Source organism: Dipteris shenzhenensis, chromosome 14 (genome assembly GCF_047967505.1).
Source record: "Dipteris shenzhenensis isolate YYH24624 ecotype China chromosome 14, Dip_SZ_1.0, whole genome shotgun sequence".
In the NCBI taxonomy this organism is placed as follows: domain Eukaryota; kingdom Viridiplantae; phylum Streptophyta; class Polypodiopsida; order Gleicheniales; family Dipteridaceae; genus Dipteris; species Dipteris shenzhenensis.
The window spans coordinates 43293777-43435563 of record NC_141609.1 but is presented as its reverse complement, the minus strand read 5'-3'; the positions used below and the strand labels follow the sequence as shown (position 1 = coordinate 43435563).

The following is a 141787-nucleotide window of genomic DNA, read 5'->3' as shown; positions in this document are numbered from 1 at the left end:
TTGCCACTCACCAAGTCATGGAGTACCTACCATAATGTTGGTGTGACTTGAATCATCGTGATAGCCACGTGGCAAAGGCTCCATTGAAGGACCTTTAGCAAGATAATTGAGCCTTCTAATCTTGGATTAGTTTATTATAGTTGGTCCAATGACTCAACTAATGATCCAACCACTACTAGACATAGCTAATGACTTAGTCTAAGACCTTATGACAATAGACCGTACAAAGCATCCACCTTGGTTGCACAATCTTAGCTCCAAGCCATAGTAATCTAAGTGTTAAATTTGACTAAAAGGATGGCATGTTCCCTTATTACAACGTCAAGTAGCATAACTAATGATGGATCCTCATCAATGATACATTGGAGGTGCACATAAATGTAACTAGACCTAGAATATACTCCAAAGCATTCTATTGTCGGACTCCTTGCCATCGAACATGCTCCTTTCATTGCATGACATGATTGTCAAGTAGAGCGATGAAATGAGGACACAAACCAGCAATTTGCAAGCCCTAAATTTGGAACAAATGAATACTTATTTTTCTTAGCCTATGAGTAGGAGGATGGCTTCTAAGAACAAATTTATGTCACTATAGTGGTGGTAAATTGTTGGAAGCCAATAGGAGGTTTAATAAGGTTATGGCCTTTTGACCAAGGAATAAGCTTACTCCACGGAATTGAAATAAGTTAGGTTTTGGTAAAGGTCTTCCATGAGGCCTTGAATCCAAGTTTGGAGTAAAAGATCTCTATGAGGTGTTGCCATTGTTGCCACATGGGCTTATGTCTAGAAAATTGTGAACATGATACCTTAAGAAAAGTTCCTTGAAAATTTTGTATGTACAATTTTACCGTGATTGCCGAAAGAAATTTCAAGGAAGATCACTTTGACCAAGAAACCTTGAGGAATAGGCATTGAGATAATATCTTGGTATAGGACATCATATCCCATCCTTTTGTTAAGTGAAAGGGAACAAACTCTTTTTGCATGTGGTTGATTCATGCTCTTGGTAGTCAACTGATTGAGATTTCAGTTTGATGAGATTTTCACAATGACCTATTAGAGATAACAAGATGGCAAGTCCCTCAAGCAAGACATTACACATTCTAGCAAAGCATTGGTACAATAAGTTTAGTGAAATGCTAAGGGTCCAACTTAGCTCAATTCTTTGCACCCTTGAAGATGTTGCAGAAAGAGATTAGCCTTAATATTGAGAATGTAAATTGCACCCACTCTACGCAAGGTAAAGAGTGCAAGGCACTATAAGTTTCCTAGGAGTTATGTATATAATATTGTAATGTTCACTTGTGAGTATAGACTTTGTCCATATGACCTTGATGTGTCAACCTTCTCTCTCTCTGCTTATCTTAAGTCATGAGTACTACGCAGAGTTAGTGTGCGGTTTTTTAATATAGTAAAATCTAGAATGTATTCTTTTCTAAATGGTTCCTAGATCTTTCAAAAATCATAACTCAAAATGAAGCATGGTTTTTTACAATAAAGAGATAAAATCCCAAAAAAAATCACGTGTAATGAAAACAATCATTTCACACTATATGAAAACATAATGATTGAAACATTATTTAAAAAATAACTGTATTAATGAATGTGTGTGCCTCTAAATTTTTTGAGAGTACACAATGGAATATAATGCTCAAAAGGCAGAAACCATGGGAAAGTACACATTTTTTTGAGAGTACACAATGGAATATAATGCTTAAAATTCAGAAACCATGGGGAAGCGGGCATCTGGCTTTGAGTTCTCAAGGGCGATAAGAAGGCATTTATGTATTTTCTATGTGAGTTATGATTTTCTATTGGGTGGAGTTATGCATTTCCTGTGTTGAGTTGTTATTTTCTACTGTAGGCCGCAGCTTGTTGCTACTGCTCAGGAGCTCATAAGTGCCAATGGGCGGCCATGACGATTGAGAACCAACAATGAAAAAACCGGAATCCATGGAAAGCCGACATCTGGCTTTGAGTTCTCTACGGCTTAAAGCAAAGTTTAATTCATTTCCTGTGCGGTGCAGGTCCACCACCTGCACCATCTTGGACCTCAAGAGCAGGCATCACAATCTAAATCGTGATTAAAATATGCTCTTTGTGTGAGTGGCGTGAAATAGCATCACTTCACCATTTCCACTTTCATCCAGCTGCTTGTTTCAACTCCTCGCAAAAATTCTTAATGGCCCTTTGGGCTTTTGTTCCTCTCCGCAACCTTTGCATTCATGTAAGGCGGCTAACCTCATGCCAGTACTTTTACATCATCGCTGCAGCTAGTCCTGTAAACCTCAGAGACTGAAGGATTATTGATGTCCATCTTATTGTTGGAGAATCTATTGACATTTTCATGCTTCAAATCTGAAAGATTTGCTAGTATGGCTCTGTCGAACATATGCTAATCATCAGTTTTGCGAGGCACACACGCTAACATTTAGCCAAAAAATGTATAAAAAGACCATGTAGAACATCTACCATGAAAATGCAAAATGATGATTACAAGAGAATTCTCCACACCTATACGAAGTGACAACGAGTCTCAGAACCAGATGCTCGCATTGTTGATCCAGTCAAACGATTTGCGTTAGCCATGGGCAAGCTTGCTCTAGTTATCTATTAGAGCATGCTAGAGCATTTATTAGAGCATGGTGCATCTTGCAGGTGCTTGGAGGTTAGGTTAGGACGGCCTTAGTTCACACCACCCTGCGGTGGCGGCCATCCTCCAAAGATGGTGTGAAGGGTTACCATCCTACTTGGCCCAATAGGAGGGACGGCAGGCACGGACACTGTCACAAAAGATCTGTGTTCGGCCCATGAAGGTGTAGGAACAAAAATGGAGATGGATTGTGAACACGAGAACAAAAAGTGAACACAAGTAAACTCCAATTGAAATGTTCAAACCAAATGAAGTACAAGTACTTCGTATATATAGTCCAAGTACTAATACACAAAATAGACTAAGTCCCAGTCTGTCCTACACCACCATATCATTGTATATCTCTACAAATCCCCCCTCAATGATATGGCTGAAGTACTCTAGAATGATCTCAGAAGTACCCCAAGTATCTAAAGTACCATGGTTGCACAAATTCATCCACATGTGGATATAGCAACCTATGGGAGTACAAAGAAAAACAATGTCATTTTACAACCCCCCTTGACATTGTTTGAATGTCTTTGATCCCCACCAAGCCATGTTGATGAAATGTGAAGAGAGGCGCTGACAGGCTTTTCGAGAAACATTGTCCTCAGTGGAACAATATGTAAGATCAATGAAGCCATCTTGAATACAACCCTGCACATAATGATAATGATTTTCAATGTGTTTCATCGAGCATGAAAGACAGGATTGTTGCCAATGGTGATGCAACTCTGGTTGTCACAAAAGATTGAAGATGCCTCACCATCCTGAGCATGATGCAAATCATGCAATAGCTTCCTCAACCACATACATTCCATAGCGGTTGTGTTTGTTGCTTTATATTCAGCTTCACTGGAGGAGAGAGAGAGAGACCTGGCTTTGCTTCAAATTGGGCCATGATATGCACGCAGAGCCCAATGAGAAGCAATAACCCGAAGTGGACTAGTGGTCATCACTGTCCCCTGACCAATCTCAGTCTAAAAAACCACTCAACAATACATCACCATCTAGACCATAATGTAGCCCATAAGAGAGTGTACCATGAACATATCTGAGAACCCTTTTTGCTGCATTCCAATGTGTGACTATGGGACAATGCATGAAATGACTGAGTAACCCTATGGCATAGGCAATGTCTAGTCTAGTGGATTATAAGTAGTGTTAGGGCATTAATTAGACCCCAATCACTAACATGTTTAATCCCCTGAAACAGATTATCACTCTCGCAACTTCTGTTTTAACTTTAAACAGACTTCCTATAACATCCAATCTTCATTCATCGCAGTGCCACACTTCAATATATTCAACGCATCTTATTCAAAAGACAGATGCTCTGTTTTATTACAGAATAGATGTTTTCTCAAAAGACAGGAAGACAGGAAAACAGAGAGAAACATATCTGTAATGAAATTGCTGTTTCATCCACTTCATTACGCACAAGCGATTCTTACAACATAGGCTCACAGCCTTCCTTTTACAAAAACGGGTACAACCATTCATATGCAGCCTTTCAGATCACACAATATAACTATGGTTCAAAATGTATTTAAGTTCTAGGTCCTAGGTGTGCATTTAAGGCCTAACAAGTAGATAAGACTACCCACCAGCTGCTTGTAGAGAGTGCCATCAAACGTTTCAGCCTCATCATGCTTACTCAGCTTGATTCCCTTTTCCAATGGAGTGGCCACACGTTTACAATTCTCCATTTTAAATTTATGGAAGAGGTCCTTGGAATACTTTGTCTGTGACATGCTTGGGTCTGCCAAAACTCAATGCCAAGACAATAGTGAAGTAACCCCATATCTGTCATGTCAAATGTTTGACATAAGATGAACTTCACTGCTGCAATTTTCTGCAAATGACTGCCAATGAGTATAATGTCATCCACATATAGCATAAGAATGACCAAATTTGAGTTTTCTTGTAGAACATAGAGATTGGGCTCCATGCACGAGGTGCTTGCTTGAGCCCATTTAATGCCTTTTTTAGCTTGCATACCTTGTGCTCTTGTCCCTCCACCACAAAACCTTGGGGCTGCTGCACATAGACCTCCTCTTTCAAACCCCATTTAGAAAGGTAGTATTGACATCCATTTGAAAGACTTGCCAACCATAATTTGCAGCTAAGGAAATGACACAACAAATGGTAGTCATTTTGGCTACCGGAGCAAATTTCTCCTCATCGTCAATTCCTTCTTCTTGAGCATACCCCTTGGCAACAAGACGGGCCTTGTGTTTCTCAACAGTACCATCATCTGCATGATAGTTGACCTTGTATATTTCATCTAATCAACAAGTGAAAGAGGCAATATAGAGGTACTTCCCCTTCAAGACCCCATAGATATTAGCATGTCCCTCCTCCCTACCGTTTGGTGCCAACCACATTCTTGCCTATGGGAGGATCAACCAAATCCCATGTATCATTCTTCTCAATGGATCTAATTTCTGATTTCATGGCTTCCTGCCATGCGGGATGTCCTTGTGCATCCTCAAAATGTTGAGGTTCAGTTTCAGCTTCCATCACTGTAGCCATCAAGGAAAAATTGATATGATTCTGAGCACTTTTGGTGCTGGCCCTAGTTCTGCCTAAAGTGGGCTGATCTCTGGCATATGCAAGAGTCAACCTAGCCCATCTTGGAACTAATTTTTCACTTGTACCACTGGGAATAGCAAATGGAAGTGCACTTAGAGTTGCATCTTTTGCACGACGATGATAGTGCTTCCAAATATTGGGCTGTCCCTCTCCATGAGTTGGCTACAAATCTGAAACATTTGAGGGAGAAGCACCCTCAACATGTGGGAACTCAGCTTTAGTCTGAGAGGTAGAGGGAATATCAACTGGAGAACTGAAATCAACCAAAGGACTCAAATCATCATCATCCTCAAACTGAACAATATCCAAAGGTGTATCATCATCATATGGAGGCAAATCCTCATTGATGGGCTACATGCTATCATGCTCAACAAATAAAAACATCCTTGCTTTCCTTGTGGCTGGATCATAAAGCCTGAAGCCTCTGTTTTTAGTGCTATACCCAGCAAAGATGCATTTAGTGCTCTTATCATCAAACTTGGATCGATTTTGACCCTGTACCAAAGCATATGCAACTGACCCAAATACCCTGAAATGATTCACCTTGAGCTTGTAGCCATAAAATGCCTCAAAAGGCGTCCTGTCAATGAATGCTTTTGTAGGGCATCGATTCTGAATATATGTGGTTGTAATTATTTCTTCACCGCAAAATGCTTTTGAGATCTTCTTAAATTTCAGCATACACCATGTCATCTCTATGACATGTTCTTCCTCTATGCAATTGGATTGTGTTGGCACTGTTTTGTGATGCTTTATCCCATTCTCTTTCAAGTATCCTTCAAAGGCATTTGAAGTGTACTCTCTCCCAATGTCGGAATTGAGTGTTCCAATTCTAGAATTGGTTCGGTTCTTAGCCAATGCCTTGAACTCATTGAACCAATTGAACACTTCAGATTTGCATTTCATGACAAAGAGCCACATGAACTTGGAATAGTCATCCAATGCATGTAACAAAGTACCGATACCCTCTATGGGTAGTGACATTCATTGGTCCATAAACATCACTATACACAATCTACAAAACGCTTTGTGCTCTTATTGAACCTGGGCCATCCTTTTGGAAAGTCAAGCGATGTAGCTTTCCAAGCGCACACCCTTCACACACCTCTTGTGCAGGCCGCTGTAATTTTGGCAAACCTTCGACCATATTATGATTATGCATATATGCCAAAGCTTTGTGATGCACATGACCAAACCTTGCATGCCATAAATCACCAGGAGTAGTAGCATACGAGACAGCCAAAGCATGCTAATTATAGGGCTGAGCATCAAGCTTGAAAAGACCCATGCTAGCCTCATAAGAGCCTGGAACCACAATCTCATACCCTTTCTTTGGATCCTTGATCCTGCATTGACACAAGCATGTGCTGATCATGGGCCATGGATGGAACTGAAATAAGATTTTTCCTCAAGTAAGGAACATACTAGACACTTTTTCTTTCCTAAATAAGGATGGGAACATCTCCCACTCATGTTAGGTTGTGAGATGGATCATTAGCACAAGTAACCTGTCTGCCATAAACAGGTTTGATTTCTTCAAAGCTTTCTTTCCTGTGAGTCATGTGCTTCGATACACCACTATCTAGATACCAAGTATTTATGGCAGCAAATGAAGAATCATCAGATGAAGCATGAGAAGCATCATATGCAACTGAATCCCCCCTGGCACCAAATCTATCCTAAAATGCAGTAAACATAAAATCCTTTCCCTCGTGAAAAACTTGCATGAGATGGTGAAGCATTTGCATTCTCAGTGGGTGCAACATCATTGGCAATCTGTTTCTGACACTCTGCAATGTAATGATGCGATAATTGCATCTGCCTTTCTTCACATTTGCACCTTTATTTGCACTCCCTGCATTTGTGTTTGCATTTCCCTCCTTGGGCTGATGGTCATGGCTAGTCTTTTTCTAAAAAATGATCTCCTGTAAAGGCTGAAATCAACCTTTCCATGGGTGGCAAGTCCTTGTTCACCCTTACTAGAGGAATGGGTAGCATTGGAAGTCCTCATTTCTTCCTATAAGAGAGCAAGCCAACTAACTTCATCAATGGAGAGAGAAGAAGCCCTGAGCATGATGGCCAAGGAGGTAACAAATGTGTCATATGAGAGAGGCAAGATGTTGAGGGTAATAGAGACCAATTTCTTGTCTTCTATGTCCTCATCAATGGTTGCGAGTTCATCTCGAATATTAGTAATCTTAGCAATGTGCTTTGAAATAGTTTAATCTTCCACCATGGATAGGTCATTTAGCTTATTGTTCAAAGCACTGCTTCTTGCTTCATTCTTGACATTCCACATACTTTTCAACTTGTCCCAAGCATTCTTTGCATGCTTGCACAACTTAATGGTAAATAGTCCAAAAGTACTATTAAGTGCTTCTATGTGATCCAAAAGTACTGATAAGTCATGTTGAAGCAATATTAAGTGGTTCTGCAGTACTATTAAATAGGTTTGAAGTACTATTAAGTGGTCCAGAAGTACTGTTAAGTGGTACTTCAGTACCTCTAAGTGGTCATAAAGTACTATTAAGTAGTTCTTAGTGGTCCAGCGATACTATCAACTGATATTTGTTTCGTGGTAGGTGGAGTTCTTCAAAAGATTCACAGCCCACTACCCACAAATCAAGATTTCTCAAAGATGCGTTGAGGGCCTGAAACCATTCTTTGTGCACAAGTTTAAGGATCAATATACTTGTTGCTGTGTTTCACATGTGCAAATGATTTTTTGAAAGAAGCATTCAATTACATGTAGCAGAAACAATTCAAACTCCATGGGACACTATGCATATGTGCCTACGGTCTTTGTGACAAGAGCAAGAGCAATTTTATGTGTAGAGCTGCAAATTGTATCTATGAGAGCATCACAACTCTTTGTAAATCATTACCATGCCCAAACTAGTAGATGCATTGTTCGATAGTTATGAATGCTTGATGGGACTGTGTGGTGAATGTGGCATAATAAGAATGGTGCTATGTCCTAATGAGATAATAGATAATTGCTTACTCCTCTCTATGAAGGTCTTTCAAGATATAGAGACAAGAAAACTTGATGAAGACGGTGGACTTCTAGTGCAACATATTAAATCTCTTGATTAAATCCATCTTTCCAAAGCACATCAAGAGTTTTATTCAGCACAACTTCATTTGCAAGTGACAGGCTCAACAATATAGAGATTGTATTGAGAACTTTCCATGTGATGTTGTGGTCTTGGTAATTACTTTGCTCAGAATTATACCTTTAAAGAGTAGAATGAAATATAGTCCATGCATTGGTACAATTATTAGGTTACCATCTTAGTGCACATATCATATGAGCACACTAGAAAAAAAGATGTTAGGAAAACTCTCCATTTCTATATTTTAGATGGAAAAATATGTGACACCCTCTTTGTAAAACATTGCTTTCTTTTACATGACTAGTGGCTTAAACATCAGGGACTTGCACTAAAATGTCATTGGGTGTGGTTGGACCGCCCTTTCAAATCAAAGTGCCCTTTCTACTTTGTTGCCAGGAACTTTAGCCTAACTGGCCTAGAAGTTCAGGCCATGGGAAAGGAGAACATGATGGAGCTGGAGCTATCATAACAAACAACTAAAATCAAATGGGTGGACTTTGAAGTGTGTGGTTGATGTCGTGAATTTTTTAAGGGCTAGGTTTTGTGGTAGTGAGGTGAACTATCTTTTGGGAAATCAAAGAGGATGAAGTATAGAGAGATCAGTGGCAATGCAAGCATGTGGCAAGCTCACAATCTATCATTCCGTTAACAAATACTCAGCTACTACAGATAAATGTTTCTTGAGATGTAGGAAACTCTCTTACTTTTGTGACCCATGTATGCAGGGAAAATGGAGATGATGCAAGAATAAGGCATACGTAGAAAGTTGGGAGTATCATACTACTGTCCCCATGGGTGATGGGGTAAAGGATCAAATATGGCTATAGTGATGAAGAGGATGGTGATATCTGCATGTATGCTAGTCACCTAGATGCCTTGAGTGATGCATTGTCTGTGGGAGACAACTTTGCTGTCAATGTGTCAAGTAACATGGAGGAAGGGGAAGACTACTACATTATTAAGTGCTCTAAGGAAAATGAAAGAATACCTAGGGCAATGTTGGATGATTGGGGCAACATTCTTCATGCTAGATCGCTAGTAGTTATGGGATACTACTATCAGAGAGTCCACGATGATGTGTGGGAGCTTCTTGTCAACAAACCTCCCGTTCTCCTGTATGCACACCTAGTGCAGGCCATCAAATTTGATATGGATCCCATACTAGGAGAGGAAAATATTTTGATCTTATCACCTAAGGTTTATAATAGCATGCCTTTCACCAGTTTAGGGTAGTGTAGATTTTTACATGTGCCTTCTATAGTTACAGCTGGTGCAACATGATTTTCACAGCTAAGTTCCACAATTAACAAGTGCAAAATCATGTGTCTTTGACATTGGATAGAATGAATGAATGACTCATTTTGGGTATATGATGCTTGAATGAATGACTTGTTTTGGGTACATGTGGGTTAAGTAGTTACATTTATAAATACTATCGGGATCTAGCTATTCTTCTCTAAAAAATGTACTTTCAAACTTGCAAAATCTCAGAAGTCAGAACCACTTTACAAAGCACATAAAGTACTTTATGAAGCTTATATATACTCTAAACTACTATGCAAAGCCTATAAGGTACTTTAAGTAAATGGAAAGCTCCTCAAGAGTAATAAAAGAACTTTACATGAAGATATAATATTTAATAGAACATCACAATACTATACAAAATTTTTACAAGTACTATGAAGCTTACAAACTACTTATAGGAACACACTTTAAGTACTTTCCCAATAGTTTATAATACAATGCACAAGGCATGGATGGTCCCTGTAATTTCTAGAGGGTCATGTCCTTGCTCTAGTGCATCTACTTTTGCTTTCTTGTGTTGCCCACCTGCATTTCAAAACATATCATTAAACCCTATCTTACACATATATGTCCACAAAGTTCTAAGACAAAGACAAGACAACCCTATCTTACACATATATGTCCACAAAGTCTAAAGACAAGACAATGCGACATACCAACTTCACCATCATTTTGTTTTCTCCTTCCTCCTCTCTTCTTTGAAAACTTGTCTGCCAATTGCTAAAGGGTTTCCACTTATGCATTAGGGCTGCAACTGATATCACTAAATATTTTCAAACCAATGTCCACAATGACTTCTGCTATGTCATCCAAATGGACAGTCTCCTCCTCATCCAGTCTTGTCCTCAACCTGCTGCATTCTCTTTTCCTTACCCACATCGGCTTCTGCTACTACATCCTCCAAATGAGTCATCTCCTCCTCAACAATCTTCTCCTCCACCTTCTTGTGGTAACACTCTCTATTCCATTCTCTGCACCCCGCCCACTAGCTCCACTCTCTTCTCATACACCAAATGAAAACTCCTCTACAAGCTTCTCTCCCCAAGGATAGTCGCTAAACATTGATGGTTGGCCGGTTGTAGGCAAGCTCTAGGATTCACTGGCTGTACTTAGCTAGGCTTCACACATGTTGATGTGGCTGTATTTGCATTAGAAATGCACAAAGGGTTGTATTGGTATCTACATGCAAGCATGTAGACACCAACCACATCCTCACCGTCAAATGATAAGCCACATGGAACACATTCCCTATAGAAAGTAATGTTGTTGAGCCCATCCAAATTATGGGGTGTGGAGTCTATATTAAATGTGTCACCAACCTAGATCTATTGTAGTAATGACTTTGTAAATAGACATTGTCTCTCCACATCTGCAACTGTGGTCATAGCAGCTTCATATTGTTTCTACATGGGCATATTAAATATAAGAAATAATTAGAGTGGGAAAAAATAAAGAATTTCACTATGCACACACTAGTGAGAAAATCAAGCAAAGTGTTGATGAGACCTGCACAGTTCTTTAAAGTGTTTTCAAAGTGGATTGAAGCAATTTCAAGTACTTCGAAGCACATTAAGTACCTTGCAACACATTCAAAGTACTCCGAAGCACTTTCAAGTACTTTGCAGCACATTAAGTACTTTACAGCACATTAAAGAGATCCGCTCCTATGAGCCCTCCTCCCCTCACCATTGCATCTACCTCCCCTATCTCCCTCTCCCGTCCGTCACCTCGCCATCGCCTCTTCTCTCCCCCCAACTGCCGCCCCTCGCGTGCGTTTGCTTCTCCCTCTCCGTCGCCATCTCCTGCTCAAGCTCACACTGACTGCCTCTCCCCCCCGTTTAGGGCCTCGCCGCGCGCAGAGTCTCTTTCAGAACGCACCACCGTCGAGATGCAGGAGGCTTTGATGGCTATCGATGGGCAGAAATGCCCTGGTAAGGATGGGCTCTCTAGAGCTTTCTTCACTTCATTATAGGATCAGATCCATCAGCCCCTCCTTGCAGCTCTCCAGAAGATTTTCAGCAGCGGACGGGATTGATCTGCCTCATCTCGAAGGGGGGAGATCACCAGGTGATCCGTCAGTGGTGCCCGGTCACTCTCCTCACCACTGCCTATAAAATCCTTGCGAAAATGATCAATGCCAGAGTTCGGCCACTACTTCCTGACCTCATCCATGACACTCAGACAGGCTTTGTCCAAGATCGCAGTATTCTAGATAATGTCTTCACCTTCTCAGAGGCGACGGAGTGGGCTCAGCACAATGGGCTTCACTTAGCCATCCTACTTCTCGAATTTGAGAAGGCTTACGATTGAGTGGACTGGTCCTTCCTGGAGGGTACTTTGGAGAGACGAGGATTCCCAGTGGGATGAATTCAGGGTATCTCAACGTTATACAGGATAGCTTCTAGCATGGTCATCATCGGCGGCAGGATGGGAGAGCGATTTCGATTGGAGAGATCAGTGCGTCATGGTTGCCCACTTGCTCCTTACCTGTTTCTCTTCTTCGTCGAGGTGATGACGCACTATCTTCATGCGAGGTCGACAAGGATTCGGGGTGTTCGCCTTCCCATCCGGAAGGACACTGAGCTCCTGAACTCGGAGTATGCAGATGACACGGCGATGTATGTTCAGGATGATGAGATGATGCTGGAGAGTGTGAGGCCTGGCCTTAGAGGTCTTCTGTTCAGCAGTCGGTGCAAAAATCAACTCGAACAAATCAGTTGGTTTTCTCACAGACCCAGGGGCCTGCTCACAGTGGGGGAGGTTTATGGGTTTCATATGGATCCCGCAGGTACAGACTACTAGATATCTCGGTTTTCAGGTCGGCTTGGACATCACGCCAGCTCAGCAGTTTCTCCCAGTGCTAGATTCCATACGACGGAAGCTGGCTTTTTGGAGCACTGCTAAGCTCTCTCTTGCAGGTCATGCCCTTGTGGTCAATCAGGTTCTCCTGGCCATGCCCTGGTATGTGGCCTCTTGTTGGTGCTTCTCGCGATCTTGCGTGGCACAGCCCCGGAGGATGGTTCGGAATTTCTTGTGGTCCGGAGGGGATGGTCTCAGAGATACCAGAGCCAGGGTAGCCTGGCAGACAGTCATTCTTCCGCAAGCGGAGGGTGGCTTGGGGGTCATTGATCCAGAGCTCCAGAGTCAGGCCCTGCTGGGCAAGTTAGTTATCCACGGCTTGACCCCGGGGGAGCAAACGTGGAAGTTGCTACTTCAGCAGAGGATCAGTTCTTGTACCCCGCACTAAGGAGGAGAGTGGCTACCGTCCCTCAGGTGGATCTTCACCTCTGCAGCGCTTACCCGCCCCCGTTCCCTGCTCATTCGTAGCCAACTCACGGTTTGGAGGCGACTTCGTCTCAGCCTCATCCAGTCGCCTCCTAGCAGTCAGGAGGAGATCGACCGCCAGCCGCTCATTTGGAACGGTCAGGTCAGAGATGTCTCGGGCCTTCAGCTGGGGGAGAGGTCGCATATCTCATGGGATGGCTGGATGCAGGGGCCCGCTCGGTCCCTTCGAGTTTGGAGGGACACTTACAAACACTTGGAGACTGCTGCACTAGCACCCGTAGCTGGGGGCGTCCGTGGAGCTCAGGCGAGGCATACAGAGATAGATGGAGTGATTCCTGCCGGATGGATGGTACCACTAGAGATTCAAACCCTCATGCCTGGTGATGCCCGTTGGCTTGGACAGTTCACCCCTCGTGGCATCCCACTGGTTGTTGTAGGTTAGCTAGATGACACCTCTGTCTCCTTCTTCGCCGTTTTGGGGGACGGCCGACTCAGGAGAGAGGGTGTGCTCATCGACCCCCTTCTCTCGTGGCAGAGGGTTCGTGTCATAGGCCTCGTGGGGAAGGTTTGGCAGGTCGACCCTAGAGTAGAGCAGGATCAGCTGCAGTTGTGGCATCTCTGGCTTTGGGAGGGGCGAGCCCTTTCAGAGCTTGACTGGGACCCAGGAGAGTGGAGATGGCCAGAGATTGTGGCAGACCACGGGCCGACCCCTTTCTTCGCTTACAGTACGAAACTCGGCAGGAGCATTCTCGGGAGGATGCAGAGCAGACCGCCCACCCAGCGGCCCAGTTGGTATGCTCAGGGTATTTCCAGGCTATTTCTACATGCATTCTGGAAGGCCTTGTGGGAGAGTTGGTGGCCGCGGTAGATTTCCTACTTCCTTTGGCTACTCGCCCACAAGCAACTTCCAGTGGGGAGCTGGTTGCAGCAGTTTGGTCAGGAAGGTCTCTGTCAGATTTGTCATGAGGACGAGGAGTCACCAAAACACTGCCTATGGAGCTGCACTTGTGCCCAAGAAGTGTGGAGGTGGGCCTTCGGGATCCTTACTCGTGCAGCACCGGAGTTAGGTTTGATCACTTGGGGCGCGTTTTGCTGGTGCAGCACCAAACCTGGCTATCACCAGTTGTTCGAGGTAGGCCCGTAGGACCCTATGTTCCTCATCACCCAGGGGACTTGGGGGCCGCTTGAGGGCATCCCGTAGCACTTGGCAGAGGTGGACACAAGATCTCAAGTGAGGCAACCAGTCTGGGAGATTATTAACAGCATCGTTGGATGGCACATTTGGACCTCGTGCTGCACGTAGATCCTCGGAGGTACCTCCCCCTCGACTGCCCAAGTCATGGCCGACATCTAGAGCGAGATTATCCACATGCTCAGAGGTCAGTGGGACCAGATCCAGGGGGACTCGCGGGCCAGTCGGGAGAAGCGGAGACGTTTCCTCCAAGACTGGGACATGCAGGGACTCTTCTTCGAGCATACATCTCAGGGCCTTCAGTGGCGCTACTCACCGCGTCTCTGGCTATTTATTCACACCCACCTAATCCCTCTGTGAGAGAGAGCTTTTTGATTCCTCTTAGGGCTACGTCCGATTTGTGAATGCAACCCCGTCAGCTGCAAAACTAACCCCATGTATTCTTGGTTTTCGAAGTAATATAATCAGCACTGTTTTTTTCGAAAAAAAAATACAGCACATTGAAGAAGTACTCTAAAGTACTTTCAAGTACTGTGAAGTGTGTTCAAGTACTTTGAAGCACTTTTAAGTCTATTTGAAATACTTTAAGTACTTTGAAGCATTTCAAGCACATTGAAAAGGCACTTTTAGCTGATTGAAAGAAGCATTCAAGTGCCCAAAATTGGGCCAAAGCCACTCTGAAGTGCTTTTAAGCTCTAAAGCATGCTTGCCAGCACATTTAAGTACTTTTAAGTGCTATGAAAAACAAATAAAAGGCACTTTTAGATGATTGAAAGCACTTTTAGGTGATTGGAATCCCTTCCAAGCAATTTGAGGTGCATGAAAGCACTTTTAGGTACTTTGAAACACATTAATGTGCTTTCCAACACATTGAAAAGGCACTTTTAGATGACTAAAGAAAATTTAGATGTCCAGAATTGGGCCAAAAGCACTTTGAAGTGCTTTTAGTCTCTAAAACATGACCGCTAGCACATTTAAGCGTTTTTAAGTGCTATGAACAATACATAAAAACACTTTTAGATGATTGAAAGCACTTTCAAGTGATTGGAATGCCTTTTCAAGTGATTGAAATGCTTCCAAGCAATTTGAGGTGCATGAAATCTTTTCAAGTACTTTGAAACACATTAATGTTGCTTTCCAACACATTGAAAATGCAATTTTAGATGATTAAAGCACATTCAAGTGCCTACAATTGAGCCAAAAGCACTTTGAAGTGATTTTAGGCTCTAGAATGTGATTGCCAGCACATTTGTGTGCATTCAAGTGCTATGAACAATAAAGAAAAATCACTTTGATTGAAAGACCTTTTAGGTGACTAGAATCCCTTCCAAGCAATTTGAGATGCATGAAAGCACTTTCAAGTGGCTAGAAGGACTTTCAGGTGTTTGCTACCTCTTAAGTGTACTTTCAAACACTTGAAAGCACTTTTGTGTGTCGTGGAAAGCATTTTCAAGTGTATAAATCCCATACATTTTGTTGGAAGTAGTTTCAATTTATGGAAGAACTTAAAAGTGTTGCTTTTAAGAGATTTAAAGTAAAATAAAAAAAAGCACTTTGAGTTTGGTTACTTGTAGTGACTTGAGATTTTCCTTCACTATCGAGTGGTTGTCTATGTCAACTCCACAAAACCCCAAGCCCTTCTTACATAACTAAAATTGTGCCTCTAGCTTTTTGGTGGGGCCACTGCGTTGGCGGGCTGCAGTGATGCTTATACTGCAACCATTTATTTTTTCAATGTTTTCACCTTTGATAAGAACAATTTAGCTATATTGGAAGCACCTTTAGGCCGAAGCAAAGCATCTCTTTTTTCTTCATACTCAGATTTTGTTTTCCTCGAGGCTTCTTCCTTTCTAGCTGAGTTTCACACTCGCAAGCATTGCCTCCGCGAGCTCTACATGTGTTACTGAAGGTGGTTTGATCTTCTTCTCTTTCACATGCAAAGGACTTCATTTTGGAGTCTCTTGCAAGGCATTGAACTCCCACCACTTGAGTAAGCTTTTACTGGCACGTTGTCCTTCCTCTAATTGTCCAACTTCCTATTGACGCCACCCACTTGGGTCATAACCATCTTCAAGACATTTTCACTAAAAACTGCCCATGCAATTTGGTTCCCTTATAGGTCATCTTTGGCTGCTTTGCATGTTTCAAATGCAAAGCACTTTGCAAACTTGATGGTGAACTTATTGTTTGGCAGAGTCCCCTCGTAAACTCTTTGATGAAGTAGCTGGCACTCATCCAAAAACTCAGGACAAACCATGCTGAGGAAAATTTTGTTGCCCTTTATGTGGCTGCTAGTAGAGAACATCGTCAACCACTGAGTCTTTTAGAGATCAATGTCACTTATATGTATTGGGAGATTTCTTGACAAGCTTAGTCATACTTTGCATTCAATTTGTCAGTTGTATAGCAAAACTGAGTGATGAGGATATTCAAATTGCTTAGCACTTCTTGCACAAAAAAACATACAATAAAACGAAGAGTCGAGATTGAATGAGGACTACAAGCATCTATTAGAATCCTGTATGAACAATGAAGGATAGAAACACCTTACCTTGCAAAAAGGATTTTGATAAAGACACTTCTGTTCTAGCATTTCCTGAAGGAGTTTTCATTCTGTACAACTACCTATTCCAGATGTCGTGAGAGAGAGAGTTTTGGAACAACTATGGATGCTTGCCATGAGAGAGAGAGAGAGGGGGGGGGGGAGGGAGGGAGGGAGGGAGAGATACATAGATAGAGAGAGAGAGATAGAGATAGATAGAGAGAGAGAGAGAGAGAGAGAGAGAGAGAGAGAGAGAGAGAGAGAGAGAGGTTCGAAGTGAGAGTAGAGTGAAGTGGAGAGTACAATCAAGTGGCATGCCTTGTGGCATGTCTTGGATACCTTGCACTTCTCATCATATCATTTTTTGAAAATTAAAAATTCTTCCCCCATCTTGGAAAATATGTTATTTTACACCCAAAAACCACCATGCGAAATCCTTCAAAAAAAGAGAAAAGTGGTACCACCTATCCATGCTTTCAACGAGAGTACATAGTTTTCTTGAGACATGGTTGTAATGGGTAGGATAAGGAGGAAGGGTTGTGGAAGGAGATGACAGAAGTACAACCTATCATGATAGGAGATGAGAGGCTAGGAGGGGATGACAAAAAAATCTCTTGCATTAGTAGAAGTTTTTGGAGGGGTAGGGAAGCATACATAGCTTGTAAAGGGTAAGATCAAAGGAAAGATATTAGGAGGAGATGAGAGAAAAACGTCCTACCACAATAAGAGGGTTATTAGGGAAGGGGTTGAGAGCAAAGAGAGAAAGAGATAAAGAGAGAGAGAGAGAGAGAGAGAGAGAGAGAGAGAGAGAGAGAGAGAGAGAGAGAGAATATAAGTTATCATTTGCATATCATTACATTATTTGCATCCATTAAATAGTATTATTCTTAACGAATGAGTACATCAATCTATAATTATTGGCCACATGATGCATGTTCTCTTATTTGTAGAGAGAGAGAGAGAGAGAGAGAGAGAGAGAAATGCATATTAATGTTTGCAAAAGGCTAAAAGATTCCCATGAAATCAAGGGACTAAATTTAATATGAAAGCACACCATGGGAGGATTAGAGGTTTCTATCACCCCCAAAAACAAAAGATTCAATAAAGCACGGTGAATCCAGGAATGAGAAAGACTCCATATGTTAGTAGTTCCTATCATGTCCTAGCATGTATCATGTATCAAGGATGTATCATGATTAGTCTAAGCCTCTGTAGGGTCCCATCAGGAGTCCTAGCATTTTTGGAGCATGTCTAAGATCAATTGTTTCCATCCTTGACTCTTCTATGTAGGGCATGGTCATAGACAATGTGAGGCTTCCTATTGCCTAGATGTTGCAATGATGGTACCTTTAATGGGATAGGCCCTCATGGATCCTATGTCCACCTCCTACTAACTTTAGATGTTTAGATCTCAAGGTATCAATCTCAACATCTCCCAATAATCTCTTGACTTATGAAGTAGAAGTCCATGATCACCTTATATTTATGGAAGTGTCCCATGGTGGATCCACGAGTCTAGACCTAAGTTGGATGACCTCATATACGAAGAGTGTGCCACATTTCTAGTCAAGATAGCAAGTGACTCTACTCATATCTATGCATTACTGAGAAAAATGGGTATCCCCTAAATCTTATAGCATCTAGGACATGCTCCTCCATCTCCACCTCATGTGTCACATAGTGTATAACTCGGTGGTGGTGGTGGGGGGAGGGCGGGGGGTTGTTTGTGTTCACTCATAATCATGTAACATAGCATGTTATTGCATGGAGGGGTATTTTTTTATGTCATTTACACATAGAGGGGACATATAAAATAGCAACTTAGTATAGTTTATGTGTATAGATTTATGGAGGGTGTCTAAATTTTAAGATTGAAAAATGTATACATGTAAGAAGGGGTTAATCAAGTACATGTGAAAATATAAAATTATGAGGATGTCTAGACTTTAAGATAAAAAATGTGTACATGCAAGAGGATGAGGAGGGGTTTAATCAAGTACGTTAGAAAATGTCAAAATTCAAGAATAAGGGTATTTTAACATAGCTCTATGTACAACCAATGCCTCATCTACAAAAAATTTTGAATAAAATTTTGTTCCCGAAAAAAACATAGATATATGTAATTTATGTGTATAGATTTATGGAGGGGTGTCTAAATTTTAAGATAAAAAAAAGACATACATGAAAGAGGGGGTTAATCAAATACACAAGAACATGTAAATTTATGGAGGGGTATCTAAACTTTAAGATAAAAAATGTAAACATGCAAGAGGGGATTAATCAAGTACATGTGTATAGATATAAAAATGCCCTTAGATATGGAATGCACTTGATAGTAATATTTTTTCTACATGAACCCCTATGAGAGAGACACACAGAGAGAGAGAGAGAGAGAGAGAGAGAGAGAGAGAGAGAGAGATGTATAAACATCTGCTGGAGGCCTTATGGGCCTATGGGACAAAGTGCACAAAAAAAGTAGACTCATACAAGCCTCACTGGGGTTGGAACAAAGGGCACTCTAGGGCCCTTGCTGAATACTAATCTATGTTAGCAAAAGCATACTCAATCAAACACCAGTCAAGTACAAGATGAATCAATTCAACCTCAGAGTTGGGGCTTAGAAACCAAAGCTTGGCATAGTAATGGCTCTTTGTTGAGCTGTGAAAATCTCGTATCTGCATCTATCGAGCCATCTTGTGTTGTGGTGGGGCGCGTGGTCTCCTCAATCTTTGAACTCTCTTGGCTATGTCTAGGTCGACACACTCTCAAGAAGTGGTCATGATAGAACTCAATCACAGTGTGGAACTCTTGGTCCCCTCCCCAAGTCCAAGATGTGTGGAGTTGGAGGATATCTAATCGTACGATATAGTTGATCTCGTCCCATGGGATCACAACTCAGGAGGTGCGTCCATGCTATACTTAAAGGGAGGAAGCTTGTCCATCTAGATACCATGAGTGGTGGCAAGCCATGTGGATATACATGTATACCATGTGTTTGTCCCTCCCTCTGCTAGTCGTTTGGATGACTCCAGCCTCAAAAGTCTCCAGTGAGGTAAGTACTAGACTCTATGGATGAAACTCACTATCTAAAAGATGGGTCAACGTTTCTTGGGTGTAGCCAATTGTAGAACTATTTTTGGGGCCACGACACGATGTGCTCCTAGGTGAAATTTTTAATTTTACGTGGACCTACACTAGCATTAGAAATTTTCCCGATGTCATGATGCCACATTGGCGTAATAATGAGATGCAATTTATTTATTCTAAACACTGTAGAGCTCTCAACACATGGCAGCTCTGCACTACATCATGCATCTTTGCACTACTTCGCGTAGTATAGTTTGAGGCCTGACCAACCTATCATCGCGTAGCCTTTTGCCACAGCTTTGCCATCTATCACTGGGTAGCATGCCCATGCAAATCATTAAAATTCAAGGTTGGCTTGGAGAGACCACCGTGTTGGTTCTTGATGTAATAATGAGACACAATCTCTCATTCTAAACATCACTGCAGTACAATCTCTAGCCTGACCACCTATCATCACACAGCCTTTTGCTTGTAGCTTTGCCACCTACCACTGGGCAGCGTGCCCATACAAATCATAGGTTGTCTTGGAGTGATTAGTGCACTAGTTTTTGGCATAATGATGAGATGCAATCTATCATTTTGATGAACATCGCTTCAGTGTACTCTCTAGCTTAATGACTTGTCTCATTGCCACCGCGTTGGTTCTTGGAGTTATATATTTGTGTACCAAGGAAAATGTATTTCCATGTGCAACCAAGGAAAATGCAATTGATGTTATGGCCCTCGAGGGATCCCCTTTAGGGGCAAGGTCCATATCGACATGCCAAATCTAGCCTAGATATTGTATAATGCATGTTGATATGGCCCTTGCCCCTAGATGGGACCCCTCAAGGGCCATATCATCAATTGCATTTTCTAAAAGTTTAATTGTAGTTTTTCTAGATGTATCTCCATGCAACCAGAATGATGGGTTGTTCGAGCTATTTTAGCACTATTTTGATCCTAAACCAAGGAAATTGTAGTCCTACTTTAATGGTATTTTAGTCCTTGTTGTAGTAAATATAAATGAGGGCAAAATCATTTCAAGCCACCGCAGTGGTGACTAGAGGCTTGATGGTGCCATCTAGATAATCAACTACAATTCATCAAGTGAAAATTGAGCAAAAGAGATTACAATGTACATCTACATCCAATAATAGGCTATATAAAAATTAACAACTTGTACTGAGAAAAAATTGAATATAGGATCTTACATTTATAAAAACTATGCAATTGCCGAGAGCCTTAAAGGCCAAAAGATTACAGCTAGCGACCATAACCATTCAAAATATAAAATTTAACAATAGTGCATACTGAGAGCCTCAAATTGAACAAAAAAAGATTATATAAATGTAATAAATAGTCAGCAATTCTTGAGAGCCTTAGAGACCAAAACATTACATCTAGTAAGCCAAAAGATCGCTGAGGCCTTAGAGGCCAAAAGATTACATCCAATCATTGCTGATTGGTTATGAGCCTCATTGAGCAAGAGGAAATTTGTACAACTCAATATTGCTGCTAGCCCAACTTGTTGCATTAAAATTTTGTAGGGAGCCAACGAAGAAGACAATGGAGAGGCCAAAAACCATGCACATTGCCAAGATTTAGATTACGACCCCCCCCACAAATCGAGAGTACTGTGCTGTGAAAATCTTGAGGCCTTTGTTGATGTCTAGGGGAAACCCATACAACACACCCTTAAAGAGGCCAGAGGTGAGCATATCATCTAAGGGGATGACATGCAGATATGGGGGGAATCGACCATGGGAATGAAGGGTGTCCACTAGTGCCTTCTACTCCACATGAGTGCAGTACAATCACCTTATATGAGAAGGCAGATGATGTTGGGATCACAGTGCATCAAGGGGTGGTGGGAGGAGGCATGGTGAAGATGAGTGGGTGAGTAGCAGATGAGCAGGGGAGCAGATGAGTGATGAGAGTTGGAGGAGGGAGCATGGAGCAAAGTAGAGTAGGGGCAGAAAAGAGCTAGAGGAGGGTGTGTGGAGCAAAGTAGTAGAGCACGTGGAGCAAAGTCACAAAGCAGGGGCAGATGAGAGCAACATAGTAAAATGCCAAATGCCACGGATCTTATATATTATAAAGTTTGAGCCACCATGCTGGTGGTATCAGCCTCCACAGTGACTTGGAGTTACTCACCTGCTAGTTATTACCACCAGGCTTGTATGCATGATTACTATGAGTGTAGTAAATAACAAGTCATCGGGCTTGCATGCTCAGTAGAGTACTAGAGTGCATGGTAATGAGTGATTAGAGGTGATTAGCCTTCATGATTTACTTTTGTGGTAATTATTTCCTAGTGGTGGTGGCTCTCATTAGCCACGTCTGTGGTGGCTAAGATGCCACCGAGTTGGCACTTAATTACCAACCATTGCAATGGGCCCGAAGTTACTCACCTGCTAGTTACCACCACCACCAAGCTTGTATGCATGATTACTATGTGCAGTAAATTACTAGTCACTGGGCTTGCATGCTCATTGCTCAGTAGGGTACTAGAGTGCATGGTAATGAGTGATTAGGCTTCATGATTTACTTTTGTGGTAATTATTGCCTGATGGTGTTGGCTCTCATAAGCCACATTTGTGGTGGCTAAGATGCCATTGGGCTGGCAGTTAATTACTAGACACTGTAGTGGTCCACAATTACTTACCTCCCAGTTACCCACCACCAGGCTTGCATGCATGATTACTATGAGTGTAGTAAATTACTAGTCACCAGGCTCGCATGCTCAGTAGGGTACAAGAGCACATGGTAATGAGTGATTAGAACCCTTTTAGGGTTAGGATTAGGGCATCTAATCCTTTCCTTTATAGCACTCTATATGTGTCAGTGCTATGCACATATGATCACATGATGTTGAGCATTGTTTCTCAATACCTTCCCTCAAGATAAACATCATGAAGTAGGCCTTCCCTCAAGATGATGATTCTAGGGAATCAAAGAAGCATTGAGCATTGCACTCCTTCACACCCTAGGCTTTAATGGGAATGTCCTTCCTTTGCATCAAACCAAGAGCTTGTTGGTGCTTCTCAAAAAGCTCTTTACCAAGTGGTTTGGTAAAGATGTCAGTAACATTCTCTTTGCTACTATCACAATGCTGTAGTGTGATGTCACCGAGTATCACTCTTTCTCTGATGAAGTTCTCTCTAACATCAATGTGCTTTGTCCTAGAGTGATATAATGGTGGATTCTTGGCCAATGCTTGAGCCGATTGATTATCACACTATATTGTTATTGGCCTTGATTCATCAAAGTAATCTATTTTTGACAATAGTCTCTTGAGCCATATAGCCTCACATGCACCGGTTGTGAGTGCACTATATTCTGCTTCTATTGAAGATAAAGAAACAATTGGCTATTTGTTTGACACCATGATATAGCACCTTGACCAAGGAAAAATTCATATCCCTATGTGGATCTCCTGGTCTCATGATCTCTGGCATAGTCACGGTCACAGTATCCATGCAACCTTGGATGACTTCCTCTATATTCTATTCCAAATTGTCTTGTACCTCTGATGTATCTCAAGACTCTTTTCACTGAATTCCAATGATACTATTTTGGATTTGCCATAAACTATGCCAGTGAGCCTAGTGCATAACAAATATATGGCCATGTGATAGTTAGATATATAAGAGATCCGATGAGCTGCTGATAGTACCTGTCATTGACTATAGGCTTTTCTAAATCTCTTGTAAGTTTCAAACTTTATTCCATGGGAGTGGCTACAATCTTACAATCTACCATATGAAACTTCTTCAAGAGACTATCAACATATTTTAGCTGACTCATGAAGGTGCTGTCTGAATCTCAATACCAAGAAAATAGTGCATAAGTCCAAGATCTTTCATGTCAAACTCTACAAATAAGTCTTATTTTAGCCTTTTAATGAAGCTGTCATTGCTTCCAGTCATAATCAGATCATCTATGTACAAAAGTGCAATAGTATTGTCTTCCCATTGAACTTTGTAGTAGAGAGTATGATCTGCATTGGATTTAATGGATCTCAGATTAGCAAAATACTTGTTGATTCTACTATACCAACTTTTGGTGCTTGCTTTAAGCCATGAATACTTTTCTTAAGATGGCAAACCTAATTCTCTTTTCTTGGTTCAACATAACCTAATGGTTGTTGCATGTAGACTTCCTCATTTAGGTAACCATTGAGAAATGCATTCTTGACATCGAGCTGGTACACATTCCATCTACTGAGTGTCACTAGTAATATCAAGAACCATTTGGAATCCATCTTTGCTACTGGAGCATAAGTCTCATCATAATCTTGACCATATTGTTGTGCAAATCCTTTTGCAACAACTAGTCCGGTTTTGTATCTTTCAATACTACCATCTGGATTGTACTTCACTTTGTGTACCCATTTGTTGGCTATGGCCTTCTTTCCTGGTGGAAGGTCACATAATTCCCAGGTATTATCCTTGTAGAAAGCTTCCCAACTTCGAGTGGAGGAGGGGGTACTATAAAGTCATGTATCCACAAATCAAAAAGCTCAGGGGCCCAGTAGGTAGTCCACTATGCTTTTCCCACCGCCATGTGGGGAATAAGTAAACTCTCCAAATGAGTGCCATTATAGTTCCATATAGCCATATGCATTTGCCCTGTGTCTCTGTCTCAGAGGCTCGACACTATCATGCACTATTTGTGTCTCCTCCACCTCTTTCTATCCTTTCTCAAATGATAACCTTACCATCTTGATATACAGCCCATTTTCCTTCCTGCTGCCTTGTAGCCACATCCCCTCCCTTCTATTCTTTTGTTATAAGAGTGTGAGATCATCATCCAAGTATGTTCTAGTCCCCTTCAGAGCTGCCCTCATGCTCCTGAAGGTAGACCAGTTTGCTAGTGTCCGAAACCTCACAATCATGGTCTCGTTAGTGCATCATACTTTCCTATCCTCCAAGCTACCTCAAAGGTGAGATTGACCCTCATCTTAGTGATCAAATCTTATGCATCTACCATGGTAGTGTTCCCAACTGCTAGACCTCTAATGATGATGTTTAGAGCTCAATTATTCCTTCTCTTTTCTTCTTGTAAGGCATAAAAAGTGAACTCTTTCTTTATTAGCGCTGATTTGGCCCTGAGCAACCACTTCTGTCCATTTTGTCATTTTAGCTTGCCCTTTATCTATCTGCTTGGAGAAATCTGCTAGAGAAATCTGCATGCTTCCCTTGTATTGCCATTTGTAAGGCAGCCATCTCTTGAGTTTTTCATTTTTTATTTTCAACATGATCAACTCCTTATTGAGAGATGGTTGGACTTCTACCTCTTCAAGTGGGTTATGTGCTTTCAAGAGATAGAGAGAGAGGGAGAGAGAGAGAGAGAGAGAGAGAGAGAGAGAAAGAAGATATATTAACATCCATAGGAGGCCTCGTGGGCCTATGGGACAAAGTGCAGAATACACTAAAGGGAGAAACTCATATAAGACATAAAAAGCTAGAGCAAATGACATGCTAAGGTCCTTGTTGACTACTATCCTGAAACAAAGAGCTAAAAAGCTCAAGCAAAATCAAGTACAAAACATGTCATATCATATCATATTATGTAGTACTATTTGAAGTAGGATGAGAGTTGGAGCTAGAATTGGAATTAAAACTCAAAATCTAAAACCCGACACTATGATGGCTCATTTATGAGTGTCTTTCTGGATGTCTCATGCTATGGTGGGTAGAGGGGGGTGTGGTCTCCTCGATCTCTGAACCCGCTGAGCTATGTTCAGAGTGACCCCTTGTCTCAAGTGGTCTTATTTGAGAAAAGTTGTGATAGATTGGACCTCAATTGATGTGATCTGGTCACTCTCCGAGCCACGGATGGCCTCTGCAATCCTCTCTCAGCAATCCATGCTACTCGCATATCAGCTAGCTCCTCCTCTTTTATGTCACTATGTCCTAGAGATGACTCAAATGCATAGAAATTTGTGGCATGCAACTGTGTCTGGTTAGCCTTTGTGTCCTTTGGTCTGGTCACCTCCTACTGCTCTTTGATGTGTCATAGCAAGATATCCCTGTGTTGGTGCATCTCAAGCAGATAGAGCCCAATGCAGACCTAGTCATGGAGGTGGATCAATTGTGATAGTGGGCCAACCGTCTTGATAGAGACCGTGGTATCACCCTTGAATCTCATAGTAGTTTGGACAGGTGCAGACAAAGTGCTCCTCAGTCTCAATCACTCCTAGTGTGCATAGCATGCAAATCTACTACTCTCTGGGTATACATGTTGCTCTCCCTATCTCAATCCTAGGATGGTGGGGTGAAACCTGTATATGCCCAATGGTGATCCTTAATGCATGTGAGAATCCTCTTTCCTTGAGATACTGGGGTTTGATAATAATGAAACCCTCTCCCAAGACTCTCACAAAGTGGTCATGGTAGAACTGAGTCTTAGTGGGGGGAGCTCTTGATCTCCCCCCCAAGTCTGAGCTATGTGGAGCTGGAGGAGGGCTAACTATATGATATGGTTAATCTCATCTCACAAGATCGACTCAGGGGGTGCATCCATACTATACTAAAAGGGAGGGAGCACGTCCATCTGAATCCCATGTCAAGCAAACCATATGGATATATGGGCATACCATGTGCCGACCAATCGTTTAGATGACTCTAGAGTCAGACTCAGTAGTCTCCATTGGGGTACGTCCTAGACTCAATGAATGAATGTTACTATCTAGAAAATGGCATCAATCTATAGTGGTGTCATGGTGAACTCTGCCTAATATACTATCTCATGCAAGACTGAGTGCTTGGTCTAGATCCCATAGTCACCTATAGCCACTCAAATCTCTTCTACTCTGCTATCGGTAGGTCACATCCCTAAAAGGGTGCTGCATACATGGTAGTCAGCTGCACTAGCATATCAAAGAGCCAACAATTCATTGGTGGATCCTAAAAGTGTGCTTGGAAGTATTGTCACTCCAATTGGGCTAGAGCAACCCACCCCTATGTGAGTCATGCATGGCCTACATGTCTCATAGTGAAAAGGGGTCCAATGAAGACTGCTCCTAAATAGGTGTAGGATTGCACTATCTCCATTGGCCTGTCTTGATGAGTGAAGCTGAGTCGATGGAGCACTACATGTGAGGTGTTGAAGACCATTCCCAAGGTTGACTAGCAGCTCTCTCTCTGCAAAAAACTCTAGGGCCTCCAAATGTCTTTGTAGTCCCTCCACTAAGGATGAGATAAGGACTATGTCCTCAGCATATAGCAATATCTGTATCATGAGGTCAGCTAGTGGTGATCCTTTTCCTCCTAGGTGGTCTATAAAGGAAGTGATCTCATTAATGTAAAGCCCAAAGAGGGTTGGTGAGAGGGGCCAACCCTACTTCACTCCGATTGTACTCTTGACCCAATCCAATAGGCCACCTAGGGCATAAACTCTGCCTCTGACAAACTCTTGCATGCTCATGACCTAGCCATATCAATGTCTCTAGAATCTATAGGTCCTACAGCCTTCTAATCATGCAAGACCATAGGGAAATGTCAAAAGCCTTTTGAAAGTCTACAAAGCCTTGCCTCCTCAATGATAGACCTCAAAGTGAAAATGTGTTCTAGTGTTCAATGCTATCTCGAAAATTATGCCTACCCTAGTGCCCGCTACCCCCGAGCCTCTATATGACTGCTGCTGAGCTTCCTCTCTTATACTGATCCATAAATCTTGGCCAAAGTGTGGCCAATCATGAGGGTATGGTAGTTCCTAGTGTCCATAGGGTCTCTAGCTTTGTGTATTGGTACAATAGTGGTAGTGCTCCAAGCCGGTGGAAAGTTGTGGCACATAGCTCGATTGAACAATTATGCTAGGACCGGGAAGCTAGGACCTCATGTCCTTGTGCTTAGTGCTCAATCCATAGGCCTTGATGGTCCTGCACTCTTCGATTGTGTAATCGTCAAAGTACAACCCATACATTCTGTGTGGTGAACAAGTGGCAAGTGGTGGGTCTAGGCATAGAGGACATATGTGGTGGTGTCTGCATTTGGGCATCATAGAGGGAGCATGCATATGTGCGCCACACATTTGGGTTAGTGATGGGAATAGGTGGCTTCCCCTCCAATAGAAACCCCATCTAGTGGTTGGGTCTCCTCCTCAAATAGATCTGACAATCTAGTCCTCCTCTGGGAACCAACTTCACCCTTTTTTTGGAGATTTTTTAAAAAATATTTTAAAAAGTAAATTTTCTTAAAATTTTATTTTTTAAAGGAAAATTTTTAAAAAAGGGGCCATGTTTGGCGCCCTCCTTTGGGTGCCAAACGTGGCCCCCTTTTTAAAATTTTCCCTTTAAAATATTTTTAAAAAATAAAAAAAAATCTTTCCAAAGAATTAAAAAAACATGCTTTTGGGAAAAGCTACCCCCCCCTTGCCTATATAAACAACCCCCCCCCATGATACTCACTTTGTGAATGAGCTATCAAGGTACCCCCCCCCCCCCTCTCTCTCTCTCTCTCTCACACACACACACACACACACTTTTTTTTTTTGATGAAATCTTTGACTGATTATATTATATGAGTAGCAACCTCAAAATAAGGTGCTACAATTACATCAACTGAAAATTTCAATATATGCCAAAAAGACCTCATGATCTATGTAGCGGGTCTACAAGCAATCAAAGAAAGATTGCTTTGGAGAATGCCTAAAAAATCCAAACAAAGAGAAAGTAGGATCACCAAAGACTTTACAATTCCTATATGTCGATAAAGTCCATAGTGCCCAGTAGTGAACCCAAATGAAGAAAAGATGAAACTCTGGTCTAAATGGATGAAACCCAAATAGCCAGAAGAACTTCCCAAACATAACAAATGGGAATCTCGCTTGTAAGCACTGTCGAAGCAGATCAAAAAACTCACGAGAGCACGGACAATGCCAAAACAAGTGAGGCACAGTCTTCAAAGAAGCAAAACATCTATGGCAAAGTGTAGGAGCAATGTGTTGAGATGAGCTACATTGTCTAGATGGAAACACTCCTAAAAGAACTCGCCAAAAGAAAACATGTTTCCAAAGTAGTACTTTATAGGCCCAAAGTTGCTGTAATCTTTTCCTCCACCACTTGGGTAGGTGATGCATTTGAACAAAATCACCTCTCTCTAAAACCCAAGGTTGAGGCAAAAGGATTTTATACAATGCAGGTACAATAATTTGAGATAGCCTCAAAGGATGAGAAGAGGACCCTAGAGAAGTCAAAGTCCAATCTTCCAGCCTGGTCTTGGAGTTCCAAAGGAGGAATCGGAACAAAAGGCGAAAGCATAGAAGTAATTTGTCACCACAAAGGACAATAATGAGAGCCCAATCCATATGTAGTGGCTGCTAGAGAAAAGGGGAGCACAGTAGCAACAAGTAGCAACATCATCTATAACATCAGCAACTGAGGTGATGCCTTTAAATGAGACAAAGTAGGAACGTCAAGGTTCTTATAAAGCCAAGGGAGGTTGAAAGACTTTCGACAGTGAATGCTTTTAGCTCTCAAAGAATTCCCAAGCAAAGATTGCCATCCATTCAACCAAAAAAGAAATCCCAGTGATCGAGTTACCAATGACCAAATGCAGATATACTGATATGAGTGACCAGAGTCCTAATCATAAGAGCCCAAGGCTGATCACCTTGCAGAAATTGCAGCAACATTTTCCCCCTGTGGGCAAGAATATGCACATGAATATCCATGATGTTCAATCCACCATGCATCTTGGGAGAACAAATGTGATGCATCGAAAGCAACATGAGACTTTTTCTGCCATGTTTGGATCACCAGAAGATTTCCATAAAGACAGACATGAAAGATGTAAGAGCCCCAAGCAGAAGGCTGGCAGGGGTAGAAGAGTGATGTAGGACCCCCCAAACTAGTTGGTGAGTGGTGTCAAAGGAGGGCTGAGGGTGGCAAGGTGTGGCAAGTGAGAGAGAGAGAGAGAGAGAGAGAGAGAGAGAGAGAGAGCGAGAGCCTAAATGATGTTATTGTTGGCAAATCATGACATTATTTTCATCCGCTAAGTACTATTATTCTTAACTAAAGAGTCTAGCAAGCTATTATTTTCCACATGCATGATGGATATATTCTTATTTGTAAGAAAATTTTTTATCATATTATTCTTTTTACCCAAGAGATGGTACATGTAAAGTGAGCATTTAATCTATCATGATTGACAAATGATTCTCCTTTATTAGATAATATTAAGTAATCCTTGTTTTGTAGACTCACCGTTGGAAGTCCTTTCTTTCTTCTCTTTTTTTGGCTCTTTAATGTTTGTGTTGTATGCCTTTAATTGAACATAACTTTCATGGGATGACATGTCTTTAGCTTCACTTATAGTACCTTCAACATAAAATGATGAACTAGATGTATGTTTTTACAATTTAAGCTATTGGAAGGAAAATTTTAGAATGATTCTGCAAGGAAAATACAAGGAAATCCTTGCTTTGTATGCCTTTAACATGAACATAACTTTCACGGGATGACATGTTTTTCACTTCTACGATACCTTGTACACATAAAATAAAAAACTAGGTGTAGATTTTTACAATTTAAGCTATTGAGAGGAAAATTTAAAAGGATTATGCAAGGGAAGATATAAGGCAAACAACATGACAATTGGTTTCTATAAAAATAATGTGTGCACTTACATGTGCTATTATTTTCATTGCCGTTACATGTATCTACTCCATATATGATTATTACTCCTTCTAATCCAAAGACTGAGTTGGGAGAGGGCAATGTTCAACAATGCTATTGCATTCTATTCTTTGTAACTTACCCAAAATTCTAAAAACTACTGATAGTTGGAATGTAAAACTTAGAATGAGAATGTGTTTACAGGATTGTGAGTACGTAACTGAGTGTCAGCGATATAAATGATGCTTGTGTTGCTACGCATGCCCCTTGAATAGGACAAGAACATTAAGAATGTGGGTTTGTGTACATATAGTTAATTTGGCTATTGAATGTGTAGTTAAACTTGGAGAAAAGACTTATGGTGTAGGCATCCAACACTTAACACGACACTTATGATGTAGGCATCCAACACTTATGGTGTAGGCATCCAACACTTAACAAATAGGTAGCCAATGAAGACTTGTCACACTCAACATATAGGCAACCAATGAAAACTTGTCAAAGGAATAATTGGCTCTCCCTTTGACAACAAGACATAAGGCTTGCCAAAGGGTGCCAACCTAGTTGGCATGACTCAAACCAAACATCTGATCCATGAAATGAAGCATCTTAGAAGCACGTTGTATTCTATGTTTTTAGTCAATATATGAGAGAGAGAGAGAGAGAGAGAGAGAGAGAGAGAGATAGAGAGAGAGAGAGAGAAAGATCTTGATATGATTGTATTAAAGTTTGCTTGATACCTTTCGAGATCTATGGGATTGATAACCACTATTAACTATTAAAGACTTCTTCAAACCTTTCAAGTTCTATGGGACGATAACCAATATCAATTGATAGTGGGTCAAAAAATTGAAAAGAAATCTTTACAAAATTCGCTATGTTGAGAGTATTTGGTTAGCTAACTAGTCCAATGATTTTGCTGCTCCTGAGGTGCTAACAAAGACAAACTTGTCCTTTACTTCATGAGCCACCAAGGGGGAAGAGAAAGGGAAAAGGGCTCAAAAAAAGAGAAAAATAGAGAAAAGCAAGATTTGTTCCTTACTCCACCATCTTGTGTACAATCAAGGTCAAAGGCCAAAGACACCTTTTTTTAATACCGATCGATAACTTTGTTCCAAATGTTTTTTAGGGTATCCCTCTAAATATATTTCTATTAAAAGCATGATTCAAAAATGCCATTCTATTGAACAAGCATAATAGTAACATTTTCTCTATATGGCCCCCCAAGAAAGATAGAGACACACACACGCGCGCGCATGCACACACACACACACACAGAGCTTGGGATAAAGTCACCCTTTGCAAATCGTATATTGTTTTCACCCACTAAGTACTCTTATTCTTAACAAAAGAGTTTATCAATCTATTATATGGCATATTCTCAAATGATGCATGTTTTCTTATTTGGAGAGAGAGAGAGAGAGAGAGAGAGAGCATTGGATAAAGTTATCACTTGCAAATCACTAGAATTATTTCCACCCACAAAGTACTCTTATTCTTGACATAGGAGTCTATGAAGCTACTATTTGCTACATGCTCACCACACATGATGGATATTTTATTATTTGCAAAGAGAAAAAAGAGAAAGTTTATTAACATCTACAAAAGACCAACGGATATAATGGAACCTAAGTATAGAGCCACTAAAATGGGCTCCTCTACCCAAGCCTAATGCCTATGATGAGAAATAAAAGTAGTACATCATGTTATCACTGCTGTGAGGGAAACCCACCAAAAGGGGAGCAAACACTTACGATGTAGGCATCCAACACTTAACAAATAGGTAGCCAATGAAGATTTGTCACACTCAACATATAGGCAACCAATGAAAACTTGTCAAAGGAATAATTGCCTCTCCCTTTGACAACAAGACATAAGGCTTGCCAAAGGGTGCCAACCTAGTTGGCATGACTCAAACCAAACATCTGATCCACGAAATGAAGCATCTTAGAAGCACGTTGTATTCTATGTTTTTAGTCAATATATGAGAGAGAGAGAGAGAGAGAGAGAGAGAGAGAGAGAGAGAAAGATCTTGATATGATTGTATTAAAGTTTGCTTAATACCTTTTGAGATCTATGGGATTGATAACCACTATTAACTAGTAAAGACTTCTTCAAACCTTTCAAGTTCTATGGGACGATAACCAATATCAATTGATAGTGGGTCAAAAAATTGAAAAGAAATCTTTACAAAACTTGCTATGTTGTGAGTATTTGGTTAGCTATCTAGTCCCATGATTTTGCTGCTACTGAGGTGCTAATAAAGACAAACTTGTCCTTTACTTCATGAGCCACAAAGGGGGAAGAGAAAGGGAAAAGGGCTCAAAAAAAGAGAAAAATAGAGAAAAGCAAGATTTGTTGCTTACTCCACCACCTTGTGTACAATCAAGGTCAAAGGCCAAAGACACCTTTTTTTAATACCGATCTATAAATTTGTTCCAAATGTTTTTTAGGATATCCCTCTAAATATATTTCTATTAAAAGAATGATGCAAAAATGCCATTCTATTGAACAAACATAATAGTAACATTTTCTCTATATGGCCCCCCAAGAAAGATAGAGACACACACACACGCGTGCACGCACACACACACACACGGAGCTTGGGATAAAGTCATCCTTTGCAAATCATATATTGTTTTCACCCACTAAGTACTCTTATTCTTAACAAAAGAGTTTATCAATCTATTATATGGCATATTCTCAAATGATGCATGTTTTCTTATTTGGAGAGAGAGAGAGAGAGAGAGAGAGAGAGAGAGAGCATTGGATAAAGTTATCACTTGCAAATCACTAGAATTATTTCCATCCATGAAGTACTCTTATTCTTGACATAGGAGTCTATGAAGCTACTATTTGCTACATGCTCACCATACATGATGGATATTTTCTTATTTGCAAAGAGAAAAAAGAGAAAGTTTATTAACGTCTACAAAAGACCAATGGGTCTATGAGATTGAAAGAAACGAGATATAATGGAACCTAAGTATAGGGCCACTAAAATGGGCTCCTCTACCCAAGACTAATGCCTATGATGAGGAATAATAGTACATCATGTTATCACTGCTGTGAGAGAAACCCACCAAAAGGGGAGTAAACACAAGAAGAATCCCTTAATTGTTTATCAATCGGTCACCCATCCCCGAGTGACTAGACTTGTGTATGTTGTCTGTGGGACCAACAATGACTAGAACATTTGAGGAGAGGCAACAGGAGCCCATTTGATGGTGGCTCAGGATCTGGTGAGGGCTAGCATCAAGAGAGAGAATCAATGAATAAAGAACACTATCGCTTGGCCTATCTAGGTCCATCTCTCCTCCTCTATAGCCTCCATGATGTGGCCCACTATTTCACAATTGGAGAGAGAGAGAGAGAGAGAGAGAGAGAGAGAGAGAGAGAGCATTAGATAAAGTTATCATTTGCAAATCACTATATTATTTTGACCCACTAAGTACTCTTATACTTTATAAAAGAGTCTATCAAGCTATTATTTTCCACATGTCCAACACACAATATGGATGTTTTCTTATTTTGGAGAGAGAGAGAGAGAGAGAGAGAGAGAGAGAGAGAGCATTGGATAAAGTTATCATTTGCAAATCACTAGACTATTTTCACCCACTAAGTACTCTTATTATTAACTAAAGAGTCTATCAAGCTATTATTTGCCACATGCTGGATGTGTTTTTATTTGTAAAGAAGATTTTGAATCATATTATTCTCCTTACCCAAGAAAAACTACATGTGGGCATCTAATCCATCATGATTGACAAATGATTCTCCTTTACAAGATAATATTTAGTAAATCTTTCTTGGACACTCACCTTTGGAAGTCTTTCTTGCTACTTTTTGAGCTCTTTAATATTTGTGCTATATGCCTTTTAACTTGAATTTTGAAACATTACCTTCATGGGGATAAGACCTTTAAACATTACTTTCTATGGCATGTCTTTGATGTCATTTACGGTGCCTTGTACATAAAATGAAAAATCGGTTTAAATTTTTACAATTTAGGCTAGTGAAAGGAAAATCTCTAAAGGATTATGCAAGGCAATTGATCGATTTTGCAACATGGCAACTGGTTTCCATAAAAATAATTCTCAAATAATGTGTCTATTTACACATGCTAGTATTTCCATTGCCCTTACATATATCAACTCCATATATGGCGTATTTCTCTTTCTAATGAAAAGATGGGAGAGGGCAAGGTTCAATAATTCTATTGCATTCTGTTGTTAGTATCTTAGTCAAAATTTCAAAAACCATCGATAGTTGAGAGCAAACTTACGATGAGAATGTGATTATAAGAATTTGAGAATATAAGGAGTGTTATTGATCCAATGATGCTTGTGTTGCCACACAAGCCCCTTGAATAGGAGAAGAACATTTTACAATGTGTGCTTGTGTACATATAGTTGGTGTGGTTGTTATATGTCTGGTTATGCTTAGAGAAAAATCATATCCCCTCTTCCAATGTAGGCATTCCACACTTGAGATATAGGTAGGTAGTGGCAACGCTTAATAGCCAGTGAAGACTTGTTGCACTTAAATCAGGGCCTCTTCTTTGGACAATAGACATAAGGCTTGCCAAAGAATGCCAACCTATTTGGCATGACTCAAACCAAACATCCAATCCAAGAAATGAAGCACCTTTAGGAAGCTTAAGTGTAGTATTGCTTTGAAAAGCACATCAAAGAGGCACAATGTATTCTATGCTTTTTGTTAGACACATGAGAGAGAGAGAGAGAGAGAGAGAGAGAGAGAGAGAGAGAGATGATATGATTATATTAAAGTTTGCTTGAGACCTTTCAAGATTTATGGGCTAATAACCACTATTAACTATTAAAGTCTCCTTGAGACCTTTCAAGATTTATGGGATGATAACCACTAATAATAGAGGATACACGACACATAATTGTAGAATTGCACCCATAGGTCCTACATCATAAATTGTGGGAACTTCCCTTTCTAGTAGATCATGCTTTGCGATTGGTGTAGTTAGTGTACATGGTCTAAGTATTTGTTTGCATAGTTTTGGGGAAGGATGGAACAAGATTGAGCGGTTTCTCCTACTAACATGTTGATGTTGAGATCCTTGAATGCATCCCAAATATCTCTACTAGCATCAGTCACCACCATGATGCCTCCTCCACATCAGGTTTCACCACCACCATGAGCTGTGGGACTATTGTGCAATGGGATTTACCATCATCGGCTACAACACATCTTGTACATTGAGATTCACTATCACTAGCTACTGCATAACCTTTTGCACACTGGGATTTACCATCACCGCGACCGAGACCCACTAAACCCATCCTTGGGAGGACCTATTGGTCTTCAAGAAGTACATTAGTAGAGGCTTATCTTGGGGTTATTTGTGGCCATAGATAGCTGGTGCAAAAGGACACATATATTGATAGTCCCCATCCATGAGGATTGTCTCTTAGAAATTTGAGGACTAGGTGGTGCTCGTTTTCACAAGGGGAGGAGTATGATTAGGCAAAAGCTTAATAAAGTTATGGTGGGCACAAACATTGTTTTTTTCTTTCTACAGGAGCTCAGGATCCCATACAACCAAGTACAAAAGGATCTTTGAGGATAGAATAGGACCCTTTGGGCTCCTATAGTAGGAGAGGGAGGATGGCCATCATCTGTCATACTCTTCCAACCCATAGATCATTGGTGTGTTGGAGGTGACTTCAATATGCTAGAGACTCTAGATAACATGAGGGCAAGAAGAGAAGTAGACATTCTTAGAGGAGAGGAGAGGCACTCACTTACCATGTGAGAGGACATTTTCCTTGGCATCTCAAGGCTAGATTAGTTCTCAAGGCTATAATGGGCATGCAACAAATGGATGACTCTACTTAATCATTCTCCCACACATATCATTCTTTTGGAGTAGCACAGAGGGGATATTTCACCTATCAAGGTCCTTGAATTTTTATTCGAGGACGTTTCTCTCAAAGAGCCCATCACAGAGATCTAGATATTGACTCCCTTTCATAGGGATCAAAAAATCAAGACACCATTTCTTGCAAGAGATCAATTTAGGAAATAGACCATTACTTATAAGAGATCAAAATCAATCATTTATTGTGTGGCTGAGGGCCCAAGAGGGGGACACTTAGAGCCCCTTGTGTGAGCTCTATAAAGATTGAAGAAGCATGCACTAGGAATGTTACGAGAATTGGAATTATCCCATTAATTTAATCCTTCAGTATTTAGTTTAGTGAGATCCAGCATTTTTGTCGCATAGCTAATGCATGTGTGCTCACTGTTACGTAGTGATGCATGTGTGCTCCTACATGGTTGGATATACAACTGCGGCTTTATGAGTGTGTAGCATTGTGTGCACCACTTATGCAATGACAGTATGTGTAGCATGTGTGCACCATCCGTATGGTTTTATTCATGTATAGCATCAGGTTCACCATGAGATGGTATGTGTCGTATGTGTGCACCATTCATCTATGATTTATTGATTTTGTGTTGCTATAATACTGAAAGGTTGATTGATTGTGGTGATTAATTCCAAGGTTATCTTATGCTTGGAATATTTCATTACTATTGATCATGTGAATCCAAGGAGAGAGTAATTGATCGGGCGATGGCACCTGGCAAGCATGATCCACCATATTTTGAGCACGTAGGCGCAACTCCAGTGATACGGGGATGAATAAGGCTCATGCCTATCTTTTGATATTACAAAAGCTTATGTACATATTTGAATTTTGGAATATTAGTGGCTTGGCTAAGTGTATAAACTAAAGTCAAAAAAAGCTTTATTTTTAGAAAAAGCCAACTATTCTAAAAGGTGGATGGGCTTTTTGTAAAAGGGTGTATGGAGGAAAGCACAGAGGCTTTTGTATAATCTTTGCTCGGAAGCTTTTTGAGAAATATACATGAATACATAGGAGGTGCAAGGAGAGCACCACTCCTATGGGGGGAGATTGTACCCAACACGCTTATTCTGTCTCTTCCGTTTGTGAGTTTTGAGAGTTTGTGCATATTTTCAAAGAGTTTTGCTATGTTTTTGAAGGATTTGCAGGTTCTGTGAGTGTTTCCCATCGCAGTGGTATCAGAGCCAAGGTTTCATTGTCCATAGCACAGGAAGCACATGCACCCTGTGTCCTCGAACAAGAAACTGTAGCACACATTAGATTGCAGACACCGCGCACAAGAGTGCAATGAAGTTCGAAGCGAATAGCACAGAATGGCTCTTAGGCAGGAAAACATGCGACGAAGGAAAAAAAATCGCAACAAAAGAAGTCAGTTACACGTAGACAGGTCGAAGCTTATGAATGCACACCTGCGCCTTAGCTCCTCTAAGCATATGACAAAGGCAATGACCAAGGCATAGTCCTTGGCATACCTGGCACTGAAGGCACTTGGCGTCATTGGCTACACATGAGGAAGCCTTGGTAGATTGCTCTTAAAACTTCCCCGAAGGTCCCCCATCCCGATACTGGTCCCCTTAACAATTGGTGACTATCCACTAGATCAAGTCACTTTGTTGCTCTATTCTTTGAAGTTCCTAGTCATGAAGATATCCTTCAAGGAAAAAGTGCAAACAAGGGAGCAACCCAACGGATTTTGGAAGAGGAGAATCTCAAAATCAAGTGTTCACAAGAGCGGGAGGCAATCTACAAGTGCTATCGGACATGAGCTTTGCTTTGTACCTTGCAACGTGGATTCACTTGTTGGAATTGTGTGAGTTATAGAGCCCACATAGATACTATTTGACAAATAGCTGCTTTCAAAGCTTGGAAACCAAATTGAGATAAGTCTTTGTGTTTGTGTGTATTTCCTTTCATAGTGATTTCTTCTTTACACCGTGCACATACTTAACTATGTCTGGAAGGTGTATTCCATCAAAGATAGGTTATCCTAAAAATCTACATCATGATGAGGATGTGGAAAATGATCACCATCGGTCAAGAAGAAGTTCAACACCGATGACACTTACTGAGGAAAAATGGCGAGAATGTTTCTTGGGATCTACTCGAATGCCTTCAGCTGAAACAACGTGTCCAAGATATTCAATTTCAAGTTGAAAAAAAGAACTTTTCTCCGGGTTGGCATACAATTGGTTCTCATGTAAGAGAGAGAAAACAAGATCCAAGTGTTTCTCATGTTCCTCTCGATTCTTGCTATAAATCATGATATCATCAAAGAAAACTACCACAAAGTCTTGATAGGGTAGGAAGATATGATTCATCATCCGACTAAATGTGGCAGGTGCATTGGTCAATCCAAAAGGCATAACAAGAAATTCACAGTGACCAGTTTGGGTTCTAAAAGTAGTCTTGAAAATATCGAGCTCGATTACTCTCACTTGACGATATCCTGTCGATCTTGCTAAAGATTGTGGATCCTTTCAACTTGTCGAGTAGATCATCAACTCTCGGAATGGGGTATCGATTTTTCACTATGATTTTATTTAAGGAACGATAATCGATGCACATTCGGAAAGCTCCATTTTTCTTCTTGACAAGAAGAACGGGTACCCCAAATGGTGAGCTACTACGTCAAATTAGGCCTTTAGACAAAAGATCTTCTATTTGGGATTGAATCTCTTGTTGCATAGTAGGATTGTGCCTATATGGTGATTTACACGGTGGTGCGCTACCTGGAATAAGGTCACTCTTATGATCCTCATGTCTAGATTGAGGTAGGCCAAGGGGTAAGTCTTTCATAAAGCAGTTGTCATAGGTAGCTAGAAAAGGATCCAAAGGCTCTTGCTTAGTTTTCTTAGTCTCAGGACTAGCCTCAATCTTATTGACCATAACCATATATGTCTTCTCATGTTTGCGCAAAGCTCTTTTAGCTTGGGTATGTGACAATATAGGCCAAGAGGGAAGATTCTTGTTGCATTTTAGAGTCATAGTCTCAGTGCCTTGAGTTAAAGTAATGATGCATTCAAGGTAATCAGGTTTGGCATTATGACCCATGCGCTAAGGCATCCCTAGAATGAGATCTTCCTCATGCAAAGGAGCGACTAAGAAATCACGACTCTCAACTAATGGCCCAAAAGTCACCTCAAGATCCTTAACCATTTGCAAACAATTATAACTTGATCCTTGAAAAGCTAATTTGACTTTATATTTCATTTTGATGGTTGCGAGCCCTAACTTTTCAACTAAATGTTGCAAAATGAGATCATGGGTGCTTCCATCATCAAATAAGACCCTATGTTCTTTTTCGTGCAATAGTGCAGTCATATGTAACAAAGAAGTACGAAAATAAGATGCACTTTTACCTGAATAACACTTACTTAAAGGGGTGTAGTCAACATCTTCAGTGTTGTTGTCCTCATCCTCGCCCTCTTGCTTGAAAGATTTATCATGGGATCCATCATCAATGTAGTTGATCCGTGCAGAGTTGTTGCGCTGACTATTATCGTTGGTACGTCCATTGGTTCTCCCTCCATTGCCTCCGTTGTTGTTGGTAGCATTCTTTGTTTGGGACCTATCTTGTGTGTAGCAAGTGGATTCTTTGGACATTCATAAGAGTAGTGTCCCTTCTCTTTGCATTCATAACATGTGACAAGTTCTTTGGTTCTTCAATTAATACGTGACTTAGTAGGTTTCCAATTAGTCTTACCATCATATCTACCAACTTTACCTCTTATACTCTCTTGCTTAAAGTATCAAGTATGATTCTTTGCTTGAGGGGTGCGAGTAGCAAAGCTTCTTCCGTGCTTTCTTTCTAACTCTAATGCCAAATCCATAGCATCAAAAGTTGTAGATGGTCGAAGCATATGTACATCAGCACGAATAGTAGGGCGTAAACCCTCAACAAAGGTACGACATTGCTCCTTTCATGACACTTTCTCAATGGTTTGCAATTGAAGCAAAGAGGAAAGATATTTCTCGGTGTATGCGTCCACACTCTCATTATCCAACTACCTCAATCTTCGCCATTGCTTGTGAGTATCCTCTTCAAATTGTGTAGGTAGGAAGCGCTTCAAACTATGAGTATCTTTGAATGCTTCCCATGTCTTTGGAACATGAGTGTTTTCGGCAACCACACTCCACCATAATTGTGCACTGCTTGTCATGTGACTTGCAGCAAGTTTTACCTTCTCGATTTCTTTGTACCATTCTCCCAAAAAGTATTGATGGAAAGAACTAATCCATGCAAGTAAAGCTTGTCCATCTCTTTTACCATCATATTTTGGAAAAGAAAAGTTTTGCAATTAATCTTACTAGACTTCTTCTTATCATGAAGCTTGAGTGCTTTCAAGATGGCCTTTCCCACTTTGTCTTTATCGTTGGACGCATGTGAAGGAGTAGTGTCATGATGTCGTCATAGTGAAGTCTTCACATGTCGCTTCTTCTTTCTTTGATGTCTCATCTTGCTTCTTCCATGCTCACTATCACTGGTGTTGATGATTTGCTGCTTTCACTTTTTTCATCATTTTTTCCTTCATATGCTTCTTTGTGACTTCAGTCATCTCTTTTAACACTCGATTTGCATGTTCTTCGTTGGCTTTATGCATGTCGCACATGTTGCGCATGTACTCAACTTCTTGCTCAAGGTCCCGTGCATGATGTTTCCATCGATCCAGTGAATCTGATGCATGCATAGGTTCCTCGTCCTCAATCGATATAGGTGGCTTCCAAGTTGTCATCACTTGGCATAGAGCATCTTCAATCTCTTGATGTTGTTGCTTCTCATGCTAGGCTTAAGAGTATTGAGACACACCCTATAGTTAAGTTTGCCCCTAAATCCTATGGTCCCTTTAAAGTTTTGGAGCGCATTAATGATAGTGCCTATCGGCTCAAATTACCACCCGATTGGAAAATTCATAATTCTTTTCATGTGCACCTCCTGAAACCTTTCCATGGAGACCCACCGATTCGACCTATTTTAGACGATGCACCATTGCTTCCAGGAGAGACCCACCTCTTAGAGCCATACTAGATAATTAATCAACAAATCACTCAAATGAGACATGGAAACTCGTATCCTACTTATCTTCTTACATTTAAGAACCACCTTGTTGAGGATGCTGTGGGTGCCCGAGCGATATTTTTGCCAATACCTTGATTTATTGACTACTTTTTTGTCCCGCAATTGAGGGCAATTGCAATTTCAAGCAAGAGGGATGTTACAAGAATTGTAATTATCCCATTAATTTAATCCTTCAGTATTTAGTTTAGTGAGATCCAGCATTTTTGTCGTGCAGCTAATGCATGTGTGCTCGATGTTTAGTAATGATGCATGTGTGCTCCTACATGGTTGGATATATGGCTGCGATTGTATGAGTGTGTAGCATTGTGTGCACCACTTATGCGATGACGGTATGTGTAGCATGTGTGCACCATCCATATGGTTTTATTCATGTATAGCATTAGGTGCACCATGAGATGGTATGTGTCTCATGTGTGCACCATTCATCTGTGATTTATTGATTTTGCATTGCTATAATACTCAAAGGTTGATTGATTGTGGTGATTAATTCCAAGGTTATCTTATGCTTGAAACATTTCACTACTATTGATCGTGTGAATCCAGGGGAAGAGTAATTGATCGGGCAATGGCATCTGGCAAGCATGATCCACCATATTTTGGGTGCGTAGGTGCAACTCCAATGATGCGAGGATGAATAAGGCTCATGCCTAATTTTTGATATTACAAAAGCTTATGTAAATATTTGAAATTTGGAATATTAGTGCTACATGCAGAGAGAGAAGCTCTCCAACTTGTATAAATACCCCATAATGGAATGAAGCCCACACTCTTTGGGGCATTATGTTGAGTTCCACTTTGGTATTCCAAGCAATTATCTCAAGTGTCCATGCTTCCTTGCACTCCACGTCCAAAAGCATGTCCTAAGCTTGCAACTCCTCCTCCCCTCTCCTCCAACCTTGTAACCCATTCTCTCCCTCTCCTCCTCCTCCTCCTTCCTCCTCCTCCTCCCTTCACCTCCTCCCTCCTCCTTCCTCCTCCTCTCTCTTTCTTCCCCCCATGATCTTACACCTTCTTCCTCTCCCACTCCCATGCTCCCCCTAAACCCTTAGTTCCTCAACCCTTAACCTCCATGATCTATAAGGGAGATGAGTTCTCCACCATGTACTCTACCTTGAACCTTGGAACCTCCTTCTAACCCTTAAACCTCTTCTAAACTCTAAAACCTCTCTCTGAACCTTGGAACCTCCTTCTAAACCTTGAACCTCCCTTTAACCCTTAAACTCCTCCTAAACCCTTCAACCCCCAATGTAGGCGAAAGCCTTCATTACCTCAACCATGACGATGCACGTTCCTTTCACATATACATGCACTATGTTTGCTTACCACACTTAAGCCTACGTCTCTCATCGGAATACGAGTCAAGGTCCTAAGCTACACGTATACTACAAACGACAACCCCTATATATTTGTAGGTGACAAAAAGACTCGAAACCCTGCAAATTGAGAATACCGTGTTCTTCTTGCAGAAGCCATGGGAAAGAGCCAATATCTTCCCTTATCCAATCTTTCATTTTGAATTTGAGTCTGATAGCTAGCGCTTTGGCTAAAATTTTGTAGCTTGTATTAAGCATAGTTAATGGCCTCCAATTCTTTAAACATCCTTGGGACCACCACCTTTGGGGATAAGTTTGATCATGCATGTGTTGATCCTTGGATTCAGGAACCCCTTTTTTTTGGACTCCTAATAGAGAAAAAGAAGACGAGGGCTAACTATGTCCCAAAAGATTTAATAGAATTTAATTGGGAGACCATCCTCACCAGGGGTTTTGCCTTTCGCCATGGAGATGTCAAGTGTTAGCAAGTAGCATTGTCTCACAATGGCCTTCTCTAGAGATGGTTGTTCAAATAAGGTTTCCCCCTCTAGCTATGGCGGTTCCGATAAGGCTTCCCCCTCTAGTGCCCCCGAAGGATCTCCTCCTCGTTCCACCAGCCCCCATCCCATCAGTCTAGTCCCTATCAATATTGAGTCTCATCAGGTAGTCATCACCAATGCTTTGGATACTGACATGCATGAGCCAATTCATGATAAGAGTGACACGCCACTCCCAGCCTTCACCCTCCATCTAGAAGAAAGTGACATACTACAACTCCAAAAAGGAGGCAAGGAGTCAGTGGACGCTCTTTGAAAACTTCTTGGGGAGTTCAAAACTAAGCCACCCATCAACTTTTTTAGTAGTGGTTAGAACAAGGTCAAGGCTCAAAAGCCTCAACTTGTCATCTTTGCTGCAAAATATCTTCCCTCCAATGGCACCCCTAATCCCCGAGTGCACCAGGGCCCAAAAGGGAACACCATGCTGGAGTTATCAAAAAGCACTTATGCTGATGCTATTAGCGGGAGGTGGTAGAAGCCTCTTCAAGGCCCCGTCGATGCTGAAATAATCTGCATGGGAGCAGCTTACCTTATAGGCCAAGAGAGTCTTTAGTGAACCCTCAGCCACCCACAAGTGCAGATCCAACAAAGCTCCCTTCCTCCTCTAGTACAAACGGTACAAATGCTCTAGAGCCTAGCAAAGGTAAGCTCCTAATAGTCAAGGTTCACAACAAGTTGCTTAATGAAACGACAAAGTGGCTTTGTTCACGCGCAGTAATAGGCTACATTCATGGTCCCAAACCACTTGCATTGTTTCTTGAAGGATGGAATCACAAATTTTGGTCTCGCAAAGGTCTTATTGTCACAACCATTCATTTTCTCAGAAATGGATACATCGTGTTCATTTTTTAAAAGCTTGATATGGCCACAGAAGTTGTCTAGAAAGGAGCCTGGACGATTAGGAATCAACCCCTCTTAGTCTAGCTTTGAGAACCTTTGTTTAATCCAAACTCCCCTCCTCCCTCCAAAGCCCCTATCTGGGTTGAATTCCCTGACCTCCTGCTCTCCATTTTCCCTCAAATTGAGACCCTTTGTTCACCTTTGGGTCAGCTCCTTAGATTAGAAACGGAGAAATTTATTAGCCCGAGAGGCAACCCCCAAGCTTGTGTCCTTATGGACCTTGCCTCTGACCCCCCTACTTCTATTTAGATCCTTGATGGAGATGGTTTAGAACTGATTCAAAAAGTTTTCTTCAAAAACATACCCAATTCTTCCTTTTTGGCATGGGAGGCCATTTTATCATTGCCATGCTAGAAATAATCATAAGAAGGAAAGACGAAAGACCACCTAGCAGGAACCACAGGAACCCCAGGTCCCAACTAAACAACCTGCTGACGTCCCTTCTAAAGAACATATTGGGGAACAAAGCAAAGAAACCTCTAAGCCCAATGAGAACAAAGGAGGTGAAGCAGAAGCTAATGATAAAGAAGTTACTCTACTGACATTGAAGATAAGATGGATGATAGTTCGAGAGAAGAAGAGTTTGTTGTTGCTACCCAAGATTTTGAGGCGCAACTAGAACAGGCTGAACAAAACATTTGAGAAGGAAGGTCCTCCTTTTACAATTGCCAAAGGTAGAAAAGGAAATAGGTTAGGAAAATCCAAGTCACAAATTAAGGAGGGAATTGTCAAAGGAAAGGAAATTAGCTCAATAGAAAGAGAAAAAAGAAGAATGTCAAGAGGTTTTGCTTTATCTCCGTAGAACAGCCTAGTTAGTTTCATGAAGAAATGGGAAAAAAAAACTTTCCAATGATGAAATACAATTTCTCTTTCCTGAGTATTAATGTCCATGGGTTAACAAATGATCTCAAACCTACTATTCTTAAAAGATAGTTAGGATCAAAATGCCTTAGACCAGATTTTATAGCTTTTAAAGTATCAGGGGTGAAGCTGCATTGGTGGAAGCTTAGTCAAATTGACGACAAAATACAGTGGTATTGCACTAACCATGAAGAAGGGAGAGGCGACATAGTTGTGGGGGTAGCAGCTCATCTCACCCAGGCAATCACGTGCCCTCTCGCCACTTTTGAAACTTTTGGGATAGGAGTTGACTTTTGCCACCCTCAGCTGAATTGTTAGATTTCTATATCTACGCCCCTAACTCTGCAAGGGAAAGGGCTCTTCTTTGGGACGGCAAGGTCCTTCAAAACAACACTATTCTTCTAGGTGACTTTAATATGGTAGTCCCTGAGAGATAGATGGAACGGACTAGGAAACACTATCCGTGGTAGTGAATTGTCTTTGTGCAATGCTCTCAAGGACTCCATGGCGCTTGTTGTTGATATCTCGATAGATACCTCCTTCACCTGGACCAACAATCAAACTGGTCATCTCCACAAGAAAGCAAGGATAGATAGGGCCTACTTTTCAAGAGAATTGTAGACTTAACTCTTTGTTATAAGAGTGAAGCCCTTATTTCTCTTCCCTTCTCTGACCATAAACCAATCCTGGTTAGAGAAAAAAATATTGGTTCAAAGCTAACCCATTTTTCTTTCGCTTACCCTATGTCCAAGAAAAGATAATCAGAATTTGGGATAAAGCTTTCGAGGGCACCATCAGTGTTACTGAAAAAGGGATTAGGGCTACAAAAAGGACATGTATTTTTCTTAAAGCCATCAAAAAGCATGTAGATATTGCTAGATCTGAAAGACGCAACTTGACTTGAGGAACAAATCAAGCACTTGGAGGAGGACGAGTCACCCCATGGACAGGAAAAGCTCAAAGATTTCAGAGACAAGTTGAGAATAGAATCGGTCAGTGAGGCAGTGCCATCCAAAATATACACAAGAGAATGGTGGGCAAGAAAAGGCGGCAAGCCTAATGATGATATATTTCATAGCCTTAGGAAAAAATAGGCTTAGGAATAAATTGAGTCTCTTTGACACGAGGACGGCTTAATCCACGACCCGGAAGAGATTGGGAAAATTGTTGCAAATCATTTTTAGAGCATACTTGGGGACCCAAAGATCCTCACCACTGAGAAATGTAGAGTGAGAGAAAACTGTAGTATGGTTAGGAGGAAGATGGTGCAAAGTTTTGACTCCATCTTTTTGGATAGGGACTTCTCCCTGGAGGAACTAAAAGGTTTTTAGATCATTTGTTAAACCAAGGCATTCCAATGATATACTCCTCTTCCTTTACCACCCCTTGTCTCCTCCCTTCCTACTAATCAATACATTTTTTGAAAAATTTCAAGTAGGAGACTTGTTCAACATATGGGAGGGATGTGAGTATACTAGAGAAACACTAAAGGACATTTTATTTCTTAAGGTGGATTTCGATGAAGCTCATGACAAATTGGAGTGGGGTTGTTTGGTCCAAGCACTACAAGATGTGGGGCTAGGGTGTATGGATGTGTCTTTTATCAAGCTACTCCTCACAATGTTAGTACCAAAGTATGTGTGAATGGGGAGTTCACTGACTCATTTCTCTTTAAAAGGTCATTAGAAAAGATTACCCCTAGCTCCCCTACTTCTTGCTATAGTAGCTCATTCTCATTAATTCATAGGTGGAAGAAGGAAGGATTAAATGTATTGAACTCCCATTTTGTATGCATCTTGTAAATTGGTAGTTTGTAGATGACACAAACTTGATTCCGAAGAAAACCCCTTAAAACATATCCAGGACATTAGAATGTCTTTGCATCTTCTCCGCTACTTAAGGGTTTGTGATTACCCATGCTAAAATTGGAGCACCCCGTTTTTAGATAATCAATAAATATGGGATCAAATAGGATGTGTCAAACTATAAAAGGGAACTGTTTTCAAGTTACTTAGGAGACCAATGGGCTTTGAGGACTCGATGAAAGAAATGGGGGGACTGGTTCTTATAAAAGGTTAAAAAAAAGATATACAAGTAGAGAGCATACTTGCTCATTGTGCTTAGTATTAAACCATGCATTTATCTAGTACCTATTTTTTACTTCTCTTGTTGGTGCCTCTCACACCTTTGGGCTTGAGGACTTCATCATATATTGTAGGTTATTCTTGGGGATGTGCCATTGAAAAGAAAAATATATCACTAGTGAAATGGCCTTTTTGTAAGAGGCCTAAGAGTGAAGTATGGTTAAGAGTGGTTGATATTCAACGGGTGGTTGATGAACTCTTGGCAACTTGGAACTATCCTAAATCTAAGACATTATGGGCACAACTTTTGATGATTAATACTATACAAGTGTTAGGTCTATAAGGTCTTCTCCATAGAAAAACTATCCTCTTCTCTTAGCCCTTTGCTTGAACCATATAGGACTACAGGCATCATTTTATGAAGATCTCTAGTTGAAACAATAAAATTTTAAATATTTTCAAGCAAAGGGTCTTTCATGAGCAATGATTCCATTTGTGTGTCTTCCATTTTCAAGACTATACTATGAATAAGAAATGTATGTATGTGATTTTGCAAATGTAACAGCTGCCAGTATTGGCCATATAAAGGATTGGACAAGATGCATGGAAAACATTGGAAAAGTTGAACAACAGCAACACAAAGGCCAGGAAGATGCAATTCAAGAATGAGCTAAATAATGTTTAGAAGAAAAATATGTCTATGAATGACTATCTGTTGGAAATAAAATAGATTATTGGTGCCTTGGGATCTATTGGAATAGAACAAGATGATGATTAGTGTCTATAGCCTTGAATGGATTAGATGAAGATGAGAAGTCGAAGTCGTATGTAGCTTTAGTTTAAGTCGAGAAATCTCCCCGATTTTAAAGAAGTAACATCGCTCATGATTACTAAAGAACTAGTTAAAGGTGGAGAAGACAACAATGAGGAAGAATATGCTAGTGCCTTCTACTTAGACTCTAGTAGAGGCAAGAGGAGATCACAGAGACGTGATGGTGCCATAAGAATTGGTAGTGGATACCAGCAAAATTACAAAAACTTAGAAGTCAATGCAGTCTAGAGGAATAGTTGATGGTTTGCCCAAGTTTAGAGTTGAAGACATGGATAAGGTGTGAAGCATGTCAGTTTGGGAAGCAAGCCAAGAAAAACTTATCACAGAAAAGACATATAAGTCCAAAGCCACAAGACATTCAGATGTATTCGATCTCACAGATACACAATCATTGAGTGGGAATAGGTTTTATGTGACTGTTACTCAGGATTGATCAAGGAAGATTTGTGTATGATTTATGTGACCTTTATTGATGATTTGGGTATGATTTATGAAGAAAAACTCATAAGTTTTTAGTCATTTCAAAGCTTTTAAAGCCCTGGTTGAAAATGAATGTGAAAGGAAGGTAAAAAATGCTTGAAACCAGATGATGGGGGTGAATACTTCTCACATGAGATTGAACGCTACTTGAAGGACCATGGCATAAGAAGGCAGTTTACATTGTGATTAACAAGGTTGATCTTTCATTATATGTATGAAAGACAAGTGCATGAATGGTGGTGATAGTAATCTATGTGGATGACTTTATAATTATAGGAAGTGATGCGGCTGAGATAGCACATGCAAAGAACATGCTCTATGTGGAATTTTTTATGAAGGACATTGTTGAGCTAAGTTACTTCTTGGGAATTTTGTACTCCTCATGCGATATGGATGCTACTGTGGAAGTCGATTGTCACACAATGAAGCGAGTTTGAGGTTACGGCCTGATTTGGAGAGGAATTGTGGAATCCAAAAAAATTAGTTGGAACTTTGTTGTATGCTGCCTTGACTAGGCCAAATATGTGTCATGATATATGAGTCTTGAGTCAGTTTATGTAGCACCCAAGGAAGCCACATTTGGATACATAATGGAGGATGCTATGGTACTCCTAATTGTATGAAAAGGCTACTCTAAATTATGAGTTGTTTTATGCATACGGTACAACCATAGATGTGTTTGGATACACCAATCCAAATTGGGTAGCTAGCTCTCATGAGAGAAGATTGACCAATGGCTATACATTCAGTTTTGGTAGTGGAAGCAACCAACTATTGCATTAGTACTGAGGCTAAGTACAAAGGTGCAACAATGGCTACATTTGAGGTAGCTTGGTTGACAAAGCTACTACATGACTTGGGAGAAGGCGTTGCCAAAGCAATCACATTGTATTGTGACAATATGAGTAGCATTCAATTGGCTAACAACCCGGTGTATCATGACATGACAAAGCACATAGAAGTGCATTATCATTATGTGATGGAGAAGGTCCTTGATGGATAGATTGATTTGCTATATTCCAGGATAGATCAGTAGGTGGCTGACATATTCACAAAGTCATTGGCTACAAAGAATCATCGAAAGTTTCAGAGCATGTTGGGTGTGATGGAATTTGGTTTGAGCTTGAGGGGGAGTGTTGAAATAGTGAGCTCACCACATGATCGCTCCCCTAGGTGGTGGCCTCGGTGACCATCGATGTGATAGATTATGTGGTTGCAATATGATTTCTAGTGGCCCGACATCAAAGATTGTACTGTTAATAATGACAGTGTACCTGTCATAGCTGGCTGTAGAGCCAGCGAGCCCTATAGTTAGTTGTTCACCATTGTTTGGTGCATAGCGGAGCTATTGTGCGTCACATCAACTATACAGTGAATACACTGCAGTGGTGAGGTTGTTGGAAGCCGGCCAGCCTCTAGGATTTGGTGTTAAGCACCTGCAAGCAGCCAAGATGGATTTGTGTTTCAGCAGGTGTTAGCACATAAGCATAGCAAGGGCCTTGAAGAGATGAAGCCCAGCGTGGCATAACCTTGGCATGTGAAGCTTTGGAGAGCCTCGCGATGGCCTTATGCTCTACTCTTACAAGCCTAAAAGCTCAACTTACTACAATGTTCAAACTCTCATTTTCCCAACGTTGGAGAGGCACGTAACGCTAGTTAAGTGGATAGTGAGAATGTTATGTGCTCTATTTCGGACTTCCTCTAATGATAGTTGTCTTTTTGTGTTGTCCAGAGTCTACTGAACGATATGAGAATGTTGGAATCATCTTGCTCAATGACACACGCAAATCCTCTTAGGCTCACATTGGCAAGTTTTCGGGATATTGTCTCTTAGCGTTCGACTACGATTACAACTATTGACATTCAGGTACTATGCTAGTTTCTTATCCATTCGTGAGACTTATCCTCGGCGCTAATATTCTTGGCGTTTATATTCTTGGTGTTATCTAGGCACCTAGGGAAGGGCCTGTTCCCCTGGATAATAACTCTTTGGGGACGAAAGTGCACCGCCTCCCCGTCCACATTGTGTGATTACAGTAATTATATATTATATATTATAATATAAATATTTTCAATTACTCGTCCATTTTGTTTTAATCTGAATTCTTACAACTTTCCTCTCGTTTAATGCATGTTATCGATATGAGGGAGCAAGGAAATCCAAGATGGATGCGAGATTGGAGGATGACTATACCTTTGTTCATATGGTTGTAGTCCATTAGACAATATTGTATAAACTGCAATAAGGATTGATTATTGTATCGCCTTATTTATGTATTTATTGGACTTCAATATGGACATCACAAAATCAATAATAAATCACCACCCCTGACATTTGCAGGGAGGATCAAGCCCCCTGTGTCGCATGTCATGTCCACTATTTTACTCATTTTGCTTTTTCCTTAAAATTTTGATAAAATAGTAGGATTCAACTTCAATTTTGAGTTAGTAGTTATGTGGAAAGGTTGCCTACCGCAAATCTAGTTAAAATTTCTAAATATATATTTTTTACCATGGTCCCTGGGAGTGGGCCTAGCCGAACTCATACACACCCACACACGTGCACTACTCAACCACTGGGCTATGACACCCATACACACGCAACCACAGGCTAGGAAAGAGAGACATAACTACCCACACTCACCCATCCCTATCGAGGGTCAGCCGCCTTGGGCCTACCTACGCTAGGCACAGTGGGATTTGATAATGGGCTACTGCCCCGGTAGGGTAGCTACCCACACTCACCCATCTCTATCGAGGGGCAGCCGCCTTACCTGGGATTTGATAATGGGCTGCCGCCCAGGCAGGCGCCAGCCACATGCATCAGCATATTGAAGAATCTTATAGTAAAAAGCTTGGGCCACAATAAAACACCAAAGATCTTAGCAATATGCTGTAGAATCTCTCTTAGCTACGAAAGGCAGTCTTCTTTTTCTGTGTAGAAGCTAAATCCAACGGTTGCTTGGAAATCTACGTAAACAACGAATTCACCTCCATCACGCTCAGTTTGGTTCTGCCGATGCACCTCATTTTTGCCTTTGCTCATCCATCGAATCGCTGGTGAATTGAAACGACGCGTCGATCAGTCGCTTTTCTGCAAACCAGAGCGAGGCGTTTTGCGGCGTCGCACAGACAATTCGAGGTACCTCGTAAGTCCCATGTTTGCTCACTATGACTTGCGACGCCTCTTGGGGTCACATCGAGATAAACGTTCACCCGAATTCGAGTTCTTGCGTAGCGCAGGAAATTCCGTTATTACGGAGCACTCTCTTCTATGCAAAAAGGTCTTGAGCTACGACAGGTTACAGCACTAGAGAAAGCCCAGCTCGCTATTTTATCTCCTCGTCTTCGCTCTGTTACAGTACGAACCTTCCGTAGAAACCTTACGCTTACAAACCCTTTTCACTAGAAAAGCCCAACGTACTGTGGATAAAAAATTGGAGCGCGACGGGAACGATGCAGGGTAACGCGAAGTTTAATTGAAGCTGAAACCTTGAAGATTTGGGTGCATGGATGAGTGGCCTCTTAAGCAAATTGCTTGTGGCAGATGGCTAGTCAGCACAGGGACATCATTCCTGGTGCGAACACTGGCAGTCAGAGCAACTGCAAACACTTGTTTCAGAGCCTCTGCAGTATATTGCTATGATATTGCTTCCCTGAGCGCCATTTGCACTCTTCTCCTTAGGCATGCTTAAATTGGAACTTTTCTGGGTTTTGAGTAGTCTTGACATCATGAGTTTGCGGCACATTCATTTAAGAGCCTCTTCTCGACGTCTGTTCTCAATTGCTGCAAGGCTTCAATAAATATCAGATTTTTTTTTTCAGGAACAAGCCAAAACAGCAAGCAAATTGACCTGTGGTCTTCTAAGGCATCAACAAGTAGAGGTCCTGCCGTTGCATGTGCAACAATTTGCCGCGCCAGCTTTATGATAATGGAATTACAACCATACATTTACTTGACATTAAAAAAAAAAGTTTTTTTCAGAGAAAAGAACATTCTATTCTATTTTAGTGACACGGACACAATCCCCAATGAAGGGCACAATATAAAGACACAAGGATAACCCCTGGCTAGCCGCTTTATGGAGGTGAGAGTCTTGATTCTGCAGCCTCGAAGAAGGGAGCATCCATTGGAGTTTTTGGTTCCTGGGGATCCTGTAACCATTCCCCAGGCCACCATGCATCCCGCCGGTCGTCCTGCAGAATGAGACTGACCTGAGGTACCACCCACCAAAAGCAAGATCTCATGTCTTGTAGCATACCCAAGCCATGAAGAGCCTGTGCAACATGTGGCTCCTGAACTGCTCTTTAGCCCTCAAAGACTGCACTCTCAATCTCCTCTATGATCTTGAACTCTCTGTCTCTGAGCAAGTGAGGGCAACTCTGTGAAAGAAACCCACTCTCCCACTGTGCTGGTCACTGACTGAGCAAGACCTCCCTAGGAGAGGTTGGGTCTCTGCCCAATGGTGTGTCCAGTCGCCGATCCGATAATGCATTTAAAAGGAGGGGCTGTTGCCTCCTCTTCAAACAACGTGGGATGCCTTTGATAAAGTGTCCTTTGCATTGCACTCCAAGCCTTGAGGACAAATCTCAGCTCTGAGCTCTTAACCAAACGAGTAGCCGTCATCCTAGGAAAAATCCACTTAGTACTGGGTTCCCAAGGGCCTCACAACTCTGGCCGGATCTCATGAAGTTTGTGACGGGTAGGGCTCACTGTCAGGCAGCATGCCTCTGACAAGGACCTTCACAAGCAACGCTCTTGTTGGAAGTCAATGTCCCCACCTGTGAGCCCCCATGTGAGGAAGACAAGGGGGCATATGACTGTAAGGGGGAGGGTGTTGGGGGGGCGGGCTGTTTGGGCTGCCAGATGCGCAGCAGCAGGTAAAAACCAGCCCCATGGGAGGCCATATTTATAGGGCCTACCCAAGGGAGTCGGCCCATGGTCAGCCAGCCAACCAGCTGGTCGGCCCAGTTGGAAAAAAACCAACCTGCTGGTCAGTTTACTTCAGGTGGAAGCCAGCCCCTATATAAACCTACTACCCGCCCACTCATTGCATCAGCCACTGAAGTCTACAAGAGGCAGCGTGGAGCAAGAGTTAAGCGAGATCTATCTATAGACAGTTCTCAGTTTTTACCCAGCCCTTGCTGGTTGTTTGGTGCTTACTTCTGAGCTTGTTTTGCCCACTGTTTGGTGGAAGAATATATATGTGAGTTCTCTCTCTCTCTCTCTCTCTCTCTCTCATAAGTGTTGTCTATTCTCTATTCTTTGCGTGAGGTCTTCATCGAGTGTGAAGGATAGAGCTGATCCAAATCCGCACATGTGAGGTTGAGTGAGCCTACCTAGTGATTTCTAACATGGTATTGTTAGAAAAAGAGAGAGAGAGCTAGAGAGTTGAATGTTGTGCTTGCAATAGATGAAGTGACTAATACAAGAAGTGGGATAGGCTTTGTCTAAGTGACAAAACCTTATCCTTCACTAACCGTATTTAGTGAACTAACTGTGGTTAGGGAAAAAAACCTCTAAAGGAGGGAAAAGTGTCCCTAACCTACTTATTACATTACATTGGTCAGTGCTAGAATATAATAATAATTCTAACACCCCCCTGCAGTGCCAATGTCATGTACAAGGAAATGATCAATCACCAAAAGGAGATAAGTTCAGGGCAATGCGAAATGCCTCAAACTTTTCACATGGAAGTGCTTTGATGAAGATTTCTGCAACATTGTGATGTGTTGACACATAACTTCTCTCTGACATAGTGATAGTGAACCTCAATGTGCTCCGTGCAAGCATGAAACACAGGATTCTTTGCCACTGCTATAGCACTCTGACTATCAGTGAGAATCGGAGAAGGACCCTCCAATGAAAGATGAAGATCAGCAAACAAACGACGCAGCCAAACACATTCAACTGTTGCTATGAAAGCTGCCCTGTACTCAGCTTCACATGAGGAGGTAGCCACTGTAGACTGTTTCTTGCTCAACCAAGAAATGCAAGCATGTCGTAGAAAGAAACAATTCCCACTGGTGGACTGCCTAGTATCATAGTCTCTAGCCCCAATCTGAGTCACTGTAAGCATGCATCTGCAAGTCACCCCCCCTGGGAAACATCAAGCCAAAAGGCTTTGTACCTTGCAAGTAACGGAAGATGCGTCTTACAGCTTGCCAATGCATAATCTTTGGGCTGTGCATATACCTGCTCACCTGAGAAACTGAAAACTAAATATCAGGTCATGTATTGCAGAGATAAGTGAGGCATCCAACAGCCTGACTATAGAGTGTGACATCAATTGATTCACCCGCATCATGCATTGTAAGCTTCAGCCCCGGCTCCATGGGAGTGGACATAGGCTTGCAATCATGCATGTTGAATCTGTCCAAGAGTTTTTAAACATACTTGGACTGAGACATAACAATGCCACGTTTCTCTTGAATAAACTGGATCCCCAAAAAGAAATGTAACAAGCCCAAGTCTAACATATCAAATGTAGCTTTCAATTGGGCTTTGAAATCTGCAATTACTTCCTCATTTGATCCGGTGAGCAACATGTCCTCTACATAAAGAATGATGACCAAAATATCCCCCCCATCCTTCTTGATGTAGAGGGTGCTCTCAGTTGGACTATTGTGCAGCCCCTTGCTGGTTAGAAAGGTATCAATTTTGGCATATCATGCACGTGGGGCTTGTTTCAGCCCATACAAAGCTTTATTCAGCTTGCATACTTGATGTGAATTTCCTGGAATTTCAAAACTTGGAGGTTGTTTGACATAAACCTCTTCTAACAAGTATCCATTAAGGAAAGCTGTTTTAATGTCCAATTGATGAACATTCCATTCAAAATTTGCAGCCATTGCTATAACTGACTTGATGGTGGTCATCCTAGATGTAGGAGCAAAAGTCTTCTCATAATCTATGCCCTTTTTCTGAGCATATCCTTTTGCAACCAGCCTTGCCTTGTACCCATCAATGGACCCATAACCCACCGTGTACCTATATCATTCTTACCTGGTGGCAAATCCACAACATCCCAAGTCTGATTTTTATGAATGGACTGCAACTCATTGTGCATGGCATTCATCCAATGCACATCATTTTTTGCTTCTTCAAATATCTTAGGCTCCTCCTCATCAAGAAGAGTACCTGCATAAGCTGATTCAACTGAATGAGCTCTCTCCATGTGCCTTACTGCACTACGAGTTATGCCAGGCAATGGAGCTTCAAGCCTACTCTCCTTGAGAGTCTGAAGCAACCAATGCCGGGCCTGTTTTGGCTGCGTGTATCTCTTGGATTTCTTGCCTGACAACTTCATCCACACCCTGAGGTTGTACCAATTCAGCTGGGGGCTGAATCTGTACTTGTGGAGCTGGCGGAGGTTGCTGTAAATTCTGAGTTTCAGCGGGGGAACCAAATGCTATAGGAAGCATCCCCTCAAACACATCATCTGAAGAGGCTGGAATCTGAAATTCAGCATGTGTATGTGCAGAATTTTTAGAGAATATAACATCTCTACTAACAAAAATCTTGCGCGTAGCAGGATTGTAGAGACGATAGTCTTTGCTTTGTGAACTATATCCCACAAAAATGCATTTGAGTGCCTTATCTGACAACTTGTGTCTGAACTCCAGAGGCACGCGGGCATATGCAACACAACCAAAAACTCTGAAATGGTCCACTGAAGGCTTTCTCCCATGCCATGCCTCATAGGGAGTGATTGTCTTCAAAGCCTTTGTAGGAGCCCGATTTAAAATATAGTTGGCACACATAAGGCCTTCCAGCCAAAACCTGTTAGGCAACTTCTTACTTGTAAGCATGCATCTATCCATTTCCATGGCGGTGCGATTCTTCCGTTCAGCTTTGCCATTCTGTTGAGGTGTAAGCCTCACTGTAAGCTGATGCATAATGCCTTTTTCTTTCAGAAATGTCTCAAATTCATGAGACATATACTCCCCCCTCGATCTGTGCGAAGTGTCTGCACCTTGAGTCCTGTCTCATTCTCAACCATAGCCACAAAGTGTTTGAAATCCATTAACACTTCTGATTTTGCCTTGAGACCATAGACCCAAGTGTAGTTGGTAAAGTCATCTATGAATGTAACAAAATAGAGATAACCCCCAAAAGCAGGTGTCCTCATGGGACCGCAAACATCACTGTGAATAAGCTGTAATTTCCTTCTAGCTTTTACTACACCATCCTTTTTGAAGGGAAGCCTATGCATTTTGCCAAGAATGCAACCTTCACATGCATGAGGAGGAGGCGACTCCAAAGGAGGTAATGCATCAACCATATCATGCCTCTGAAGTGTCATTAAGCTGCCATAGCTCACGTGCCCATACCTGGCATGCCATAACTCCGCATTCTGCATCGCAGCAGTGGGAGTGCTAACCGATAATGCAAGATGGGATCTTTTTTAAGACCCCGATACAAAGTGCCAGACAACCTCAAAGCATAGTCATTTTCTTTGTCTCTGACTGCACACTTGTCATCATCAAACACAACCTGAAATCCTCCTCTATTGAGGGAGGACACTGAAAGCAAATTCTTCTTAATGCCTGGCACAAAGAGTACATCTGAAATTTTGAAATCTGTGCCATCAGTGGATGTGAGATTAATGTCTCCCACTTCACACACTGAATAAGAAGAATTATTTGCACAAGTTACTTTCTTCTTGGTGGGTGAAGAATGCAGAGTTACAAACAGACTTTTCTTGGAAGTTATGTGCTTTGAAGCACCACTGTCAAAATACCAAGTATGTAGTGTCTCATCAACGCTAAAAGAGCATTCAACCTTTGAAGGATCGTAACTGCAAGTCAAGAAAGCATATGGAGCATCATCATTAGTGGCTGTAGTATCTGAACTACCCACTGAAAAATCTGAAGTGCAAGACAAAAAGGCATAGTGCTCTTCAACCAAGTTGGCTGCAACATCTCCTCCATCATGAGAATGTGGAACTGATGCATCTGACACAGCCATACCGGAATCCCCTTTCTTCTCTTTGGCTATGCGCTTCTTGCACTCTCCAATATAATGACTTGGCTTCTTGCAATAATGACAGATGCCCTTCTTTTTCTGTGTTGGAAAGGTCACCTCCCCATCTGTAAGCCCCCAAATGAGGAGAGCGTGGGGGAGGGAGACCTAGGGCAGGATGTGCCCAAAGACAGATTACTTGGATGTGTGGATTTGGGACAGATCTGGAGCATTCATGGTTGGTGGGGTATCCCAAGGATGAAAGGTTGCATCAGGAGCAGCTCATGTGCAGGAAGATGGCGGGGACACAGTGTCTTGGATCAGGCCTGGCATGAGGCACTCAGTGGACTGCAGCAGGACCCTATGAAAGGTGCGCTGACATCAGCATGTGTACGGAGCAGGGTACAAAGCTGTACGGATCTGTACGGGCTGCTGCAGGGCAGTGTACGAAAGAGGTACGGCCAGGACAAGGCACCAGCAAAGGGCTGCAGCAAGGCGCAGTATAGTGGGTATGGGCAGGTCTATGGCTTGCAAGCAGGGCTGGCAGGTGGCAGGACAGCAGCAAAGGAGCTGGACCCTGCATGGAACAAAGGGCCAGCAAAGGGCCCTTATATAGGGCTGGTTGGGCTGAGCCAACCAGGTCGGTTGGGCCAGCCAACCTGGTCTGTCCAGTCGGCCCAGTCAGGGCAGACTGGTTGGTATTTTTGCCAGGCCTCAGGGCCTATAAAAGGAGAGGCTTCAGGCCTCATTTCTCATCCAGCAACCAGCAGTTCCAGGAGGCAGAAAGGAGCAGCAGGAAGCCACCCTCTGGGCCTATATCCAAGAGGTGAGAGGGTGCTTGAAGGGCTGCAGACTTAGCCAAGAAGGGCTGGACCTTGGCTGTCTTCTAGGGCAGCAAGGTGCTGAGATCATCATCACTTGGAGCAGCAGTTCAGGGAGCAGAGGGAGCAGCAGATCAGCCACTTGTGGGTCTCTATCTAGAAGGAGACGAGAGCTGTAGAGCTGCAGACCTAGCTCGGAGTGCTGCCCACCTAGGCTGGTGCAAAGACAGCAAGGTGGAAGGGATCTGGACGGAAAGTCTACAAAAGCTCGAGGTGGAGCACGCGGGTTCGAGTCTAGAGATAGCCAGCAGATAGGAGAAGGGCCTTGTGGTAAGATCAGAGGACCACATCATTGGTGGGACTCTGGATCTGTCTCTTTTGTACTGTGTCCATAGTTGTGGATGGAAATATATATTTTTGTGGTTTCTCTATCTGGTTGGTTCATTGTCTATTGATGAGTCTGCACATCTATTGAATGCACATAAGTAAAGAAGTTTGTGATTCCACACCCACACCGCACACTGTGTGAGCTCTTGGGAATTACTATAAGTCTTCCGCTGCGTGTACCCTCTGTTGGGTATTTTCTAACATGGTATTAGAGCCCAAGTAGGAGGCTCATAGGTGTGGGAGCCTGAAGGCAGGGACCTTGCTGAAGGACGACCCTGATTCAGAAGCTCTAGGGAATTGACTTCCACGACTGGAGGATTGTGCCTTTGCGAGAAGGAGGGTGACTCAGGTTTAGTCAGGTGTGTTTAAAGTCCGTAGTCGAGGTGATCTGGAGATGTACTTTTGTTGCAGACCTTGCCAAAAGGACGGGTTGAAACAGACCCTCAGAGCATGGTGCCTGGAAGACTCCAGGTTGTTCACTCATTATGAGGGGGACGACTGGAAGATCGTGACGGCTGGATTGCTCGAGTTCGAAGGCGGGAACGTGACTAAAGGAGGTGGTGCCAGGAGGTACTACCAAAGATGGACCTGTGTACCAGGATGGTGTGCGGAAGCGGAACCGGAGTTGGTGGAGCAGGAGCCACTGGATGAAAAGCTAGGAAAAGATTTTGACACGGAAAAGTTCTAGAGGACTGCGACCAGGGAGTTACTGGAGCATCTTCATTGACGTGTTGGCATTGGGCCGAGATGTGTCAGTGAGGGGGTGTTGGAAAGGTCACCTCCCCATTTGTAAGCCCCCAAATGAGGAGAGCGTGGGGGAGGGAGACCTAGGGCAGGATGTGCCCAAAGAGAGATTACCTGGATGTGTGGATCTGGAGCATTCATGGTTGGTGGGGTATCCCAAGGATGAAAGGTTGCATCAGGAGCAGCTCATGTGCAGGAAGATGGCGGGGACACAGTGTCTTGGATCAGGTCTGGCATGAGGCACTCAGTGGACTGCAGCAAGACCCTATGAAAGGCATGCTGACATCAGCATGTGTACGGAGCAGGGTACAAAGCTGTACGGATCTGTACGGGCTGCTGCAGGGCAGTGTACAGAAGAGGTACGGCCAGGACAAGGCGCCGGCAAAGGGCTGCAGCAAGGCGCAGTATAGTGGGGGTCTATGGGCAGGTCTATGGCTTGCAAGCAGGGCTGGCAGGTGGCAGGACAGCAGCAAAGGAGCTGGACCCTGCATGGAACAAAGGGCCAGCAAAGGGCCCTTATATAGGGCTGGTTGGGCTGAGCCAACCAGGTCGGTTGGGCCAGCCAACCTGGTCTGTCCAGTCGGCCTAGTCAGGGCAGACTGGTCGGTATTTTTGCCAGGCCTCAGGGCCTATAAAAGGAGAGGCTTCAGGCCTCATTTCTCATCCAGCAACCAGCAGTTCCAGGAGGCAGAAAGGAGCAGCAGGAAGCCACCCTCTGGGCCTATATCCAGGAGGTGAGAGGGTGCTTGAAGGGCTGTAGACTTAGCCAGGAAGGGCTGGACCTTGGCTGTCTTCTAGGGCAGCAAGGTGCTGAGATCATCATCACTTGGAGCAGCAGTTCAGGGAGCAGAGGGAGCAGCAGATCAGCCACTTGTGGGTCTCTATCTAGAAGGAGACAAGAGAGCTGTAGAGCTGCAGACCTAGCTCGGAGTGCTGCCCACCTAGGCTGGTGCAAAGACAGCAAGGTGGAAGGGATCTGGACGGAAAGTCTACAGAAGCTCGAGGTGGAGCACGCGGGCTCGAGTCTAGAGATAGCCAGCAGATAGGAGAAGGGCCTTGTGGTAAGATCAGAGGACCACATCATTGGTGGGACTCTGGATCTGTCTCTTTTGTACTGTGTCCATAGTTGTGGACGGAAATATATATTTTGGTGGTTTCTCTATCTGGTTGGTTCATTGTCTATTGATGAGTCTGCACATCTATTGAATGCACATAAGTAAAGAAGTTTGTGATTCCACACCCACACCGCACACTGTGTGAGCTCCTGGGCATTACTATAAGTCTTCCGCTGCATGTACCCTCTGTGGGGTATTTTCTAACATTCTGCTTATTTGTATCACCCTGTGCCTTATAAGAAGGCTGTCCAGAATCAGCTTTATGCTGATGAGTGGGCTGATTTGCATGTGGACAGCTATTTTCTATGTTGCACTCGACCTCCAGAATGCTGACAAGGAACTCATTTGCCTTCCAAATTATTACACAATGCTCACACACAAGGGCCCAAAACCAAACGGGCTGGCCCCCCCCGGAGGTAAAGTAATTGCTGAAAATGTCTGCGAACAAAGCTTGCAGCCTGAAGAACATACAAAAATGTGGATCAGGAATTACAATTCGTCGGAGCAGCAGGGTCCCTAAATTTAACAACTCCCCTTGCTGTCCCTTTTCCTAAATTCTATTACATTCTAGAGGTGCCACGAGTTGGCAGCTGTGGGCTTGCCAAGCTTGTGGTCACACAATCCAAGGTGAATCTGCTCCTTATAGGCGGCCTGAGCCCCTTAAAAATAGGAGAATTTACCACTCCCCAGTACCCGCAACAATTTATTGGAGCACATAACCATGACACCCATTAATTTTTAGCTCTTGCATGCAAAATAAATTCTTAGACTAGTCTTAGTCTCTGTGGACATCCCCACCAAGCAAACCGGTGCACACACAATAGAAATACTCTGGTTGAACGGGGTCAACTTGCTGTGATTTTGGTTCAGAACCTTGACCAATGTCAAAGCGTTTAACCTGTCAAATCTTTCTAACCGTAGTCAGTGCAAATGCTCCGGTTGACTGAAATCAACCCTCCTTGGCTGAAATCAAGACTCCTTGACCCTAGCTGAGCCTCATTGACTGGAGGCAATGCTTTGACCAAATAGAAAAACTCTTTGACCATAGCAAAATGAAGGAGAAACTCTTTGGCCATGGTCAATATTTTACTCAGAGTATTTATAGCTTGGTGACATGGGGAGTTCAGGAAGTTGGATGGGACAAATTATCCCATCTAGATATGGAAGATCTGGAGCCATCTAGTGGCTCAAATAAAATAACGACGACAGTGGATCCGAAACCAGTGGACATCAAGGATAAGATGGGGAAGATCACTATTCCTGTGGATGTAGATTAGCTCGAAGCGGGGGAGGACAAAGATGCCTAGGCCCTTGCAATGATCATTGGGAGGATGTCTGATTGGCTATTCCCCACATCCAGAGGGTAGAGACGTTTGTAGAGGTGTGGGTCACTCTAAGGGATCTGTATAAGACAGGTAACACATCACGTATTGTCGCTTTCAATCATGAGCTCTTGAACACGAGCATGGATGATGGGGATACCGTACTTGACCACAAAAGTGCGAGATCAACTTGCTGCGGTTGGTCAGAAGTGTGATTGCTGACGCTTGGGATGCTCCTACGGAGCTTCAAGGGTTTTGTAACCACTGTTACAACACGAGGAGGAGAGCACTTAGAAATGTAGAGAAAGAGATCCAATGGAGGGGAACTCGCAGCCCAAGGCAAAGGGATGCCAAAAGAGGAAGAGTGGGCTCAAGGAGTGGACTCCAAATCACTTCAACAAGCTCCAAAAGGCTCCAACAGCTGGCACGCAGCTCGAGGCAGAAAGTAAACACTTGCACGCTTCACGAAACAGCTCCAAAGTGCTGGAAAAGCTTCAAATTTGCTGGCACGCACCCTGAGGCAGACCGAAAAGCATCAAATGTGTGAACTGCAGGTCCGTACAGCACCGTACATGTAATTAATGCTACCGTACAGGTCCGTAGAGGATGTACGGACCACACGTGTGAGAGGAAGGTGCAGAAAACAGGCCGTTCAGTATTAAATGGTGACGCAATCCTTCCATACAGCTGCAGAATGGAATTAAATGCACACAGGAATTTCGGTGCTGCCTCCGAAATGCATTAAATGCTGCAGAAACTGTCCGTACAGTTGTACGGAATCCATACAGCAGGGTACAACCACACGTGGGAGCTCGAATGACTAAAAACCAGGTTGGAGAAGGTGCAAAACTGCTTGAAATGCAGCTCCCTTCGCAATGGATGCTCCAAAATGCGGTCTTCTCGCTTCAAAATTAGGGTTTTTGCGACGACAAAAGTGCTTGGCTAGAAATTTATCGATGAATAGCCATGAAGAGAAACTCGTTTGTAATCGTCTTTTCTTGTTTTCTATGCTAAAGAAGGAAGCAAGTTTTCTCCTTTCAAGGACCCAGGCTGGGACTCTGGCCATCTACATGGCGGATCATAGGTGGTGTATCGAAGGTCCTCTGGACGGGCTCAGGTGGTATGGGACGCCTGGGTTAGATACGGGTCTATGGATATGAGTCGAGCTGTAGCCCACGTGCTCGGGGGTGGTCGGGAAAATTGAGGCACCTGCGCTGGTTGGATTGAGGACAAGATTCTAGGTCAGTGATAGGGTAAGATCTGGCGGGGTCGTGTCATCTGGTATCACAGCCGGCCTATCACAATTGAATTCAACGCGAGGTATGCAGAAAAGATGTCTTCGAGGTACGCTTTTTGAGATTGCTCTTGCAAATCTGAATTTCCGCTCATGTATGGGCTGAATCGTTGACTAATGATGTGGGCTCATGATTGGGAGAGTTGTGGAAGAAATAGAAGTCCATAGGCTGTGTGCTCTCTCGGTTGCTACGTGTTTGGAAATCGTGATTCCCCGAGAAGGGTAGGCGATGAGAAGACTTGATGCTTTCAGCAAGATATATGAGGATGGATCGTTTCTGACCTATAACTACCCACGCTTGGGTTGTTGATGTGATTGGCTGTGTGGGGACGCGAGAGAGTGGGCTGGTTAGGGAAAGAATTCGCTCTAGGGTCTCAAGGATGAGATTCCTACCCTAGAGACCTAGATTTGTTGCAGTTGAGAAGTAGGAGGAAAGAGAGAGCGTTCATAAGCCTAGAAAGCAGCTTGTCTAGGAGATTCAGGCATCAGAGACAGGGGCGATATGATTGGGGGCAGGCGCTTGGCTTTGGGAAGGACCGTATGGCCTGATTTTAGCGCGTTTTGGCTATTTTTGGCTGGCTGGAGAAAAGCGGGACCAGATCTATTAAAAGCGACACTGTTTTTTGGTTTTAAAAAAAAGCAGGTTGCTTTTTTGTTTTTCTCTAGCAAGGAAAGCACTTGCTCTAAATCAAGCACCCACCCTAAATTTGCCTACCTTTTGATGGCCCTTCTTGGCTATTTGTATACCCGGGATTTCTCTCTCTTTCTCACTTCAGCACTTCAGCGCATGAAGGCGAATTTCCCACTCTCTTTCTGTCCGAGATCAGCCTATCAAATTCCGCCATCTTTCTTGCTGTCCTCTACCCGCCTTCTTCCTTGATTCCACGCAACACCCGATTCTCTTTTGTTAGTGTGAAGAGCACACGTTTGGACGCAGCTGTTTTTCTTCTAGTCCCTCTCCCGTGCGAGATATTTTCCAGCCATGGAAGGACATCAAAGTAATCAGACACCTACATTGGATTACTGTTTTATTGAGATGGAGGATGAGGCTACATCGGAGGTTATTCCTCGTAGACCTCATGACCTGCTACGAGAGATGGATTCCTTGATGGATGAACTTTGGGCAGCTCTTCACTACTATAAAACCCCTTAGTACTAGACAAATATTGAAGAAGGCTCATGTTGTTCTAAATGTAGACAGCTTGTTTTAGAGTCTTTATACCGCTTCCGTGCTATTGAGAAGCGATGAAGAGGTTGGCATCCTCAGTTTTGACCGACACCCAATTATTTTTTTGGCTCGACTGGATCTTTTGAACCACGTTTGGTTCAAGAAGCTCCCCAATTTTGTATGAATTATAAATTGTCTTGCTATTAAATTGACTAGGTTTTGGTTGATTTGGATTTGATTTGTAACTAAGTGGCATTTATAATTTGATTGATTTTTTCAAATTATATAACGTGTACTTCTGTTCCATATATCTTGCAGTTTTTTAGATACATGGTACATTGAGGATGCTTGAGATTTTGTTACATCTTAAACTGGACTCAACTAAGACAATTGGATTTTCCTTTCTCGAATCTTGGTGTGTAGATTCTTGTTTGGTTTCTATTTGAAGTTTTCATCTCGATGTAATTGTGAGTTATGGCGTTTCTTCGAGTTACTGTTTGGACATATGAAGGTTCTTATTGATTAGACCAGGATGAGTCTTGTTGAATACCTTCTTTGAATCATGTCCAAAGGCAGGGTCATTCTGATTCTCACTCTTTTAGCCCGAGGTCATGGATAGTCAGGATTCAAGAGTTGTTAGGGATGCTACCTACTGGTTTTCTTCTTTGACCTATTGGTTGGGGTATTGTAACACAAGGGGGTGATGAAACCACATTAAGAAAATGATTGAGAACGGATTTGCCACCCTGACTTAATCTGGGATCATTTGAGTTGAAGAGGGATTGGCTACCTGATTCACTCATATTGTCCACCGAGTTTTTTATTTGCAGTATACTTTGGTGGTATGGTTACACTTAAGATTCTCTGATGTGGTGGTATAATCCAGCGTGTAATAATACCCAAGGACCTCTAGGGTGAAGTACACGTAGGCTGAATCGAATTGGGGGCAACCTGATTAGATTTTTTACGAGGGCTGACTAAGATTCTTTACCCTGAGAGAAGCCATGTATTTTTTGGGTTCAACCCTGGAGCTCCATAGTCTAGACTCAATCTCAGGGAGGGTTACCACATATCTTCTGATGATGGTATGTCAGTGCCTTGTTTGGAACTTGATGTTCCTAGATAAGAGATCCTAAGAACTGGATGATTCTGTGATCGGAGCGGTTTATTGTGCACAATTTTATATAGGATATCCGGTAGTGGATCTTATTTTTAGAGATTTCGGATTGTATATTTCCGTAGTCTTTGGATCACAGAGGATGTTATTCCTATGATGGTTGACTATATACATGTCTAGAAGAGTACCATTGATTGGATATAGCCAACTGAATTTTTATTGATTATCCTCATGTAGGGGCATTTCGAGGATAGATCAAGGGGACCATATCTTTGGTCAAGATTTTGCCCATTGATACTTCCATGAAGATTCTTCCATCATGAGTTATGAGCGGACACCTAATTGTTCTGCGATGGAAAGTCTGTCATGTATTTCAACCCAAGAATTTGAATTACAAGGGTATTCCGTTGAGGGATTTTCAGAATACTAAGTAATTCAAGAATTAGGGTTGATAGAAATTGCAACCCAAAAATTGGCCTTGAGGAGTTCAATTGATGGGGTTGTTCGAATAATGATTCCTCGATCTCAACCTAAGATTTTGAGTTTAAGTATACTCAATAGATAAGGTTGCTAGAATCATTTACCTTCAGGTACAGATTTTACCATGCTTGTGTACGGATATGTCAACGGAATTAACTCTGTGGATTCAAGTGTTACTTGATTTCTCGAGGAGAATACTCGATGATACGTAACCTTGTTTAGATTGAGAGATTTACTTTCCTTGGGTTAGTTATCAAAGATTGTGGCTTTGGCCTTAGATTCTCTTTGGTTTGAATCTCATGGAAGTATAGCACACTCAACCTGATAGTTGGAGTATAGTTATTGGCATTGACTCATCTTCACGGAGAGTTTTCGGGCTTTCTAGTGAACTCAGGAGTGAGTTCTTAGAGGAAGGGGAGTATGTCATGTGCATGGTGTACCTAGGGTTGGATAGCAGGTGAACGTGGGTTATGGGATAGCATAGGGCTAGATGGCTATTTTTAGCTGAGATTGCTATATATGGAGATTGATTCATATATAATGCTCGCTTTATATGGAGGGAGCTATTCATAGCATTGTGCTATCTATAGCGGGTTTCCTTCTATATAGAGGGAGGGCTATTGCTATTGTGAAGATCAGTTGAGTGCTCCTCAACTGATGGATGGGGCTTGGACCCAGGCCGAGACTCTGGCCATCTACATGGCAGATCATAGGTGGTGTATCGAAGGTCCTCTGGACGGGCTCAGGTGGTATGGGACGCCTAGGTTAGATATGGGCTTATGGATGAGTCGAGTTGTAGCCCACGTGCTCGGGGGTGGTCGGGAGGATCATGGCACTTCCGCTATGATTCTAGTTGGATCAAGGACGAGATTCTAGGTCAGTGATAGGGTAAAATCTGGCGGGGTTGTGTCAGGTGGGGTGTGGAATCACAAACTTCTTAAACTTATGTGCATAGAATAGACGTGCAGACTCATCAATAGACAATGAACCAACCAGATAGAGAAACCACCAAAATAATATATTTCTGTCCAAAGCTATGGACACAATACAAAAGAGAGATAGATCTAAAGTCTCACCAATGGTGTGGTCCTCTGATCTTACCACAAGGTACTCCTCCTATCTGCTGGCTATCTCTAGACTCGAACCCACGTGCTCCACCTCGAGCGTCTGTAGGCTTTTTGTCGAGAATGATCCTCTCCACCTTGCTGCCTATAGATCAGCCTAGGTGGGCAACCCTTCAAGTTCCGTCTGCAGCTTCTCTAGGTATCTTGGTCCTCCAAAGTATAGGCTCCAAGATGGGTAGAAGACTGCTCCTGCTGCTTGTGTGAAGGCTGCTCCAGAGAATGATTTGTGAGGGCTGAATGGCCCCCTTTTATAGGCCCATGGCCTGCTCCAAAAAACCGACCAGTCAGCATCATTCTGGCTGACCAGTCTGCTGCTGGTCGAGCCCTTTAAGGGCTCTCAAACCGGGGCCTTAGGCCCACACTTCTAGGGCTTTAGCTCTCCCTTCAAGGCAGGGTACCAGCCCCCTTGGTCTGCCCTATATAAGGCCTGGTCGGCTGCCTCCAAGCAGCCCAACCAGCCTCTCTCTTGGCCGACTCCCTCTGCTGGTCTGTCCCGCCTCTGCTGCGCCCCTTTCTGGCACCCTGTTCTGCCCACAATTGTGCGCCTTTACTGCGCCACATGCAGCCTCTGTCCTGCCTCCTGTGCACCTCTGTTAGGGGCCTGTTCCAGCCCGCACACACAGGCCTTGAAGCGCCTCTGCCAGGCTGCTGTGCTGCCCACATGGCAGCTCATGTGCTGCCCATGTGGGAGCCCCTTTTGACTGTCCTTTCCCTATGAGGTGCTGCCCATGTGGCAGCCTCCTCCCTCACCTTTTCTTTGGGCAGATGCCCTAGGTCTCCCTCCCCCATGCTCCTCTCCTTATGTGGGGGCTTACAGATGGGGAGGTGACCTTTCCAACAGAAAGCTGGAAAAAGATGAAGACTCGAAATCAGGTGCAGTAGGGCATCCTCTGTAACCACCGACCACCCTACCAACCTCAATGGTCAAGACCACCCCCACCGAGAAAATGTTCATGAGCACAAGGCATTGCCAAGGGTAGGGGGGGGTCAAACTCAGATGACCGAACCGGTGATCAAAGAATTGAGGGAGCAAGAGTGAAAAAGGGTGGTCGACCTCACGAAGGTCGAGCTTGAGGATTTTACCAAAGAGCCACCAATACCTATCGTCCTATGGACCCAACAATAGACTTTGGTCGCAACGCATCAAAGTACGAAGCAATCTCCCTGGGCATTCCTCTGAATACCGAGCAAGCGTGGAGAAGGGCGATCTGGTGTAAATCGCGAAGGCACAAAAGATTTGAAAAGTGATGGCTGACCATCGAATCACGTTGCTGGACACAATTGAGAAGATCCCATGTGTATAAACCGAATGTGACATCATTGTGTACTTGAAGACTGCGAAAGATCAATATTATAAAATGCACCGGATCTTGGAAGTAGAGGCAAATATAGATATACGATCTGGTTCGCGAGTGCCCCGATGGAATGAGAACACCAAAATTAGGTACATGGTGCAACAATGAGACATCCAACCGTGAGCAGCCAAGTGCAGAACAAAGAGAGGGTGAGTGGTGATCCATTCGCTCAAGTCAACATAGTGTGGACCAAATCGATATGACCATTGCTGGAACACGCCAAGCCGAGCAGCGAAGGCCATTTGTCTTAGAAGCATTTCGACGTTGAACTTCATGGCGCTGACAGGTAGGTGTAGACAAATGTAAATGCGAGCAGTGATACTTGTCACGCCTTGCCAGAAGGGAATGTATGTAAGGTATTGAACAAGAGGTAGCTAGGGTCATCCTTATTGCCATTGCAAGTAGTGGGTCTGTGGGCTCAGCAATCGAGCCGATTGTACTGCCATTACACAAAGGACTTTCGTAATACAAATATATATCTATCATTCCACTGTCTTGAGTATTTTCCTTTTCTCTTTCCATTTGTTCCAAACAACTATTGTTTATTTGTCTTGCATTTGATGGTTTGTCCATTCATGTTTGCAACCAATGTAACACGTGCTTTCTATCAAATCAATCGCTTTTCATTCGGCAATCTACAAACAATAACCTGCCTCGCAACACCTAGAATGAATGCGAATCACGCTAGTATGTCCAAATGCATGCATGTCGAACACAATTCGTAGTAACACCAAAGTTTTAAGAGTTCAAAAATCAGCCTTTCATTTTGATATTTGTTGGCTGAAATCTAAAAGGTAATACCTAGTTTTGAAAAAGAAACGATGCACAAAAGTTGTAGACGTTGAAGATGTCATTTGTTGGTTAAACTTTCTTCTATATAAGTTGTTCATACCTAGGAGACTGTTTATTCCAACAAAGCATTGGTATTCTAATGGACACTAATTGTGCTGTTTTCTTAGCAAACTTCTACCTTTTAACTTGAGAGCATACTTTTATACTATGGTCTACACCCACTGTTAGGCATTGATGACGTTAGTGGGGATGTCATAGTAGCTAGTCCTTGCTATGCGTGATGGAGTTTATGGTTTTCAATCTTATGAGTGACTATCGTGAGATTGAAACTGCACTATGTTGTGTTTTTAGAGGATGAGTTTGGGAATGTTCTTGGATTCATCTAGGTATATGCTTCTGCCATATTAGCGGACATGCAAATTTCACCTTGTGAAGTTTTCGTCCAAGTTGCGGCCTGCTGGTATTGCGATAAGTCTTTCTATCCTAAATGGTGCGTTGCCCTATCAACTAGATTTAGATTGAGATGCTCGTTTGGGAGAGACTAAAATGAAATCGTTTAGACTTCACAAGCAGTTGTAGCTTGAATGAAGAGATTTGGACTACTTTTTGATTAGCCTTCTCCTTTAGTGCTAGCCTTCGTCATGGCTGAGTTTGCCCTTCACCTCCGGAGTGCCGACAGAAACTAAGTACGAAGACTTTGTATAAATGGATGCTCAAGTATGTGTGGGTGTGTGGATTTATATGTGTGAGAGCTTACTTTTATACTATGGTCTACACCCACTGTTGGGTGCTGATGATGTCAGTGGGGATGTCATAGTAGCTAGTCCCTGCTATGCATGAATGACGGAGTTTATGGTTTTTAATCTTATGAGTGACTATCGTGAGATTGAAACTGCACTATGTTGTGTTTTTAGAGGATGAGTTTGGGAATGTTCCTGGATTCATCTAGGTATATCTAAATGGTTGATCTCTTTTGAGACTTGTGTGATTTTTCTTCATAAACTTAGTCAGGTTAGGAGACGCAGTTGACTTATTGTCCGAGACGTTACAAACTTTAAAGATTTTATGTACAAGCATCCAAATTCTTTCGGTGGAGGAATTCATCCTTGAGAGTTCTTCGAACTTAATTGTATAGCTGGTGGAAGCTATTGTTTCTTAGATCTTAGTATTATTCAATCTTCTTTTGGTTTAAACATTGATATCTATGATATAAAGGATAGCAACCTGAGTCTACTATGTTGAATATCATATGAATGCCTCACATTGACTTGAACATCTCTGATATTTCTAAATATGGAGGGATTATTTGCCATTCTGGCCTCTTGTAGACAGTTGATATCACTTTTTGTCTTTTCTTTCTTTCTCTCTTTGCACAAGTAAGAGTGCCTTCATTTCTCAATTTAGTAATTTACATTACGTCTCCCAAGGGGCTATAATAGAGGTAAAGCAATGAAGAAACTCTGCTCTGTCCTACGTTGTAGTCATTATATCTTTGGAATATATATATAGTCAAGGCATGATTACGTCTTGGGAATGCTTACTGAGCTGGGTTAAGGTGTTGAGGTGGTTTTTTCAAGTATAGACTATCTTGCTTAGCGATTCAGCTGATAGTGAGTCTTTTTTGAGATGTCTATAGATTCATTGCTGACAAATCAATAATAACGCATTTCTTTTTTGGTATGGTTTTATTTTGCAGAACTGCTGAGTTTGTTCACACGTTTGCACAATATCCGATGTCTCAGATTTGTTGACATTCTTTTTCATTTTGCCATGGGTAGAAAGGTTATGGGAGATGTGCGAATGTGGTTATACAGTGAACAGATGAATTGACAAATATGGAGTTTGAATTTGGTATTTTAGGTGACTTGGGTGAGTTAATTTTGCATTGACACTGTGAAGCTATAAATTTTCAATTTTTGTTTTATACGAGCTGATAAGCTTTTGATTTTCTATCTTGCAGATCTTAGTGGGGAAGAGGATCCCTCCTTCCAAATAGCTACACGAGCATATGAGTTGGAGCTACAAAAGCAGCAAGACACTTCTTTTGCAGCTTGGAAAGGAGACACAGCAGGGCAATTTCAGCATTTTCTTGATGATATTATATGTGAACTCCAGCCAAGTGAATACGATTACCTTTTGAGATTGGATGTCATTAGTAGACTCTCAACGATAGTCAACTCGCTAGAAGGTTTTATAGGTAAATACTTTTCCTCTTGTGTACATTAAAGTTGCACTACTGAGAGGGCACAATTGCTGTGAGATTGAAGCTTATAAGTTTTCTCTTTTTTGTCCTCCTTTGCCCTTTCAATGCAAATATATTTGACTTAGAAATGCTTAGACTTGCTTGTTTGGGAGAGACTAAAATGAAATTGTTTAGTCTTCACAAGCAGTTGTAGCTTGAATGAAGAGAACTGTCTGATTATCCTTCTAGTGCTAGACTTTGCCCTTCACCACCGAAGTGCTGACAAAAATGCAATACGAAGACCTTTGTATAGTGAATGCTTAAGTATGTGTGGATGTTTGCATGCACATGTCTGAGAGCATATGTTTATACCATTAACTACACCACCATTGGATGCCATAGACGTCTGTGTGAGGATGTCATAGTACCTGGTCCCTGGTATGCGTGATGGAGTTTATGGTTGAAAACCTTGTGAATGTCTGTCATGAGCTTGAAACTGCACTATGTGTTGCGTTTTAGAGGATGAGTTCGGGCATATTCCTTGATTCATATATGTATATGCATATGTGTGTGCGTGTTTGTATGTGTGAGTGCTTTAGGCAATCTTTTTATGATTGTTTACATGTGCTGGATTTAGATTATCCTGCCTTCTTGTCATATAATGATATCTTCTGATGATTTGTAACTGGCTGTCCCTTTTCATGGGACTATTCTATGTAATATAATGCCAAATGGATATCACACAAAAAAAGTGTGTGTGTGTTTGTATGTGACCCCCTCCCCCCCATTTCTCACACACACACACACACACCCCCTCTTTGATCTCACACACGTTTGATCTCTTCCTTTGTTTAGGTCCGTGTGATTCTAGGATTGTTAATGCTGTCTTTATAAAACTAACGATCGTTACCTTGCAGGAGCAACGATTTCTGCCTTTGGATCATTTGAATCGAATTGCTATACTCGCTGGGCAGATCTGGATCTTTCGTTGGAATTGCCTGAGACAAACGATTTGCCAGGACCAATTGGCAAGACACGGAAAGTAAAGGTGCTGAAATCGTTGATGAGGGTTCTAATAAGAAGTGGTGGGTTTTCTATTCATCACATTGCTTTCCACACCAGGAAATATGCTAGTAACAGGTGGTTATCATTTGAGTTGGATGCCAATGAGTGCTGAAGATATAATACCCTTTTCTTTGGATGTCGAGCCCCCACATTCTGGATGCCTTACAATAGGAGTATTCCCCAGGAATGGCTGCAAATCATTACACATTCTTACAAAGAGATACATGGGCTGTGATTTGTTTCCCATTTCTGTCTTTGCATGTACATGTTATCACTTGCATCAATACTAACAATCAGAACATACAGTCTTCAAAGACTGCATAATTTTTCTGGTGTTCTTTACCACAAAGAGTTGTTAGACCGTGTATACTAGAGAGAAAGGGCTGCTACATGGGTGTGCCCACCCAAAGAGAGGAGTAGTGTGTTAGTCCTTTCTCACTGTGTCTTTTGCAGATTAGGTGGGAGTCTAGCCAGGGCACTATGCTAGGGTTAGAGGCTGGTTTAGGGCCCGGTATAGGCCACTACATGGACCAGTAACCAGGCCAGTCTGTGACTGGGTCTGGTTAACTAGCCGACTGACCCAACCAAAATCTAGTTTGGTTAACCTGATCCGATCAGGTCGGTTGACCCAACCCTGGTCAGCTGGCCTCAAACTGACCAGCCAGTTCAGTGCCAGGGGCCCCCTATAAATAGGCCCCCTTTGCCACTCTTGTTGTGTATGGAGGTTTTTCTCAGCAGTCTAATGCAAAGTTTTCCCTGACATCTCCTGCACATTTCCGTTTGTCTCCCCTTGCATCTCCTTGCTGTTTCAGTTCACTTGTTCTGCTCTCAGATTCTGCTCGCATTTCTGCTGAAATGTCACATGGTAATAGAGTAGTAGGTTGTCTAAAAGCTTGGACCTGGAGAGCATTTGAGGCTTGGACAGTTTGGAGTTTTTGGTTGACTATGAGATATTGTCGCCGTCCGTAACCCACCCACCCTTACTGCATTGCGCATGGATCGCCTGTGTCTTGATGGTGTGACTGCACATGTAATATTAGAGCACTAAGCGTTTGGGGCTGATGAAGTTTGTTGCTGGAAGGCGTGGACAGTTCAGGTGCAAGTAAAGTAGTTGAAGAAGGTGATTCGAATGCATGGCCCCGAGAAGACTGTAGCAGGCATGGACAGCAAGGGATTCGGAACTTCTTTACAAAGGCATTGTAGCAGCCTCTTCTCCCTTCCTACATTCCCTTCCAGTCTCCCTTCTCTTCTTTCCGCAGCCTCCCTCTCTATTCTTCTTTCCCACCTACCCTCCCTTTCAGAAGAGCTAGTTCTCCTGCCCTCTGAGATGGCTGAGAAGCAAATCAAGATTCCAGTTCTCCCCACCTTTCCTGTTGACTGTTAGGTGGAAAGCTAGGGGGTTTGGAAAGTTATGATGAAGGCTGTCCTACAGTCTTATGACCTAGCTGACTTCGTCCTTGCGGGAGTTGGAAGGCGAGATCTGAATGTGGAGCACCTTGGTAGAATGAGGCAATGACACTGGCCAAGTTATGGGATATGTCAACCATTATCACAGAGGTTAGAGGCTTGGTTATGGAGAGGTGGGAAACCAGAGGGCTCAACAACACTTGCAATTAGTAGAGACTTTGAGGGTTTGGGTGTGGGATTGTGTTTCTAGGCCTAGGCATTAAGAAGTGGTGCAAAGGGAGAACCCATGAGAGGGTTCTTAAGGTAAGGTTCAGTATGGGACACATGGCACCTAAAGAGGAGTCCAATTGGCAAGTGCTGGGTTCTGGGGGTTTTTAGAGATAGAGCCTCATGGTGGAAGAAGGTGAGGAGGTCTTGTGCAAGAGGAGGCACTCTGTTGGGTGGTGAACATCTTTGGAGCCCTCTTAATTAGCTTGTGCTACATTGGTAGTTTCTGGAAGAGAGATATTACAGGATTATGAGAAGATACTTACAAAGAAGGAACTGTTGATGCTGCTTCAAGCGCGATTGCGTTTGCAATCCCCTTGGATCTTGGTTCCTGTCGTGGATATTGGACTTTGGTGCAACTAAATCTTAAGGATTGGGGACTCTATGGGTTACAACAGACTTCATGAAGATACATCTTTTCTGTATTCTTTTATTTCGGATTTCTACATCTTATTTCATGTTAGTTAGAGGAGTATTTGATTGCAATCATTTATACAATCTTTTTTTGGGGGGCGTGCTTTAGATTTTGTTTAACTCAGCCCAAGAATGCCATGCCATTGGATTTCAGCCTGTGAAACCACAGGAAAAGATTCTTTAGAGTTATTATAAGGGGGCTGGTAATTTTTAATTTGTTTCTTTCTAAGTGCTAGCCTTTGCTGTACCAATTCTAGGCTGATATTTTGCGAGTGCTTGCTGCACACTTATTTAGACACTATTGCGTTTCCAATCCATACCGAAAAGTGTGCACTGTTTATTTACCTTCAGAAAGACCATTTGAACCCACTATATGCACAACATTCTCCCAGAATGACAGCTTACTTTTTTGAGCTGCTTACATTGCGCTTGCAAACTGATGGTTGTTTGCACTTACCAGGGTGCCATGTGCCCAAGGAAGAACAAGTGTTGCAATAAACTATTCAATTTCTGCATGATTATGGTTCTGGAAACAAAATTTCACTGATAATGAATTCAACTACCAATTTAAAGCAGCCTGAGAGGAAATCAAGTCGACTATTGACCAGCTGTTCTCTCTTCCAAAATTACAGCTTAAATTGAGCTAAAGTGGGTCAAAGTTGCAGGATAGGACAGTTGCCTCACCAAGAGATACTCCCAAACACTATTTACATCATCCAACCATCTTTGTAAATTCAAAGTATCAAAGGTGATTGGTTCACCGACTAGAACTAACCCACATATAAACCATGAACTTGAAAGGACTAACAAATATAGCATTCCCATAGACTGCCTTACGGCCAAACAACTGGTATAGGTGATTGTATGACCATGTTGTCTACCACACTCCTTCAGCTTCGACTATCTAATCAACTAGCAAGTTCTCTGTGCAGCGACCTAATGGCTGCATACAAAACAAAACCCAAATTTAGTTTCATAGACTTTAAGGAGCAATCGCTCACCTGATCTTCTTTATTGGTTTTTCATACTGTATACATAGGGTGGTCATTTAAGAACTCAATCATATTGAATTTACTCCTTGTGCAGCTGAAGCTCATAAAGTGCAATTCATTCCATTTGCTCGTGTTCCACTCTTGACATTTGAAGATTCCCGAAGCAGGATTTCATGCGACATTTCTGTAGATAATGGTCTTGCTATATTGAAGTCACGATTATTGAGATGGATTAGTGACATGGATCCAAGGTGCCGTGACTTGATTTTTTTGGTAAGTCATGTTTGTGTCTTTTAAAGGTGGAATTTCAGATTTCTGATACACCCTCTTCCCAAGAAATTGTAAGTTGAGCTAGAGCCTGTGGTGGACATACATCTTACTGGTTATGACATGTTCACGTTTGACATGAGCCTTGTGGTGTTGAACTGTTTTTCAGGTCAAGTGTTGGGCGAAGGCGCACTGCATAAATGACCCAAAGATGGGGACATTGAACTCTTTTGCCCTTTGCCTACTCGTTGTTTTCCATCTACAAGTAAGCTGTATTTGATTTTCTTTTAGCTATAGGTGGTAAATTTGTTATATTTAGTGATGAATGTACTGTTTGTTGGGCAGCCACTAGACAGAATCAGGTCTACCCTGTTCTGTGCTGGTCATTTTATATTTGGGGGTTTTGTGAATACACCACATGTTTGATTACTTCATAATTGCCACTTCTTCTCAATTCTCTGGCCGTAATGGTCCTTATATCCATCTCTTCTATTTTTCCAGACTCGATCTCCACCTGTACTTCCCCCACTGAATGCTGTCCTACATGAAGACATTGCCAGAAAGTTTTTTGGTATGCAGTCTTATATACAAGTAGCCAGATAGCTTTCTATAAAGTTTTGGAAGTTGTATTCTGGAATCAGGGTTGATAATCAAAACAGTGTCTTTCATTTGAAAAAAAAGGAAAGATGGGGTATTCACAACTGCTAGGGGTCCCCTCCCTCCCTGTCTTGCTCATTACCTGCCAGGGCATTAACTGCAGGGGGACAAGTGCTCGAGAGTCCACTCTGAGATGAATTGTGAGGGCATTAACTGTCAAGGACAATCAATCGAGAAAGTGGACACTTATCATTAAAAAATCAGGGCATTAAACACCTGGGCACAGTGCTCTACCTGAAGTGCATGATGTAGCTCCTCAACCCTGAAACATAACTGGGCTCCTTGGACTCTGACTGTGGCTGTATCATTTCTTCATGTCTTTAATCAGGGCATTAAACACCCGGACACAGTGCTCTACCTGAAGTGCATGATATAGCTCCTCAGCCCTGAAACATAACTGGGCTCCTTGGCCTCTGACTGTGGCTGTATCATTTCTTCATGTCTTTAATCCAAGGCATGAATGTCTTAGTTTTTGGTATTTATAAATATAGGTATTTGCTTCAGATATGCTAGGTTCCTTGGGGATACGCTCAGAAATTTCTGTTCAAGATGGTTTTCCACATCTTTGTAGGAATGAATAATCAAATTTCTAGGGAGCAGCTGCTAAAAAGTTGCTGGGAAAGGATCCAACCATTTGTCAACAAGGAATTTGGGCTTCAAAATAAAAGCTCTGTTGCAGAACTCTTTGTGTCATTCTTTTACCAGGTACCCTCTCCATGATTCATGCATCAGTAATTGAAGTATTATGTTTCCGTGTTTCTTTGTTGCCATGCCAATATTGACTTGCACAGATGGTTATTTGGATGACTTCGATGAACCACAAAAAATTGTCAACTTGCTTTATGAAAATTGGTAAATGTAGGATTGAAAGGTGGCAATCTAGAATGAACTACTTGGAAGGAGGAAATGGGCTTCAGACTGTGAGGGTTTTTTTGGTATGGCGAGAGGAGCTCAATAGGAGCATCTCAACTACCACCGCCATTCAGATTTCGTTTTCCTAAGGACAAGCAACAGGTTGAGCGGGTATACAAGAGGTTCAGGATTGAGCCATGGTGGGACACATTGTTGGTCTGATGTCCACATGCCAAAGAATAGCTCGACTACTTGTCCACTGGTCGTTGAGGTGGATCAAAGAGCTGGAAAGAAAGTAAAGTGAGCAGACACTATGTTACTAAAATGCCTCGAATAGATCCATGTAGGCACATAACCTATGTTTCCAGAGAGTTTTCTAACTTGCGCAAGAGTCTCATGTGCATGGTGCTATGTGATTTGAAGGCACTTTGTGGTGAATCATATTGAGGAGTAACGGTGTAGTCAATCCACCTATAATTATCAGAGCAGATGGTGCAACACCCTTTGCAGAAGATTACCTTTTTATAGGTATTACCCCATCAATTAGGCACATTTGCACTCGAGCCACCCAAAGTATCACCTTTTTATGCCATGCATGAGTAGTTGTTGTCCTTTAATCTACATAGTATGTAGACATGCTGAATTTCAATGCCATTTTTTTTATCGTGCCATGATGTGATCTTGGGACAACAATGGCTATACAACTATAGTTAGCTATTAGCTTTCATAGCATTGTTTAAGTTCATCAACAATGCTCTGTCAAGGTCGATCGCCTCAGCTAAGAAGTGGGTCTACGTCTACAAGCGGAAGCTTGTACCACACTTCTTTTAGTCACCTTAGCTGCTAAGACAGCTTCCAAATTCCACCTAAGTACCAGAACCAACCTTTCTTCCTATTGGGTGATCTTGTCGAGCGTCTTTAGAGCAATGATGGTAGTTGTTGCTACGTTGACGTTGACTCGGAGAAGAAGAAGAATGATCTTGGAAGGGCATCTCTTTTTGTTTTGTTTTGAAAGTCGACTTTTTGTGTACGCATGAACATGGTTTTTGGAATCTTGAAGGATGTTGGCTATTTTTAGGACTTTGACTCTCAGAATTTTTCTAGGATTGGATGCTAACCTTGGACAAATGAGATGAACTAGCTGAGTTGTGTTCCGTTGTTATTGGAAGAAACTACGTCAAATGGCTGTTAAAAGTCGGCAATTTGTCTAGCATATGAAATTGCCTTGATTGTGGCTAAGAGGTGGGTTTTGTGGACATTGGTTCGTAACATGGGCTTAAGTCCTAATGTGAAGCCTATCAACATTAGTAAGGCGGTCAATCTCAAGAGCTAATGCGGTGGATTGAGATATTTAGGTAGACAAGGAGCCAATTTAGGCACAAGCTATTACGGATTAGATGCTCGATGTGATCCCAAGTTGTTACACTTGTGCTTGCTTCAAGCGCCTCGGCTACGAGAAGAATACACGATCTTTTAACAATGAGGCAGATAGGGCTATCTCCTTGTTGTCTTAAAGGTGATCTATATTAAAGTCCAAGTGCAGTTTTGTGAGCCATTGGTCAATGGTTCAGTAGTGCCTTTGACCAAGGTAAGTCTTTATAGGTTTTATTTAAGTTTTTTAGATTTAGGAGCTTTTTATGTGATCCTACATGAAAGTTGAAACGGTGTATTTCTTGGGTGAGAGGGTGTGTTTTTCTTCACAATGTTTCTTTATGGATGTGTACCTTGGTTGAAGAGTTTGTCACTTCAAGAAAGGGTGCATTCGTACAGTGGAGAGTTGTGTCTATTTGGTTTGGGACATTTCAAGCTCATTAAGGGGTACAAGTCTGGTCATGCCCCTTCATGCCATCTAGTGACGTGTGGGGTTGGGGCCACTATGGGGGTCATGTGGGGTTTAAAAAAAATTATTATGACTTCTCTCCATCTCTTCCATGCATAGTGTCGTGGAAAGCCTTTTCGCGTAGATCTATTATCAATTGAAGTGAGGAGTTGCGGGTGATATGCTACAAGTAGGAGTAAAAGTTTGTTCCGATTCCATTGTAAGAATACTAGTAATGTAATATCTTTAGTGAGCTGAGGAGGAGAAATGATAACAAAGAACATGAATCTTATTCCATATAAATGTTTGAAGTATGCATTGCATACAATGAGGCCTATCTTACGTAGAGTCCTAGCCACACTTGAAAAGGTGCGCCCGAAAGGGTGTGAAGGTGTGTCCTTTAAGGAAGGTTGCATCTTGCAACCCTTTGATGAGATGACACATCACAATGCTGTAAATAGAAGTGTCCTCTTCATGAAAAGTTTCTGTCTCGTTGAAATGGCATACCGTCAATCCATCATGACTAGGAGTATGTCATGGATCATGAAATTTTGTCTTTACTCGCTGAAAGTGGGTCTGAAAGCATTCTTTCTCAACTTGGCCAAGGAAGCATGAGTGAGACATGAACTGAGATTTGAATGGACTGAGAGAGACTGAGAGAAGAACTGAGTGAAACTAAGAGATGAAGTGCTTAAGAGCTGCTGAAACAGACTGCCAAACCTCAACCTTGCTGCTGTCCAACCCCTGCTGAGATGCTGTGTGGAGATCGGTCCTTCAACTGTGATCTGATGGAGCTGCTGTACAGATGCTTCTAGACCTGGATTGGCATGGCAAAAAGGCTGGAGCTGAGGCTGGGAAAAGCAGAAACTGAATGGAAAGAAAAGGGGCTTTGCCACCCCTTGTATTGCCACAAGGGACTGGCGGTTTTGACTGACCAGCCAGTCAGGGTTGACCTACCAGATGGTCAGGTCAACCGACCTCTTTGGCAACTGACCCGACCTGGTCAGCAGCCTTTAGTGCTGAATATGGGCGATCCACCTGGCCATTAGATTGGCTACTGGAAAGCCCTCAAATGGCAGCCAATAGGCTGGCCATTTGACCTAGACTAACCTAATTGAACTATGCTGGTACTAGGACTTTGACTGACCCTAGGGCTCAAAGATCAACGTACGTAGCTCATGCCTAACTCATCCCAGGATTGGGGCTCACAATGCGGCCATGGCATATTACAAAAAGCATACTGTAGGATCTACCGATGCACAATATGCACTTGATGGTGAGCCCAGTGTGTCATAGTACCCCGCCTTGTGTATCTTGGTAAGGCAGCTGTTTCTGCCTTTACTTGATATAAAAGTGTATGCTGACTCTTTTTTATTATGAACCTCACTTCAGGAGGATAGAGAAGGCCAAGGAGGGACTAGCAAGTGGCCCACTCAGGACTATACGAGAGCCTCGAGTTGTGGTACAAACGACGAGTGAGGTTGATATTCTTGACGATGGTTACAGATGGCGCAAGTATGGACAGAAAGTGGTCAAGGGGAATTCCCATCCTCGAAGCTACTACAAGTGTACCAATTTAGGTTGCAAAGTGAGGAAGCATGTGGAGAGATTATCTACGGATAACAAAGCTATCATAACTACATATGAGGGGAAGCACAATCATGATGTGCCTGCAGCAAGGAATGGTCATCGTGACACAAGTGGAACTGCTGCTACTTCTGTCTCACCTCCACCAGGACCTGGACTGAGCAGCTCTGGTGCTAGCTCTTTTGCAAAGCCTTCCCCTTCTCTTCAGGAGCAGTATTTTGGTAAGCTTCTTGAGGATAGGTTCAAAGCAATGGACAAAGCCGTTGGTACCGAATTGGGCAGTAACAGGTTAATGAATGGTGCATTAACGTCTGAGCAGAACAGGCCGGAACAGATATCTCGACACAGACAATGAGCTTGAGGGGCTCAAGTGTGACAAGGATGAGGCCACTTGAAGGTGCTGAATTTTTTTGGCAAGGTTTGGGCCTGAGGCCAAAAGAGGAGCCGGGAGTTGTTCATTCTCTTGGGGCCTCATTTCAGCCCATTTATGCATCGAACTCATCTGCATTTGTTGCAGAAGGGCATCTCTTAGGACCATGATCATCTGTGCCATGCTGAGGATTAGCGGAGATGGGAGCCTTGCCTAGAAAGGTCCATCTGGTGTATTGTACAGTAAAATTTTCCGAGGAACTGCAATTTTGCTGCTTTTTGCTATTTCGCAGTTACCATGGAAGTGGAGGAATCAGGATCAGCTTATTTTGTACCATCTGAAGGCTAGTAGTTATGTTTGCATATTCAGTTACTGAACCTTGTGTGTGTTTTACAATTTGACACATGCACAGGACTTCACTGTCTTCGTGATAGTTATTGGATGAAAAAAGAGGCTGCTCTGCTTATGTACATCTCTTATGTATTCTTCTTGCACATGCATCCTGTGGGAAATCTTTCACAAAAAAAAGGTGAGTCCAGTGTGTCACAATGCACCCTGGTATGTGACACGAGCATGCGGGCTGGAGCTCAACTTCCACATTCCCATGCCTACCTCCGGCATCCTATACCACCAGACCCCATCCATGAGGAACCTTAGACATGCCATCTTGTGATATGCCATGTATATGGCCAAAGTCTCGGCCTCTAGTCCAAGCCAGAGCCCTTGGCCTCTCTTTTATAGAAGAACATTCTGCTATAAATAGCATCCCACTATAAATAGCATTCCCAATTAGATATAGACAGTTGGCCCTTGGCTACTGCACAAGTCCTCTAGACCCACGTTAGCTGCTAGGCTTAATCCCAAGCTCCCCTAAATCCGAGGATTAGTATCCAGGTACATAACATTCTTCCCATGGAAGCGGAAAAGTAAAATTAAACTCTGCCCCTTAGATTGAGCTATCAATTCCTTCCATGACCGATCAATCAATGGTAAGCTCCAACTAAGCTCTCCATCTTTGATATCCTGCTCATGAAAGATAACAACAACAGAGCTCTCAATCCAAACAAGGTTACCTTCTGGTCATATACTCAAAAAAATCTCGTTTCCCAGATCCACAGAGTTACGTATCGTGACTCGAACATTGTTACAATCTTTGTACCTAAGAGATACTATAACATCAACATACTCCCTTTTCATAACTATGAAGTATCCATATATATCTGTTTGTCCTCATCCTGGGTGGTACTCCCCTAGAGAAAACTCTCTCTCTCCCCCAAGAATACTCTCTCTATCATGCGTCAACCGTGTCCCCTCCCATAGACATTGCCTAATTAGTGCTAGATGGTCCTTCTCCACCTTCCTACCAGGCTTTCCATTCAATTTCCCACCCCTTGGTTACCATGTGTACTCTTTTGATTGTACAGTCCCATCTCAGGCAAGGGTCCGCTGTGATCTCATTCCTAGCATCCCGCCATGCTTTTCTTGTATCCTCACCGAACTTGTGATTGGATAGGAATCGTTTACAACATTTGAATGGAACATCCATTGACCTCCCACCTACGAATTGGCATGCATAATTTCCACAGATCAAGATGTGATTGAACACGCTGGAAATCAACAGGCATTTGCACTTCATCGGCCCCTTCATCGACCATCCCTCTTCAGTACTGTAGAATTGATCCAGATGACTAGTCCTAAACTCCTCCCCACTCCTATTGTTCCACATAAAGTTGTCTAGCCCAGCTGGGTCGAGGTCCATGCGGTCTACCATACACTTCGCTAAACATAGCTCCATCTAGTCATCCTTTTATGAGCCAATGAGACCCATGGTTGGATGTGATCTATGTGAGGATTTCTTTGTGAAGTTCTATTCTCCTGCAAAAGCGATCCATGAACCCACGGACATCAACAAATCAAGTTGTTTCCAGTAGTCTCCTCTTGCCTGAGAGTCGTTAGGCGCATAAACATTACACACTCCGAAGTCAAAACCACCTATACTAACCCAAACACCTAGTACCCACCCGTCTACATCCTAGAAAGCTTCTCCAGAGTTCAAGGTAGCATAGATATGAAACATCCAACTTAAACTGCGATACCTTTAAGTTTTTTAATTACTAGGGAAACAATCCACCAAGCCCTGCTTCGTCCTCCTGTTGCCTAACAGACTTCAAGAGATCAATTGGCCATCGTAGAATGCCATCCTATGCTGTCCAGAGATTACAGAAAAAGTATCCCTGTTGGATATCCTATACCAAAAAGGCTGTGCACAGTAATCCCTCCTGCCACCGGACCATCCAAGACTTAGGATCCATCAACTAGGAATATCAATGTTCTTATCAAGGTACAGACTAATGACTCTTGAGCCTTGGTCTGAAACAATGGAATTCCCTGCTTGGACCTTCTTTAAAATGAACAATGGATATCCCTACTTGGACCTTCTTTCGATTCCCTCCTGCCACAGGACTAGTGAACCCTGAGTCTTGATCTGAAACAATGGAGCTGCCTGCTTAGACCTTCGTTAAATTGACCCCATTATCTGGTCGTACATGGCTTTCTCAGGTATAAAAGTCAGTCCTCATCTAGGAGAATACGATTGAATCAGAGTGATAAATCCATCTTCAATCACCATCTCTACCTTGATGTGGCTATATCTCACGCATGTGTCACAATCCCATACAAATAGGACTGTGAAAGAAACAGACAAGTCCAATCCCTTACTGACTTAATAGTCTCAGTAAATGCAGAATGCACAGAAACCTTCGACCTCTTCTGAAATCCATTGAGGACCATAATCAAACAACCCTGCTTGGACTCCGCTCAAATACTTCTTATATTCTTTCGATCTCTGGCATCTATGAAACCGAAAAAAGGGGGGGGCTCAGCAACTCTAGCGCAGACTCTGGGGGGCTGTTGAGCCCCCCCCTTTTTTTTCATACGAGTTGCTGAGAGAATTCAGAGAGAATTCATCTCTTGTCTGAGTGCAAGGCCCATTTGAAAATTCTTGAAGCAAACCTGTCTGAGTGCAATCAATTTTCTTATATTCTTTGGAGTAAATCCCCAAATAGATCATGCGATAGTGCGATCTCTAGCATCTATGAAACCAAAAAAAGGGGGGGGCTCAGCAGCCTCCGAGAGTCTGCGCTAGTGCAGACTCTGGGGGGCTGCTGAGCCTCCCCCTTTTTTTTCATACGAGTTGCTGAGAGAATTCAGAGAGAATTCATCTCTTGTCTGAGTGCAAGGCACATTTGAAAATTCTTGAAGCAAACCTGTCTGAGTGCAATCAATTTTCTTATATTCTTTCGAGTAAATCCCCAAATAGATCACGCAATAGTGCAATCTTTGGCATCTATGAAACCAAAAAAAGGGGGGGGGCTCATACGAGTTGCTGAGAGAATTCAGAGAGAATTCATCTCTTGTCTGAGTGCAAGGCCCATTCGAAAATTCTTGAAGCAAACCTGTCTGAGTGCAATCAATTTTCGAACTCACCTAGGAATTTTCAAATGCAATCAATTTTCAAAGAGTGTATATGAAACAAAAAATTAGGGGGGCTCAGAGTCTCCGTAGAGTCTACGCTAGTGCAGACTGTACGGATTGGACTAAAATGGATTGCAAACCTGTTGTGCTGAGTGCAGGAAATGCCCAGAAACCACGATTGATTCAGGTTCGTTTGTGCTGTCCTTATTTCTCTCCTTCCTTTGCACTCTCCTGACCTTCGCAATAGCCCAATTGAAAATAATATAATGCATGTTGCATTGCATATCGATTCGGCTCAGAAAAATTCGCTTGAACGAAGCTTTACCTTTCATATAAGTTGCTTTGGCAGTCGTGTGAGTTTTTAGAAGAGCCGAGGAAGCTTTGTAAAGGCGTGGCTAAGGGAGTGAGATGAGAGGAAAGGGGAGCTGTGTGAGTGCTAAGGAGGAGGTGGAAAGGTGGAAGGAGGGAGGAGAGAGCTGAGAGAGGGGGCGAAGGAGGGAGGAGAGAGGGAGGAGAGAGCCGAGAGAGGGATTGCTGAGAGAGGAAAGGGGAGGTGTGTGAGTGCTAAGGAGGAGGAGGGGAAAAGGTGGAAGGAGGGAGGAGAGAGCCGAGAGAGGGGGCAAAGGTCCTCTCGCTGGTTGTCTGGGAGACCAACATGCTGCGATGCTTGGCCAACAGAGCAAGAAAGGGCATGGAAAGAGCACCTATGGAACAGGGTGCTTCATCCTGCTCAACATAGGGGAGAAAATCGTTACATCAAATCACGGCCTGTTGACAACGATATCGTTCAAGCTAGAGAGGGAGGAGAGAGCCAAGAGAGGGGGCGAAGGATAAGGTGACGACAAAAACCACAAAAAGCCGAGAGAGGGGGCGAAGGTTAAGGTGACTAACTGGTGTCAGATTGTGGCGGCAAGGCATAATCAGCATCAATCTTCTCTACCCTATTAATCGTCCCTATAATAGCATGTTGCTTTTAAGGCTTAAGATTGTGGCATCCTGGCATAATCCAAGTTTGTGAAAGAATCTCGGCCGCCACCTTTCTCACCATCATTCCAGCTCAATGGGTTGTAGTGACGGTCACATGGCTACTTCTGATTGTGGTGTCAGGGCATAATCGACATTGGAATTAGCTCAAACGTCCCTCAAACACCACCTGTTTCACAATGCTCTACCCATTTTCAATATTTGCACCCTGCTTTCTCGTGACCACATACCTCGCATCCTGATACTACTCTCTTGTCATTTTCTCCTATTCATTCTCTCCCACCATTACTTTCTAAGTCTCTTTGGTTGCCTTCTAGCTTTGCATCACATTGCATTTCTCTCTTTCATCCCTTCTTATTTTCATGATCCGTGTTGGGTTATCATCCCTCTGCTCTCAATGCCATGTTGGATTACCATCCCTCTGCTCTTAAGATTGTTTGTATTCTCTGAGCTCCTCTAATAACCAGTTTCACTGAAGCAAGGCTTAACATATATTTGTCTTTAGTACCTTTTGTTGTGTCATCCAAAATGGCTACAGAAGAGGCTTCTATTGAATGGCTTATTGAAGGAGCGAATCTATCACACTCTATCCCGCTCACGGATGGAAGAAGGATTGTTAGTGCACATTTCCTTCAAAGCCTTCTTCCCTATACGCACAAGCTCATCTGCCTTAAGGCAGTCATTGAAGGTGAAGCAACAATGAAGGTAAAGGTTTCGTCTGAGTGGGATATCGATGGTCAAGAGCATTACATACTGGATGCCTCCTTGCCACAATACAATCATGGCAGCAAGTACTATTAGTGATCTTGAAGAGCCTGGTTCATCGCGTCGTGTTGCTAGTAGATTTTACTCTGAAGAGTTTGGCAGAGAAGGAAAGAAAATCTCTCAACCATCTCCTTATGTGGATCTTGAAGAGTTTAGTCCCATTGAGAAGCCTGGTATGTACCACAATTCTTATAAGTCGAGGACTGATGTTGACATTGAGATGATGCAGACTTCACACATTAACCTTGAAGGCTCAAATGAGGACCAGTTAAAAGATGAATGTCAGGTTAGCAAAAGCATCATACCTTGGATCATGGAGAACAAGCAAGCCAATATACTCAAAACGCGGATTGCAAATATAAAGCAAAGGAAGCAAGTCATTGAATTACCAAGGGTATACAATGGAAGTATGCTATTGGAATTTCCTCCAACTTTTGGAAACATCAATGGCATGAATGGCATGGAGCAAAAATTTGATGGCCACATATGGACCAAACCATCAACCACAAACATGGCTATCTCATGTACAGTAAGGCTTAGCTACTATGTTGGCTCATTAGAATGCCATAGGATTACTTGCCCTTATTTTGCAAACAATAAGAAGTTTAACACATCCTTCTTTAGAGGCTACCTACAAAAGAAGATTGCTCTTGTACTCTTGACTGAAGAGGAGAGGAACAAGATTGTTTGTCACTATTGTCATAAGCCTGCTTATTGCATTGATACTTGTAATTGCATGGTATATTATGTAATGCCATTTGATGAAACAATGACAAGATTGATGGTTCATGTTGGTGAACTGATATATCAGCACCCCATGCATCCAAGAACATCTAAGGCAATGATAGAGAAAACAAAGAAGCTTGTTGCAGATGTTTTGAAGGTGGATTAGAATGCTGGACCACGCAAAGCTCAAATGAGTGTTGCCAAAGAGCTCTTGAATTCATCCTTGATGAGAGGAGACAATAACGAAGGGGCAAGTGTGGGAGATATAGAGTTGACTAACTTTCTTGAGCAATTGGTACCACTAGTTGAGAATCAACGGTATGTTTGTTTGTAGCTAAGTGATTTTTAGTTTACTTAAGTTTAGAATGGAATAGGGACCTTCTAAATAGTTGACTTGTGATGTTATAGGTTCAAAGGATTGTTGCACAAGAGAAGAAGGCAAGGTTACCTGTTGGGGAAGGCTATGACAGCCTTCTTTTACTAAAGAAAAGGTCGATGTATTCATTCTTCCATGGAAATCGTTTTCCAGGGCAAGGCTTGCCAGATGAAAAATGTTTTGTTTTTAAAATGTCAACCAATGGTCCAGCATCTGGTGTGGATCTTGTCAATTGCATGAGACGAGGAGGAAATTGTGATTTGAGGAATTCATGGGTACAATTTGATCACACCCATCGAGTGATTGGGTGGAGCACAATGGCATGTCACAATGGCATGTCATGTTTATGATCCTAGGTATAACTTCCCTCCATCCTTATGTATCCATGTTGCCATCATCAAGAGAGTTGTGGTATAATATATAATAATGTTGGCTTTGTCTACCAGTGTGCACGAATTAATGACCATCGCCACATGTGAGATGAAAGATGAAGATGCTGAAAGCCAAATCCTATTTTGGGAGATGTTGAATGCCACAATGAAACAATGTGGGTATCCCCCTGCAGATTTTCATGGTTTCATGTCTGATGAAGCTGGAGCGAATTGGATAGCTATGAGAACTATTTTCAATGGGGGTCCAAACAATATAATTGTTGGGAGAGAGCACTCATGTCTCTTCCATTGGGAACAAAGCTTGCATAAGCACACAAGGAAATTCGTCAAAGAGGATATGAGAAATGAGCATATCACCATGTGTGAGAATTGGAGATTATGTAAGACAAAGCAAGAAGCTACCAACCAAGCAAAGCTCATTCGGAAGTGGTGGCATGCTGGACATGTCCGTGAGGCCGATATTCCTTCAATGGACATATGGTTTAGTCGGTGGGATGTGCGGATTGCCCATTGGGGGAATCTCATGAGTGCAGTATGTACTTTGTAGATAAATGTAGTAAGCTAAATAAATGTAATAAGCCAATTTTAATTACCTCCTTTTTTACCACAGGTAACAAAGAGTTCCTTGGAGAAGGCACACACTCCAAGGTCAAATCTAGCTGAAAGCATGCATGGTAGTTGGCTAGCAGGAGAAGGGTTTAAGACAAAGATACAATTATATGATTGTTGCGTCTCGGGCATGGCAAATACCCTATTACAAAGTGCGAAACAATATGCATATATGATTGGCAGGCATGTTAGGGATGGTGGTCCTAACTTGGAAGCCTTGATGCAAAGAGTGGCCTCAAGGAGTACACCTTCACCAGCACAAGTTGCACAAATGGTGCATGAAACAGTTGCAGGACACCAATGTATGAAGAACCAAGACCATTACATGGGGATAAGGTAACAGTCCAAAGAAAGAGAAGCAACTCATCAAGTATACATTTAGAAAACACCTCACATAAGCCAAGGTATGTGATGGAGACCAGAGATCGTAAGCAAAGAGGGCGGCCGAGAAAAATTAGGTTCGAGACAAAAGGTGGAGATTGGCATTCAATAAAACCGCAAGGTAATACCCAACCAGAGGATGTTAGGGCTTCCACAGTGGAGCAAGGTGGAGTTCAAGGGAAGTCTACAAAACATCATCGGGAAAACATGGCACTGTAGGGGAAGCTGAAGGAGCTCAGAATGAGACCATGCCCACAAGAGAACAAGCCCCAACGGCTCCACCTATGAGACAAGGAGGCCTTCCTAGTGGCCTCCTCTCTATTGTTGAGGTGCCTTTAACCGTACCTTTTGGGCAATTCGAAGGACCTCCAAAAACTCTAGGTCTTGGATTCATAGATGGAAAGGTTAAGTGTAATCGATATATACAAAGTAGTTCACAAGGAGTGGTGGCACCCTGTTTCTACTCTGAACGGCAGCATCCAAGGGTAGGAGGACCAAAAGCACAATGGATGTGGTTTTGTAATGATGATATAACTCATACATGGCACCCAGATCATAATATCATGCATGTTCCTGAACGTCCATCTGTGTGGAACTTGGATTCATAGATGGAAAGGTTAAGTGTAATCGATATATACAAAGTAGTTCACAAGGAGTGGTGGCACCCTGTTTCTACTCTGAACGGCGGCATCCAAGGGTAGGAGGACCAAAAGCACAATGGATGTGGTTTTGTAATGATGATATAACTCATACATGGCACCCAGATCATAATATCATGCATGTTCCTGAACGTCCATCTGTGTGGAAGGTTGATGTGGAAACAAACATCACAAGTGAGGAGATAGGCAATCTCATCAAGGCCGGTTTTAAATTGCAAATAGTGGATCAAGCCCATGTGAATTGGAGGACACCAAATGTACCTCAAGGATCGGCACCGATGCCAACTAAGTTTTGTGATGCACATGGAGGGTCGGCATCCATACCAAGGAATCCAGCTCAACACACATTGGTAAGAACCACAAAATGGAGGCATGGCATATCTAAGGAGGCTGCAAAAAGAATAGCTAGTGCTTAATCTATGCATGCTGTTGTCATGGGAGAAAGAACAGTGGAGCTTCTTCATCATAGTATTTTCCATTTGAGAACAACAGGGTCTGACAAGGCTCGGATGTCTTATGATGTGCACATCAAGATTGAACCCATGTGTACATGTCCAGATTTTCAAAAAAGAGAGTTGGGTCAAAAACCTTACCTGGCATGCAAACATATTCATTACATCTTCATCTGTGTATTGTGATTGGATCCAAATCAACACATGCTTATTCATCAACCAACCCTTTCCACTATTGATGTTTCATCAGTCCTTAGCCGACCTAGGACCTAGGATCAATCCATAGACCTGAATGCAAAATATACTTGGTTGGTGTTATGATAGCCCACTTTTTGATGTGACACTATTTTTTGCATCAACATGCAATACATATTGCTCAAAATTTGTTGTGTTGAGTCAACACAATGTTCTTAATGTGGAACATTTTACTAATTGCTTTGGCCTTTTCAAATAATAGAACTACATAAAAATTGGCATATGCTTACTTGAAGTTTCATTAAACCTTTGTTGCCTTAGCGATAATACATAGACTTGAATGCATAATACATATTTGTTGGTGTTGTGATGGCTCATTTTTGTATATGATATCATTTGATACTGACTTGTAATATAAATTACTTGGATTAATAGCTTTGTCTTTTTTAGTCCATAGAATTGCTAATTGCTAATTGCTTTGGTATTTCCTAGGATAAATCCATAGATATAGGATAAGTAATTACTTTGTTATTTTTTGATTAGTAGGCCTTTTTTATGGGACTCTAAAAAAGCTCGCAAACTTTGATAAATTTCAAAAAAAGCTCGCATTAAAAAGCTCACAATAAAATTTTCCCCGTCCACAACTAGCTCTAGCACTCCATCGCCCTTCCAAAAGCCTCAGTCCACGCATTGATGGAATACGATGTCCCGCTACTCACGACTGCGCCCCCCGTCACCTGTCTCTGTCTCATGATCTCTTCCAAGGCAGCATCCAATTCCCTTACGATTACTCTCTTCCTTCATGCGCCCATTGCATCTCCACAAGGATCATCCTTTATCTCTCCCCTCCGTCTTTGTGTCCATCCCTGCTAATCATCCCCCCAGCGAGCTCCTACCGAAATTTTCCAGCAGCCCCTTTATGCGTGTTGATCCTCTGTGCGCCTACGATATGCTTCCACGATACTCCTGCAAGCCTCCATCTCCACGTACATGACTTGGTCGTTGATCCAGATACTCCCCTTACTTTTTACCCAACCACGCTTGCATGCATGGCTTGCCTTCTCTCACAAATAGCCACGTCGTCATTTTTAAAGACCACTCTAGTATCAAGGCACAAATCTAGCACCTCCATTTCAAATTTCACTGATGACAAACCTCCTCAAGCCCATGAAAACCCACATACTTGTCATAGGCACTCACCCAAGACACATATACTTCACAAACGTAGACTCCACATTAACGGGAAGCTCCCTCAGTGAAAAAAAACTTCACCAAGGACCACAAAAGGGCACATCTAAAGATAAAAATATCCCAAGCCCAAAACCTGTTACACAGGGACTCTACATGCTCTGGGGTACCTGGTGCATCTACACTTGCCTCATCCTTTTCTAAGAGTCCCCGCAAAAGTATTTACCATCTCAAGAAGATATCTACATCAGTATAGTGTCTTTTATGAGAGTGTCCATAACTCAAAGCCACCACCCACTAGCTATGTGCATAGCTATGTACCTACTCATCAGCATGCAACAAGTGAAAAACATATTTACAATTGTATCCACACACCACCACTACTGACGATGAAGATGATGACCCTCTGACACAAGTTCATGCTCTCACTACTCTCTCTCCCTCCAGAGGACGATGGAGATGATGATCCATTTATTTTCTAAGCATGTTGTATTTAGGTACTCTGCCCTGGGGATGTTTCCAAAAAACAAATGCAATAAATCACCTGTGTTGTGTCAATAAAGGTTCTCTTTCTTGGATAGTCCTCTTAAAATGATGTATGGGGTACTGATCATGAGAGCTATTCCTCAGGAGTGGAGGGATATGCTTACAGATCCAGCCTATGTTCATCCCATCTCTACTTGGTCAGGTTGTTTCAGTGAGGCAGGGCTATGCATTGGAGTTCGTTTAGGACCAGCACCGTTTATTTTGAGACGGACTCCGCTCACAGATTGTATCCCACTCAGCCCCTGGATCGACAGGAGCTCCTTTGGCAGAGAGTCAGGGTCATTGGTTGCCTGGGTAAGGAATGGGCCGCAGATCCTTCCAGGTTGACCATTGCAGAGGATCCTAGATGGAGACTTTGGATTTTTCAGGGTCGACCTCTTGCGGAGCTCGACTGGGACCCAGGTGAGTGGGCGTGGCCTGCTCCGGTGACAGGCGTTCGTCCTCTTTTCTTTTTCCTGTACTCGATGAGGGCAGCTTATAGGCTTCAGCAGAGAGACTCTCATCACCTACCATCTGCCTCACAGCATTGGCACGCATAGGGACTTACTGCTGAGCTCTTGCTGAGCTACTGGACTCACTTTTGGGGCATCAGTAGAGCCAGGAAAGTCTCCTACTTTCTTTGGCTCACTATACATAGGGGTATACCTGTGGGTACTTGGCTTCAACAGATGGGTTCCTTGTGTATGCATTGTCAGCTTGCAGAGGAATCTAGTAAGCATTGTTTATGGAGCTGCCCCAGCTCTAGAGTGGTATGGATAGGTATCTTCAGGTTGTTCTCATATGTTACATCCGAGTCCTTTCTGATGACATGGGGCGCTGCCCTTTGGGGGAGAGGATCTGGAGCCTTTGCTCTCTTTGAGTCAGAGCCAGGAGATCACAGTTTCTTCATGCAACGTCGCCAAAGACGGGGTCCCATAGAGGTCAGCATCATGGAGCCGCAGGATTTACTTTTGGTACCTGTACCAGCTCAGGATTCCATGCCTACTTCACCTGCGGGGTCAGCCTGGGAGGTGATTTCCAGCATTACCCTACGGCGGATATGGTGTTCGCGATGTTCTTTTGTCCTTGGGGGCCATTTATGCACGGAGGCTGACACTCTTGCTTCCATTTGGGCGGAGATTATCTTCACTCTCAGGAGTCAGTGGGAGCGGCAGGCACCTCTTTGGCAGCTCGTGGGAGACTGTTATCCTTCATGAGGACATGGGACTGCTCATTATTTTTTCATTTGACCCCTTTTGGGATGTCGTGGCATTTTAGACCACCACCATGGCTTTTTGGCCACATTGTTGAGGCTAGGGATAGAGTACTTTCTCTCCCACCTGTTGTATGATTCGTTTTGAATGGAATATATCACTTTTTCTTTTTGTAAAAAAATGATGTATGGGTTTTCTATGGTGTGTGGCTCCATGTCCCTCATTAGTCCGTGGAGCTAGGAGGAGGATGCACTGTGGGAGCCATGTATTGACTTTGATAGGTCTATTTATTAGGCCTCGTATGTGAGTTATGGATGTTAGTGCAATGGTCTCCTAGACCTTTGAATTGGTCATGCATCCATGCATGATGAGCCTCTGAGCCATGCTAGGTGAGCCTCTGAGTCTATACCATGCTCACTAGCCTCTGAGCCATGCTCACTTGCCTCTGAGTTAGCATGGGAGCCATGTCTAGCTCTAGACCGTCATTGCACAGTTCGATGACCATCATTGTCATGTTCTTGGTTCCATTCCAGTAGTCACTCATCTTTCCTCCATGGGGGGGTGTTAGGAAATGGAGTCAAGTTGAGTCAGTTTGGTGTGTTCTAGTGAGTTCTAGTGTGAGTTTTAGCCTAGTGTGTCCTATGGATGTCACGTGTCACATTGGGAGTCATCTCATATGCATTGGTGTTCATATGTATGTGCGTGCTCTATATAAGAGCTGTACATGTCTTGTGTCAAATCAATCAAGTATCAAGCTACAAGCTCTTTGGTCTACATGTGAGTACTTTCATATGTTCATTCATTTCATTTCCATTTCATTATGTCTTTCTTTGAGTATCATTCTCTCTCTCTCTCCTTTTCCACCATGTGCCTTTAGTGAATCCTCACTAGATCCCTGTAGAGGCTGAGGCACCCTGATGGTCTATTGCGGGGAGGCCTAATGCTGCTGAACTGAGGCTATGAGGCCCAACTGTGGGATGGAGAATAAAGGCCAAGGGGGCTTCCCTTTATAGGCCCCCCTTGGGCCTAAAACTGACCGACCAGCAGTTTCCTACCACCGACCAGGCTGCTTCCTGTTCATTGTGCTGCTGCTAGATGGCCGACCTCCTGACTTGGCAACCTGGCAGTGCCACGTGGCACTTGCTGATGTCGTCACTGACATGGTGCCTGCGTTGTATGGACTGTTGGGCTGGTGTTGTACGGAAGGGCTGAAATGGCTCTTGCTTGCATGGCAGCCAGCTGACGTGGCTGCCTGCATGGCAGTCCACGTGGCTGCTGCATGCTGAGTTGGCAGCCCACGTGGCAGTCCAGCATGCCACCGGCTGAGGGTGCCCGTGACAAAGTATGTTAAAATGCCCCCTAGCTGAACCATACACGGCCCTAAAAGTTTTCATACTTCGAAAACATGAGGTATGGGAAATGTTATTAAGTTTCAAGTTTCAACGACTAAAACATTTCAAAAATATATCTTAAACCATGAATAGTTATAGAATCTAAATTCACAAACATTGGAAGACTTGTCACTTCACGATTCATTAGTCACAACTCACCAAATACATCAATGATCAAGGATTGAAGAGTCATGAGCTTAAAACTTTAAAAAACAAGTCCAGGAAAAACTTCTAAGTTCCAACTTTGAACATTCAAGCATCAAACCTGAAAACTCTAAAAGCTTGCAAAAAGTGATGGAGAGGAAGTCTTATCGGAAAGCAACAAAGAAAGGGAGAACACCAAAAATTGTGGGTGCTAACTCACCCAGATCAAGGTAAGCTCTTATTATGTATGTATGGGTATAGACTGGGCCATTGGCCTTTACCCCAACAACCTCCCAATTAAAGGCCAATGTGCCTTTAAGGGAGAAGATGGGCATCCTAATGTCATCCAACACCCATCAACACTCTGCAATGTGCAAACCACTCTGAGGAAAGACTCTTTGTAAGGAGATCTACAGGGTTCTCATCTGTGTGAACCTTGACAAGCTGGATGCGCTTGTCCTCAATCACCTCTCTGGTGAAGTGATACTTCACATCAATATGCTTTATCTTCGCATGGAAGACATAATTCCGTGCCAATTGGATGGCACTCACTATCACAGTGCAAAACTGGAACCTCTCCTGCAATGCTCAAGTCTCCCACTAGACGAGTAAGCCATATAGCTTCCTTGCATGCCTCAGTGGCTGCAACATACTCTGCCTCAGTGGTAGACAAAGCCGTACATGGCTGCAAACAAGAGATCCATGAAACTGCACCTCTGGTGAATGAGAAAACATGTCCTGTAGTAGACCTCTTGGTGTCTATATTCCCTGCAAAATCAGTACCTGCATATCCAACAACAGGTGTGTCCTTCCTCCCAAAGAACAGCTCCCACCGCAAAAGCAATATTTGGACGTGTAGCAACCATGGCATAAATCAAGCTTCCTATTGCGGACGCATAAGGTATCTTTGCCATTTCAGCCCGCTCCTCATCTGACTTAGGGCTATCCGCTTGGCTGAGTTTCACATATGGAGGCAACGGGGTACTTATGGACTTCCCCCTCTCCATATTGAAATGCTCAAGTACCTTGCTAATGTACTCTTTCTCTGACAAATGAAGGAGTTTCTTGTTTCTATCCCAAACAATCCTCATGCCAAGTATGTGACTGGCGTCACCCATGCAACCTTTTCTTTAAATCAACATCTGGACGTGTAGCAACCATGGCATAAATCAAGCTTCCTACTGGGGATGCATAAGGTATCTTTGCCATTTCAGCTCGCTCTTCATCTGACTTAGGGCTATCCGCTTGGCTGAGTTTCACATATGGAGGCAACGGGGTACTTATGGACTTCCCCCTCTCCATATTGAAATGCTCAAGTACCTTGCCAATGTACTCTTTCTGTGACAAATGAAGGAGTTTCTTGTTTCTATCCCGAACAATCCTCATGCCAAGTATGTGACTGGCATCACCCATGCAACCTTTTCTTTAAGGCATCCACTTCCAAAGTAGATTTCCCAGCAATAAGCATGTCATCAACACATAAAATCAAAATAAAAAGGCTGCCATCTGATTCCTTCTTCGTGTAGAGGCAATGATCTGTCTCACTCCGTGTGTACCTTTGGGATCGCATAAATGCATCAAACTTATGGTACCACTTCCTAGGAGCCTGCTTCAGCCCATAAAGACTTTTCTGAAGCTTGCATACCATATCCGTTCTTTGCCTTGCACAACAAACCCCTCTGGATGCTGCATATAGATGTTCTCATGAAGATCTCATGTAGAAAAGCTGTTTTTACATCCATTTGGACAAGCTCCATGTCCTCTCTGGCAACCAATGCAAGCACTATACGAAGGGTAGTCATCTTCACCATTAGGGAAAAGATCTCATCAAAGTCAATACCCTTCTCTTGCTTAAAATCCTTGGCTACCAACCTTGCCTTATACTTAGGCAATGCATCTGCTGGAGACATCTTCAGCTTGTAAACCCATTTGCATGGCAATGCATGCTTTCCTTTGGGCAAATAAACCAAATCCCAAGTAGCATTCTTCATCAAAGAATCCATCTATGACTGCATAGCCTTCTCCCACTTATGCTTGTTATCCCTAGACATAGCATCCTCAAAGCATGAAGGCTCACCACAATCTGTCAACATGACATAATCTAGAGACGGAGCATATCTCTGTGGAGGTCGTGAGACTCTAGTGGAATGTCTCAACACTTGCTCACCATGAGCATCTTGCTGTCCCAACTGATTTTCCTACATAATTTAAGGTTGTCCACCTAGATGTGGCTCTCCCACCTCACGATCTATGGGCTGTCCATGCCCTGCATCATGTGGAATAGGCTGTGCATGCCTCTCATATGGTGGTTGTCCATCCTCCTGAAACACTACTCTGCGTATCTCAACATGCCCAAAGATTTTTTATGTGAAGATTGTGTTTGCTTCCCATCACCCAGCCTGTGATGCATGTACATAAAGCCATGATGCTGAAATGATGTCATCCTCTATGCTGAGAACTTAGAGGCATGAGATGAAGCAAACTTGTGGTACTGATTCGGAGGCCTTTTGGAAGCCAATGGAAGTTACAACTAGGACAAATTGTGTCAAGGGGCATTGGTGAGCAAGTCTTGCTAATCTATGTTCTAGCAATAAAGATATTTGAAGTATAGCATTGGTGTGCAATGGTAGCTGCCGTAAGAAAAAGATATGACACATAGAGATGAGGAGAGAATGATAAAGGAGACAGATATTGGCAGTAAGATTAAGAGAGAGTACTGTGAGATGCTCTTGGAAGGCTTATAATGTTGTGGGCAAAATAAAGACAACAAAGGATGTGTTTGTATACATGATTAAAATATCAAATTTTAATATTGCAGCTCATGTGAAGCAGAGTCCACCTTGTGGACTATATTGGGGATATCATTTGTTCTTATGACATCAATAAACGTATGTGAATGTCTTAGTAGAGACTGCTTGTGTTGAAAATTCCCATATGAGAGATTCACATATGTGTATGTGTGGTTGAGAGGAGGGAGTGGGAGCGAAAGGGAGAGAGATCTCACATCGACATTATGCAGTTTTCTTCTGTTGCAGGGCTCTGGCTGCAAGGCTTGGCTGTCTGTACATACACAGGAAAATGGGGTGACAGAAGTTCGACTTGTAAGAAATGGAGGAGCAAGCATTATGTAATGGCTGTAGGTATCTGAATTTAGGTTTTTTTGGTTAATTTGTTTTAAACATGTGTGCTCTCTCTCTCTCTCTCTATATATATATATATATATATGTATATATATATATGTATGTATGTATGTATGTATGTATGTATGTATGTATGTATTCATTCATTCATTTCATTCAGAGTGCTTTGGCTGTTGCACGGAATCCAGTGTTCCATGCCCGCACAAAGCATATTGAGATCCACTATTAGAGAGAAATTATCAGCAAGTGATATGCAGTTATCTTATGTTCCCACTAGAGACAACTTGGCAGATCTTTTTACGAAGGCTCTTTCTTGACCTAAGTTTGAAGATTTCCGGCACACTTTGAACTTAGTACCTTTTGTGATTTGATCTGCTATGCTCTTTACAATCATAGGTTGCTATATCCCTACAGGATGAACATGTGCAACCATGACATTCACATGCCATTGAGAGATATTTCTTTTGGCCAGGGATGCAGAAAGACATTCACAAGTTTATAATTGAAGGTCTTATGTGCCAAAAGGTAAAGTATGATAGGCACAAGACCCCAAGACTTCTCATGCCGCTGCCCATACCGCAGGGACCATGGGAAAGCATTGCCATGGATTTCATCTTTGATCTTCCTAGATTCAAGTATGGGAATGATGGGATATGGACCATCATTGACAGGTTCAGCAAGCAGGCCCGTTTCATTATAGTAAGAAAAACTAGTAAGGTAGATCACATGGCCCGATTGTTTTTGGCACAGATCTTCAAGCACCATGGGTTAGTGATGGAGACACCAGGATAACTAGTTTATTCTGGAGAGCATTATTTGATAATATGGGGACGAAGCTGGACTTTTCATCTTCTTTTCATCCTCAGTCTGTCACATGCACCCCTGCGCTTGGGTGCAAGTGACACACTGGCTACATCGACAAGTGCATTATAGTTCCCAGATAGGAGATTTTGTCGTATATTGTGACCCCTTTGTGAGCCCTTGTCCAGGAACAATTAGGCACAAGCTACATAGGTCAGTCTCTTAGCCTTAGGTCAAGTCAGTAATTCAGTTCTTGTTCACTAGTACTCACTGGAGAACAGTAGGTTAAGTGTTTTCATCTTATAGGTTAGGTCTTAGCCTAGGTTAGGAGCCCCTTTAGGGCCCCCAAAGGCTGGACAGGTAAGCAAGGAAGGCAGCCTGCAAAGGCTGCCCAAAGCTCCCCTGGCAAATGAGCCAGGGAGGGCTTTTATAGGCTGGTTGTAGGCCAACCAGTCTGTAAAACAGACCGACCCACTCGGCTGTTTACAGACTGGGTTGGCTCAGTTTCAGCCCTATAAAAGGTCCCCTTGGCTGTCATTCAGTGCTCCTGCCTTCAGCTCTCCTACAGCCCCACTTCAGCCTCCTTGTGCAGCCCCGGAGATCCTCAGATCTGGCCCTGCTCTAGCCTCAGTCCCTTGGCCATCAGTTCAGCTTGATCTGAAGGTGACCACGCAGCACAATAGTCGGAGGTTTGGACCAGCAAACGGAGAGAGGTTTGGACACTGTTTTCTCAGCTTTCTCAGTTCTCTTTTATAGTTTACACAGCTCACTCTCAGCTCTATATTTCAGTCATCTCTCAGTTCTCTCATAGGATCTATCAGTCCTAGTTTTCACTCTCTCACTCACGCAGTAACCCTACCTCCTGGTAGACAGCACAAGCCTCTCCCTTGCCTTGCAGAAGCGTCCTACATCGTCAATGTGGACAGCATCAAGGTCTTGGTATTGGTCGGTGTTGCCTCTCAGGTCTTCGGGTCTGCTATACGTGTGCACAGTGAGCTCTTCAGAAGTGCATTCCCGTGCTCTCTGGAAGAGTGTTCTTTGTATTTCTCAGTTCTCCTAGTATAAAGCAAATTCCCCCCTGATTGGGGGAGGGCACCCTTAGTGGGTACAGGGACCCAATCGATTGTCGACTCTTTTTCCAGCTCCAGGTTATAGATAGAGTGTTGTCGGCTATCCCCAAGAGCGGTCCGGTTGTGTCGTGTGGCTGTAGTTCTACATATGAGTGGGACATAGTAACTCCTGTAGGTTGTGTCTCGAGTTTGAACACAAAAGGGATGTCCCTGAGTGTGATTTGGGTATCCTCTCTCTGTCGGGTATGTCGTGTTGTTGGCTCTGGATCTTTGCCTCGCCGACTACTTGAGGAATGGGGATCTGACCAGAGAATAGGACCCCCAGGTAGGAATCAGATGCAACTACCTCCACTAGCAACCCACCAAAGTGAAATGCTCTCTGTGCATGGCTGTTCGGGATGTGTTGAACATCATGACCTTGGTTTTACCAAGGTTGACCTTCAAGTCATGTGTCTCACAGAATGTATGTAGTGCCGTGTAGATGTCGTTGCAGCCCCTCTGTAGAGAAAGATAGTAGGACCTCATCAGCTGCATATAGCAGTGTCTGAAGCAAGGATCTAGCTAGAGAGCAACCAGTCCCTCCTGGGGTCCCAATAAAAGTTTCAAGCTCATCTATGTAGAGGCCGAACAAGGTCGGTGATTACAGACAACCTTGTTTGACCCCAATAGTGCTCATGATCTCTTCTGTCCATCTTGTGCTAGTCCGAACCCTACCCGAGACTCTCATAAAGTGCCATGATTGCCCAGATAATCTCCTGATCGTACCCCAACTCCTATAGACGTATGATGAGTTAGCCTCTCGGCAATCATGTCAAAAGCCTTGCAAAAATCCACAAAGCAACAATACACCCTCGGTCTCTGTGGCCTAGCCTCCTCAATGACGTCCTTGAGTGTGAGTATATGGTCCATGGTCCTATGATCTACCTGGAAGCTTGCCTACACCATGGCTCTGAAACCTCGAAGCTCTACGGTCAGGCTAACCTTTGCGTCGAGTATTGATGCATAGATCTTAATCATAACATGTCCAATCGTAATGGTCCTGTAGTTTTTAGGACTCGTGGAGTCTCTTGCTTTGTGTATGGGTCTCTCTCTCCGCATTTCTTATTCTTATTTTCTTCTTTGTCTCTTCTTTTTTGCATGTCTGGTGGGATTTCAAAGCTTAGTAAGCGTTGATCTAATTAAGAGATTCCCGGGTCTTTCAAAACCTGGATGGCAGCTTATGCTTGGGTATTGATGAGAACATAAGCGTAGCTTTGCTCACTAAGTTATCATTGTTATTTTCTGTCTTTTATGCTTAACTTTTTCAAAGGTCGCTTACAAACTCTCTTCTTTCTTTTGTTCTTTTGTGTGTTCTATAATTTTGTAAGATTGGATATATTCTAGCCTTATGATGTTATATAATGTTAGATTTTATTATTGTCCGTGGAGGCTAAACGGCTTGTGAGGCCTTTGGATAGTCATTACAAAGTTTCTTCATGAACATAACTAAATGAAGCATACCTACTAACTGTGGTATTGTTATATTCCACACCCGATCAAAACCATCTAAGCTCTATCTGCGTGATAGCTGTCATGTCCAGGGACATGACCTTGGAGCACTTATATCATGAAAGCCTCGATAGCAATCATCTTTCGAGAGGCAATTGGCAATGCTGCTCTGTCCCTATAATATAGAACATCCTACAACGTTAACAAAATTGGACATTCTAGGAGGGCATGCTATTTAATTTCCCTCAAATTTCTGGAGCAAATTATACATGCTCTCTCTAAGTCTAAGTGTTTATGCGAAAAGCCTTTTGCACTCTAAAATTATGAGAACCTAACTATATAGAAGTCACCGTGTGATGTGGAAGGATACTCAAATAGGAAAGTTGTGTCTGTATTTGGAGTTCTCCCCTTCCCGAATGATTAGGCATTGCTCTATCAGCTAGATTTAGATTTAGATGCTCGTTTGGGAGAGACTAAAATGAAATCGTTCAGACTTCACAAGCAATTGTAGCTTGAATGAAGAGATTTGGACTACTTTTTTATTAGCCTTCTCCTTTAGTGCTAGCCTTCGTCATGGCTGAGTTTGCCCTTCACCTCCGGAGTGCCGATAGAGACTCAGTATGAAGACTTTGTATAAATGGATGCTCAAGTATGTGTGGGTGTGTGGATTTGTATGTGTGAGAGCATACTTTGTATAAATGGATGCTCAAGTATGTGTAAGTGTGTGGGTTTGTATGTGTGAGAGCTAATGACGTCAGTGGGGATGTCATAGTAGCTAGTCCCTGCTATGCGTGATGGAGTTTATGGTTTTCAATCTTATGAGTGACTCTCGTGAGATTGAAACTGCACTATGTTGTGTTTTTAGAGGATGAGTTTGGGAATGTTCCTGGATTCATCTAGGTATATTGTTGCTGTAAGGTAGCCTCATTGACTTTCTAAGCGGGGAAATAGATGATGCTTTACCCCAACTGAGCAAATCAATTGTGTTGGAAATCATCCACATTGATGCCTTACTTTGCTCGTGTGTCCTTAAATTTGCAGCGAAAGCCACACCACTCTCATTGTCGGCTCTCTTTGCAATTGTAGCGTATATCCCACAAAGATGTTCCATGCCTAATTTGAGATTCTTTTGGGTACTCAATCCACCTCCTTCTAAAGCAAAATTGGAGTGATGAGTGAGTGTGTCGAAGAAGAGCTTTGAATCTTGGCTCTTTGGTAGGTGTTCTTCCTTGACTTTGATGTAAAGGTGAACATTGTTGTTACTTGTGGTTTGAGGGCACTTCTATCAGAAAATAATTGAAAGGCTGTCCCACGTCCCATATATCTTTGTAGATCGATGGCATTTTCCCCGTCAACTTTTGCCACTCCGCTCATTGTTGTCGATCCCATTCCTAAGCATCCAAGCATTCATTTTGGTAATGTCCTATTCCCAAGTAGAACAAGCAAGTTTTCGGTCAATTTGCCACTTGTTTATCTTTGTAGATCAATAGCGATAGGGTCCCTTGTTTTGGAAGGGGGGTTTTGGGGGGGTGTGTGTCCTCTGGTGCGAGAAAGAAAGAAAGAAAAGAAAGCTACTTTAGGGGGCCTACCCTACAATGTTTTGTTTAGTTTAAGGTGGATGGGCCTTTAGAGTTGTATTGTCGTGTAAAGCAACCGATGGTCTGTCCAGTATATGTAGCTGGTACCGCTTTTTTGTTCGTTGGTTGTTGCGTTCGTCCAAAGTTGGTCTATTGTGCTTCCGTAAATTGTTGTTGGTAATGTTATCAGTTGTTGCATGCCGTGGTTACGTAGCAATGTCCTTAGTGTGACCGCCGTCCCTGCCCTTGAGTTGTAGTCGATGTTGAAGTCTCCTATAATGTAGACAGTCGATTCCCCCGGTGTACAGGCAATCATTCTTTCCATTGCCTGTGCGAGGATTTGTGTGTTTGTCCTTGGGGCTTTGTATGTATTGATGATTGACAGTTTCGTCCTCGTTGTTGTTTGAAATATTGCAAGAAGACATTCACAACCTGGTCGAAGTGTTGCAGGAGTTGCAAGTTCTTCTTGTAATGTGTGGCCAGACCTAGACTTGATGTTGTTGTGACCAGACCCGTGTGTTTTGATACCGTTGGGATCAAATACGAGAGCGCTCATGGTAAGGCCTTGTCAGCGATGAATTGTTCTTCCTGATGCTGCTTGTATTGGGAATTGTTTCCTTGTGATTGTATTCAAGTGGTTGTTGTAGGCCATCTTCTGGTGGTTCTAGTGATGCCCTATAGGCCATGGTATGTGCCTTGTAGGCATAAGTGTAGGCACTTGTAGTGTTAGTGCCTTTTAGGCCACATAGGACACTTAGTCCACTATAGGATCGGATAGAAGAGAGAGAGTGCAGGTAGCAAAGGGTCGCAGAAGAACACCCGTCACATCAAATCTTAGATAATGAAAAAGATACAAGTACAAGGTACTTGTACCTAGACCTAGGACTAAGTGTCCTAGGTGTCACATAGAACTAAGTGTCCTATGTAACCTAAAAGGCACTAACATTACAAGTGCCTACACTTATGCCTACAAGGCAAATACCATGGCCTATAGGGCATCACTAGAACCACCAGAAGATGGCCTACAAACCCCCCTCCATGGGATGGGCTGAAGTACTTTGGAAACGTCTCAGAATACCTGGTAGTTTCTGGTCATGGTGGCACATGTTCATCCAAAAGGATATAGCTACCTATGAATGTACAAGGGATGTCAGATCATGTAACAAAGGGAACCAAGTGTAAAGCCTGTCGGAAGACTTAGAACTTGGGACGAGGAAGTGCCTTTGTAAACATATCTACTATGTTGTCCTTTGTGGGAAGATAGGACAACTCTATGTCTCCTGCTCACAACCGCTCTTGAACATAATGATAGTGAACTTCAATATGCTTACGCGCATGAAACACTGGGTTAATGGCACGCACTCTGGCTGTCAGTGTAGACAATAGTGGAGGATGTCTGGCAAATACCAAGATCTGTAAGTAAGTGTCGAAGCCAAACACACTCTATTGTAGCGGTGAAAGCTGCCATGTACTCAGCCTCACAGCTAGAGGTGGCAACTGTTGGCTGCTTCTTGCTGAGCCAAGAGATACATGGATTGCCAAGCAAAAAACAATTGCCAGTATGTGACACTCTGGTGTCGGAACATCCTGCCCAGTCACTATCCGTGTAAGCATGCATGGTAAGTGAACCCTGATCACCATAGAAGAGGGCTAAATCCTGAGTGCCTCTGAGATATCTGAAGACTCTCTTCATTGCCTGCCAATGCTGTGAACTGGGCATGTGCATGAATCTGCTGAGCTGAGATACTGCATACTGCAAGTCAGGTCTGGTGTGACATAAATAAATAAGGCATCCAACAGCCTGCTGATAAAGAGTGATATCACATGGTGGGCTCCCATCATGAGCTGAGAATTTGAAGCCAGGGTCCAGTGCAGTAGAGATTGGCTTGCAATCCTCAAACTGAAAATGATCAAGGAGCTGTCCAATATACTTGGACTGAGACATCATGATATCCCCCTCAACATGAGCAAACTGAATGCCCAAATAATAATGGAGCCGTCCCATGTCTGACATGTCAAAAATCTGCTGCAAATCAGCCTTGAAAGCTGCAATTTGCTGAGTATCTGGGCCCATAATGAGCATATCATCCACATATAAAATCAGCACTAAAAAATCAGATCCACTCCCACGGACATAAAGAGTGGGTTCTGTGGGACTATCTTGAAAACCAAGGGATAGTAAGTGTGCATGAATTTTGGCATACCAGCTTCAAACCATAAAGGGCTTTTCTAAGCCGGCATACCTTATTTTCAGAATTAACAACCTCAAAGCCAGGAGGTTGTGTGACATAGACTTCTTCCTGCAAATCCCCATGAAGAAAAGCGGTCTTGATGTCAAGTTGGTGCACTTGCCAATGATGATGGGTTGCAATGGCAATGACACATCGAATGGTAGTAATCCTGGATGTGGGAGCAAATGTCTCCTCAAAGTGAATGCCTTGTTGTTGGGCATACCCTTTTGCAACAAGATGGGCTTTGTATCGATCTATGCTGCCATCAGGTTTCCTTTTTAATTTGTAGACCCACCGCGTTTCAATGGCATGCTTGCCAGGAGGGAGATCTACTAATTCCCATGTGTCATTTTTGGCAATAGATTGTAACTCAGCTTTCATTGCATCCATCCACTCTTTGCTGTCAAAAGCATCTTTATGGCACAAAGGCTCTTCATTGCAAGCTGTAGCAAGGAGTGCAAACTCAAGATTTGTGACCATGCTGTCTGTTCCGTGATCTTGTCCGGGCAGTAGAAGGCTGATCTTGTTTGCTGTCCCTCAATGTATCAAGAAGCCATTTGGGAACTTGCCTTTGCTGTCTATTGACAGCTCTTTCTTCAATGACTGCATCATGAGTAGTGGGATCATTTTGCCCCAGAAGAGAAACCTGCAAATCAGCATGAGGTTGTGGCTGATTATTGCTTAGTGGAGGGCCTGCAGGAGGCTCGTGTTGCTGGTCAAAATCCTCTTCTGATGATGGCAGAGGTAACCAAGATTCAAAGGCATCAAACATGTCAACATCTGGCTTTGCTTTGCAGTCCACAAGAGGAGAAGCTGAATGTTCAGCAAAGATCACATCTCTACTGACAATAATCTTCCCAGTATTTGGTTGATATAACCGATACCCTCTGCTCTCTTGGCTGTAACCAATAAATATGCATTTGATTGCCTTGTCATCAAGCTTATGTCTCAGCTGAGATGGTACATGAACATATGCAAGAGACCCAAAAACTCTCATGTGTGAAAGTGAAGGCTTCCTGCCTTTCCATGCTTCATAAGGTGTAATAGTCTTCAATGCCCGTGTAGGTGATCTATTCAGCACATAGTTGGCACACATTACTGCATCAAGCCAAAATTTATTGGGCAAAGACTTGGCCTTAAGCATGCATCTGGCCATCTCCATTGTGGACCTGTTTTTCTTTTCAGAAACAGGATTATGCTGAGGAGTGTAAGTAGTAGTGCATGAGTGAATAATGCCCCAGGAAGACAGAAATGCATCAAACTCCTTTGACATATACTCTCCCCCCCTATCTGTGTTGAGGGTGACACGCTTGCATCCTGATTCATTCTCAACCATATTCAGCCATCTCTGAAAGCATAAGAAAACTTCAGATTTGGCCTTTAAAGGATATACCTAGCAATATCTTGTGAAATCATTAATGAGAGTCATGAAATACTTATACCCCCCAATGGCATTTGCCCTCATTGGGCCACAGACATCACTGTGTACTAGCTGCAATTTCCTTTGTGAGAGTTTTGGACAATTCTTTTGAAAAGGAAATCGATGCATCTTACCTAAAAGACAACCCTCACACACATGTTTGGAAACTGTGTGAGTCTGAGGTACATCATTTGCCATCTGCTGTGAATGTAGCTTTGCAAGAGCTCTATCATTGAGATGGCCCATTCTCTCATGCCAAAGATGAGTTTCAGCAAGTTGTGAATCTGAAATAGCCAATGCTTCAATAGAAAGTGCAGCTGGATGATGATTAAGGTGATAAATCCCTTTTTGCGAAGTGCCAGTGAGAACTATGGCATTGTCATCACGAAGATCATAAACTAGACATCTGTAGCCATCAAAAATTATTCTGAAACCTGAAGTAGCAATTGCTGAAATTGAAATCAAGTTGACTTCAATGCCAAGCACAAAAAGGACATTTGTCATAGTGATAGGATGGCTTGAAATGGATGTGAGCTGCACATCTCCAACTCCTTTTACAGCATATGAAGCATTATTAGCACATGTAACAGTCCCCCCTCGAGGTGCATCAGCTAAAGAATGAAACAACTGTCTGCAAGAAGTGACATGCTTGGAAGCACCACTATCAAAGTACTAGGACTGAGCACCATTAGCAGTAAAGAATGCATCAGCGTTGGATGGATCAAATGAGCAATGGACAGCCCATGCCCAATCATCCTGAAGAGCATGTGCATGTGAAGCATCTTCTGGCTCATGGGATTCAATAGCATGAGAGGCATTAACTGTCAATCCTACTTTCTTTTTCTCTGAAGCAATGTGCTTCCTGCATTCTGAAATGTCATGTCCAGGCTTGGGACAATAGTTGCATCTTTTCTTCTTTACCTTATCTGCTGTATTTTTAGATGCATGGGAGGAATTGCAGCTGCTATGCGCAGATTTTGGCTTACCCATAGGCTTGGAAGCCTTGCCTCTTCCTGTCTGCTGTGAAGCAAATGCATGATCATGAATAATGGCTTGTCTGTTAGCTCTACTTTGCTCTTCTAGCAAAAGCAAAGTAACTAGCTGATCAAAAGAATAGTGGTCTGGATTACCCATGGCCACTAATCGAAGGGTTGTAGCAAACCCTTGATATGTATCTGGCAATCCATTCAATGTGGTACTAACAAGCTGTGAATTTGGCACCACCTCATCAATGTTGGCAAGCTGTTCCATGAGGTCCTTGACCTTTGTCAAGTATGCATCCATTGACTCACCTTCATTCATATTGACTTCCTGTAATTGCCTTCTCAAATATGCAACACGAGCTTCATTGCGAATCTGATAGAGAGAAGCCAATTTATCCCAAGCATCCTTTGTTGTCCTGCAAGACCGGATGTGTGGAATAATGATTCTCTTGCATGATAAAGCAATGCATGAATGTGCATTTGCATCTCTTGCATCCCATCTTGATTGTTCTGGAGTTGGAAGAGCAGCAGTAGGAGTGCTAGAGGAAGAGGCATCATCAGGAGTACCCCCTGCAGAAGGACCAGCAGTAGAGGCAACCACTGTAGCGTTGGCTGGCCTCAGATCAGCCCCAGAAATAGTATTCCACAAATGCTTTGCAACAAGAATATGTTTCATGAGATAAGACCACATCGGATGGCTGGTGCCATCTAACTTATCTTCTTCACGAAGAACTCCAAATAAATCTTGATTGTTCCCAGCCATAGCAAATGTGATACCCTGAAAAAGACCTGAAAACCCAAAAGCCTCAAGGCTATCACTGCAAAAAGCTGGCTGTCCAAAAATGACAGCAAATATCTGCAAATTTCTGACCCAAATCAAAGGGGAAATGCAGATCTGACCCAAATGTGACTGTGACAGGCAATGTTCACTGCAAAAAATAGCAAATCTGGCAAAAGCCCCAAATTTATTGAGGGCAAATAGGCCAAAAAGAGGGCAAATGCAGAAAAGCCCCAAATTTTGCTGAAATTTTTGCAAATGTGACCCAATGTATGCAAATCTGACTCAATGTCCTGCAAATGTAACTTAATATCGTGCAATCTGACCCAATGTATTGCAATCTAAACAAGAAGTTGGAGACCAAATCCCAAAACTCCAATATTCTTGGAAGAAATTGCAACAAAAGGAGGTGAAAAGAACTGAAAGCCCCAAATTTGCCAATGTCCTGCAAAAGCCCCAAATTGCACAAGTTGTTGATGGCTGATCTGCAGGTGAAACCGTACGGAAGAACGTACGGAGCAGGTACGGTGCAAGTACACTTGTACGGAGTCTTCGAGAGAAGTACTAGCTGTACGGACATCTCAAGTACCAGATCAAGTACACCGTACGATGTACGAATGTGCGATCATACGGAAGAGGTACTGTGTACGTTGTACGGAGCAATACGTGGTTGTCCAATGTACGGTACGCAAGTACGGTGGCTGTACGGTAAATGATGCAAGTACGTGGGTGTACGATGTATGGCAGCACAAGTATGCAATTGGTATGGTGGCGGGACTCGGGATCTGTACGTGATCCATATGGAAGTCCGTATAGTTGTACTGATTGTACAGATGGAGCAAAGGTAGATCTGAGTTCTGTATGAGGTTGCGGAAGCTGGGCGCCTGGATCTGCAGCACAAAAAATGGCGACTGATGGCCACGGGTGCTATAGGGGACCTTGAAAAAGCTGCAGCAGGGCCTAGAAGTAGTCGCCTCTGCTGGAAAGCAGCAATAAGGTAAGTTATGGCGTCGAAAATGGCTGTGGAAGCCTTAGACAGTAGTTGAAGATCCTTGAACAGGCTGGAGATGTGACGACCAGCAGAGCAACAGACTCCCAATGAGCAATAGAGGACTCGGGGGCTGAGGAGAGCTGGAAGACAAAAGCAATACCTGCTCTGATACCACTGTAGGATCGGATAGAAGAGAGAGAGTGCAGGTAGCAAAGGGTCGCAGAAGAACACCCGTCACGTCAAATCTTAGATAATGAAAAAGATACAAGTACAAGGTACTTATACCTAGACCTAGGACTAAGTGTCCTAGGTTTCACATAGGACTAAGTGTCCTATGTGGCCTAAAAGGCACTAACACTACAAGTGCCTACACTTATGCCTACAAGGCACATACCATGGCCTATAGGGCATCACTAGAACCACCAGAAGATGGCCTATTGTTGTTCTCTACTTGGAATTCTTTTATGATCCGTAGAATAGGTGTCCATGTGTTGTCTGTTTCTGCGTTGTATAATTTCTTGTTTTCATGCCGTGCTTTTGCCTCTACCCTTGTGTCATTGAATTGTACCCACACGTGGTTAGGTTTTTGTTGGGTTTCTGAGCCTCGGAAAATTTTGTCCGCTCCATTGACGATGCCATCATCGATGTCTTGGTTGCCAAAGCATATTTCTACAATCATTCCTGGTATAAGATGTACTTCTTTTTGCAAGCCACATGTTTTCCTAGGGTCCTCTGGGATTAGGATAGTTTTGCTGCAAATCCTGTGTCTGATGTGTACTGATGGTAGGATGTGCTCTTCATATGGTAGGCTGTCAAATATGCTTTTGTTGTGTTGGTTCTTTGCGTTGTTTGTGTAAAATAAATGTGGGATGTTGCTTTTGTCTGGTGGGGTTCTATGGTGTGCGTCATTCAAAGATTTTATGTCTTTAATAGTATGTGTCGCCGCTCTGATTCTGTTGAGTACCTCCAAGAATTCCTTGGCCTCTTGACGCATGGGTTGTTTTAGTTCGTAGTACTTAACATGTGACCTCCAAATTGAGCTGAGCATTGTTGTCATTGATGAATGCTCGGTGAAGATCCAAGCGTCTTTCACTGGACTAGCTTGACACTAGTCACCACACAGAAGCAAGTCGATGCCTCAAAGGGTTTGTCATGGTTGTGTTTGATTTCGTGCATTTGCATATCCGCTGCAAGAAATGTGTTCATGCCGACCAAAGATATTTCATCTATGAGAATGGCCTCAACATCTTGGTATTGCGTGGTCAAAGCTTGCAGTTTCTTTGCGGAGAGGCTTGTGTAGGAGCTTGTAAGCAGTGGTAGGTGGAGTGTTGCGTGCAATGTGCTGCCATTAATCCCTCTTGCTGCTTTCCCTGTGTACGCTAGAAGAAGTACTTTTGGAAGGTTTACATCGGTTGTATTCTTGTGTGAGTAGTGTGGACGCAAGCCCTCTGCTATTGTGGTCGCAACGAATGTTTTGCCGGAGCTTGCGTTGCTTGCCATGAATAATTGTATTTGGTCGTCCTTCTTTATTCTTTTTTTCAACATAATGTCATAAAAAAGAGGCGCTGCTCGTTGTTCATTGTTCTCAGGTTCTCGCAGTACGTGGTGTCAGACATGTAGGTTGGGTTGTCTTGTTGCAGTTGGAATTTTTTGTTTTTTTTGGGGTGGTATTCCATGTCATTGATAAGATCACACTTTTCTATTGATAGCAAAGGGCGCTTATCACTAGGGTTTGATAGGTAGCTTGTCGAGGTACTGCTCGCTGTGCTACTGCACGAGTAGCTTGCTTGAAACAACGCTTGTGTCGAGTGGATGATGTCTTTGTTATTTGTATACATGTCCTTCCATGTTTCTCTTGTTTCATCGAGGGAGTGTTCTTGGGAGTGGAATGGTAGGTACAGGAGGCAAAGTTCCCTGTAGTGATTTTCAGGCTATTTTGCCTTGTTGTAATTATTGAACCTTATTATCTTTTGCTTTCTCCTTAGCTTAGCACGCCCTTGCTTTATGTTGTAGCAGCTTGCGAACATTGCCAAGCACAGGTCATGTAGGCTCTCATGCCTCTTTGAGTACTTAGTGATGATGTCATCGAAGAAGATGTCAGTGTTCTTTGGGTGCAGCAGTTCTAGTTGCGCCCGTCTTTTCAGTAGCAGCGCTCTGTCCGCTGGTGCGCTAGTGTTTATGTAAATAATTTCCCTTGTAGTACTGGTCAGTGGCAACGAAAGACACAAGTACACTGCCTGTTGCGCACTTATGTGTTGAGTATTGAGTATGGCATTACCGACCCTGCGAACACGCTCATTGACCAAAGAATTGTTTTCGAAGCTTTGAATGATTGCATTTTTTACCACATTATTTGTTTCTTTGTCAACTTTCGTTATGTTGGAAGTACAATACGATGTTGCACCGTGAGGGTTAAGAACGAATTGAATGCCGGTGTTAGTACCCCATAGTTTGGTCAGTGATGGATTGAAGTTGTTTGTAGATATATCTTTTGGGTGCCTTTTCATGAAAATTTTTGGCTGCGAGAGTCTGCTTCTCAACACGGTCTCATATTGTTGTTTAGAAAGTTCGATCTTCTGAAGGAACAAATCAAAAGTGAGGCTTGTGCATGTTTTTTGTTGTATTGCTTCTTTGACTTTGGCGTACTGTGCGCTATATGTGCTGGTGTTTTCTTCATCGGGCAAGGGTCTCAAAATTTTTGTTTGTCTCATTGGAGGCTTTGGGAAGCCAAAACGACAGTGCGAGCGCTTTTTCTTGCATGTTTGCCTATGCTTATGGGTTTGTATTGTAGAATCCCGTAGGATAGAATAGATGCATCTTACAAGAGGTGTGAGAGCACAATGAAACAAAATGGTAGTTCTCTATTATGGATTGTGAGAGAGAGGACTCTCTCTTATAGAAAGGAGGAGAAGGTAATACCTTCCCTACATAAGTGGCAATCAGCCCCTACATCAGTGGGAATCAATCCCTACATCAGTGGGACTGGCCTAAATCAAAGGAACCTCCCATGTGGGGGCCTTTGGCTTACATCATCACTTAGGTCACACACTAGACACATCACACTAGACACATCATAGCACTTGATGTGCCTTTACAACACACACAAACACACATGTGACTCCCCTAGATGCACACATGCACCATAGAGCAAGCCCTTGATCACACTTATCCCAACATAGCCCCCCTCAAGGGGTTGCCTCTTGCAGTGTCAAGGATACATCTAGTCTCATAGTTTCTCATGCCATCTCATGGTGGTCAAGGACAAATCTATGGCTAGGATCTCATGCTAGCAAGGGTTCCCAAGGGTGTGAGTTCACAGAAATGGGATAGTCAAAACACATATCACATGGTCTACATCATATGGTGACCAGAGGTGATTTACAAAAGACATAACATATGATATTCTTTTTGGAGTACTACTCCAGGCAGAGAACCTTAAAATTTGACCAAGTGATGATCAACAAAAATTCAAAAGACAAAGTGCTTAAAAAGCATAGTCTTTATTTTCAAAGTTTGATTCTTCATTTGCTGATGGAGTTCTTCCTTCAGCCAGATTTGCTTTGTTGTTGAAGTAGTCCTTCTTGTCTTTGATCAATCAATTAGCTTTTTGTTTTGTAGACTTCTTTCCATTCACAACATTCCATATCTTCTTTTTCATAAGCATAAACTCAGCTTTTGTTTGCCAAGTATGGAAACTAGTTCCATCAAACTTATCAGAAAAGGTCTTAGCTTCCATGGAAAGGTCTTACCTGAGGGCAGTGTATAGTGCCTTACAAGTGAAAATATGAGCAATAAAAAATAATCCTTCAAAGTACAAGCATTTAGTGTAGCAAAGACTTGTAACCAAATTCCATACTACAAATCATAATGGAAATGATGCTTCAACTTGTATGCTTCATAGAGGTGGCTAAATGAAAGTTTTCCATGCAAATGCAGGTATAGCAACTTAAAGGAAAGCTGTAGCCATAGTTGTGCTGATGCTATTCAACACTTTAAAACATCAAAAATGCTAAAGTAGCATCTAATGTAGCATCAAACTCACAACATTGTCAAAACTGTCCAAAACAGAGGCCTGAACTTGGAGGGTGCAATTCTCATAGCTCATAGCTTTATTCAAGGGGATTTTTATGTAGGAAGAAAGGCCTTATACTAGAGAAGGTCCTCCACCAAGGAAGGGCACAATGTTGCGCCAGGTCGCTATAGCCAAGCTTGAGAAAACCGACTGGTTTTTTGTCTGTTGCGCCTCCAACTCTTGACCAAACAGGCTCAGATTTCATCAGTAGCTTGCCTGTAGTGTCGTGCAGCTCGGGCTCAGAGGAATTTGCAGATGGGTAAGCACAGAGGCAGCATTACACGAAAGATCGGCGAGCAGTCTTCATGTTGGCGTTGCGCGTATAGAGGGAATCTCCTTAATTGCTTGCAGCTGGAAGGTCGCCCGTACACTAGGAGTCTGCAGCTCAAAGGGTTTCAGCAATGGTCGCATATAATGGGAGAACTGAGCTCTCGCAGATTTTTGGGAAGGAGGAGGAAAATGGAGAAGATGAAGAAGCTTTGAGAAAACTAGTAGTTTATGCTAGAGAGAGCATCTAATGCTAGGCTAGGCTAGATCTAGAACCTAAAGCTCTGATACCAAGTGTAGAATCCCGTAGGATAGAATAGATGCATCTTGCAAGAGGTGTGAGAGCACAATGAAACAAAATGGTAGTTCTCTATTATGGATTGAGAGAGAGAGGACTCTCTCTTATAGAAAGGGGGAGAAGGTAATACCTTCCCTAGATAAGTGGCAATCAGCCCCTACTCAGTGGGAATCAGTCCCTACATCAGTGGGACTGGCCTAAATCAAAGGAACCTCCCATGTGGGGGCCTTTGGCTTACATCATCACTTAGGTCACACACTAGACACATCATAGCACTTGATGTGCCTTTACAACACACACAAACACACATGTGACTCCCCTAGATGCACACATGCACCATAGAGCAAGCCCTTGATCACACTTATCCCAACATGTATGTCATTGAGGCCGTCCTCAAGGAGTGCACTGTTTGTGCTTATGTATTTGTCAACAAATTGTTCGATGGTGCTATCGTCGGCATTGGTGCTGTTGGGGCCTCCATCAACCCACAATAAGGCATGATCGTGCTGGCTGCCTCTATTTTGGAATTCTGTAACGAAGAAGTTTGATAATGTATCCAGAAGAGTATTGTCTTGTCGTAGTAATGTTTTGAGGGCCCTGAATTTGTGCACGTAATATTGAGCTATCGTGACTGGGTCGGCTCGTACCAGTTGCTACAAAATTTTCAGGCATAATGTATTCTTGTTCCGAATTGTCATTCTTATGTAGCTCTTGCAAGCATTGCACCAGTGGGTCCCATCGCTTCTCCGCTGCAGATAGTGTGACGAAGAACCTAGGTGGGCCAAGTTGCCTGATCATGGCGAAGACGTTTCGCTTAAGTCAGTGCTTGTAATCGGCCGACGTTCGTAGGCAATTGAAGTCTCGGAAGCCTATTTTTTATTGTAGCAGTGGCTCCATGTTTGTATCGAGCACAACTTCCTTCGCCTCGATTTGTTGTCCCTGCATTTGGCCCTTGCGCATACGAAGCCAGACGGATGAGAGGACTTGTCTTACCAAGACCTTCATTGTTAAAAAAAACAAGTTTTCAATGGATCTCGCAAATCTCCTATCCTCATTGCGAAGCTCCCACTTCACATTGTCTTGGTAGCTTGTTCTACTTGGAATGGAGTAAGCATGACAATGGCCATAAAACAAAGTTGGAAATGCAAGCTCCTCGCAATGTTCATCTTTGAACAGGCTCAGAGGGGCGAAGCCTTCGGAGGGGGCGACTGTGATTGTTCTGCTCTCGAAATCAATAACCTGTTGACTTGTGTAAATGCCGTGGAAAAATGTGTCCGTGACATCTTCGGGAGGAGGATTGCTTACTGTTTGCACTGCTGCTGTTTGTTGTTGGAGCTCATCCTCACTCTGCAATTGTTGGATGTGTTCGGCCCACTGTTGGTTTATTTTAACATTATTACTGGTGTAAAGAGGAGTCCCGAGCATTTCTTGTAGAGCCCTCATTGTCAAAGTGGGATGAACTAGACCACTGATGTAGTTGTGGTCGTATTGCATTCGGCGCTTGATCGCGATGGCCACCATTGCAGAGTCGCTTATGAAACGGGGCAAGACTTGTGCCTTGTCGACGTTAGTGAAAATATTTACGACGCTTCCATGCAGCCCGAGTTGCCCCTCGTACATCAATTGTCTAATTTGTGCAAAAGGTACTCTTATCGAGATGAGTTACTCAATTTTGTTCAAGGCGGATGTGCTAGGCGTTGGCCGGGCTAGCACCATTTTGGCCTAGGTGAACCTAGGGATTTGCCTTGCCTAGATGTGGCGCTTGCACTGCGAGCAAACAAGCGCATCTTGTTCGTGTTGCGTAAGTCCCGGAATGCATTTTTCTGGTACAAGTAGTTCTTGAAGCGTCGTGCTTGTTAACTTGGATCTGAATGTCAAGATGTTGCATGTCAAGATGCTGCGGGCAAACTTTGGTGTGTCGTTCACTTTTGCAATGTACAGCGCCCTCGCTTTTTCAGTGCACCTTTTTCGCTTACCTGAGTTGGTCTTCAAATTTTTCTTACAAGCCTTTCGGACGCTTGCATCTTTGCATGGAGTCAGATCCAAAGGGAAGCTTTTTCTAGTTTGTCCAGCAGGAACAGAGGTCTTGATGATACACTTTCCCGATGTATAGAGAACTCCTTGTTCAGCAAGAGCTCGTATGGCCTCCCTCATTGGAGGGGTCAGTCCTTTTCAAAGAGGACAGGAAAGTCAAGAAAACCAAAAAGGAACCGCGAAAAAAACCTGAGCAGCTGCCCATGTAAATTGTCTATGGATGCCTACCTTCAGTTGGATTAAACCTGTTGCTTGCATCAAGGACACTCCCACCTCCTATTTTTAGGATACCTGTGTTTGTGACAATGTCTACAACAGAGAGACCACGTTTTGGATAGAAACACTTCCAAAACAATACTTTTACGAAAAAAACAAATATACTGTAAAAATGCCACACAAAAAAAAGAGACTTTAGTATACCAGCAGCTGCATGGACAGATTTTTCCGGTTCGTGTGCACCACATGCACTCTTTCCCTGGAGTTGTTTGTCGACTCTATAAGTGGTCTTTGGTGATTGAAGAAGTTGATGAGGTGATTGACGTACACAACTTTCTACCTCACACTGCTCTAGAGCTTCTGCAGTGGAGACACAGATTCTTTACATGTGCAGGTCGGTCCCTTCCCAAATTGTTCTCCAAGCAATAGAGATTTGGAAGTTCGATAAAACTTGATTGAAGTAGAAAGTGGCTTTGAAGGGAGTGCCGCTGAGATCACTGAGGATCGGGATTTAAGAGATTTGCCCAAGACAACACAAGCGTGACAATGAAAAAGGCTGATAGTAAGAGAGATCTACATGCAAGAGGCGTAGAAGCAACGTGCAAGAGGGCTGAGAAGCCTCCCCCGAAGCCTCTAAGGTTAGTGCGATGGAGCTCAAAACCGAGGCTAGGGACACCTTCCCCTTCCATGGCGGAATCTTCGCTCACAGCCGCAAAGCTCTGTGCCCCTCTGAGCTTGGAGAGGCTCCTGGGAAGCACTCTCTACCCAAACTCGTCTCGAATGTCCATGAGGGAAAATCTGGGGCTTCCTTTTCAAAAGGAGAGCTAAGCATGGAGGATTCGAAGGAGGGGAAGGGGTGGGAATCGACGAGGACACCGGGCATGACTACGGGAAGCAGACGATAAGGGGGTGAGGGAGGGGGGGCGGGGGGGGGGAGCAAGCAAAGTTTGGGAGCACGAAGCGATGGCGGAATCCATAGCTGGGAGGGAGGGTGAGAGCTCAAGTCAAGCGCAAGAATGCAGGGGGCATGGGCAAGCGAGGATTGTGGTGCTGGTAAAAGAAGAGGGGAATTAGAAGCACGTCTAGCGCCATATGACAATCTTAGGACAAACGACGGAGTGGCAAAGGAGGAGAAATTGTGCGGCCAAATCGTAGAGGGGGCACAAAACGGTGCTTGAACGTACAAGCAGATGATAACAGAGAAATGAACAACGAGAATTAACAATTTACCTGCATGATCGGAGAGTCTTTTGCCTTTGTCAAGATTAGCACATTCCGCCATGCTTGTCATTCCTACAAAGATTCCAAACATAAATGTAAGATCATGGAAAATAATTTTGAATACGGAACGGAAGTTTGAAACGAAACTAGAAAAACGTGAGACCTCGTTCGAATTCGCCACTACTAGTGTCCATGGAGTCTCCAGATATTTCATAGTCATCTTAGTTCACTTGGTTCTCAGGTCTTGACATACTTGCTCTTCACGAAAGATTGCAAATAGGAAGGAGAAGCAACGAGAAAACATGATAAAATGCAGGTAAGAACAGGGATCTAATAAGAGTTATGTAGATATGGTTCTCGTTTGTGCTAGTATCGTCTGTTACTAAAGTGGTCCATACGTTTCTTCTCATGAAACTCTCTAGAAGCAGCGCACGTGAAGTAGTTTACGTCTCCGCTAACTTCTCGTAAATTGTTAGGGTATGTGAAGTAGTTTATGTCTCTGCTAACTTGTCGTAAATTGTTAGGGTACATCCTCACCTTATAGTATTTGTATATGATTTCGAAGCAAATACGATACGTAGTTTGACTCTTTGACACTCCAAACACTCTGCGCATCCATATTTTCTCACTTAGATGAATACACACATTCTTCCTAAAGGGTTTCTTAGGAATCTACGTTTCTGTTCCAGCCCCTGCATGATAGGGAAGGCAGTCGTCCCATTTAACAAGGTGGTGCAACAGGAGAAATACTGAGGCACCTGATCTAAGAATCAAATTCATCCAACTAACCTGAATCACAAATAGCCCATCCGAATGCTGTCTCTTTCGTGTTACAATTTCCAAGCGAAGGAGGACCTTTTTAGGACCATCGGCTGATTGCATCTCCATCCTTTCAGCTCCAAACAGCTTATTATCTCCCAAAAAGGACCTGCATCTCTCTCCATCCTTTCAGCTCCAAAGAGTTAATTATCTCACAAAGCATACCACAATAGCATGATGATACGGGCTCTCTCGTCCGAATAAGCCTTCTCTTGGCAAAAAACAAACCCAACAGTTATAATGCAGCAAAAAAAATAGTATTCCTTGTTTCTTACGAGTTCAGCACTCGTGATGAAGAAACAAATTTTGATCAGAAGACAGTGGAGAGTCTTGTTCCATTCGGGCTATACAGAAAACAGAAATTCATTGACTAGAGCTACAAACTTTTAGAGACAGAGGAAGGCTCTCTTCCATCGAGACACTACGACGCTGCTGTTCTACATTCAAGGGAATCAGGTAAACGTAAACCACGTTTTTGGAGCCTTTGATCGATGTACATGTTGTAAAACAAATCAACATTCATAAAATATAGTGAAAGTTCAAAGTAAAAATAGAGGCAATGCCAACAATAAAGATAAAGAGATGCCAATCTGATCAAGAGACAGCTTCAAACAACTGTGCAACTTCACTCAAAACTTTTTTTTGAGAAGACGAGGATACACAAATAGTCCGTCTTCCCTGCTATATTCTTCCCCCATCTTCCTTAATCATATTCTTGATTGGAACCTTTCCATCGACCACCTAGCTCACAAAAAATATATATATATACAATCTGTTGCTAAATGTTGCTCAAAATGTAGCAACAAAAATACTGCTAGAACCAGTTTTTTCAATCAGCGAGAAATGTTACTGGCAAGCCTGTCACACGGTTCTACTGGGATATTATACATGTACGTACCCCATTATTTTCAGATTAGCGCAGCTAAAGATGTTTGTGACGTCCATTGTGCACCAAAGAAGCATGCAGCGCAAGCTTACTTGTGTGTCTCATCGCTTTTCACTTCAGGGACTTTGGAAGCCTTGCTGCCAGTAATGCCTCGACCTTTTTCTTCCCCTTCGGACTCCGGGATCGATTGGTGATCAATGGTAGGCACTACATAAGCTCCCTCATCAGGACTATTCGCAGCTTCTTGTTTGGCCACATTTACCTCATCAGGAACCGACTCTTGAACTGTTTTCCACTCATCTTTGCTGTCATCGTGCAACACGCCAGTGACCTTCTCCTTGTCTTCATCCAGTGTCTCTTGCGGGTCTCCAGCACTGCAAGATAAGCCATGTCCAATATTCAACATCTTCTCACAAGTACACCAAAAAAGGGGATATACATGCCGTAGATCAACAGACACAGGATCGGGAAGAGGAAATCACTACATGATCGTAGCTGCATCCTTAAAACCATCGAGGTATCACTGAGCTGCAGAGACTACAGTTAGGCAAAGTTTTCGAAAGCAAAAGGAGTAAGATGGTTTCCTGGATGTAGCTTATACGATTGTACACCTTTTATGAGGACGATGGCGCAGTGTCATGCAGTGCATGACAAGACTTGCACTCGAACTGCAGATCAGCTCTCGTAAAATCAGGACACGAGGGACATCACAATAAACTCCACGCGCGAACCCTGGAACTACACTTCTCGTCAATCTAAGGCGTTGTGGGGCTTACACATGGCGGCAATCCCAACAGAAAATGAGCTTTGTAGGGGGGCATCGACTTTACTTAGGCCTCCACGTATGGCAGGCCAAAAATGAAGGAAGGAAGAAAGATTTTTAACGTTTGCTAGAGGCAAAAATGCCTATGAGAACAAAGAAAGCCGAATCCTGTCATGGAGATAGACTCCCCATGGGGGAAATTAGGGGTGTCTAACACACCTCCTAGAACTTTTGAAGATGAAATGAAATTTAAAAAAGCTACAAACGATGGGCAAGTAGTGGAGGGGGCTCCAACAGTCATGTCCTATTCTATCATGTGTCCGCCGTGAGTAGTTCTAAGCTCTGCATGGGCCTGGACGAGGGTCCCATGAGGAGTCCTCGTGTCTAAAACATATGATTGATCTATCTTTCCGTCCTTGGCTCGTCTTTTTGGACGTACTCATGGGTGACATGAAGTAGCCTAGCATCGAGATGCTGCAATGATAGTACCCGTCATGGAGTGAGTTGCTCCTAGGGCTCGTGTGTAGTCTCCTTCTAGATGAAACATCAAAATTTCCTTGGGCGTAGCTAGTTATAGACGAGACCAAAACTTGTTAAGGACTTGATGAGGCGATTGCTACTCCAATCAATGCTCCTGGAAATGTTTCAAGACTAGATATCCAACTGTAGCTGTTTGCCAACATGTGTGATGTAGGGTGAAGAGGGGTACCTTTGTTACTGAATGCCAATCCAAGATAGCCAAAACCAGTTACCAGGATCCAAATGCACCTTTCTCAATGGCTTGCTCTCCCATAGCCATAAATGCCATTGAGAGTACTTCTCCCTATACGGTCTCAGGTCGCTGGCCCATCTCTATCCTAGATGATAACCACCGGACGTTTGCCACCCAATTGAGGTTGATACCCCATTATCCCTCGATCTTTGTTTTGCGCTCAAACTCTAACTAAAGCAACTTGCAGGGCCAATATTGATGAACTCAGGTAAGGCTAATCAATGTCATAGTCCATGAAAAACGATTTGAGTGGGACATCGGTCATGGAAAATTGATCATACTATTAGGGGGGTTTTAGTGGCATCTGGTGAAACACCCAGGCTTGGTTAGCCTCAGCTAACCTGGAGGTAGACCTCTATCCTCGAGCTATCTACAAGACCATCATAGGCTAGAACACAGACACATAGATATGCTTAGTGTAGGCTAGTATGTCACCATCCCAACTGTAGATCCTCGCAAGATCAACCTTGAGCTAGACATTAGGCAACCTCAAACCAACGTTCTCCCAAGTAAGACTATGTGTACCATACCGTGGAATCCCATATACACACATATGTCTTAAGGGAGTCTTAGGCCTAGACGGGTTGGGTATTCTCAAGAGGCCCCACTCCTAGGAATGCCCCAAAGGCATAGGGTGTCCTAGGTGTCTCAACCTTAAGACTACCCTAAGAGTACCAAAGATACCTCATGTCCTAAGTGTTTCATGGTTTGGATACATGACCCTAGGTTAACGTAACACTAGACAAGTTATGTCCAAACATTGACCTAAGATTCTCCCCTAAGACCTGAGACATAAACTCTAGGAATTGGCTCCAAAGAGAATCAATACTTTCCCCAGTACTGTCTTTTTCTTAGTGACAATTCCACTTAACCATTCCTCAGGGGTCTTGATAAGGCAAGTCACCAAACAAGCAAGAAAACTATAAGTAGCACACATGAGCTTCACTCAAGTTGTACTTCCTTATTACACTCGAAAGTTGCTTCTAACATCCATTTCCATGTTATTACATCTGTCACAGAACATAGTCGAAGTAAACAAGTAGACTATCTAGAGCCAAGGAATAGAGTAGGCTCTGATACCAAATTAAACCCCCTCGGCACTATCTTGGAAAGCATAATACCTCAACTCGCTGGCGGAAAACCCCACCTCACTCAATGTCTACAACATCACCTCTTTTGGAATTGTGTCGAGGCTATCCATAATCAATTGCAGCTTCATGACTCCGTTGTCGAAGAGTACCATGGCTGCTGAAGTTGGTTTCTCTAGGATAGTGCCAACACAAGCCCATGGAGGACATGATAGCTCATTACTCCTTAGGGAGGTCTGGGAATTAGAGCAGATTGGGTGTTGTGGTGTCCAAGGAATTAAGCTGGATGAAAATATCCCTCCCATAGATGGCATCTCGTAAATGTGATCCCTTCCAATGCAAGACTCATTTACCAATCCCAAACCTGTCGTTGTGTGGGGATGAGGCCAACAATGCGTCCCACCATCCTCTATTCTGCAAGTCCTATACAGCTCTCTATACCTATTGTTTGTCCTTGGGTGTCAAGGGTGCTGCCATGTGACCCTCTCTGGCGGAGCAAATGGTCACCTTTTGGATCACGAGTCCCCTTGTCAAACAAATAACCACCACGTGCTAGCTTGGAAAAGAAAGAGGACGAAACTAGGAAGGGAAGAAAGGCGAGGCTTAAAGGGGAAAGTGAAGGGAAAAGAGGAGGGCAGAAGAGAGGGCCTTGGACCTTTGGTCACCCCAAGGCACCTTGAGATAACCAAAAGGCAGCACAAGAGGACCTGAGGGTCTAAGGCCAGAAAGAGGGTCCTAGAGGTGATTGTGAGCAAAGAGGAAGGGTTGGAAGGCATCCTAGAAAGGGCACGATCAGCCCAAAGAGGCCCCGCAGTGGTGGAGGAAAACATCCTGTTCAAGGCCTCTGAACAGCCCAAGATGGGCTCAAAGTCAGCCCAAAGGCTGGCGGAAAAAGGAGAAACTAGCGCAAAACATGCTGGGACAGCCCAAAAACGGGCAGAAAACAATTCAAAACATGATGGGACGGAGGCAGAACAGAGGAGGGGGGCAAACAGGAAGAGGGTGGTGAGGAAGAGGAAGAAGGTTGGAACTGGGGGCAAGGTGGGCTAGCAGGGAGGTAGAGGCCTTGAGCAAAATTTATTGATCTTGCAAGGATTTTCCCAATCACTATTCTCTTCTTCAGAAGCTCAAGAGTAAGAGTAACCGAAATGTTTCAAACCTTAGATGACAGCCAATGCTTGTGTACTGATGAGAACATGAGTGTGCCGCCTTGGCTTGGCCTTTCTAAGTCTCCAATGTAGGTCCCTTATAATAACTTGGAGTTGCTTCATGCACTCCCTGCCCCTGAACGGATGTATTAGATGGGTTTTATGCTGTCCCTCAGACCTGTTGGTCTCATGTGGACATTAATAGACTTTCTTTCTTTCTTTCTTTCTTTCTTTCTTTCTTTGTGACATTCTTTGTATACCGATGAGAACACAAGCACAGCTTTTCTTGCTAAGTAGTTTCCTTTTAGATCTAGATTATGATTGTGTAATGATGAAGACATAAGCGTAGCTTTGCCAGCTAATTTGGTTTCTTATCTATTTTGTAGTATTTTTTCCTTGTCCTCTTCTCAAGGGTCTCTCTCTCTCTCTCTCTCTCTCTCTCTATGTATATATGTGTACTGATGTATGGCCAGCTATATATGTGTATGTTTTATCTAGGTTATCACGTAGGTACTTAATAAAATAGAGCTGCCTCTGCACACCCTGGGAGCTGCTCTCTGTGCCCTCCCTAAGCTGATGTACTAGATCGTTTTCATGTTGTCCCATAGACCTCTTTGTCTCCCATGGACATTAATAGACTCTCTCTCTCTCTCGCTCGCTCGCTCTCTCCGTATGCTCACACCCAAGAGATTCCAGGATCTTTCAAAACCTAGATGGCAGTTGCTTGGCTGCTGCTGAGAACATAAGTGTGTCTTTGCTTAGTAGGTTATTTTTTAAGATATTTTTCCTGTACCTTAGTGTTGTTTTATGTCTTTTACAAACCCCCCTTCTTGTCTCTGTTCTCTCTGATTTACAAAAAATTTTAATAAAGGGATGTACGTGCATACATACATACATACACGTGTGTGTGTGTGTGTGTGTGTATGCACGTACATCCCTTTATTAAATTTTTTTGTTTTCAGACTCGTTTGATTGATCAGGATGTGTATACAGCCTATACTGAGATCTTTTCTTGAGTAGTAGCTACTTCGTTTTTGAAGCAGCTATGAATGTAATTATTCTATAGAAATAAAAGATTTCTTCTCACAAAAAAAGTGTGTACATACATATACATATACATATATGTATATACATACATACATACATACACACATACATACATATACATATATGTATGTCTATGTATATGTACACACATACTTTTTATAATAGTGAAAGCCATGATTGTTTATATTACAAGAAAAACCACCTCAAAGCGAGGAGCTAGAAATTACATCAGCTGAAAACCTCTGTATATGCTAAATATACATCATGATCGATGTAGCGAGTCTGCAAGCAGTCAAAAAAGGATTTATGCGCGCGCACACACACACACGTGCGCGCGCATGTTTGTGTCTTTACTATGATTTTCATAAAGGAACAAGGCAACAATAAAGTCTCTTTATTTTAAATCATGTGTTGTATATGTAGGTGGAGGATCCCTTTGATCGCTGGGAAAACTGTGCGAGATCAGTTCAGGAGAATACTTTTCCAGAGATCTTACGTGCTTTTGCATCAGCAGCAGAAGCATTATATCATCCATCACCTTCTCTTGGATTTCCATCCGTACTTGGAATTCTCTTTCGGTGGCCTGTGGGTACAAAAAACCCAGGCATAAAGGTGTGGCTGTCAAAAGTATACTCCAGAGAGGGAAAGATTGGTCTGGTAAAAGGTTTGAAGCCAACTCCTGGTGAGCCCAGCAGATCAGGAAAATTTATAACAACACAAAGGCAAAGACCAGCACAAACAGTTCAAAATGATCCTCATAGTAATGGAATTGTGAATGACAGGGGGCTCAATGTGTTGCCAGAGGCAGAAAATCCCCTCCATCATGAATCGCGAGGTCTTCAAAATCATTCTGAGGCTCAGAGACAGGGACAGGCAATGCCCAGCTACATGAAATTTGGTCGGTCTGTTAATAGAACTATTCCTAAGGGGAGGAGGAATCAAGGGGTTTATATTGTTGATGGGGAAGGGAGATCATATGAAGATATGAAAGCAGATTCAGCAAGTGTGCATGATTGTGCAATGAGAGTAGATGAACAGAGGTTTTACCAACCAGAAGCACAGAGGGGTTGCCTGAGTGACCATGATTCTAAACTTCTTAACTACAAGGTCATTCCATCTGCTTCGGAGTTACTGATTCAGGAAGAGAGGTGCAGACATTTGGAAAGCAATTTCTCAGGTCTTCATTGCAATCGTGAAGGCAATAGTGGAGGCTGTCCTGAAATTTTATTAACAAGCAAGCCAAAGACAGAGACCACGATTGAACCAGCTCAGCTCAAAATGGATGCTGCCATGACATGCACAAAAACCCAGTCCTCAAATAGGATGGACAAGAGCAGCTGCCATGAAGGTGCTGCAATGCATGTTTCTGACATTGAAATCAGTGGCCCAAAGACATGTAAGATTCCGTCAGAGAACAGGGAAAGCATGCCTAACAATATTGAAAGTTTAGAAAGAAGCAAAGCAGGGATATACACCACAAGTGAGGAGGTACAGAGCCAATCAGAAGGTGTGTTGGATAACACTCGTAATCAGTTCAAGGGCAAGTGCAGGTGGAGAAACTCCAAGTCTATAAGGAAAGGATCTGGAAGACATGAAAACATTTCAGTGTCTATCTGTGACAGTGACTCTCTCGATCACCAATTATCTGAGGTCTCCTTTGAGCAAAAGGACTGCACTTCTCACAGTATAGCATCAAGCAAGCCTGAGGATGACACGGGACACGTGAAGATTTGTAGACCTTCAGGCAACAGTTCAGGCAAGACAGGAATTTCCTTTTCTGAAAACTCCAAAACATGTATGGCAGGGACACAGATTACAAGTGAATTTGTAGAGAGTCGAGGAGATATTGGAAGAACTAACACACAAAAAAATTCAGGAAATCGAAAGTACCAGAGCAGACAGAGAAGATCCAAGAGTGAGGCAAGAGAATCTACAAGCCTTGACGGTATTACCTTTTCTTTTTCTGGAACATCGGATATCCCCTTTGAGAGAAGGGGTCGCACACCTAACAATACAGCACCAGTACTGCCTGCAGGCAGCAATGATCAAGGGGAAGCTACTGTTCAGAATAGATGGAAAAAGCCAAATCAATATTTTTACAGGGCCAAAAAGTGGACAGAAAAGGTTTCAGAGAAGGTCAATACAGGTAGCACCTAATGTACCGGAGGCTGTATGTTTTTGGACGCAGTAAAAAATGCAGCAGAGGGTTTGGAGCAATCTCATGGGGAGAGGAGAAGTTAACTGGAGTTTCATTGCAGAAGGAATAACATCAAGGGATGATTTGGGGAACAATTGTAGGAATGGTTTAGAGATACGTCTAGATTTGACTTTTGTATTCATTCTGTATGTAATTTAAGTCACTGAGTGATGGCTTCCTCTGTCGCTGAAATGATGCCAAGCTCACTTGAGAATGTTTTCTTCCCCACATCTTTCCCTCCCCTCACTCTTCCCCTCCATGCCCCCTCTTCTCCCCCGCCCCCCCCCCTCTCTCTCTCTCTCTCTCTTTTGGTGAGAAAATATTTCATTGCTGTGAAATAATTACATTCATAGGTACTCCAAAAGCGGAGTAACTACTACTCAACCGGAAATCTCAGTGTAAGTCATATATACATCATGATCAATCAAATGAGTCTGAAAGCAATCATAAAGCGATTGCTGCAGAGATCTTTTGAAAAAAACGAAAGATGGAATCACCAAAGACTCTATGATTTCTGTCCATCCATAGAGTCCAAAGTTCCCAGTAGCGCACCCAAACAAAAAATAAATCAAAACCCTGTCTAGTGGGATGAAAACCAAATAACCAGAAGAACTTGCCAAAAGTAACAGTAGGAAATCTTGCTCGAAGCTCTCGACGAATGAGAGCGAGAAAATCACAAGTATGTGGATAGTGCCAGAAAATGTGAGGCACAGATTCAGCAGAATGTAGACATCTGTGGCAAACAGCCGGGGCAATATGTCTATGCGCGAGTAACTGACCAGATGGGAAAATTCCAAGTAAGACTCGGCAGAGAAAAAGCTATTGCCGAAGAGGGACTTTATAATGCCAAAGGAGACGCAGTCGCTTTCTCCACCACTTTGATGGGCGATCCATATGCCAAAGAGAATTAGCTCTGTCAGAAACCTAAGACGGAGGTAACAACACTTTATACAGAGAAGGCACTGTGATATGTGACAACTTCAAAGGACGGGCTGAAGAAGAGGAAGAATGGAGAGTCCAATCCTCAAGCCTGTCCTGAAGTTCCAAACGAGGTACTGGCAAGAAAGGTTGAAGCATTTTGGAAATTTTGTGCCATAAAGGACGATAATGAGCTCCCAAACCATACTTGTTAGCAGCCGCAGAAAAAGATAAAGAGTGCCATCACCCTGAAGTACATCCGCTACAGAAGCAATACCTTTGAAAGATATAAAATAAGAACGCCTGGGTGCTTGTATAGCCAAAAGAGGGTGGAATACTTTGGACCAATAAATATTCTCAGTCCTCAAGAAATTTCCCAACAAAGAATCCTTGCCATTCCATTCCAAATGGGAAAAAATATGTTTCCAATCAAGAAGCAAACGAGAGACAAAAGGGCAGCCTCTAATCTTGCCTTAAATGGAGCCAAATAGAAAATCCCACTGTGTAGGCTGCCAATGCCCAAAAGCAAAAGTATCAATATGCAACAAAAGAGATCAGATCATGAAAGCCCATGGCTGATCCCCTTGCATAAACTGCATCACTTTTCTGATGTGAGCAAGTATATGCATTTGAATATTGAGTATGTTCAAACCCCCATGCATCTTTGGAGAACACAGGCGATGCATAGAGAATAATCTGAGACTTTTCTTGCTATTTTTTGAACGCCAGAAAATCTCCATGATAGCAGACATAAAGGAAACCAGATCTACCTTAGTAAACATGATGAGGGGCAGAGAGAATTGTATGTATGCTATCAAAATGGATTGCGTTATTCGCAAATGAACATGTAATGGCTAAGTTGCCAGCTTTCAATATTCAAGTTTTTTCCTTAGCTTTGTGAGCACCCAATCAGTTTGTTGAGAACGAGTGAGTCTCCAACCTAGAGGATAGCCAAGATGTCGAATCAATTGAGAAGGTGGAACAATTTCCCCAGGCCACAAAAGACTATGCCAGTCTTTAGCATGCAACGGCAATAGCTTGGATTTCTGAAAATTCACATGAAAACCAACAGCTAAGCCATATGTGGAAAGAGTCTGCATAATCAAGGAGAGATCCCTTTGAGTATTTTTCGAGGTAAAGAAAGAATCATCAGCATATGCTTGAGCGATCATGCTACGACTGCCAGGAATTTTCAATCCAGGCAACATGCCAGTGTCCAAAAGGTGGTCCATATATTGAAGCATTGGATGAGTGGCTATGGCAAATAGTAAAGCACTAAGGGGACAGCCTTGCGGAACAGAACAACCATGGGTCCATGTTATAGAAATATCCTCTGAAAGTATGCAGGTAGCTTTACTATCTTGATATAGCAAATTAATAACTTGCTGCATTTTTGTGCCAAATCCTAAGGCTTGCATTGTTTGTGAAATAAAGTCCCACTGAATAGTATCAAAAGCTTTGGCAATATCAACTTGCAATAGCAAAACATCCTGCTGCATATATTTGGCATATTCTATTCAACATAGGCATTAGCAATGTTGTCTGTGATATGCCTATGAGGAACAAAACCATATTGCACAAGATGCAACCCATCATGCAAATGGCCTTTTATCCGATCAACAATCATTTTGGTAGTAAATTTGTAAATAACTGGCGTAAGCGTGATAGGTCTCCAATCAGCCAAAAATTCACAGATTTGCTTTTTTGGAAGAAGTTTAACAAGACCACTCTTCCATGTGTCTGGCATTTTTTGAATTTGCCAAGCAGAATTCACCATATGCAGCAAAGCATGCTTCAAAAGAGGCCAATATTCTAAAAAGAACAACTGTAAGACCATCCCATCTTAGAGATTTCCATCTAATACAGGATTTGATTGCATCTGACAATTCCCTTTTAGTAAAAGGTTTCTCCAATTCCAAAGCTTGAGTGGTGGAGATAATAGGAGAAACATGCTGTAAAAGTAAATTTCTTGCAGACAAAACCTGCTGTGAGGGAGGATTTGCATGACCAAACTGCTGAGAGAAATGTACACAAACAGAAGCAAGTTGTGACCGTGATGTAGTCCATGAACCATCAGGCATAAGCACCTTGCAAATGTTTTGTTTTTAATCGCTTCTGATGCAAGCTTTTAAAAAATTGTTTGGAAGAGCAGCCTTTATCTGTGAAAGCTCTTTGTCTTGCTCTGGTCTCCCATTTAGCAAGTTTCCTATGATCATTGATTTGGAGACAATATTTAGCTTGACATAGTGTTGTTTGCTCATGCAAGAACAAAGGACGAAAGTGACTGAGTTCAGTGAGGTCTTGGCAAGTCAATTTAGCCTGAGCAATAGTTTCCCTTAGAGTCTTCATGTAAGACTTGCCATAATCTCTAATTTTACAACTTGCATTTTGAAAACAAAAGAATCCCATGCATTATCAATATCAAAGTGGCTTTGAGAAGATAGAGATTGATAGCTTCAGTAACCATTGCCTTGAAAGCAACATGCTGCAAATAGCTAGTGGCACTCTATCGTCTGGCATATCATGAAAAGTGAAACAAGTGGAGCTTTGCCTTTATCCTGATTCACAAAAGACTGTCTATTACCTTTATCTTTATTTCCAATAGAGGTAGGAGCATCCTTATTGGGCATCTGAGCAGGCAAAGTAGCAGGAGGCATTTTATGCTGACTCATTGGACACTGTGAAGCCATGTGACCAAATTTTTTACATTCAAAACAAGCCCCTATAAATAATCCCCATTTCAATTTATAAAATGCACTTCCCATGTCAACATTGTTCACCGTGACTGAATAAGACTCCGGTGTGAAATTATCAGTATCCCAGAGAATGCAAAATCGATTAGAGTTGCCATTAGGCCGCGGTGGGCAAACCACTTTGCCTAAAGTTGCTACAATTTTAGGCAAGAGTGAAGCCATGCATTGCAGGAAGTCTACAACTTCAACCCAGACTGGACATCGATGTTGAATCAGAGCCTGATAATCCCTTGTGGGAAACCATGGCAAAATGTGCACCATTTACTGCCCAAAAAAGAGTGGCGAATGTTCCAAAAGCATTTGCCTATGAATCTCATCTACCATAATGACTCAAAAAAGCCTCTGGTTGCATAGTGTACCTTATGAACAAATGAGCCAACCAGTGTTCGGGTCAACCAGTTGCCTACCTCTACAGCAGGTGGCCTCCGATCTGGGAAAAATAAAATGATTGCATTTTTGGCATATTCACTAACTGGATCCACAATTTCATCCACTTCAACCATGAGACCAACTGATGGAACAGAGTTTTTCCACTCTTTCCTTGTGTCTACAAATCCTTTGTGCATGATATCATAAACCAGTTGTGCCTCAACAGAATCATGTACGGGGTCATGTTGAGACCCTCAGCCTACTTTTGCTTTTTGCATTGAGCCAATCGATCCTTTTGAAAAGTTTTTTCATAAGAATATTCAGCCATGTCTTCTGAAGAAGATGGAAACCAAAAAGGGGGGTACTTGTAAAGTGATAAAAGAGAAAAAACAGTCCCAAAAAAGTGCCCACAAAGAAGAAGGAAATAGTGTGTTTGCAAGGAGAAGAAGAGGAAAGAGATATTTAGGGTTTTAGAGAGAGGAAAATACAGGTTCTGGAGAAGGAAAGGAGAAAAAACTAGAAAAAGATCCAAGATGAACTAGAAATTTGAGAGAAAAGAGAGGTTCTGGCGGCGGAAAGAGTACACAAGAATCGGGAACCAAAAAGGAGAGAAAGGAGAAATAGGGAACCCTCAGAACCAATGTTTAGAAGCAGCCCGTAAGCAAACCGGGTACAAAGAGCAACCTAGGAGCAAAAAGCAAGCCAGCAGCAACAGCTTGAACAGGGCAAAAAAGGCCATACAGGTCCGTACACTTGTACGAAATTATACGGAGCTATGGCAGTTGTACGGCAGAGAAATTAGACCCAAATCCGCTGTTTTTTGATTGCTGATGTGAAGCTGTAGGTAGCTGAAGCAGATGGGCTTGTCTGAGGAGGCTAAGGGGATGATGGGAGGGCTGGAGCAAGGGCTGCAGGTCCGCTCCTCTCTCTCACACACACACACCACCTCTCTCTCTCTCTCTCTCTCTCTCTCTCTCACACACACACACACACACACACACACACACTTCTTTTTTTTTTGTGAAACCAGTAACTATAAAATTAACATAAAATCAATGTACATGGCATTAGACTCCAAAAGAGAGCCTAATGAAAGAACTCAAAAACAGTGAGAAAACACTTCAAGGCTAGTAGCATCCAAGTCCGTCGCAGCATAACTATCATATAAAGATTGCTTGAGGGACATTCTGAAGAAAGCATATGCCTGAGGAAACTGTTGTCCCATCTTAAAATGCAATCTCTGCGTCCAAATAGTCCATAGTACCCAAAAGCGAGCCCAATGAAAGAAAAGGAGGAATGGAGACATCTGAGATGAGAAGCATCCAAACATCCAGAAGAGTTTCCTGAATCTGATAGAGGGAAACCGAAGCCGCAGCAAATGAGAGACATGAGTGATCAATATTTGAGAGTGCGGGCAAGACCATAACAAATGGGGAACTGTCTTACGGTGATGAGAGCAACGGGGGCAGGAAGAGGAAGCAATACGACGTGCTTCCAATTTGACCCCAATGAAAAAAGCTCCCACTATACATCTCCAAAAGAAAAGCCTCTGTTTTAATGGCAATTTAGCTTTCCAAATTTTCTTGAGTTTTGATTACCACCAAGATAAAGGCCTATCCGAATCCCAAAGAGTGTTGGCATGCTTATCAATCCATGGCGGTGGAAGAAGAAATCTGTAGACCATTGAGGATGTCAAATTATGCATTGAAAGTGAACAGGTAGCAGGAGACAAGGAAGTCAGATTCCAATCCAGTAATCTGTCCTGTACAAACAGCGGAGGAACAGGAACAAATGGCTGCAACATAGTTGTAAGTATTCTCCAAATGGGCTTATGATGCAGACCCAATGGGAATGTCCTGCAAGCTTGTGAAAATGAAAGCACATAACCATGTTGATCCACCACATCTCCGACAAATCTTATGCCCAATTTCATAAGATTATATGCTTTAATAGGTGACTGTAAAGCAAGAGGCAATTCAAACACCTTGCTCCAACGGATGCTTTCCAAACGAAGATAGTTACCATGATGGGAGGAAGCACGTGACCATTTAGCATAAGAGAGAATTCTCTTCCAATCATGAATAAAAGCAGTAGAAACAAGACAACCAGGAATTTTCCCCTGAAACGTGGTCATGACTGCTTTCCCGTGATCTATAATCCAATGCCCATATGCATGGGACTTCATGTTTCCACACATAGCTGCTAACATAATAGCCCATGGCTGTTTTTGCTGAAAGAAATTAGCAATCATAATGCTCTTTCTTGCCAACATATGAAACTGAAGATTGAGAATATTCAGTCCACCATGAGTCTTAAGAGAACAAACAGACTGCATGGGAAGTAGTCGCAAAGCCTTTTTGTAAGATTTGCTTTTCCAAAATATCTCCATAGCCTGGGACATATAGGAAGCCAAATGCTTAAAAGACCAGTGAAGAAGAGGCAAATAAAATTGCACATATGCCATAATGATAGACTGGACTATCCGAACATGTAGAGGCCAAGTTAACAAGTGCCAGTATTCCAACTTCTTGTTAATCTTTTGAAGCACCCATTTGAGCTGTTGCTGAGGGGTAATATTCCAGCCAATGGGATACCCTAAATGCCTCACAATGGTATGGGAAGAAATAATGTGGCCTGGCCAGAGAAGTGCATGCCAATCATCAGCTTCTTTCAATGCTAGAAGATTCGATTTCTGAAAGTTGATATGCAATCCAGCAGCTATGCAAAAATCATTCAAAGTATGTATCAAATGAGAGAGGTCACTTTGAGAATTCTTGGGCATGAAATATGAATCATCAGCATATGCCTGTGCAAGAAACGGCTGTGCCCCTGGAATTTGCAAGCCATGAAGCTGTCTTGTATCTGCAAGATGGTCCATATGCAACAATAACAGATGAGTAGCAATGGCATACAGTAGCGAACTAAGAGGGCATCCCTGTCTCACTGAACGGGTCATAGTCCATGTCCTTGACAACCCACTACTAAGCAGACACTGTGCAGTGGCATGAGAATACAACTAGTAAATAACATGGACGAGCTGAGGCCAAATCCCAATTCATGCATAGTTTGAGAAATAAAATCCCAATGGACAGTATCAAATGCTTTCGCAATGTCCACTTGCAGAATGAGAACATCTTGTTTGGAATATTTGGCATACTCAATTGCAAGCAAAACATTGGAGATATTGTCAGTAATCTGCCTTCTGGGAACAAACCCATACTGCATGGGATGAAGCCCTACTTGCAAGATAAATCGAACCCTAAGGACAATCATCTTGGCAATGAGTTTGTAAATGATTGGCATAAGAGATATGGGCCGCCAATCGGCCATTGTCTCACACAACCTTTTTTTGGGGATCAATTTGACAAGGCCATGTTTCCAAGAAGGGGGAAGAGATTGTTCTGCCCAAGCATGATTGATCATAAGAAGAAGAGTGTCCTTGAGATCACCCCAAAATGCACGGAAAAATTCAACAATCAATCCATCTCAAGCAGGAGATCTGCTTTTACGTAAATGACTCAAAGCATCATCTAGTTCATTAAGCATAAATGGCAGCTCCAATGCATGAGCCTGTTCTCGAGACAATATAGGCTAAACATGCATAAGAAATTGAGACCTAGCTGCATTCACTTGCATCAAATAATCAGGCTGAGGAGAAAAGAGATGCTAGAAATGACTAGAGCATTGCGATTCCAATTCTGATTTGGAGGTGGTCCAAGTGCCATCATCCAGCCTGATCCTACAAATATCCTCCTTTTGCCTATCCGCATGCAGGCTTTCAAAGAAGGCCTTGGAGGAGCATCCCTTATCCAAAAGGGGTTCATGCGAGCTCAGATTTGCCACTTCTTTAATTTGCAAAGATCATTTTGATGGATGATATGAACCACATAAGCGCAAGAATCGTGTTCAGAGGAGGTGAGCTGCCTATAAGAGCTGATTACATCCATTTGTTGCTTGTGAGATTGAGCCCATTTCAGCTTAAGCCTGAGGTTTTCCATGTGACTCCATCCATAATCTTGAATAACAGCCTACAAGTGATGGGCAAGACTGATCCAAGCAAAATCCATGTCCTCTTGAGCATGTAAGAGGAGGGGGCGGACAGCCACTCTCACCATGTTCTGAAATTGTTGATGAAGCAAATAAGCACTATTAACATGGAGTAGGCGACGACAAAAAAAAGATAATTTCAAGCATATTGGAAAGTGATCAGATAGCAAGAGGGAATGATCAACCCATAATGCACATGTGAAACTAGCATACTGCTAAGCATGCAACAAATACCATCTGTCAAGTCGAGCCCAATAATGAGTAAAAGCATTGTGATGGTATGTATAACCCATATCTCTATCCCTTGTTGAGAGCCATAAATCTTCTGCTTGCAAAAAAGAAAGCATATCCTCCCAATGTCAAAGCTCAGTGGGGATCATGTGAGAACGATAAGTGGTGTTGTCTTGCATGGCAGGCGAGTTATTAAAGTCTCCACACAAAAAAGCATTAGACAGCCATGGAGATTGCTTGAGGGAGGCCCACATTTGAGCTCTTGTCGCAGAAGTTTGAGAGGCATAAACCAATGCTATTTCATAAAGATCGGCATGGCAGATTTATCTGATTACCATCCATCGACCCTGGGGGTCATTGTGAGCAACCGTGGGCTGCATATCATGTTTCACCAGCATGCATACCTCAGAAAAGTGCATTGTACCAGCATAAAAGATGTCATAACCAGCAAAGTGGCCTTGCTGGCCAGCCAAGAAGTGTTGGTTGTGTTCCTGTAAGGAAATTACATCGGGGTGCATTCTATGTACATAGTGCCAAAAAAGTCTCCACTTATTGACATTGCAAAGACCTTGAACGTTGTATGTAATGCAAGTAATTGAAGCAGATATAGAAAATATGTACAGTCGAACCAAGAAACAGGGTAAAGGTATAAGCTGTCAGGCCTCAACCATGACATTGACGTCCACCTGGCCTCCTGGATCAATAGCTCTATCGTCCTCATCATTGTCACAGGAATGCCCTTCTTGAGCACATCAACCCACAGTTGAGAAGTCAGGCTATCAGCAGGGGTAGAGGCCTGTAAGTAGAGGCATCCCAATGCCGAGATTGTAACGGTCGTGGCTTAAGCGCAAATAGCTTTTTGGGTTGCTGCCAGGCACCCTGGGGAGAGACATTAGATTCTGAAATTTTGCCCTTTCCCTTATCCTTTTGCTTGGCTGAAGCCTGGACCACACTTTCTTTGGGAAGAACAGATTTAGATGCCACATCACCCAACTTACTAGGCATAGCCTTAGGCCCTGGACCATAAGTTGGAGGGGTAGTATTTTCTGGAGCAATAGCTGTAGGTGGGAGCTGATGTAGTATTGCAGGACATTGTGAAGCTAGATGGCCAAATTTATGATAAGTAAAACAAGCACCTACAAATACTCCCCATTTCAAGTCAAAATATTTTTCGCCCAAGGGAACATCTTCCACCTCTACTGCAATGGAAGGAGGGGTTGGGTGATCTGTATCCCAAAGAACACAAAACTGATTTCGATTACTCGAAGGACGGGGTGGGCATACAACTTGCCCCAAAGTAGCTGCCAGACTTGGTAGCTCAGCCCTCATATAATCCGGAAAATCCACTACCTCAACCCATACAGGGCAGTGATGTCGAATGAGACGGTGATAATCCTTATTTGGCGACCATGGCATGACATGCACCATTTGTCTGCCATAGAATAGAGGAGACATCTCCAATATTTGCTGACAATATGACGCATCCAAAAAGTGCACTTCATAAAAACCTCGAGAAGCAAAGTATACTCCTTCAACAAAGCAACCTCCCAACAAAGCCTGAACTCACTGAGCCACATCATTTGCAGAAGGTAACTTCCTAGGGAAGAAAATGATAACTGCTTGTTGAGAGAACTTCCGGAGAGGAGTAACCAATGAGGGCAGCTTCAGCTTATACTTAAGGGCCGGGGGAGGTTTGGCCCACTCCTTCCGACTATGGTGGAATTCATCCTTGAGCATGTCAAAAACATAGTGAGCATCTTCAGAGGATGAGGTAGAGAAATCGACTTGCTGTCTTTTGGGGTCCTGGGACAAGTCCTTCCGAGAATAGCTTTTAATATGGTCCTCCATGGAGGTGAGCAGGGCAGAATTGATCTCGAATTGATGAAGCGAAAGAGGGCAGTAGGGATTCTGCACAGTTATGGACGGGTGATACACAGCAACGGGGAGGAAAGCGGATGGCAAGAAGGGGCGGACGACAGCAGCTAAAGTAGGTGAGCAAGAGCGGGGTGACATAACTGAGGGGAGCTTTTGAAGGTCGCAGGGGCAGAGCGGGCAAGCTTGGTGGGCGCAGGCAGATGCGCAAAAGGTAGATACACACAAGCAGATGCGCACAGGGAAACAGCAGGCGGACACGCGTCTAGCAATGGGAGTTTCATCTATCTCCATGGGCAACAGCAGCAACTCCATCGACTCTCCACACACACACACACACACACACACACACTTTTTTTGGTAAAATCCATTGTATTTATATTCTCATAAATTTACAATATGGGAAGACTCCCACACACTAGCAAAGAACTCCGAAAGAGAGCCCGATAGAAGAACTCAAAAACAAGTAGAGAACACTTCAAGGCTAGTAGCATCCAAATCCCTTGCAGCAAGACTGTCATGTAAGGATTGCTTGAGGGACATTCTGAAGAAAATATATGCCTGAGGAAACTGTTGACCCATCCTAGAATGCAGTCTCTGTGTCCAGATGGTCCATAATACCCAAAAGCGAGTCCAATGAAAGAAAAGAAGTAATGGAGACATCTGAGATGAGAGGCATCCAAACATCCAGAAAAGTTTCCCAAATCTGATAGAAGGGAACCGAAGCCGCAGTAAATGAGAAACATGAGTGATCAATGTGCGAGAGTGCGGGCAAAACCATAATAAGTGAGGAACTGTCTCGCGGGGATGAGAGCAACGGGGGCAGAAAGGAGAAGCAATGCGGCGTGCTGCCAATTTCACCCCAATGGAAAAGGCTCCCACTATACATCTCCAAAAGAATAGCCTCTGTTTCAATGGCAATTTGGCTTTCCAGATTTTCATGAGTCGGGATTGCCACCAAGATAAAGGCCTATCCAAATTCCAAAGAGTGTTGGCATGCTTGTCAATCCATGGCTGTGGAAGAAGAAATCTGTAAACCTTCGAGGAGGTCAGATTGTGTATTGAGAGCGTATGGGTAGCAGGAGGTATGGAAGTCAAATTCCAGTCCATTAATCTGTCCTGTGCAAACAGTGGAGGAACCGGAACAAATGGCTGCAACATAGTTGAAAGTGTTCTCCAAATGGATCTATGATGCAGACCCAGGGAGAAAGTCCTGCAAGCTTGTGGAAATGAAAGTGTATAGCCTTGTTGATCCACAACATCACCAACAAATCTTATGCCCAATTTCATGAGATTATATGCTTTGATAGGTGCCTGTAAAGCGAGAGGCGATGCAAACACCTTGCTCCAATGGATACTTTCCAATCGAAAAGAATTACCATGATGAGAGGAAGCACCTGTCCATTTTGCATATGAAAGAATTTTCTTCCAATCATGAAGAAAAGCAGTAGAAACAGGGCAACCAGGAATTTTTCCCTGAAAGGAAGATAAAACTGCTTCCCAGTGATCTGTAATCCAATACCCATATGCAGGGGAAGCCATGTTTCCACACATAGCTGCTAACATAATAGCCCATGGTTGTTTTTGCTGAAAAAAATCAGCAATCATAGTGCTCTTTCTTGCCAACATATGAACCTGGAGATTGAGAATATTCAGCCCCCCATGAGTCTTGGGTGAACAAATAGACTGCATAGGTAGTAGTCGCAAAGCTTTTTTATGAGATTTGCTTTTCCAAAATATCTCCATAGCTTGGGACATATAGGAAGCCAAATGCTTGAAAGACCAAGGAAGAAGAGGCAAATAAAATTGCACATATGCCATAATGATGGACTGTACTATCCGGAGTCGAACATGTAGAGGCCAAGTGGACAAATGCCAGTATTCCAGCTTCTTGTTGATCTTTTGAAGCACCCATTTGAGCTGTTGTTGCGGAGTAATATTCCAGCCAATGGGGTATCCGAGATGTCTGACAATAGTAAGGGAAGAGATAATGTGGCCTGGCCAAAAAAGTGCATGCCAATCAGCTTCTTTCAAAGCTAGAAGTTTTGATTTCTGAAAATTGATATGCAGTCCAGCAGCTATGCCAAAATCATTCAGTGTATGCATCAAACGAGAAAGATCACTTTGAGAATTCCTTGGCATGAAGTATGAATCATCAGCATAGGCCTGTGCAAGAAAAGACTGTGCCTCTGGAATTTGCAAGCCATGAAGCTGTCCTGTATTTGCCAGATAGTCCATATGCAAGAGTAACGGATGGGTAGCAATGGCATACAGTAAGGAACTAAGAGGGCAACCCTGTCTCACTGAGCGAGTCATAGTCCAGGTTCTTGACAACCCACCACCAAGCAAGCACTGTGCCGTGGCATGAGAATAAAGCCAGTAAATGATGTGGACAAGTCGAGGGCCAAATCCCAATTTTTGCATAGTTTGAGAGATGAAATCCCAATGGACAGTATCAAAAGCTTTCGCAATGTCTACTTGCAGAATGAGAACATCTTGTTTAGAATATTTGGCATACTCAATCGCAAGCAAGGCATTGGAGATATTGTCAGTGATCTGCCTTCTGGGGACAAACCCATACTGTCTAGGATGAAGTCCTGCTTGCAAGAGGAAGCGAACCCTGAGGACAATCATTTTAGCAATGAGTTTGTAAATGACAGGCATGAGGGATATAGGCCGCCAATCAGCCATAGTCTCACACAACCTTTTTTTGGGAATCAATTTTACTAGGCCATGTTTCCAGGATGGAGGAAGAGATTGTTCTGCCCAAGCATGATTGATCATTAGAAGGAGAGTGTTCTTGAGATCACCCCAAAATGCACGGAAGAATTCAACAGTCAGTCCATCCCAACCAGGGGAGCTGCTTTTGCGTAGATGACTCAAAGCATCTTCCAGTTCACTAAGCATAAAAGGCTGCTCCAATGCATGGGCCTGTTCCCGAGATACTATGGGCTGAACATGCATAAGGAATTGAGACCTGGCTGCATTTACTTGCATCAAATGATCAGGTTGAGAAGAAAGGAGATGCTGAAAATGACTAGAACATTGCAATTCCAAGTCTGATTTGGAAGTGGTCCAGGTGCCATCAGCTTTCTTGATCCTGCAAATATCCTCCTTTCGCCTATCCGCATGGAGACTTTTAAAAAAGGCTTTGGAGGAGCAGCCCTTATCCAAAAGGGGTTTCATGCGAGCTCGGATTTGCCACTTCTTTAATTTGCGAAGATCATTTTGATGGATGATATGAACCGCATAAGCACAAGAATCCTGTTCAGAAGAAATAAGCTGCCTATGAGAACTGATTGCATCCATTTGCTGCTTGTGGGATTGAGCCCATTTTATCTTGAGCCGAAGGTTTTCCATGTAACTCCGTCCGTAGTCTTGAATAACAGCCTGTAAGCGATGAGCAAGACTGATCCAAGCAAAATCCATATCCTCCTGAGCATGTAAGAGGAGGGGATGGACAGCCACTCTCACCAGGTTCTGAAATTGTTGATGAAGCAAGTAGGCACTATTAACATGGAGCAAGCGATGACCAAAAAAAGGCATATCATCTGTCAGACGTGCTATTGATAATGTCAAGCACACTGGAAAATGATCAGATAGCAGGAGGGAGTGATCAATCCGCAAAGTACATGTAAAATCAGCATACTGCTGAGCATGCAGCAAATACCATCTGTCAAGTCGAGCCCAGTAATGAGTAAAGGCATTGTGATGATATGTATAACCCATATCTGTGTCCCTTGTTGAGAGCCATAGATCTTCTGCATGTAGAGATGAGAGCATATCTTCCCAATGTCGGAACTCAGTGGGGATCATGTGAGAGCGATGAGTAGTATTGTCTTGGGAGGCAGGCGAATTGTTAAAGTCTCCACACAAAAAAGCATTGGAAAGCCATGGGTATTGTTTGAGGGAGGCCCACATTTGAGCTCTAGTCGCAGAAGTTTGTGAGGCATAAACAGACGCTATTTCATAGAGAGTATCCTGCCAGGTGCACCTGATCACCATCCATCGACCCTGAGGATCATTGTGGGCCACCGTGGGCTGTATATCATGTTTTACCAGCATGCAAACCCCCGAAAAGTGCATTGTACCAGCATAAAAAATATCATAACCAGCATAGTGGCCTTGCTGGCCAGCCAAGAAGTGTTGGTTGTGTTCTTGTAAGGAGATCACATCGGGATGCATTCTATGTACATAATGCCAGAAAAGTCTCCACTTATTGACATTGCAAAGACCCTGAACATTGTATGTAATGCAAGTAATTGAAGTAGACATAAAAGATATGTACAGTCAAACCAAAAGACAGAATAGAGTGTAAACTGTCAGGCCTCAGCCATGACATCAACATCCACCTGGGCTCCTGGATCATTAGCTCTATGATCCTCATCATTATCACATACAGGGATGCCTCTTTTTAGCACATCAACCCACAGTTGAGAAGCAAGGCTGTCAGCAGGGGAAGAGGTCTGACCAGGGGTAGAAATTGAAGCATCCCAATGGCGAGATTGTAGTGGACGTGGTTTGAGAGCAAAAACCTTTTTGGGTTGTTGCCAGGCACCCTGGGGAGAGACATGAGAATCTGAAATTTTGCCCTTACCCTTATCCTTTTGCTTAGCTGAAACCTGAAGTACATTTTCTTTGGAAGGGACAGATTTGAGAGCCACATCACCCAGTTTGATAGGCATTGCCTTAGACCCCGAGGCATAAGTCGGAGGAGGAGTATTTTCTGGAGCAATAGCTGTGGGTGGAAGCTGATGCAGAACTGCAGGACACTGTGAGGCTAAGTGGCCAAACTTATGGCATGTGAAACAAGCACCTGCAAAAACTCCCCATTTCAAGTCAAAATATTTTTCACCAAGGGGAACATCCTCCACTTCGACCGCAATGGAAGGAGGGGTTGGGTGATCTGTATCCCAAAGAATACAAAAGCGATTGCGATTACCCGAAGGGCGGGGTGGGCATACAACTTGCCCCAAAGTGGCTGCCAAACTTGGTAACTCAGCCCTCATATAATCCGGAAAATCCACTACCTCAACCCATACGGGGCAGTGATGTCGAATGAGGCTGTGGTAATCTTTGTTTGGCGACCATGGCATGACATGCACCATTTGTCTGCCATAGAAAAGGGGCGACATCTCCAAAATCTGCTGGCGATATGAGGCATCCGAAAAGTGCACCTCATAAAAACCCCTAGAAGCAAAATATACCCCTTCAACAAAGCAGCCTCCCAACAATGCCTGAACCCACTGAGCCACATCATTTGCTGAAGGTAACTTTCCTGGGAAAAAGATGATAACTGCTTGCTGTGAGAATTTTCGAAGAGGAGCAACCAATGATGGAAGCTTCAACTTGTATTTGATGGCCGGGGGAGGTTTGGCCCACTCCTTCCGGCTGTACTGAAATTCATCTTTAAGCATATCAAAGACATAGTGAGCGTCGACCGAATCTGTAGTAGAAAAATCAACCTGTTGTCTTTTGGAGTCCCGGGTCGACTCCTTACGAGAGTAGCTTTTGAACTGATCTTCCATGAAGAGAAACAAGGCAGGATTGAAGGAAGGGCGGAACAAAGAGGGGTTGTACGGACGAAGGATAGGCTAGAGATGCGGGCTGTACGGAATGAAGGAGGAGGCAGGGAGAGTAAAGACTGTACGGAATTCAGAAGTAAAAAGGGTGATTGACGCAGCAGGCAAGACTACTTGTACGGAGAAGGGCAAGTGGTACGGCGATGCAACGGGGAAGATGGCGTAGGGCAGGTAGAAGCGACGGAGCAACGCAGGGAAAGAAAAGTGTGGCTGTACGGCGTCCGTACAAAAGTACGGCGTCCGTACGGTTGTACGGGCAGAACGCAGAAGCGAGCGGAAGAACGCAGGGAAGAATAGAAG

The 141787-nt window shown here is 42.9% G+C and overlaps 2 protein-coding genes and 1 pseudogene across 6 annotated transcripts; all 3 read left to right on the top strand.

Moving 5' to 3' along the window:
- Positions 1 to 51236: 51236 nt before the first annotated feature.
- Positions 51237 to 125906, top strand: HESO1 (Nucleotidyltransferase family protein). 5 transcript variants are annotated; one of them, XM_087384930.1, is made up of 10 exons: positions 51237 to 51512; positions 70751 to 70923; positions 71015 to 71251; positions 72154 to 72321; positions 75476 to 75654; positions 75818 to 75913; positions 76150 to 76219; positions 76877 to 77010; positions 97444 to 97535; positions 123942 to 124275. In XM_087384930.1, the coding sequence occupies exons 2-10, from the start codon at positions 70890 to 70892 to the stop codon at positions 124126 to 124128; spliced, it is 1197 nt and encodes a 398-aa protein (XP_087241056.1). In that variant the 5' UTR covers positions 51237 to 51512; positions 70751 to 70889; the 3' UTR covers positions 124129 to 124275. The 5 variants fall into 5 exon arrangements, with proteins under 5 accessions (XP_087241056.1, XP_087241054.1, XP_087241055.1 ...); XM_087384928.1 differs by having other exon boundaries at positions 51244 to 51512; positions 71015 to 71242; positions 97428 to 97544; positions 123942 to 125906; XM_087384929.1 differs by having other exon boundaries at positions 51244 to 51512; positions 97428 to 97535; positions 123942 to 125906.
- LOC147894676 (putative WRKY transcription factor 33) lies at positions 80334 to 81325 on the top strand. The gene has a single exon (XM_087384612.1). The coding sequence runs from the start codon at positions 80334 to 80336 to the stop codon at positions 80916 to 80918; it is 585 nt and encodes a 194-aa protein (XP_087240738.1). The 3' UTR covers positions 80919 to 81325.
- Positions 87378 to 88197, top strand: LOC147894675 (uncharacterized; annotated as a pseudogene).
- Positions 125907 to 141787: the final 15881 nt, after the last annotated feature.

Coding starts and splice junctions, on each gene's coding strand:
- LOC147894676 (XM_087384612.1), top strand. CDS start 80,334: ATGCTGACTCTTTTTTATTATGAACCTCACTTCAGGAGGATAGAGAAG.
- HESO1 (XM_087384926.1), top strand. CDS start 70,890: ATGGAGTTTGAATTTGGTATTTTAGGTGACTTGG. Junction 70,924..71,014: donor TGGTATTTTAGGTGACTTGG/GTGAGTTAATTT, acceptor TCTATCTTGCAG/ATCTTAGTGGGGAAGAGGAT. Junction 75,655..75,817: donor GCCGTGACTTGATTTTTTTG/GTAAGTCATGTT, acceptor ACTGTTTTTCAG/GTCAAGTGTTGGGCGAAGGC.